Source organism: Manis javanica, chromosome X (genome assembly GCF_040802235.1).
Source record: "Manis javanica isolate MJ-LG chromosome X, MJ_LKY, whole genome shotgun sequence".
Taxonomy (NCBI): domain Eukaryota; kingdom Metazoa; phylum Chordata; class Mammalia; order Pholidota; family Manidae; genus Manis; species Manis javanica.
In genome coordinates, this window is record NC_133174.1 from 97,443,856 (window position 1) to 97,575,330 (window position 131,475).

General features: G+C 40.7%; 2 protein-coding genes and 1 pseudogene across 2 annotated transcripts; all 3 read right to left on the reverse strand.

The window, feature by feature from the left end:
- Window positions 1–12,977: 12,977 nt before the first annotated feature.
- LOC108408261 (RPA-related protein RADX-like) lies at window positions 12,978–35,668 on the reverse strand. Its single transcript, XM_073227524.1, is given in 10 exon segments — window positions 12,978–13,467; window positions 14,455–14,583; window positions 14,586–14,618; window positions 15,673–15,777; window positions 20,946–21,068; window positions 21,165–21,256; window positions 21,455–21,563; window positions 24,613–25,348; window positions 25,399–25,620; window positions 35,621–35,668. Coding segments are annotated over 10 exon segments (1,803 nt in total). The 3' UTR covers window positions 12,978–13,261.
- Window positions 35,669–58,582: 22,914 nt separating this feature from the next.
- Window positions 58,583–74,108, reverse strand: LOC108389428 (CTD small phosphatase-like protein 2 pseudogene; annotated as a pseudogene).
- A 47,658-nt stretch (window positions 74,109–121,766) lies between these two features.
- Window positions 121,767–124,127, reverse strand: LOC140847493 (uncharacterized). Its single transcript, XM_073227978.1, has 3 exons — window positions 123,096–124,127; window positions 122,320–122,373; window positions 121,767–121,904 (listed from the first exon to the last, which is right to left on the reverse strand). The coding sequence occupies exons 1-2, from the start codon at window positions 123,936–123,938 to the stop codon at window positions 122,365–122,367; spliced, it is 852 nt and encodes a 283-aa protein (XP_073084079.1). The 5' UTR covers window positions 123,939–124,127; the 3' UTR covers window positions 121,767–121,904; window positions 122,320–122,364.
- Between the last annotated feature and the right edge of the window lie 7,348 nt (window positions 124,128–131,475).

Consider the following 131,475-nt stretch of genomic DNA (forward strand, 5'->3'; position numbering starts at 1 on the left):
TTTAGAGGAGGAAGGGGATTAAGGGGCATTATAATTTGCAACCACAATATAGGCAGGTCACCGGGAAGGCAGTACAGCATGGAGAAGACAATTAATAACTATAATATCTTACTATGCTAATAGGCAGTGACCTCTATAGAGGGGGTGAAGACTTGATAATGTGGGTGAATGCTGAAACCACTGTGTTGTTTGTGTGAAACCATCATAAGATTGTATGTCAATGGTACTTTAATTTTAAAAAGAACATAGCAAAAAAAAATAGTACATACAAAGTACAATAAGCCTGCATGTACCCACCACCTAGCTTTAACTATTACTGACATACGGCCCATCTTGTTACATCTCACCCGCTTCCCCCTTCCTGCATTATTTTGAAAATTCCAAAAAGAATATAATTTCATGTGTAAATATTTCATAGTATAAACTTTTAAAATTAAATTTTACAACTGGGGGAAAAAAATTCTGAGGGTTTCACCGATTTCAGAGAAGATATTAGTATTAATTCCTTAGCCCAGTGCCTTCACCATTTCAGTCATCTGAAATGTATCTGAAACCATGACCGCACCTCCACGCTGCACATTCCTGGAATTCCAATTTTTCTCAAGGAATTTTTTCCCTATCCGCCACCCAAAGGATACAGAAAACTCCCTGATACTTCCCCATGGTGACGGGCATAATTTCCTTGGCCCTTCATAACCTTTCAACTTTTATATTAGTTCTTTTCACATGCAGGAGGCCTGTGGTCTAATCTTCCCTTTCCATGTGTTTGTTACATTTCACTCTATAATCATTTAGGTCTGTATCTAGTTCTGAAATGCTCATGAGGAGTTTTAGTAGTTCCTACTCACTAATAAATTTAAGTTCTTTTGTTTCTGGCAACAAGGGAGTTTTCATTCTTGTTTTGAGCTTGGTTCTATGTTTATAGATTTCCCCTTTATTTTCTATATATATATATATTTTTTGTGGGGTACAGTTTCCAGATTCTTTTGTGGGTTCTTAATCTGCCAAAATGAGTACACATCAACCCTAAAGAATAACTCAAAAAGCCAGAAGGACATACAGTGTAGGGAGAAATCCAGTCCATAGACACGACCCCATGTAAGATCTGATTTAAAATAAATTACTCTAAAGATACCCTGCCAGAACTAAATTGTGTTATGAAATTACTTCAGAAATGAAACCAGTAAATTAAAAACAGTAAACCCAACAGTAAACAAAGGAATTATAAGTAGCTTTTAAGTTTTACCTATGTTTATTGTCAAAAATTAAACTCCCTACTCAATTATTCACGATAATTAACAACATTACATTTGGAAGGATGTACTATCAAAGAAGCAAGTTGGTATGTGTTAGTTTACTTACATTTACTTTCACTTTTGTGATGATAACAAATGTTTCTAAACTTAGGACCAGTAATTTTGACAAGGACCTAAGATAATAAAAATGAAAATCAAAGGCAAAAGTAACTAACTATATATCTGTTTAAAGTATTTATATTATGCTAGCAGCAGGCATGACACAAAAATACACAATAAACTCAAATAGTAATCTGGATATAATAGTTTCCCATAAAGATCTCATAAATAATTATTAGTATCAAAACAACATACATTGGTAGGGCCCTGGCATGCTTGGTTTATTTCCTTTTGCTCCAGCACAAGTTTCTGGCTGAGGTACAGGAACTCTACAAAAGATGAAAAAAGGATAACCAATAGTTATAAAAAGAGACTTGAATGGAAAAATATTAATTAGTTCAATTGCAGTTTATTCTAATTCAATTAATTTAGGGAATATGAAGCTTTAGTTTCTTACAGTAATACACTAGAAGTTTAGGGAAATACATTCAAATTATGAACAATTATCTTATACGACATTAATTTAAATACTGCAATAGATTTAAATGTTCTTTGAAGGAGTATTCCACAAAAAGACATGTTCAACTTTATTAAATATCAACTAAATATGGATATATATACTCCATTCTCTCTTTTTATACTGACTATATTCCCTATACTCTACAGTCTCTATGGCAAGAATTTAAAAATTAGGTCAGTGGCTTATTTTCATGTTTGCCTTGTTCCAATATTCTGGAAAACTACCTGCCCTAACTCTCCAACCACATTTCAGAGTTTTCTATAAGGCTCATGCTGCTTCAAACCCTCACATTTTTCTTTCTGCCTGGAACAACAAAATGTTCCTTTAGCTTTGCCTGATTAAATCTTTTTCCTCATTCAAAATATAGCTGAGGTGTTATTTCCTAGAAGGTGCGATCACTGAACTCTAGTCAAGGCTCACTGTTCCATGTACATTCTGTCAAAGCACCACGAGTAAACCTTTACTGGAGCATTCATCACACACAGGTTTATCAGTTTGTCTCTCCTACCAGATTCTGTTATAAGCCCTGCTATCAGCTCTACAAAAGCATAGACTTTATTTTAATGTCTCCACATAGTATGTGCTCAATAACTGTTTACTGAACTGAAATGAATGCAGTAAAAGGGAAGCATCTTATTTTGAGGCTGAGGAGAAGCCTGCATTTTTAAGGAAAGGTATCTGTCCTATGGGTTCTTAGTATATTTCTGTGATGAGTTTTTTTCCATTGTATTTCCAAAACTAAAAGCATAGCATAAAGTAAAACAGAAATGTCATGTAGTAGAATGCCACATAATATCGTTCAACTTATTTTATCAATGGATTTGTCTCATAATATTATTCTTCATTTTACTATTGAGTTATTAATGAACTAGAAAGAAGTAGCTGCATGAACGAAGAATGCATCTATTTAATTATTCAACTCTAGCAAGTAAAATTTTATAGTTGTAAGTCTAACTTGTCTCAGTTATTGAAAACATGGGATTTCTAGAAATTAGTACACTGAAAACATCAATGGGGAGAAACCTAAATAGCTAAAAAATAAATTATATGTATTTAAAGATCCTTAAACAGCATGTATATACTTTTTAATACATGTGACTATAAAGTGATGCTTTTATCTGAAATAAAGATGACCAAATTTTATCAGCACCATGGTATTGTACAGAAGTTTTATGAAGTGGGGATTTTTATGGAAATAGGTAATCATGCATTTGTATGACTTAAATGTCTTACAGGCGAGAGGCTAAGTGACAAAAATGCAGGTATATGTTGTCTGTGGGTTTCAACTGAGGAAATTTAAAAAAGACGCAAAATGAAAAGAAATATATAAGGATAACTAAGGAAAGAAAGAGAAAAGAGGGCTAAAAGAAGAGAATATAAATAGGCATATGGTAGGTAGTGGAAAATAAGAAAATTATGTCAGAGGCTATATTTATATTCCACCCTTGTCCTGTTCACCATCCTAATAACCTTAGATAAAAGCCTACAGAATTCTATACTATGCCATTCCCTCATTTATAACAGGATTATAATTAATATTATTATAGTCTTATAAAGTATCTCTCATGCAGAGAAATTAAAAGAATTTAAATACACACATGCATGAATCCTATATTTTATTCTGTCTGAATCTCAGATTCTTCTTCTATAAAATTGAGATAATTATCCTGTGCCTCCTTCACAGGAATGTTGACAATCAAATGAGGTAATGTAAGTAATCTTGCACTGTGTATTGAAATACAGAATTAACTGAAGGAGTATTTTCAGTGCCTTCTGACTAAGAAAAGCAGAAGATGCTATACAAAAAGGACAAGATTATAAAGATTTTTAAATGAATTTCTAACGTAACCAAATTAGACATAATTCATAAACATGAAAAATGTTGAAGTCCTTTGTGATTATTAATTCTCATTAGCAAATGCTTTTCAGGCAACAACCATTATTTACAAACTTTTCCTATAGTGCCTTCTGTTTTTCTTAGGAGGAGATGCTGAAAATGATTTTTAAGGAGTCATTTGACTGTGCTGTAGTTCGCTTTCTCTCTTTATGGAGTAAATACTATCATAGAATGAAAGGAAGAGTTAATGTGCCATTTATGATATTTTATTTCTCAGTGATAAATTTTGAGTCAGTTGAAGGATTTCAAATACATTTTAATATCTAACAGAGTGCACCATGGTTCAGTATCTACCATTTGGATTAAAATGTTCATTGATACAAGTTCTGAAATGGTCATATTTATTACTATTTTATCAACAGAAGCAGACTACCAGGTGATCCTGACACTGGAGTTAGCAGGCCTGGATTTAAAATATGATGATTAATATGGTCAAGGAAAAGAGGCAAAGATGGACAAAACAAACAGAATCTCAGAAAAGAACATCTGAAAAAGAACCAAATGGGTTTTTTACAACTGAAAAGAACAGAATAGTTGAAATTAACAACTATCATACAATAAAGAATGTATCTGATCTTTGTTCCTGGCACAGAGCTTTAAAAACCCTTAGAGTTTCCAGTGACAGGAATCTTTGGTTGAAAGTGTTGGTGGCCTTGGGACCAGCTGATGTGTGGCTAACATCTGAAGTAAGGGCAGTCTTGTGGAAGGCTGGGCCCTTAAATCTGTACAGTCTGACACTAATGAGGTAGTTAGTGTCAGAACTGAATAGCAGTACAGCTAATTGGGTGGAAACAGAATAATTCAATGAATTCAACTGGTAAGTTTTGCAGAGATTGGACATAGTAAAAGATTAAATGGAGACTCAGGTCAATAGGAAATATTCAAACTGAAGCACAGAATTGAAAAAAGAGTGATATATATATATAAATAAATAACAATACAGCATAAGAAACTTGTAGATCCGTTATAAGTGCTAACATATATGAAACTGAAATCATAGAAATAGAAGAAATAATGGGGAAGAAATGGTATTTGAAGAGATAATGGCAGATACTTTTCCAAAACTGATGAAACACATCAATCCACAGATTCAAGAATCTCAGCAGACTCAAAGCAGCATTAAACAAAGAAAACCACTCCTTGGAATATCATATCTAAACTGCTGAAAACTGAAGACAAAGTCTTCAAAGCATTTAGAGAAAAAAGGATAAAATATCAGGTAAATATAAGATACTGTCCTGAATTCTTAACAGAAACAACAGACATAATGAAACAGTAGAATTGGACATTTTATAAAACCTGCAACTTAGTGAAAGTAACCATTAGAAATAAAAGTGAAATAAAAATGATTTTAGACAAACAAAAACTGGGAATATATCATCAGCAAGCTATACTGAAATAAATGCTGAGAGAAATTCTTCAGTAAGAAGGAAAAGAATCCCAAAAAGAAAAGAAGCATGGAAATACAGGTAGGAATGAAGAGAACCTAAAAAAATGTGGATAAATATAAATGAATGCTAACTATGTAAGAAAGACAATACTAATATTTCTCATGGAATTTAAAATATATGTACAATTAGGGATTAAAGATGGTGGCATGAGAGGAGAGACAGAGGTTTCCTCCTAAAACTGGATACAATTAGAAAATTTAATTGGCACAACTAATCCTGAGAGAGCAACAGGAAAAAGGACGGCATCAGACTGCACACACCTGGAGAAAAGAGCAGACCTCACCGAATGGGGTAACGTACCAGAGCTGTGACTCCGTGGTACCCAAGTCCTTCCCCGACCCCAGCTCCCCGGTGGGAGGAAGAGAAACAGAGCAGGGAGGGAGTGGAAAGCTTGGGACTGCTGAATACCTAGCTCTGGAGATCTGCGCTGGGAGGACAAACCTACATTTCATGGTGTTTTCATGAGACTCACATGGCTACCAGGTTGGAAAGTTAATACAGGCAGAGTTCCTGGGGAGACTGGGATTCCGGCTGCTTGTGGAAAGTAGGGAACCATATCTGGCTGCTCTGGGACAAAAACATACCTGTGTGACCGGCCCAAAGGCTCAGGCAGTGGAGACAGGCACAGCAGCCAGAAGGTGGAGAATAGCTCTTTCCTCCCCCCAGGCACAAGTACCACTCACCTGTGACCCCCGATAATGCTTCAGGGGCTGAGCAGCTCCAGGATACAGCTTATGGACACTAGAGGGCGCCATATACAAACATGAAACACCAAAGGAACCTTGTCCAGAGTAAAATTATTAATACAACTCCCAAGAAAGATTTAAATGATATGGACCTCTTGTCTCCTCCTGAAAGGGAGTTCAAAATAAAAATCATTAACATTCTAATGGAGGTACGGAAAGACATCCAAGAACTCAGGAATGAATTCAGGTCAGAGATCCAATCGTTGAAGAGCACGATGGAGGGTATTAAAAGCAGGTTGGATACGGTGGAGGAGACAATAAATGAAATAGAAATTAGAGAAGAGGAATACAAAGAAACTGAGGCACAAAGAGAAAAAAGGATCTCTAAAAATGAAAGAATATTGAGAGAACTGTGTGACCGATCCAAGTGGAACAATATTCACATTATAGGGATACCAGAAGAAGAAGAAGAGAGAAAGGGATAAGAAGTGTCTTTGAGGAGGTAGTTGCTGAAAACTTCTCCAATCTGGGGAAGGAGATAGTCTCTCAGGCCATGGAGATCCACAGATCTCCCAATACAAGGGACCCAAGGAAGACAACACCAAGACACATAGTAATTAAAATGGGAAAGATCAAGCGTAGGGACAGACTGGTAAAAGTAGCCAGAGGCAGAAATAAGATGACATACAAAGGAAAGCCCTTCAGGCTAACATCAGACTTCTCAGCAGAAACCTTACAGGCTAGAAAGGAGTAGAATGATGTATTTAATGCCATGAAGCAAAAGGGCCTGTGTCCATGATTAGTTTATTCAGCAAGATTATCATTTAAATTTGAAGGAGGGACTAAACAATTTCCAGATAAGCAAAATCTGAGAGAGTTTACCTCCCACAAACCATCTCTGCAGTCTATTTTGGAGGGACTGCTATAGATGGAAGTGTTCCTAGGGTTGGACAGCTGTCACCAGAGGTAGTAAAACCATGGTAGGGAGGATGGAGCAGCTGATTGTGAGGCAAATGCAAAATTAAATTGAGTATCCCCAAAGTCAATCAAGGGATAGACAAAAAGTACAAAATTTGATACCTAATATATAAAGAATGAAGGAGTAAGAAAAAGGAGGAGAAATAGAAAAGAACCTTTAGATTGTGTTTGTAACAGCATACTAAGTGACTTAAGTTAGACTCTTAGATAGTAAGGAAAGTAACCTGGAACCTTTGGTAACCACGAATCTAAAGCCTGAAATGGCAATAAGTACATACCTATCGATAATCACCCTAAATGTAAATACACTGAATGCACCAATCAAAAGACATAGAGTAACTGAATGGATAAAAAAACAAGACCCATCTATATGCTGCTTACAAGAGACTCAGCTCAAACACAAAGACATGAACAGACTAAAACTCAAGGGATGGAAAAAGATATTTCATGCAAATAATAGGGAGAAAAAAGCAGGTGTTGCAGTACCAGTACCAGAAAAAATAGACTTCAAAACAAAGAAAGTAACAAGAGATGAACAAGGACATTACATAATTATAAAGGGCTCAGTCCAACAAGAGGGTCTAACAATTATAAATAGATATGCACCCAACACAGGAGCACCAGCATATGTGAAACAAATACTAACAGAACTAAAGAGGGAAATAGACTGCTATGCATTCATTGTAGGAGACTTCAACACACCACTCACCCCAAAGGATAGATCCACCGGGCAGAAAATAAGTAAGGACACACAGGCACTGAACAACACACCAGAACAGATGGACCTAATAGACATCTATAGAACTCTACATCCAAAAGCAACAGGATATACATTCTTCTCAAGTGCACATGGAACATTCTCCAGAATAGACCACATACTAGCTCACAAAAAGAGCTTCAGTAAATTCCAAAATATTGAAATTCTACCAACCAATTTTTCAGACCACAAAGGTATAAAAGTAGAAATAAATTCTACAAAGAAAACAAAAAGGCTCACAAACACATGGAGGCTTAACAACATGCTACTAAATAATCAATGGATCAATGAACAAATCAAAATAGAGATCAAGGAATATGTAGAAACAAATGACAACAACAACACTAAGCCCCAACTTTGTGGGATGCAACGAAAGCAGTCTTAAGAGGAAAGTATATAGCAATCCAGGCACACTTGAAGAAGGAAGAACAATCCCAAATGAATAGTCTAACATCACAATTATTGAAACTGGAGAAAGAAGAACAAATGAGGCCTAAACTCAGCCGAAGGAGGGACATAATAAAGATCAGAGAAGAAATAAACAAAATTGAGAAGAATAAAACAATAGCAAAAATCAACGAAACCAAGAGCTGGTTCTTTGAGAGAATAAACAAAATAGATAAGCCTCTAGCCCAACTTATTAAAAGAAAAAAAAAATCAACACAAATCAACATAATCAGAAATGAGAATGGAAAAATCACAACAGACTCCACAGAAATACAAAGAATTATTTAAGACTACTATGAAAACCTATATGCCAACAAGCTGGAAAACCTAGAAGAAACGGACAACATCCTAGAAAAATACAACCTCCCAAGACTGACCAAGGAAGAAACACAAAAGTTAAACAAACCAATTACGAGCAAAGAAATTGAAACAGTAATCAACAAACTACCCAAGAACAAAACCCCGGGTCCGGACGGCTTTACCTCGGAATTTTATCAGACACACAGAGAAGACATAATACCCATTCTCCTTAAAGTGTTCCAAAAAATAGAAGAGGGAATACTCCCAAACTCATTCTATGAAGCCAACATCACCCTAATACCAAAACCAGGCAAAGACCCCACCAAAAAAGAAAAGTACAGACCAATATCCCTGATGAATGTAGATGCAAAAATACTCAATAAAATATTCGCAAACAGAATTCAACAGTACATCAAAAGGATCATACACCATGACCAAGTGGGGTTCATCCCAGGGATGCAAGGATGGTACAACATTCGAAAATCAATCAACATCATCCACCACATCAACAAAAAGAAAGACAAAAACCACATGATCATCTCCATAGATGCTGAAAAAGCATTTGACAAAATTCAACATCCATTCATGATAAAAACTCTCAGCAAAATGGGAATAGAGGGCAAGTACCTCAACATAATAAAGGCCATATATGATAAACCCACAGCCAGCATTATACTGAACAGCAAGAAGCTGAAAGCATTTCCTCTGAGATCGGGAACAAGACAGGGATGCCCACTCTGCCCACTGTTATTCAACATAGTACTGGAGGTCCTAGCCACAGCATTCAGACAAAACAAAGAAATACAAGGAATCCAGATTGGTAAAGAAGAAGTTAAACTGTCACTATTTGCAGATGATATAATACTGTACATAAAAAACCCTAAAAGACTCCACTCCAAAACTACTAGAACTGATATCGGAATACAGCAAAGTTGCAGGATACAAAATTAACACACAGAAATCTGTAGCTTTCCTATACACTAACAATGAATCAATAGAAAGAGAAATCAGGAAAACAATTCCATTCACCATTGCATCAAAAAGAATAAAATACCTAGGAATAAACCTAACCAAAGAAGTGAAAGACTTATACTCTGAAAACTATAAGTCACTCTTAAGAGAAATTAAAGGGGACACTAATAAATGGAAACTCATCCCATGCTCATGGCTAGGAAGAATTAATATCGTCAAAATGGCCATCCTGCCCAAAGCAATATACAGATTTGATGCAATCCCCCTCAAATTACCAGCAACATTCTTCAATGAATTGGAACAAATAATTCAAAAATTCATATGGAAACACCAAAGACCCCGAATAGCCAAAGCAATCCTGAAAAAGAAGAATAAAGTAGGGGGGATCTCACTCCCCAACTTCAAGCTCTACTACAAAGCCATAGTAATCAAGACAATTTGGTACTGGCACAAGAACAGAGCCACAGACCAGTGGCACAGATTAGAGACCCCAGAAATTAACCCAAACATATATGGTCAATTAATATTTGATAAAGGAGCCATGGACATACAATGGCAAAATGACAGTCTCTTCAACAGATGGTGCTGGCAAAACTGGACAGCTACATGTAGGAGAATGAAACTGGACCATTGTCTAACCCCATATACAAAGGTAAACTCAAAATGGATCAAAGACCTGAATGTAAGTCATGAAACCATTAAACTCTTGGAAAAAAACATAGGCAAAAACCTCTTAGACATAAACATGAGTGGCCTCTTCTTGAACATATCTCCCCGGGCAAGGAAAACAACAGCAAAAATGAGCAAGTGGGACTACATTAAGCTGAAAAGCTTCTGTACAGCGAAAGACACCACCAATAGAACAAAAAGGAACCCTACAGTATGGGAGAATATATTTGAAAATGACAGATCCGATAAAGGCTTGACGCCCAGAATATATAAAGAGCTCACACACCTCAACAAACAAAAAACAAATAACCCAATTAAAAAATGGGCAGAGGAACTGAACAGACAGTTCTCTAAAAAAGAAATACAGATGGCCAAGAGACACATGAAAAGATGCTCCACATCGCTAATTATCAGAGAAATGCAAATTAAAACTACAATGAGGTATCACCTCACACCAGTAAGGATAGCTGCCATCCAAAAGACAAACAACAAATGTTGGCGAGGCTGTGGAGAAAGGGGAACCCTCATACACTGCTGGTGGGAATGTAAATTAGTTCAACCATTGTGGAAAGCAGTTTGGACGTTCATCAAAATGCTCAAAACAGACCTACCATTTGACCCAGGAATTCCACTCCTAGGAATTTACCCTAAGAACGCAGCAATCAAGTTTGAGAAAGACAGATGCACCCCTATGTTTATCGCAGCACTATTTACAATAGCCAAGAATTGGAAGCAACCTAAATGTCCATCGGTAGATGAATGGATAAAGAAGATGTGGTACATATACACAATGGAATACTACTCAGCCATAAGAAGTGGAAAAATCCAACCATTTGCAGCAACATGGATGGAGCTGGAGAGTATTATGCTCAGTGAAATAAGCCAAGCGGAGAAAGAGAAATACCAAATTATTTCACTCATCTGAGGAGTATAAGAACAAAGGAAAAACTGAAGGAACAAAACAGCAGCGGAATTACAGAACCCAAAAATGGACTAACAGGTACCAAAGGGAAAGGAACTGGGGAGGATGGGTGGGTGGGGAGGGATAAGGGGGAGGAACAAGAAGGGGGTATTAAGATTAGCATGCATGGGGGGGAGGGAGAAAGGGGAGGGTGGGCTGCACAACACAGAGAGGACAAGTAGGGATTCTACAACATTTTGCTAAGCTGATGGACAGTAACCGTAATGTGGTTGTTAGGGGGGACCTGATATAGGGGAGAGCATAGTAAACATAGTACTCTTCATGTAAGTATAGATTAAAGATTAAAAAAAAAAAAAGAAAGAAAGAAAGAAAAGGGGGATTACTCCTTGATAGGATAAAACTATTGGTAAATCAAAGATCAACGCATGCTTTAAATATCCTTAATGTTGATCACTTAAAGGGTGTCAGATGATCAGCTATGGAGATACTCTTTTCTGATAATATTCCTTTCTCTTAATAAAAAGAAAAATAAAGGCAGTCCCTGTGTGCTGACCTCCAATGAGTTCTGCACAGTGGTATAGAGGGCATGTCAAAGTGTGGGCAAAGGGTCTGTTTGTTTCTATGCAGAAGATCAAGGCCTAGCTTGGATACCCAGAAAATGAACTAAGATACGATATGAGGAGGAGCTTCCGGCATCAGCACTCTCTGGAGGACTCGTGCCGGGGGATGATCATCAAAAAGCCTCCACAGGGATCCGGGCGATGCTGTGGTTGTGGCTGCGTCCACCCCACCATTTCCTGGACTTGCCATTGGAATGAGGAGGGAGATGTCTAGGCTGGCATGTGCATACAGTGAGACAACGAATTTGACCAGATCTGTACTGTTGGAACTCAACCAGGAGTTGGGAGGGGTGCAAGTTGTAGCACTCCAAAATCTTATGACTATAGACTATCTACGGTTAAAAGAACATATGGGATGTGAACAGATCCCAGAAATGGGCTGCTTTAATTTGTCTGATTTTTCTCAGACTGTTCAAGTACAGTAGGACAATATCCATCATATCATAGACAAATTTTCACAAATGCCTAGGGTGCCTAAATGGTTTTCTTGGCTTCACTGGAGATGGATGGTAATTATAGATTTGCTTTGTTTATGTCACTGTATTCCTATTATGTTAATATGTGTGTGCAAATTAGTTAGTAGTTTAAAACCTATACATACTTAAAGTACTCTACAAGAAGATATGTCAAAGAAATAATCAGTTCTCCCATGTTTTCTTCCATATGCTACCTCTATAACTTTTCTTATTCCTTCCTAATTACAACCCTTAAATAGAATTCGTGCCTCATATCGAATTTACCGAGTATCATAATTCCTCCAGGTGGTAAAGATACCTCGAGACAAGTGCTGGGCATAGAAGCCACAGGGCATAAATCTGCAAAGAAGTAAAAAGCTAACCTTTGCAAACAATATGGCTTCTCTCTCACTTACCAACTTTACATTTCCCTGTATGGCCCCGGAAGATGACTGGTTAGCCAGAGATGGGTAAGATTCCTCAAGGGAGGAACAACCTAAGACAGGCACAGTCGCAGGGGGGCCATCAGGTGAGAAATTGGGGATCAACAGAGGTGAAGCTCAGAACCTCATCCCCCCTGCTTTGAGAGAAATCTTCTGCATCTGTGGATGTTTTGCTGCCCTTGTCTAGCTTGGATTAATACTTAGTCCATAGGCACACACCTGATCATCTACATTTGCCCTCTTACAGCACTAAACTATGTTTTCTACCTTTATCTTGCATCTACCTACCACTTCAGCATTTTATTAAAAATAAAAATAATAATAACAATAAAGGGAGAAATGTGGGATCAACATATAAATCAAGTATAAAAATCAAACGAATATTCATATTTGACCTGATTGTTTATAGTTCATAATGCATGATCAAAACCGAATGTTTCTGTGATGAATGCCCTTGTACTGTTCACCATGTAAGAATTTATTCACTATGTAAGAATTTGTTCACCATGTAAGAACTTGTTCGTTATGCTTCAGAAGATTGGAGACTGACGAGAATTAGGCTTGAGATGGATTAATGATTGTACATTGAGCATTGACCCCCCTATACTGAATTTTATTGTTGTTAACAACCATTTGATCAATAAATATGAGAGATGCCCTCTCAAAAAAAAAAAAAACAGAAAAACAAACAAAAACAAAAACAGTGTTTTTGTTCTTACGTTTACATCATTAAGAGTCAATACAAGTGAGTTCTGAATAAAATGTACAAGGTACCAATTGTAATTATGATCACAGTGCTTTCAGAGATATACTATTAATTGTCTGGCACCCCAGTCGAAATGTTTCTGATGCTGAGGCACTTTCAGTAGCACAGTTAGTGGGAACATACTTTATAACAGTAATTATCCCCTGAATTGCAATGCGCTTTTGTTCCCTATACTGTAAATCTTCAATGTCACTCCTCAGTTCATTTAAAGCTGTGAAGAGTGACTCAACTGAAAAAGACTAATTCCAAGGAAACTGTAAGTTTTAAAGTAATGAAATGATAAAAATAAGAATTAGACTTACAATGTAATTTCACAACATGAAATTATAAACTTGCAACATAACTTAAATTTGAGAGACTTTGTGATTATATTTGATATCATCCCCTTACGTAATTTTTGTAAAATAGACAAAACATATTTATCAGTAAAACTGTGATAGTCTTCTAGAGTCTTGAGACAGAAATTTTGCAAATTGAATGTAATTTACACATTTCTAACTATAAAGTGTTGCCTAGCCACTGCATAGAAACACGCACTTTAATATTTTCAACCATATACTATATATTGCTGGCATTATGAAATACAAAAGGATGCCAATATTTAGATGTTATGTCAGTATTTCAAAGTTTCTCTTCTTTCCAAAATCATGCAATTTTCCCATAGCTTTCTAAAAAGAATATACTTACATTAAACTCTTCTACTGTTATATCTTAATTATATGAATATAATGTTAGGCCCCTCATCAGTGACTATTCTGCATCTCACTTATTTTGTTGCCATTTTTATACAAAGGAAGTGCTCAGTTATCTTATATCCAATATATATCATTCTATTAGAGTAACATAGCAGAGTTGTCGGTATTTTGATATCAAATTATCCAGTGTCTCCTTTCATACTCTTAGTCTTTCTATGTAGTATCATAGGAGTTGAGATCTTTCAAAGTTAGATTTGATCTCCATGACATTAAATCAAGATATTATCTCCAGTTAGTCATTATCAATGTTCTTTCCCTTCTTCCAGTCTAATAAAACCACAATATTAACCTTTAAGAGGTATGACATGTATTTTTAGGTCTACATAAAGACAAAATTATTATTAGTGAGTGTTGCTACACTTTGGCTCATTCCTAGTAAAATTATAAAGATTAACTGATACAGCATATACCATACACATAGCATATAAAAACACATAAAGGACTAGTAATTACAATAGTACCTTTAACAGAACTCTTATATTTCAAAAATATTTCCGGCACTGGTGGATAGACGTAATATACACCAATAATCGTATTCTTCATTTCTCCGGAATCAGTCTTTTCTTTACTCCACTGAAGGAAGTTTTTACCTTGGTATCGCTGGAATATGGACGGCTTTTATGACCTCTTGGCAGGAAGGATAAAGTGCAGAAAAATGAGAAAAAAATTAATAAACAGTGTGGGATTTTCTATATAAAAACAGTTTAAATTCAAACAATCTCATGCCACCAAGAAAATATGTTCACTTCTTCAGTGTAGCAGCTGTTTATACTCAATATGCATTAAAAATTATCAAAGAGAGTAACTAAATCTTAAGGAAATCAGACATATCAAAGTTTAAGTGGACTAAAGTGGAACTGTCTACAGGAAACTGAAAAGCCATGATAAAAAGAAAATTAATAATACAGATTTTTCTACCTACTCAAATGGTCGACATCTTAAAAAATTGGTTTTTAAATCATGTATTACACTGAAGGTATGGCATCACGTATGAACTAAACTGCCTATGAATATAGCTCAGCATTTAAACTCATGTTCTTAAAGCATATTTAAAAGGGTCATTTACATCTGATATTAGTATATATAAAATGAGATATTCATAAACATGTGGATACATACTTCCTAGGACTCTAACAAATTTCCTCATTACCAACATGGTAGTATTCTAGTACACACACTATTCCACATTATTCCCTCACTCTTCTGGAAACTTTTACCTTCATTGTTTTGAATAGAGAAACATAATGTACTTATAGACAAGTAGTGAGGCTTTTTGCTATGTAAGAAAAATGTGAGCTCCAAGGCCCAAAATTTCATGCACATTTTAATTTTATTTAGTGTTTTGAAAATATCCATTGAATCCATATTGGGATATAGGGCCTAACAGTCTTCCATCTGTAAACAATTTATGATTATCTGCCTTACATCAAGCAGGAATTAAAGCTCATCAAAGGACATAAGCACAATTTTCCAGTGAGTCAAAATCATTGCTTCAGTCATAAACAATCAAGAATCAATATATTTCATAGGCTAAATATTTTTTTTGAAAACATTCCTATAGTGATAAAAGATGTCAAAATAAAGCTATCTTGTGGTTGAATGTTGTAATGTAAAAGTTAATCTAATGAAGAAAAAATACATTACATTTCCAGTAAAGCACACACAAACCAACTGCTCACCAATAATAAATATCTGACGTTCATTTGTAGTGGTGAGGTAAAGCAGTTTAGGTACTTGAGTGTCATTTCTGACAACTTTCAACTGTGTACACATGAAATCTGTCACTGCAGAAAATGAAAACACAAAATTACTTCTGCATTTCAAAGAGGACAAACCGAGATAAGGATGTAACACAGTGCTTCTCGAACTTTAATGAACAGCGGAATCACCTGGTGCAACTGTTACAATACACATTCAGATTCAGTAGTTTTGGGGTGGGGCCCACGATTCTCCATTTCTAATAAGCTCTAGGTGATACCAGTGACTGCTCCCAGTCCTTTGATCACACTTAGAGGAACAAAGATCTAATACTTACCTTTTCCTTTAGATAAAGGATCTAACACTTATTTTTCCTTTATAAATTACAATGGTGGGGAGGCGGAGACAAGATGGCGGCGTGAGCAGGAGAGTGGGAATCTCCTCCCAAAAACATATATATTTTTGAAAATACAACAAATACAACTATCCCTAAAAGAGAGACCAGAAGACACAGGACAACAGCCAGACTACATCCACACCTGCGAGAACCCAGCGCCTGGTGAAAAGGTAAGATACAAGCCACAGCCCCACGGGACCCAAGGCCCCTCACCAGAGCTCCCGGTGGGAGGAGAGGAGTTGGAGCGGGGATGGAGAGGGAGCCCAGGACTGCTAAACACCCAGCCCTAGCCATCCGCACCAGAGCACAGACACACAGTGCATGCGTGGGGTGTTGGAAACTAGGGAAGCAGGACAGTAAGACCTGTGAGCGGTTCACGCAGCCAGTGCCCCTGGGACAAAGAAAAGCAAGTGCTTTTTGAAAGTCTTAAAGGGACAGGGACGCCACAGCTCGACAGAAGCATCCCAGGTCACAGTCTAGCAGCTGGAAATTCCAGGGAAATCCAGGCGCACTAATCCCCTGGGCAACAGCTCTGAGACCCCTCATGGAGGTAAACAGCCAAACAGCCCCCCATCCATTACCCCTCAGGGGCCCCACCAAGCAGAGCAGCAGCCTGAGGCTGGCCAGACCCACAGCAAGGGAGCATCCTCCATACCAGCCAGGCAAGATAAAGAGACCCAGTCTACACGCAATTGCCCAACACAAGCCACTAGGGGTCGCAGCTGTCCCAGTAAAGAAAGGCCAGGAGCAAGTGGAAAGAGTCTTGACTCTCCCAGCTGACAGACGAGTCAATAGCGTATCACTGCACCTATTAACATGAAAAGGCAAAAAAATTTGATCCAGACAAGACTAACCCAGACATCTTCAACATCTTCTACATCTTCCCCTGAGAAGGAACCTGGGGAGATAGATTTAACCAATCTTTCTGAAAAAGAATTCAAAATAAAAGTCATAACCATGCTGATGGACTTGCAGAGAAATATGCAAGAACTAAGGAGGGTGAATACAGAAAAAAAACAATCCCTGGAGGGAATTCAAAGCAGAATGGATGAGATGCAGAGACCATTAATGGACTAGAAAACAGAGAACAGGAAAGCAGAGAAGCTGATTCAGAGAGAGATAAAAGGCTCTCCAGGAATGAAAGAATATTAAGAGAACTGTGTGACCAATCGAAACAGAACAATATCCACATTATAGGGGTACCAGAAGAAGAAGAGAGAGAAAAAGGGATAGAAAGTGTCTTTGAAGAAATAATTGCTGAAAACTTCCCCAAACTAGGGGAGGAAATGGCCTCTCAGACCACAGAGGTACACAGAACTCCCATGACAAGGGATCCAAGGAGGGCAACACAAAGACACATAATAATTAAAATGGCAAAGATCAAAGACAAAGACAGAGTATTAAAGGCAGCCAGAGAGAAAAAAAAGGTCATCTACAAAGGGAAACCTATCAGGCTATCATCAGACTTCTCAACAGAAACCTTACAGGCCAGAAGAGAATGGCATGATAGACTTAATGCAATGCAACAGAAGGGCCTCAAACCAAGAATACTGTATCCAGCACGATTATCATTTAAATATGAAGGAGGGATTAAACAATTCCCAGACAAGCAAAAGTTGAGGGAATTTGCCTCCCACAAACCACCTCTACAGGGCATCCTACAGGGACTGGTCTAGATGGGAGCGCTCCTAAAAAGAGCACAGAACAAAACACCCAACATATGAAGAAGGGAGGAGGAGGAATAAGAAGGGAGAGAAATAAAGAATCAGCAGACCGTGTTTATAATAGCTCAACAAGCAAGTTAAGTTAGACAGTAAGATAGTAAAGAAAGACTGAAGGAACAAAACAGCAGCAGAATCACAGAACCCAAGAATGGACTAACAGTTACCAAAGGGAAAGGCACTGAGGAGGACAGGTGGGAAAGGAGGGATAAGGGCAGGAAAAAATTAAGGGGGCATTACAATTAACATGTATGGTGGGGGGGGGGGCACGGGGACAGCTGTGCAACACAGAGAAGACAAGTAGTGATTTTACAGTATCTTACTATGTTGATGGACAGTGACTGTGAATGGGTATGTGGGGGGGACTTGGTGAAGGGGGGAGCCTAGTAAACATAATGTCCTTCATGTAATTGTAGATTAATTATACCAAAATAAAATTTTTAAAAAAAGAAGACACATAAGAAACATCTAAAAAAAATAATAAAGTTCCCTTTAAAAATCTAAAAAAAAAAAAAAGTACAATGGTGGCGCCTAATAGTCACTGCTTGCTGTACAGTTAAAGAGCACAACAGTCTTTCTAATTGGGCATACAACTGAGTGTCAACAGTTATCTCCTACAGGAAAAAGAGTTTAGTTTCTCTATGATGCTTCTGCTGATTAACCCAATCTAATACTGATTCCTGAATTACTCTGACTCCTTCCACTATATAGGGCCACACAGTATTAATTTGTACTTGCTCATGCAAGTGCTTTATATGTGTTTAGCTTAATGTAATTAGACTTTAAGCCTAAATGACAAGGGCTCATACCACGTATTCTTTTCTGTTCACCTTGCTTACCAACCTGATAGACTAAAAAGAATATTTGAAAATGAGTTCATAATATCTTCCAGCTTCAACTGCTTTCTAAATGTATCAATAGTTATTAACTATCAGGTTATTTAGGTAAAGTTTCATTAATCTAAAAATATTTCTTTAATCTTAACTCATTACATGTGAGAACAGTTATGGTCTCACAAACCAGAAAATGAAGAAATAAATGTAAATACTTATAACCTCACAATAACAGTAAGTTCTCATTTGATAATAAGTATGAATTGATTTCCAGTATCTCATATTACTAATTCTTCATTTTGTAACAACAAAGATAAAGGACATCTGTTCAAATGACTAAGAATAATTATCTTAATTTGTATCACTTTTCCTCCATTTCAGACACTGTACAAATATGAGTATTCATGGTTAAAGATGTTGAGATAGGACTATTAAAGAAATTTCTTATGCTAATTTCATGGCTGTTAAAAATCAGACATTCAGATCTAACACTTTCTAGTTGTTTGACATCCGGGAAATTACTTAAACTCTCTGACCTTTGTTTTCTCACCTATACACTTGTAAAAACATCAACTGTCTAAAAGGTAATGGGGAGCACAATATGAGATCTAACATCTACAGGCATCCAGTATATAGTTAACACCCAACAGTAGATCCCCTTAGTTCTTCACTTTCCTTAAAAGGACAAAAGATGCCCTACTAACCGCAGGATTCTTGCATTATTCTAGAAGATCCTTGGTTGCATTCCCCTTCACTGGCCAGAAGCCCCTTTAATGCTCACCATTCATTTAATGATTTTTTTCCTTCACTCTTGGTCAAAAGATGTCCATAAATTGTGATTGTTGCCAACTACTTAACTGCAGTAAATCTCACCAATGGTCTGTACAAACTTTCTTTAGAAAAGTATATTTCATGTACTTCATATTATCAGAGAGAATAGAACATGCATATGCGGCAACATTGCTGTGAAAAATCATTATCCATAACTTGTGTCAGCTTCTTATTTAAAGTGGCTGTGAAGAAAGAGGGACCTGGCTATAAAACTCATATAAAATCAAGTAATGGAATTGTCATCAGAGGTTATCACTGATGCCCTTAGAGAAGTTATGTGAGAGGCTATAAGCTCTATTCACACTAGAAGCCCATGCTTCAGTTTTAGTCAAAACTCTTTCTGCCCTTTCCCTTAATAGCTGAGGTGAGGGTTAGTTCTATTTCATACATATTTTTTTATTTGTTTGTTCATTTGTTATATTTTTTTAGATTCTATGTATAAGTGAAATCCTATGGTAAAGAATTTAATCTCACAAGCAAAGGGTGGAATCTAATGAGAGGTGATACCTGAGTGGTCTGTAGTACCGTTTTGCAGTAGCAAATAAAGGGGTAGCAGAACAGCTCAGTAAACGGTCTCTAGGTCTCCTGATGTTCGACAAGTTTTACCTTGTTCTTGGTTTTTTTTAATTACGTGTAAAGATTGGGAGTTTCCCCAATGTTGGCAAACGTTTATTTTAACAATGAGTGTTTTATTCATATAATCATTTGGAAAATAGTTAAAATAGCATGCCTTATCTAAAATAGCTTTCGGCTACAAATTCAAATAAGCAAAAATTCGCCGAAGTTGTTAAAAAGTATTAAATACACTTTTTGTCTTATCATAATCAACTTGAGGGCTAATTTGTTATATAAAATATGTAACAGGGCATACCTAAAATGCTTTCAAATAAATAAAATTAGAGCAAAATATACCAATGTCTGAATAAATTCAAGTGGGAAAAGTCAACACCAAAGTAAGTAAAATATTGACCAGCTGGTGTAACACGACCAGCCTAATATAAATTTAATACTCGAATGGAATCATACTCACTACTGTCATTATTTAATTACACAGTCTGCCAATTCTCTACCAATTAATTTTACCTTAGTGAAGTCTTCATTGTCTTTAATGGGGACTGCTTAATCAATTTCCAAACGGATGCAAAAGATGACTGCCTATGTTTTAGTTTCACTGAATCTTAAGCTTTTATTCCTGAAATGCCAACAATGAGAATTAGTAAGAGCACCTGTTTTCTTAAAAACTGGTTTCAATCCCAAACTTGATTCTGAACAGAAAATCAGATACTAACCAGGAGGTTAATATCTGTAATACCAAATGTAATATTAATATAGAAAAAATTTAAACAAGTTATCAGACTGCTGGAATTTGCTAACAGAGTATCATGCCACTCTGTAAGTCAGTACAGTATGCCATTTTTTAAGTTAATGCCCCCAATTCAAAAATAAAAAGATACAAATATTGGACTGAGTACTTGGGTAAATATTTTCAGAGATTTCAGGCTGAGACATAGAAAACAATTCCACTATAAATGGTTGTTCTGAAGTCCCATCAGCAGTATGAATCCAACCATATGACCAAAAATCTTCACAGTTTTCTATATGGATAGAATATTAGAATAAATGAAGGTAACTGATTATGCACGTATAAACACAGAACTGTTCAATGAAATATTTCAATTTTAAAACCTTACCTTTCTGCTTTGACCTCTGAACCCTTCCTACAAAAACTAAAATGCCAATAACATCACAGATATGATTTTCTGGCATATCATCCAGTTCTGATCTAAAAAACAAAAAATTGTTGAACAGATAGTATATTTTTAATACTGAAAAGTATTCTACAACTGTAATTGTGAAAATGTGCATCTGTGTCATTGCTACAGCACAATTCTGGATACATTTTGAGTAAATTATAATACATTGTTTCAGTAACTAACCTTGACTGTCAGTATTTCAGATATTTTATAAGAGGCTATTTTACCTTGTGGTGAAGTGGTGATTTAATTTTGGCAATCTCCATTCTGGTTTCACCTACTTTTCTGGAATGATAATTATATTAGTTGGAGGATCTCGAGGGTTCAGGCAGATTTCTGAAAAAAACAAATACACTACTTTAATATAGTATTTAACATATATGAGAGAATATACATGTGCATGAACTATACAGCTAAATAATAGACTGAACACATTTGAGTCCACCACTAAATCTAAGAACTAGACCATAATCAATAGTTTTCTTCTTTTTCCCACATTATCACATCCATTTATCTCCCCACCAAAGGTTAATCAACAGAAATTAGGAAGGGCCCTTTCAAGATTGTAGCAATTGGCAACATTTGAATATTGACTATAGGTTAGAACTACAGTACTTTATCATTCTTAAATTTCCTGATTTTGATTATTGTAGTGGGGTAATAGAATGTTCTTGTTCATAGGAAATAAGGACTGAAATATTACTGAAGTGTTTAGAGATAAAGTGATATATAGGATGAGTACCTACTTTCAGGTGATTCTGAGGACAGTGTGTGGGGGGACGAGAGAGAATGAGAAAGAGAGAGAGAGAGGAAACGTTAGAGCAACAATAAATGTTAAAAATTGTTGAATCTGTGTATCTGTGTGAAGGGTATATAGGAGTTCTTTATACTACTCTTTTAAGTTTTATGTAAGCTTGAAACTATTCCAAAATAAAATGCTGACAGAAGCCTTTCTAACAGCACCTCATTGTAAGGGAAAACTATATCAAAGTCATTAACTTAACAGTGTAATAGAAGGTGTGCGTCACCTTCTAAGTGCAATGGAGAGTCACTGGAGAGATTGAGGCAGAAGAGTTTAAGGCATGATCTACTTCCATTTTAAAAAGCTGGCTTTGACATGACAATACTGGTTACTTTTGGAGTAGGCTATTGACCAGAGGAGGGCATGATGGAGCCTTTTGGCGTGCTTAAAATGTTCTGTATCTTAATCGGTGTGTGTGTGTATACATATATGTATGTATTTATATATATATATGTTTATGTGTGTGTGTATGTGTGTGTGTGTGTATATATATATATATATATATATATATATATATATATATATATATATACATATACTAACCTGTATTTGTAAGACTTTCCTACTTTACTGTGTACACAGTATACCTTAACAGGAAAGCTCTGAAAGCAAAAAAACACACCATAAACAAAAGAGAAAAGGGACAGTGTGAGAGAAGAACCTGCAATATTTAGACAAAAACTTAACACCCATTAGCAAACAAATCCTGGAAATGAATTTGAAAAAGTCAAAAACATAATTAAAAACAGTATGATATGGGAAAATGGGAATGTTATTTAGTACAACCTTTTCAGAAGGTGATTGGTCAACATCCATTAAAAATTCAATACTCTATAACGAGCAATTTCCCTTCCAGCAATCCATCCATTCAACAGAAATACATGAACATAATGAACAAATATGTATAAAACCTAATGATGTTCAGCACTGGATCTAAACCTGAAAAAACCAATAACTACTATAATGACAAATTATTCATTCACATGGGCGTGATTTTATATAATCACTGCCTCCACACTGCAGAAGAATATATGTATGGATGTACATTAAAGATGCCTGGGATATTGGGAATAGTAAATCATGCAATACCATACAATTATTTTTTTCAAAGTTATACACCAAACTGCTGACAATTTGGAGTTTTGAAAGGGGGGAGGTAAAAGGGGTCTTTCACTCCACCCCAACATTTTATTTAAAACTTTCAAACACACAGCAAACCTGAAAGAACACCAATACATCACTTCCAGATTTTGTCATTTTACTCTACTTGGGTCTTACATTTTTAATACAATATACTTCTAAATGTGTAGTTTGGATTTTTTAGCACATGGCTATCACTTTTTGTAGCAACAATATGGTTTCAATAATGAATAGATATTACTTTCATAATCAGAAAAATTAAATAGTTTTACAAATTACTTCCCCCTTAAATCTTCTTCTACACACTGATTTTTCATTTGTACAACCAATTCTAAAAAATAAAATGATCAACACTTAGAGTAGTATGGCCAGGCTGCCTTACTGCATGCTTGACACAAAAATCATTCCGTTATGTCATCCCTGAAATGATGAACCTGTTTTTAAAGCTTCAGTTATTTAAATTACCTTTGGCTACACATTTCTAAAACACCTTTTCCTCCTTATAACTGGATATTACTTTAACTGCACTTTTTGATACAGTCATCTTTTCACTTGCAAGTTCGTTGATGTTACACGTCATAGTAAGGTTATGATCTAGCATTATGACTATAATGCGGGAAAAACCACCTGAAAAGCAGTAAATGTAGAAAATTATCATCTTTCTCCCTTCAGTACTTTTGCTTTCTTTTTTTGCATTTTATTTCCTCCACATTCCATGCTCATACATGCCAGTTGTTAACTATCATTTCCCTTCATCTCTAAGACATGAAACACATTTTAGAGCAATTGCTGATGATGAGCTGGCATTTTCAGGTTAACTTCCTACTTCTGATACAGAAGAATTGAACTTCTCAGATCACTACTATCCGTGCTAAGAAATAAGAAACAAAAACATGAGAATTCTAAGCATTCCCGCAGAAATCACACATTCAAAAAGGCAGTATTTATATAAATGCTACACTCAAAGACACAATGGCATTTCATTAATGTAAACTATTAAAGAATAAATCAAGAAACATCCTTTTTGAATAAAAAAGGTTTAAAACATGCAAAACCCACAAATATTTAAAACTTTTATGCCTAATTCAAATCTACGCACTCTCCAACCAACACCAAAAGTACTATTTCCACAAATGGAATGGCAATGAAACTACGACTAATTCCACTGTAGTCAAAAACATAATGAACACAAGCGGAATACTAACTGCAAATCAGGATGTTTGCCAGATCAGATGTAAACTGTTTCAGGCATAAAAGCCAGCCTTGGGCTGTGCAAATTTCATTAAGTGAGCGCCACTCTGTTATTCAGGAAAACTTGTCTCCTACCGCTCGTGTGGCTTGTAATACTTCAACAATACCAAAGCACCTCCTTTTCCTTTCCCATTAACGCCAAGCTCCTAAAAACTATTTTTTAACCCTCCGTTGTTGCCTCTAATTCCTTACCATAACAACTGTGTTCCTCAGGTTGCTTGTTCCTTAGCCAGATATCTCCATACGGGTCTTCCTTATTCCACAGCGCCAGGTAATGACTCCTACCGCCCCTTCAAGGCCTCTTTTGCATCTCCTCGTGCGCACTATTTCTAAAGGGAGTTTCTAAAGAAAGAGTGTCCAAGGTCTTCCCACAGTGGACGCTATCTATGCACAGGATCCCCTGGCCTGTTCTTCTCTCGTTGTAAAGACACGAGACTCTGGAAATTCTCAGTTCTATGCCAACATTCAGAATATTTTTGTACACGAGATCGTTTAGGCTGGGGACCAGGTAGCACTGCTGGTACACCCTGTCGGAGATCGTCACATCAAAGCAGTAAAGAGGCGGTTTCGGTATCCGGTCGCGTGGCTCATCCCCTAACAGGTACCTTTGGACAGCCAGCACAGCGACAGGCACCACCTCCGAAGGGGTGATCCACTGGAGAGGTGAGTCCGTTCTTTGCTCAAGAACATTTCGGATCCAGGACTTGGGCCCTTGGGCCCCGGCCCTTCGGATCACCCCTCCCAGGACGCTAGCCCCACTTCTCTCACGGTTCGGCCGGTCTAGCCTAGCATGTGTGGGGCTGGCTTCAGGCTGGCCTAACTCACCAGACGTGATCGTCAGGCCACTGACTACCCTCTTCACTCCCCAAAGCGAATTTTCCCAGTTCAAAGCAAGACAGTAAGAAACCGCGCGCTTGGGCGACGATCGCTACCCAGCCGGGCCGACTGAAAAGGCTCCTCCCCCGAAGGGGGCTGCACGTCGTTTCGCGTGTGCGCGTGTCGGCTCTCTAGCCCCGCCCCTAGATCGGCGCACTTCCCTCGCTCAGGCGCTGTTACTAGGCAGCCACGAGCGCGGTTACGTAGCAGGTCCTCGGTTCTGGTGCCCGCGGGATTGCCACGGGAGGGGTAGCAGGAAAAGCATTGGTCGCCCTGGGTCCCGAAGCGTAGCAAGAGGGAGGGGAAGGAGCGCTCGTGGCCCCTCTAGTAGGGAGGACGCCGAAAGGCAATGGAAAAGAGAAGGTGGACGTACGCGGGGTGCAAGTAGTCATAGCTCAGGGGTTTGAGGGTTTGAGCCTTGGAACACCAACAGAAAGTAAATCAGAGTTGGTATAGTGAATATATATTGAATGTGTATATACATTAATTGCTGTGCTCTGATATATACTGCACGTATGTATCACTGAATGTGATAATATGGGTTTCCTTTACTACGAACAAACACAGATAATGTATACACAGCCTAGCCCAGAAAGTCCTCCCTAAAAGCACTTTGCTGAATGCACGGTTGGTGAATTATTGAGTACTGCAAACGAAAACAAAAAAAAATTGTAGAACTGGCTTGGTAAAGAGCTGCCTTTTGATTAGACTCCTTAAAATGTATTTATGTTTTAAACAATATCTGGCTTAAAATACAACTAGGGTGTGCAATTTTAGAAACCACTCCTAAACTACAAAGAAGGTATATGGAACGAATGTAAAGTGTTAAAGCTGTAAGAATACTCGGAATTAATAGTTAGATGTACCAATATACACAAAATGTGCTAAGTGTCTTATGAATACTTTTCAAAGCTGGTTATAGACTTTTTTTGATCAATCTCCCTTTGCTATTTCATGACTGTTGGTTTACTTTGAAGTACCTAGTATGAGGCAGCACTGTTTTAGCTCATTGGGGATAATAGTAGTCAGGCTCCTTTATCAAGCTTCTTCTCATAGCCTAGGATGAAGAACCTTGCCATTATTAATCTTTAACTAATTCACTCACTCTGCACATATTTCTTGAGTGCCTGCTCTGGGCAAGGCAAGGTCTTGCTATGGACACCAACAAACACAAGAAGGCAGCTGAGGGGGCAGAAGTTAATATTTTATATAGAGTATGATTAAAGAAGGGTTCATTAAGAGACTGAACAGAATGGAGACCTAAGGAGGTGAGGAAGTGTGTATGTGGGTATCTTGGGAAAGGGCAGTTGAGTCAGAGGGAACAGCAAGAGCAGGTACTATGAGAGCAGAATACTTGGTATTTCCAAGGAAATGCAAAAGTCAGTTGGCTGGAGTGGAGGGGTGAGGGGGACAGTGCCAGGAGATGAAGTCAGAAAGTAGCAGTGTTGTAGGCTTTTCTCTGTTTCAAGCAGGAGGGACATACTTCAGATTGAGCCATATTTCTACCGATAAGCAATTCATTCTGGAATGATGTTTCCCTTATCTCTGTCACCTTGTTACAGCACTCATTTACCATTTGTCACCTAATACTGTGATGAACAAAATTTAAATACTGTGAATAAAGCAAAACATCTAATGTATGTAGTTTGTCTCTCTAACTCTGGGTTTGCCAACCTGACATTCTTGACATTTTGGGCCAGAAAATTATTTCTTGTGGGGGTGTCTTGTTCACTGGGGGATGTTTAGCAGCATTCCTGGCCTCTACCCACTAGCTCCCTGTAGCACTACCCTCCCCCACAAGTTGTGACAACTAAAAATATCTTCAGACCTTGACAAATATTCCCCCAGGGGAAGACAGCATCACCCCTTGTTTCAAACCACTAATTTAACTAATTTAAGCCTTTTAAGAGCAGAAACTGATTCATTCTTTAGAATTTCCCATAGTTCTTTCACTACTGCTATGCATAAATAGCATCCAGTATTTTAAATAAATAAAACCTATAATTCCCACTGCCTCTCCACTTAAGGGAATATATGTATGTGTCCTCTCTATAAACAATACAATAACAAATATCCAAACTTAGAAAACAAAAAATAAGCTCCCTGAGTTTCGGTACTTTATGTTCACTGCTGAATCTCCAGTGCTAAAATAAGTATCTAGCAGATAGTAGGTGTTCAACAGTAATTGTTGAATGAAAAAAGGAAATGACAGATTTTTATTGGATTTACTGCAAGAGTCATTAAATATCAACTACCTAACTACCTCTATTGTTTAGCCACAAAGAACTGGTTTGAAATCTTCCATATCTGCTCCATTACCTCTCCCAAACTATATAGTCAGTGGAATTGATACCTAATAATACTGTATCATCATATTCTGGGGCCTTCCAGCTAATTCATAGAAGATGAATATTGGCAATGCTGCCCAGGAGTTGGGTAATTACTGGAATTGGGAGGAAATAGCACCCATTTTTTTTTGTTTTGGTTTTTACAATACTTCACACAATACAGATATACAGTGACTGAGGCACATATTTGGTGTCTTTTGTATTGCTCTACCAACAATCTACTGATAATGTATCTCCCCAAGATGTCTACTTGAGTACGTATCACACCTACGTGTGAATGTCCCCTGACGTAGTATTATATTATGATAACTTGCTTAAGATTAATTACACAATAGAGTAAGAGAAATAATTTTTTGACCCAATAATACGTTACTGATTTTTTTCTCCCCTCAGATCCCCACAATTTGTTATAGTGGCCCCTAGAGCTTAAAATAGTAAAAGCAGTCAATATAATCATTGCATAAAATGGCTATGTTCTAAGATATTCAAAACGCATAAATACATCATAAAATTTATTTTGTGGTCCACTAAATTTGGTGCAGATATCAGCCATGTGGATTTTCCTCAACATTAAAACTGGACTCATAAAAGTAATCACAGTTGTTGAAAAGTTAGTTATTATGAATAAAGTGCTTAAAACACCAGCACATACCAAGAGTTCAATAAGCGCTAGCTACTGTTACTATTATTTTAAAAGGAGGCATAACATAAAAATCACAGAGTGCTGGAACATTAGATACCCACTAGTTCAGAGTTCCTCTAATTGTGGCTTGTAAAGCTATAAATGAGGTCATGAAGTCAATTATTGGGTCACAGTCATCAATTAAAAATCTGAAAAAAAACAGAAAATGCAAGTACATCACGCATAGTGAGAGTAAGGATTGCTTCATAATACTTTTGTTTCAGATTTGTTGGCATGTATATGTGTATACTGGATTGTGATGTAAAATGTTTTTCTTACTATAGACTGTGACCAGAAATGTTCAAAAACAATTGCTATAGTTCAACCCCCCGCCCCTCTTATTAGAAGAAAGAAATTAGTCTTAGAAAAGGGGACTTACATGACCAAGATCACATAACAATAAGTGACAGAGAATCAGGACTACTAGCCAAGTCTTATTACAAAGCCAATATCCTTTCCATAACATAAAATTATTATGTTGGTCATCTCTCAATATATACAAAAAAAAATGCACACCCAAAATAAGCAGTCCCAAATACATGAAGCAAATGTTCGACACACAAGAAGGAGAAATAGTAACACAAAAATAAGAGGGGCTTCCATACCTAGCTCCCAGTTATGTATGAAACAACCAGACAGAAGATCGACATGGTAGCAGATGACTTCCACAACATGAAAGACCAATTGTACGTAACAGACATTACAGAGCACTCAGCTCAGTAACAGCAGAATCCACATGGAACGTTCCCCAAGGAAGCCCACGGAACAAGTCTTAACAAATTTAGGAAGATGAAGTCTCACAAAATACCTTCTTCACCCACAATGGAATGAAACTAAAAATCAATAGCAGAAGGAAAACACGAAAACCCACAAATATGTGGAAATCAAACTACTCACTCTTAAAAATCCAAAGGGTCAAAAAATGAATCACAAGGGATTTAGAAAATATCTGGAGAAAGATAATAAATAAACACAATACACATACAGATGCAGATGTTTAAATATAGAAACATTTATCAGTACTTGTGTACACAAGGGTTTGATGACACACATATATTGCATTACTTTTTCATCTGTGAGGTCCTAGAAGAAATGATACCACAGTAGCAATGAGAACCCCTAATGTCCAGATCTTGTTTGAACAATTATCTAATAAAAAGAATCAGAGCTCCTTGAAGAAATAGCTCATTCAGGAAATGGGAAAAGAGATACAAAACCTGAGTCTGGAACACCTTGCAGTTCTATAAAATAAGGAAGTGCTAAAAAAATATCCCCATATAGATGGGGATGTGTCAAGGTGGTACAGGAGCCAACCAAACGCGCCCCTATTGTCAAAGTTGGAGCAATTTAAATAACAGAATAAATTAATTAGTACTGAATTGTAACCGAAAGTACAAAATTCATACACATGTTCCATACTGATATAAATAAATAAATGAATGGGACAGAAGAGACCATGTTCTCTTGCATAAGAATTCTCAATAATTTATATAGATACTTTGCCCTAAAAGAAGGGGAACATAAATCCCTACACCTTAAAGTGTAGCTGAGTGTCATGACTTCTTTCCCCAAAGTACAGTATGCTAAGGGGGTTGGGGGAAAGAGCAACCTCCCAGTGAAGAAGCCTGACAAACTCTACTTCACCTAAGGGATCGGTGTCAGTATCAACAGTGACAAGTCATGATGGAAATATTTACTTTTCATATGAAGTGATGATAATGGTACTTATGTTGTATCCTGACAAAAGAAAACAAGCCATAACTTTAGTTTAATTATGATTTAAAAATCATAAAAATTACAGTAGACGGACATTCTAAATAATACTTGAACAATATGCCTTAAAATTGCCAAGGTCTTCATAAACAAGGAAAGCCTAAGGAGTTTTTACAGCCAATAGGAGCCCAAGGAGACATGACAAATAAATGTGATGTAGTATTCCAGATGGGGTCCTGGAACAGAAACAAATCAGGTAAAAAGCAAGGAAATTTGAATAAACTATGTACTTGATTCATAATAATATATTAAGATTGGTTCATTAACTATAACACATTTACCATAATAATGTAAGATGTTAATAACAGGAGAAATCATGTCAAGGGGTATATGAGAACTCTCTGCACTATATTATCCATTTTTCCACAAATGTATAACTGTTCTTAAATAAAGCCTATTTAGAAAGCCTCCCAAATGGGAAATCTTCAGGCCAAGATAATTTCACTGGAGAATTCTGTTAAATGTTTAAATAATTAACACCAGCTCTATACAGTGTCTTCGGAAAAACAGAAGCAGAGGAAACACTTCCCAATTCGTTTTATGAAGCTAATATTATGTTGATACAAAAGCCAAAAACACCAGAAAAAAAGGAAGAAAACTGTATACTAATATCCTTTATGAATACTGATGAAAATTCCTTTATAAAATGTTAGCAAATGTAATTCAGCAATGTAGACTGGTTCAATATCCAAAAATCTGACATTTTAATTAATCAGACCAATAAGTTACAAAAGAAAGTTATATGGTTTTATCAGTCTTTGCAGAAAAAAAAACACTTGAAAAAATTCGACACTCATTCATGATTAAAAAAAAACTCAGAAAACCTGAATAACTGAATAGAAGGGACGTCCTCCATCTGGTAAGGGCGTTGTATTAGTTTCCTAGGACTGATGTAACCACAAACTGAGTGGCTTCAAACCAGAGGTTTATTGCCTCCAAGTCCTGGAGGCCAGAAGTCTGAAATGAAGGTGTCAGCATGGACGTGCTCTTTCTGAAGCCTCCAGGGAAGGATCCTTCCTTGTCTTTTCCAGTTTCTGGTAGCCCCAGGCTCCTTGGCTTCTGGCAGCCTAACTCTAATTTCTGCCTTCACTGTCACTTGGCATTTTCCCTGAATGTGTCACTGTGTCTGTGTCCCTTAGTCTTATAAGGACACCAGTCATACTGGATTAGGCCTCATTCCAATGACCTTATCTTAACTCGATCACATCTGAAAAGACCCTATTTGTAAGTGAGGTTACACTTGCAGGTACTATGAGTCAGGACTTTAACATATCTTTTCAGAGACACAATTCAACCGATCATGTCCACTCTCCAGCCCTCTGAAACTATGTCCTTTTTATGTGCAAAATACACTGACCCCACCTCAGTATCCCCAGAAGTCTTAATCCATTTCATCTTCAACTCTGAGTTCTAAAATCTCACCTTAATATCAACTCGGAAAAGTCCCACTCTCATCACCTAAGTCACACACTGGTGAGACTCTAGGTTTGATCTATTCTGAGATAAGTTTCCTTTCCAGTGGGAAACAAGTTACCTGCTTCTAGAATACAATTGTGGGACAGGTATACAATAAACATTCCCATTCCAAATGGAGGAACTTGAAGGAAAAAAGAATTCATGTGACCCAAGCAAGTCCAAATCCCAGCAGGGCAAGTCTTTTCTGCTGCTTTTTTTAATGGGACTTTTTAGGTTTTATATATAAATTTTAAACAATTCAATTTTAAGAATAGTGTTTTAAAGTTTCTTATAAGCATTTATTTGTATTCTTTATTTTTGTGATTTTTTATTAAAATATAGTTGATACAGAATATTATACTGGTTTCAGTGATGACAATTATATATATTATGAAACGCTCACCACAGTAAGTGTGATTACCATCTGTGACCATACAACAATATTACAATATTATTAGCTATATTCCCTATGCAGTATTTCCATCCTGTGCGAAAATTGTTTTATAATTTGAAGTTTAAACCGGTTTATCCCTTTCATGTATTTCACCCGTCCCCTCACCCATGGTAACTCACAGTGTGTTCTCTGTGTTTGAGTGTCTAATTCTGGTTTGTTTCTTTGTTTTGTTTTTCGGATTCTACATATAAGTGAAACCATATGCTACTCATCTTTACCAGACTGACTAATGTGACTTACCATAATACCCTCTGGACCATTCATGTTATTGTAAATGGCAGGATTTCTTTTTACCGCTAATAATATTCCATTGCAGAAATGTACCACATCTTCTTTATCCGTTCATCTATTGATGGACACTTAGATTGTTTCCATAACTTGGCTACTGTAAATAAGCTGCAATAAACATAGGGGTTAATATATCTTTTTGAATTAGTGATTTTGTTTTCCTTTGGCATAGTTATTTAACTTACTGTAGGTCTAGCAGATTTCCTGTATAAATTTTAAACTTTGTTTTGGGGTACATAAGAGTTCATCATGAGTACTTCTTTTTATATTTTGAAATAGCTGTGGAAGTACAATGAAAGCTATTTTCCTTGAATTTTATTTTATCTAATGCTAAAATTGCTATACTTGATTGGTTCATTTTTTCACATAGGCCAGATTTATCTTTTCCTGTCTTTGCATAGTATTTTTCAAAGTAATATTTAGCACAATATGTAAAACATCTATTGCCTGTTCTTTGTAAAATATTTTAAAAATTAAAGGAATTCTAAAGTTTCATTTCTCCAAACCTGCCATTGCACTACTCCCCTGCCTTCACATTCAACTATTTCAATAGTTTGCTGTATATGCTTCAAGTTCTCTTATCTATGCTTTTACCAGAAATTATGTCTTAAGGAGAAACATACAGCACCTTTTTTAATATGTGTTTTATGATATATAATATAATTTTTAAATTTAATTCTATACTTTATTTTACTGTGTTTCTGTGTTAATACATTTAAACTCTCCTCATCTTTATAATGGATACATAAAATTTCATTTCCAAAAAGGCCAGTTTGCTTTTCTTCTTCTTGTGACAGCTTTCATTTTTTCTTTTTTTTATTGTCATAATGTATTTTACTATAATGGCAATTACTGTAAATATTTATTTTCCTTAAGAATATTGAGGAAATATTCTTTGAATGCCAGGGTTATGGTTTCAGGCTCTGGGGGTCTAAAGATAATTTTAGGGTGTCATAAGATGGAGAAGTTACTCGTATGACTTAAGTGACAATCTAATTTCTGTGATGAACAACATGTGCTGCACATTCCACAGAGGAAGAGATCTATAGCAAAGGCATGTGCTGACAGGAACAAGTGACCCTTGCTTGTGAGTGAGGGTGCTAGTTACTGGTACACAGAAGGGTTTTGTCCCCTTCTGCCATGTGATTCACACCTGAGGCACTTACTGCAGGGAAATGACAATGTCTCAGATATGCCTCCCTTCTCTTTCTCCTTGAGAACTGGCATCATTAGAGCCATGTGGAAATGAGAGTGAAATTAAGATTGAATGACTTCTGAGATGTCCTTGAGCCCCAGCATATACTATGGACATCTTGTAAGAGTATGCTGAGCTGGGACTGGAACACATGTGTGTGTCTGACAGTAAAGCCAAACTTGTGAACACTTCTGTTTAAACACTGATTCCCCAAACCTTTGTATAGAAATATTTTCACTGCAATACATATTCATTGATGAATTTCTGGTGTTTCTTCTAATATTTATCATCCATTTAGTGGATTGGGAGGCTTAAGTGTCTGAAGTAGAGATTACAATTTTGCCTCTGAGGATGAATTCACACTATCCAGTTGCCATAAAGAACTGACGTTAACCATAAAAACATGATGCATTTTTTGTTTCTATGACACCTGGACTATGCCATCTTACCATCTTACCCTGGGAGGAGAAACACTTAACTTGGATGTTTACAGACAGAGAGTATGTGATACCCACATCAAAAAAGATAATTTGGTTGTTTACCATCACTACGAGTGTTTGTGTATGTACGAGCACTGGGGTAGTCACTGAATATGTTGTTGCAAGTGTAGGGGCTGATTACTGCTGTTTTTGGTGGGGAGGTTAGCAGTCACTGCTGAATGCAGACTCAAGAGGCTGAGTCACTAGCTTTTCCATCTCCTCCCCTGTTTCTGTGTCCTTGGATGGCACCCATAGTGTGAGGGCTTGTGACTTTGGGTTCTGTAAAGCTAAAGTTAATAAATGTTTTGACTATGCACTCCTCTCCATGAAATATTTTTGAACTATCCATAAAAAATGTATATTCAGTTATACTATGCCTACATATATTAAGGAACCTTGGGGAGGGTAAATTATGAAGGCACAAATTTTGAAGGCAATGCATTGTGAGGTAGAATAAATATAATGTAAACACAATTTTTTTTCCTGGATGCCACTGGATTGTTTGCACACCTCCTAGGTATCTGAATACCACTTTGGAAACTACCACTCTAAAGGAAAATTTTCAATTTATAATATATCTAATTAAAAGCTGTGGACAGCTCCCTATTATTATATGCATAACATTCCCTAATAAAGCTTCTGGTTTTGTTCATATAACAGTTTTTTTCCTATTCATTGATTGTGTTACAAAAGAAAGGCGGAGTAGGTGTGGGGAACTGTGGAGGGCAAGCTCTCTGGTCTCTTCGTTAAGGGCACTCATCACACAGTGTGGACCCCCCTCATGACCTCATCAAAGCCTGATTCCCTACCAAGGACCCATGTCCAAATACCACTACATTGTGGGCAAGGATTACAGCACTTGTCTGTCGGGGCACACAATTCAGTCCCTCGTATGTGCACAGCCCAGTCCTGTAAAAGCTTCTCTTTCTTTATTCGTCCTTTATAGTCTTGGGTTGGGGAGTATGCATGAACCACTCTCCAGCTCCAACTTTCATACTTCTTCCACTCTCCATCTCACAGCATCCATTTCAACTTTGTATGTACTTTCCTAAGTAGCTTTAATAACGTTTAAACATCCAAATTCTCCTTCTCTCTTTTGAGTTTGTTTTTTTTTAACCATGCTGATATTTAGTCTATACGCTTTTGTTTCCTTCCTGAAATAACTGTGTCTCTGCTGGCAGGAATCCTCCCAAGGTGGAAATTGGGAGGGAAAAGCACACATGGCAGAACCTAGAGTGCTGCCACACAGGGACTATGAAGTTTTACTGACAATAGTAGAACTTAAAGGAGAAGACTTGCCCAGGCTTACAGGGTAACCCGATCAGGCCTCTAAGACTCTGAGTGAGGCCGAACATCTTGATCACTCACTGGACCGCAGGCAAGTCAATAATCGACTCTGAGCAAATGAGCTTAGAGCTCGTGATGACGGAATCGGCCCTTTGCTGACATTTCCAAGCTCCACCTCCCATCACAGGCCAGCCAGAACCTTTCCCAAGTCCTCCCACCCCTTCAGACGCAGGCTCCCTCCCACCTCCCCCATCCCTCCCCTCACCCCAGTCCCTCCAATTCCTGTCTCAGAGTCACTCTCACAGACTGCAGTCTGGATGGTGGCCATCTTTTCTGCCACGCCCCTCACCTCCCAGCAGGCACCGCTTCGAACAGCGCCCCCTTGGCGGCATTCACTTCCTCGGCCGCCATCTTGACTGAGATAGTCACCCCGGGCTGACAACTGCTCTGCTTGCGGCACTGACTGGCACGTGTCTCCTGCTATGTCTGCCCCAGGGAAGCGAGCCCCAGCCCCAGGTCGTAAAGGCAGAGAAGGCGGTGGGAAAGGCAGTGATCTCAAACCCCTCAGGGTTGGGGTGGCAGCTTCTAAAAGGGTAGAAGAATTTGAGGGGCCCATGGCCCGTCTGGATCTCCAGGGGCTCTCCCGAGCCCTTGGAAAGGCAGATGGGCAGAAAGCTGCCCAGGCCTCAGCAGTGAAGTGGCATGCAGAGCTAGTAGAACAGGAAGAGTGCTGGGAGGACAAGGATGATGATGATGACGATGATGACGAATTTCTGGACGAGTTTGGGGATGAGCTGGACGATGAGTCCGAGTCTGAAGAGGACGAATACAATGTGGAAGAAGAGACAGAAGAGTCGCAAGAGGAGCACAGAGCAGCCAAGAGGGTGCAGAAGTCCATGAAGGCATCCAAGTCCAAGAGACCTCCGAAGTCATCCCAGCCACCCGTGAGTGCCCCATGGTACAGTTTCGGACCCTGTTCCAGAATGTGGTCTGTGCCTTTCTACGCTATATCCATTATAATGGTCATGTCCAGGGCCAGCCCCACTCAAGCCCTGTGGTGGTCAGGCACGGCTCCCAGGAGCCCGAGGACCCTGGAGAGGGACCGGTGCCTTGGGAGAGGGAGGAGCCAGGAGAGGGACCAGCAGCGCCCCAGAAGCAGGAGGAGCCGGGAAAGGGAGCACGTGAATGTAAGTGTGGAAAGGAAGGTAAAGAGGTCCAAGAAGCCAGAGGCGAGGAGGAGCACCATGATGAAGGACCAGAGGAAGGACGCAAAAAGGGTTTGGACCCCAGCAGAGGGGCAGACCCAGAGAACCCAGTTATCTCTGTGTAGCTTTGGGTATCACCCAACCATTCCTGACATAACGCCTGTCATGGTTGTTATGTTTTTAAATATTTCTCCACAAAATAAATAACAATTTTTTGAAAACTGGTTAAAATCTATTTAGGGAACAGCTTAATGGTGTTAATTTCTGTATTCTAGGTGATATACAATGCACCATGCTCTGAATGTAACTTCATTCACAGCTACAGGTCCTGCGATCTCCAGCCATAAGACTTGTACAGGGGGGAAATTTATCAGGCCTGGTAGCCAGAACCACTCTTGCTCAGGGTCACAGTTACCACAACAGGCGGCTAATGCGACTGGAAGGTACACTAGCTGGGCCTTCATTATTTAGCTACAGAAATACGGTGGCTTGCACCAACTGGGAGAAAAGGCCTGTGAGAATGTGACCACTTTCAAAAGACCAAGTAAGTTAAAAGTTGTGAGTAGGCACACATTCAGTGATGGTAACTCTTTGTTCTATTGCAATTTTTTTTATTTCCCCAGTATTATCAGAAGAAAAGGAAATGAGTTATGTCAAGATCGTTAATCACGAAACTGGTAATTACGTCAACTTACATCCTGCCTATCCTTTACTTGCTTGCTTTTTTTGCTTTTTTTCTGTCTTTCTCCTAACTGTTTAACAGACATGGAAACTGAGGGGCTGGGAGGTTAGGAGTGTGATTGATGGGTAGAGCACGGGCTTTTCAGGTGGAAACACTCATTAGATAAGTCCCTCGAGAAAACAAGAATGGCAAAGCATGTGTTTTTGGTGTTTAGCAAGTGGGAGAGGAGTTGGGTATGGTGGGAGGATGGAAGACATATCCAAAGGTCTGTGTTGCAAGAGGAAAACGTGTTGAGACCTCCTGTTGGTAAAACAGGCATCCACAGGAGTGACTGTTTACTTAGATGTAGAAAGTCACTGTTGCACGGTATTCAGGTACAATTGTGAATTGTCTCTTCTTTCATACTACAGTTGTAAGGCGTAAAAAGAAAGGATGGAGGAAGAAGCAACGAATTTGTCCCTTGCGGATTTGAGATTGTTCTGCTTTCCAGCAGCCTGTGGTCCTGCTGCGGATTTTGTCACACAAACAGTGATAATCCACGGACACCAGGCTTTCTGTTGTTTGTTAGACATATTTGACAGCATTTGTCCAGTTTAAAAATAAAAGTTTGCTTTAAATGAACATGCTGAAGTCATTTTAGATATAACACTGACACACACCTGTCTTTGTATCTTTTCTTCTTGATTTGGCCCACCATGCTGCTGTCAAAAGGGATGGCTCCTAGCCGTGTTTATGTTCTTTACTGCAGCTACAAATTAATTAAAATGTCAAGTTATTAACAATTTCTATGAAGGGAGAGACGGAGGTCTAGCCTCTACTGCATTTTATGGAAAGCAAGCAGTAGATGACCTAGCTTATCTGAAGACCAGGTGGTGGTGCTGGGAACTTGTTAGACATGCCAATTCTCAGGCCCCACTCTGGACCTGCTGAATCAGAAATTCTGAAGGTGGGCCAGCCACCAGAGGGGCATGTCCTTCAGGTGATTCTAAAGCACACTGATGTTGGAGCGCTGCTGGTTGAGAGCAGCGATGGGGTGGGGGAGTTGTGAGGGACGGAGCTTCTCCCATGGCACGACCGACACTGATTCAGTGTTTTGAGACTGTTTCAGGTGAACTGAACAGGACAGTAAAAGTGGCGCTGGGGATGAGACTGGAATTCTCAGGGGCATGAGACACAGAGAGGCCCTCCTCAGGGGGCCAAACATTGGGTGGTGGCAGTGGAAACAAATGGCTGAGGGGACAAGCTAGTTTCAGAAAGTTAGAAACATTAAGATGCCACATGTGTGAAATTTAACAAGGTGCCAAACAGTCACGTATCAGTTAACGGGTATTTTAGGAGGAATGCATTTACGTGTAGCCTGTGTAAGTGATAAATGCCTTATTAAGGATAGCAGTCACATCTTGTGGAGAGGGAGAGAGAAGAATTCAATGGGGAAGGGTGACTCTTAGTGTCCCCGGGCTGCTGTAACAAATTACCACTGAGTAGGTGGCTTAGAAGTGGATAAAATATATTCTCTCGTAGCTGTGGAGGCCTGAGTTCTCCAAGGGCAAACATCACAGATTCTACCCACTCAATGCAGTGCTCTCTCTCAAAGTGTGAGGTCACTAGGGAATCCTGGAGCCAGGAGCACTGCTCCTCGAGGACACTGTCCCTCCAGCAGATTGCAGGGCGAAGGGGTATGATAGATTCTCTTAAGAGCTGCCTCCCCTCCGCTGGGGATGTCCGAGTGGTGCTGCTTGGGCTCTGCACCATTGATCACAAGCCTTGCCCTAGTCAAGTACTAGGGCTCCCTGACCTCACTCCCAGGCTGGGTCTAGATACATGGGAACTGACAGCAGTGAAATGGTTTCACTTGCCATCGTGACCACACTGGACCGAGACATCCAGTCCAGAGCACTGTTTGGTGCCAGACCACACTCTCGGCCAGTGGGTGTAATGACCCCAAGATGTCAGACTCTCTACTCACTAGTCCTTCCCATTCATTCTAGATGGGGAACCAACACCCAATTCCGTGCGATAGCCCCTCAGGTTGCATCCTCTGACATTGGGAACGCTTGAAGCCCCCAAACCCAAGCCTCCTATGGATGGTGTGGGTCTAAGCATGCTCTCCATGGAAGACAACACCCCCAAACTGAACCTTCTACAGAGGGTATGGGTCCAAACAGGTCAGTGCCCTCAGAGAAACCTCTACCCTATTCTACTTTGCCCCATACCTGGAGCCTTCTCCTCCAGACCACAATCCCCTGGGGTCTTCAGCCCTCAAACACCCTGCTACTCCCAAATCTGCCTGTATCCCAGGTCCTCCTGATGCCCCTGGATGTCCCCCTGATCCACAGGACCACACTTTCAAGGGAGAGCAAGGGTTACCTCCACAGAGGGTCTGTCCCCTTGTCGAGGCGGCCGGGGAGTTTGGCCCCACTTGTGCATAAACCCTGCTCTCTCACCGAACTTAAACAACTTCAAGTAGACCTGGGAAGGTACAGTGACAACCCTGATGATTATTATTGAACCAGAGGATCCTACTGAGGTCCCACCAACCAGACTGACTTTTGTCAAAGGCGGCCCACCGCCCACACATTTGCCAGCGCGCTCCCAAATCGGTCATGTACTAACTGTTCATCCTGTTCACGTGAGCCGATCACCAGCTACTCCAAAACCCAGCCTGAGACATTTCCAGACCCATGTACCGACCTAATCAAACCATAACCCACCACCCAATTGCTTCTCCCCTCACAACAGCCAATGTATTCACCCAGACTACTCAGCTTTGAGGGCAGAAATTTCCAAATGGTCGGACAGGGAAACACCAGCACTCCCCTGGTCATTACCTCTTTCACCTCCTACTTGTCCCCTTCTTTGGGACTATACTGGGTGTGTGGACATAGAGCCTACTTTTGAGGTCCCTCCTGGGTGGACTGGATGCTGCTCTTTGGGTTTTATAGTGACAGCCATGTGCTTGGCTATGGCCAATACATCCTTCCCTTATCCAGTGCATCACCAATCAACGGGGACCAAATGGGTGGGACCCCTTCTCCCACTAGCATAGAGGCTCGTTGCTCTCCTGGTAACTGTGGGAACTGCCACTGGAGGCTCCTGCCTCGGGATCCAATTCCAGTTATCCCAGGAAATAGCCGAGAATTTCCAGGAAATGGCTGCTGCCTTGACAGGGCTTCAGAGCCAATCAGACTCACTTGCTAGGGTGGCTCTTCAAAACTGCAGAGCATTAGACCTCCTCACTGAGAGTGAGGGAGGACCCCACCCATCCCTAAGGTAGGAGTGCTGTTTCTACCTCAGTCAGTCAGGCCAAGTACAAGAAGACATCCTAGACTCTGCAGATAAGATGCAAACGTTGGGCCCAGCAGCATCAAGCTAGAAATCATGGCTAATGTCCCTCCTTCTGCTACTGTCATTTTCCCTAGTTTTACTAGTCATAGCTCTTGCCACTGCACCCCCTTTACTTAACCTCTTTATTCAGTTTCTCTCTTTCCACCTTCAGGCTTTACATCTACAAATAATGATTCAAGATGGCTGTGAATAATGATTCAAGATGGCTAAAAGCCTGTTCAGACATCCTTACCCTCCATCTGTATGGAACGTCTGAATTGACCAGAACCTTCATCTGGGCATGGTGTCCCAGATCCAGGGCCTCACAGGACTTAACCAGCCAGTCACAAACCTGAAACCCTGACTGACAGAGCAGGCACTGAGACCCAGTCCACGTACACCATCCTTCCATGAGCAGGAAGGAGCCAGAACGGTCATCACCCCAATGCCCAAAGAATTGGGTCCCACCTGCTGCAGGGGGGAATGTTAGGTAGAAAGGTAGGCATGAGCAGCCAGGGAACTGGAAGAGAAGGTTCAAGGACAAAACACCCAGTTAGGGGGTCCCACCTGAAGACAACAGAGGCTTTGCAGCATAAGTTCCTTGCCTGTGGGGACTGTCAGGAAAGAGTTCAGTTCAGCGAAACAAGGCAATCAGATAGAGTGAGACGTGAAACCAAAGTCAAGAAGGCAAAGCAAGTTCTATTACATTCCGTAACAGTGTGGGAATAAGTGATCAGAGAAGAATGCCTAAACAACCAGGGAACTTTTAACAAAATGGCAATAAGCACATACAAATAAATAATTAATTTCAATGTAAATGGGTTAAATGTTCCAATCGAAAGACAATACCACCTATTCGCTGCCAACAATAGATCCCTTTAGACATAAAGTCACACAGAGACTGAAACTGAATGAATGGGAAAAGGTATTCCATGCAAACAGGAATGAAAAAAACAAAAAAGCTGGCATAGCAATACTTATAGCAGCCAAAATGGACTTCAAGGAAAAGACTACCAGGAGTTAAAGAAGGACATTGTATAATGACTAAGGGTACATTTCAGCAAAGAGCTGTAACAACCGTAAATATCTAGGCACCCAACAGTGGAGTACCTAAATATATAAGGCAAATATGAACAGACATAAAGGGAGAGATTGAGAGTAATACAATAATACTATACTTTTTGATGCAATTATGAATGGAATTGTTTTCCTGATTTCTCTTTCTATTGGTTCATTGTTAGTGTATAGGAAAGCTACAGATTTCTGTGTGTTAATTTTGTATCCTGCAACTTTGCTGTATTCCGATATCAGTTCTAGTAGTTTTGGAGTGGAGTCTTTAGGGTTTTTTATGTACAATATCATATCATCTGCACATAGTGACAGTTTAACTTCTTCTTTACCAATCTGGATTCCTTGTATTTCTTTGTTTTGTCTGATTGCCGTGGCTAGGACCTCCAGTACTGTGTTAAATAACAGTGGGGAGAGTGGGCATCCCTGTCTGGTTCCCGATCTCAGAGGAAATGCTTTCGCTGTTCAGTATAATGTTGGCTGTGGGTTTATCATATATGGCCTTTATTATGTTGAGGTACTTGCCCTCTATTCCCATTTTGCTGAGAGTTTTTATCATGAATGGATGTTGAATTTTGTCAAATGCTTTTTCAGCATCTATGGAGATGATCATGTGGTTTTTGTCTTTCTTTTTGTTGATGTGGTGGATGATGTTGATGGATTTTCGAATGTTGTACCATCCTTGCATCCCTGGGATGAACCCCACTTGGTCATGGTGTATGATCCTTTTGATGTACTGTTGAATTCTGTTTGCGAATATTTTATTGAGTATTTTTGCATCTACATTCATCAGGGATATTGGTCTGTACTTTTCTTTTTTGGTGGGGTCTTTGCCTGGTTTTGGTATTAGGGTGATGTTGGCTTCATAGAATGAGTTTGGGAGTATTCCCTCCTCTTCTATTTTTTGGAACACTTTAAGGAGAATGGGTATTATGTCTTCTCTGTGCGTCTGATAAAATTCCGAGGTAAATCCGTCCAGCCCCGGGGTTTTGTTCTTGGGTTGTTTTTTGATTACTGTTTCAATTTCTTTGCTCGTAATTGGTTTGTTTAACTTTTGTGTTTCTTCCTTGGTCAGTCTTGGGAGGTTGTATTTTTCTAGGAAGTTGTCCATTTCTTCTAGGTTTTCCAGCTTGTTGGCATATAGGTTTTCATAGTAGTCTTTAATAATTCTTTGTATTTCTGTGGAGTCTGTCGTGATTTTTCCATTCTCATTTCTGATTATGTTGATTTGTGTTGATTTTTTTTTTCTTTTAATAAGTTGGGCTAGAGGCTTATCTATTTTGTTTATTTTCTCAAAGAACCAGCTCTTGGTTTCGTTGATTTTTGCTATTGTTTTATTCTTCTCAATTTTGTTTATTTCTTCTCTGATCTTTATTATGTCCCTCCTTCGGCTGAGTTTAGGCCTCATTTGTTCTTCTTTTTCCAGTTTCAATAATTGTGATGTTAGACTATTCATTTGGGATTGTTCTTCCTTCTTCAAGTGTGCCTGGATCACTATATAGTTTCCTCTTAAGACTGCTTTTGCTGCGTGCCACAGAAGTTGGGGCTTTGTGTTGTTGTCATTTGTTTCTATATATTCCTTGATCTCTATTTTGATTTGTTCATTGATCCATTGATTATTTAGAAGCATGTTGTTAAGCCTCCATGTGTTTGGAGGCCTTTTTGTTTTCTTTGTAGAATTTATTTCTACTTTTATACCTTTGTGGTCTGAAAAATTGGTTGGTAGAATTTCAATATTTTGGAATTTACTGAGGCTTTTTTTGTGGCCTAGTATGTGGTCTATTCTGGAGAATGTTCCATGTGCACTTGAGAAGAATGTATATCCTGTTGCTTTTGAATGTAGAGTTCTATAGATGTCTATTAGGTCCATCTGTTCTAGTATGTTGTTCAGTGCCTGTGTGTCCTTACTTATTTTCTGCCCAGTGGATCTATCCTTTGGGGTGAGTGGTGTGTTGAAGTCTCCTAAAATGAATGCATTGCAGTCTATTTCCCTCTTTAGTTGTGTTAGTATTTGTTTCACATATGCTGGTGCTCCTGTGTTGGGTGCATATATATTTAGAATGGTTATATCCTCTTGTTGGACTGAGCCCTTTATCATTATGTAGTGTCCTTCTTTATCTCTTGTTACTTTCTTTGTTTTGAAGTCTATTTAGTCTGATATTAGTACTGTAACCCCTGCTTTCTTCTCACTGTTGTTTGCATGAAATATCTTTTTCCATCCCTTGACTTTTAGTCTGTGTATGTCTTTGGGTTTGAGGTGAATTTCTTGTAAGCAGTGTATAGATGGGTCTTGCTTTTTTATCCATTCTATTATTCTGTGTCTTTTGATTGGTGCATTAAGTCCATTTACATTTAGGGTGACTATTGAGAGATATGTACTTATTGCCATTGCAGGCTTTAGATTCTGGTTACCAAAGGTTCAAGGTTAGCCTCTTTAGTATCTTACTGCCTAACTTATCTCACTTATTGAGCTGTTATATACACTCTCTGGAGATTCTTTTCTTCTCTCCCTTCTTATTCCTCCTCCTCCATTCTTCATATATTGTGTGTTTTGTTCTGTGCTCTTTTTAGGGGTGCTCCCATCTAGAGCAGTCCCTGTAGGATGCCCTGTAGAGGTGGTTTGTGGGAAGCAAATTCCCTCAGCTTTTGCTTGTCTGGGAATTGTTTAATCCCGCCATCATATTTAAATGATAGTCGTGCTGGATACAGTATCCTTGGTTCAAGGCCCTTCTGTTTCATTGCATTAAATATATCATGCCATTCTCTTCTGGCCTGTAGGGTTTCTGTCGAGAAGTCTGATGTTAGCCTGATGGTTTTCCTTTATAGGTGACCTTTTTCTCTCTAGCTGCCTTTAAAACTCTTTCCTTGTCCTTGATCCTTGCCATTTTAATTATTATGTGTCTTGGTGTTGTCCTCCTTGGATCCTTTCTGTTGGGGGTTCTGTGTATTTCCGTGGTCTGTCCGATTATTTCCTCCCCCAGTTTGGGGAAGTTTTCAGCAATTATTTCTTCAAAGAGACTTTCTATCCCTTTTCCTCTCTCTTCTTCTTCTGGTACCCCTATAATACGGATATTATTCCTTTTGGGTTGGTCACATAGTTCTCTTAGTATTGTTTCATTCCTGGAGATCCTTTTATCTCTCTCTATGTCAGCTTCTATACATTCCTGTTCTCTGGTTTCTATTCCTTCAATGGCCTCTTGCATCTTATCCATTCTGCTTATAAATCCTTCCAGGGTTTGTTTCACTTCTGTGATCTCCCTCCGGACTTCATCCCATTGCTATTGCATTTTTCTCTGCATCTCATCCCATTGCTCTTGCATTTTTCTCTGCATCTCCATCAGCATGTTCATGATTTTTATTTTGAATTCTTTTTCAGGAAGACTGGTTAGGTCTGTCTCCTTCTCAGGTGTTGTCTCTGTGATCTTTGTCTGCCTGTAGTTTTGCCTTTTCATGGTGATAGAGATAGTTTGCAGAGCTGGTACGAGTGACAGCTGGAAGAGCTTTCCTTCTTGTTGGTTTGTGGCCTTCCTCTCCTGGGAGAAAAGTGACCTCTAGTGGCTTGTACTTGGCAGCTGTGCGCAGACAGGGCTTCTGCTTCCTGCCCGGTTGCTATGGATTTTATCCCCGCTGTTGCTGTGGGCGTGACCTGGCTCGGGCTGCCCCTCCAAAATGCTGGAGCCCCGTTGTAGGGGGAGCAGCCGGGAGGTTATTTATCTCCATGAGGGGCCTCTGTGCTCGCTGCTGCCCAGGGGGTTAGAGTGCCCAGAGATCCCCAGATTCCCTGCCTCTGGGCTAAGTGTCCTGTCCTGACCGTTTAAGACTTCCAAAAATCACTCTCCAAACCAAAACAACAGCAACAACAACAACAAAAAAAATCAAATAAATAATTTTTTTTAAAAAGAAGGAAAAACACGCGATTTTCTTTGTCCTCAGGTGCCGATCTCAGGCACTTGCTCACCGGTCTTGCTGCCCTGTTTCCCTAGCACCAGGGTCCCTGTCCCTTTAAGGTTTCCAAAAAGCACTCACAAAAAAAAAAAAAAAAAAAAAAAGGTGCTCCCATTTCTTTGTTCTCCGGTGTCAGCCTCAGGCACCCTCTCACCGGTCCTGCCGCCCTGTTTCCCTAGTATCCAGGACCTCACGCATGCACTGTGTCTGTGCTCTGGTCTGGATGGCTGGGGCTGGGTGTTAAGCAGTCCTGAGCTCCCTCTCCCTCCCTGCTGACTCCTCCCCTCCTGCCAGGGGGAGGTGCACTCGGGTCCCGCTGCGCCGGGCTTGTATCTTACCCCCTTCATGAGGCGCTGGGTTCTTGCAGGTGTGGATGTGGTCTGGATGTTGTCCTGTGTCCTCTGGTCTCTATTTTAGGAAGAGTTGCCTTTGTTATATTTTCATAGATAAATGTGGTTTTGGGAGGAGATTTCTGCTGCTCTACTCACACCGCCATCTTGACTCCACCCCCCAATACTATAGACTTTACCACCCCACTTGCAGATCAATGGACAGATCATCCAAACAGAATATTAATGAGGAAACCATGAATTTGAATGAACCATTACACCACATGGAACAAACAGATATACACAGAACACTACATCCAAACCCAATAGAGTACATATTCCTTTCAAGTGCACATGGAAACATTCTACAGAATAGATCACATATCAGGCCACAAAGGAAGTATCAGTACAATTTATGAAGAATGAATTTTTTCCAACTGCCACAGTATGAAAATGAAAGTCAGTTACAAGAAAAAATATAAAAGAAAAAAGCACAGACATGTGGAGGCTAAATAGCATACTACTAAATAACCAATGGGTCATCAAAGAAATCAAAGAAAAAATTAAAAAATACTTGGGGAAAAGTGAAAATAGAAATACAATGGAACAAAGACTAGGATGCAGGAAAACCAGGCCTAAGAGGGGGAGTTTTAGCAATACTGTTCTACCTCAAGAAACAAGAAACATCTCAAATAAACACTCTAACCCACCATCTAGAACAACTAGAAAAACAAGTATAGACAAAGCCCAAAGTTAGTAGAGGAAAGAAAATAACAAAGATTAGAATGGGAATAAATGAAATAGAGATGAAGAAGGAAAACAATGCAAAATATCAATGAAGTTAAGAGCTAGTACTTTGAAGAGATAAGCAAAGTTGATAAACCTTTAGCTAGACTCATTAACAAAAAAGAGAGAAGACTCAAACAAATAAAAAATGAAAGAGAAGTTACAACCAACACCACAGAAATGCAAATGATTGAAAGAAGGTATTATGAAAAATTATATGCCAACAAATTGGACAACTTAGAAGAAATGGATAAGTTCCTGGAAAAATCTTCCTAGACTGAACCAAGAAGAAACAGAAAACGAATAATGAAATTGAATCAACAATCAAAATACTCCCAACAAACAAAAACCCAGGATGAGATGGCTTTACAGGTGAATTCTATGAAACATTTAAAGAAGAGTTAATATCTCTCCTACTCAAATTATTCCAAAAAACTGAAGGGGAAGGCAGTAAAGCACAGAGAAGACAAGTAATTACTGTATAGCAACTTACTATGCTGCTGGACAGTGACTGCAATGGGGTAGGGGGGCACTTGGTAATACTGGTGAGTCTTGAAACCTCAGTGTTGTTTATCTGAAACCTTCATAAGGTTGTATAGTAATGATACCTTAATTAAAATATATATATATATATATATATAAAGAGGAAAAGGTGGAGGGCTGATGTTTTGGAAATGAAGAGTGGATGGCCTCCCTTGCCTGAGGCATGGTGTGGGATAGAGCAGAACAGCCTCTGAGAATTCCTTTCAGACCCAAGATCATGTGCTGTGCCATCAGGATGCACTTTCTCACTGTGGTTGTCTCTGTAGTGACTGCACCAATCGACATCTAGCTGATTCTAAATTGGGGTAAAATAAAGAAAATTCCAAATGAAAAAAAAATTCACTGACTGACCACTAAACTAATGAGGCAGAGATTTCATTGATCATTGTAGTGTAAGCTTTGACAGCTGTTTTTTTCCGTTTCTTGGTAGTGCCACTGTCTGACGTAAGCTTTGATTGCTGATGCACCCATTTCAAAGAGACAACCGCTTCAGAGAGAGGTACCCAGAATAAACACCTTGCCAGCCACATGACTAAAGAGCCATGCCATCTCCACCACTAAGGCTCTCTTGTTTTAGAGACTGTGGTTGATTTCAGTAACTATTTGGGCCACTTGTCTTTTCTCTTCTCCGTGTTTTCAATTGCCACTCTTACATATGTTTTCAATGGGTCGGTAAAAGGTGAGCCTGTGAAACCCCAGACCCCACCCTTGACTCCAATAAAAGCAGAACCCTCAGTGTGTGCACTCACTCTCTCACTGTCCTTCTCTGTCCCTCTCTCCCCCCAAAGACTTCACTGTGTGGCCCTGGGTGTGCTATGTAATTTCCAGGTCTTGTAAGTAATAAACCTTTATTTTTTCAAAGTTTCTTGATGGTTGTTGCTGAAGGGCATCTTGCCGTTCATAATAAGAACGACAAGGGTTGGTTCAGTTGTAACACTGGTTTGCAAAGGAGTGATGTCTGTGGGTATCTCACTAGGGCCCAGATGAGTGTCGCCAGGCAATTTATAGCCCATTGCGTTACAATCAATAGGATGAGATTAGCACAAGACAACCACACATAACAAAGAAAACAGCTTTTGCAGAAATAGTTTAGAAAAGTGACTAGAAAACAAGCAAAATCCCACAATGAGCATGAGAAACATGCTCTGAGAAGTTTTTCTTTCCAGACCTGCCACATTATAATACATAAAATGCCCATTTTTCAACAAAAATTTATGAAGCAAATTAAGGGCTCAGTCCTCCACAAGACTGCCCCACTTCAGATGCCGGCTATATTTCAGGGGTCCCCAGGTTATCCACACTTCTGACTGACTGGCTAAAAATTCAGAGGTTCCCATCACCACCTCAGGTTTGATAATTCACTAGAATGGCTCACAGAACTCAGGAAAGTGCCCTAATTATTATTGCAATTTTATTACAAAGAATGCAAACCGGGAGGGCCAGCATAAGAGGAGATGTGTAAGTCAAGGTCGTGGAGGGAATGCAGAGCTTCTCTACACTCTACTTATGGAATCAGTGTGTCACCATCCCAGCAAATCAATGTGCTCATAAATTGAGAAGCTCTTCTGAGCTTGTTTCCATAGGTTTTAATGGGGGTCTCATTGTGTAAGCATGGTTGATAATCATTGGCTACATGATTAAATTCAACTTCTAGGCTTCTCCCCTACCTAAAGGTTGCATTGATCAAAAGTCCTAAGCCTCTAATTACATAGGTGGTCCTTCTGGAGGCCAGCCACCATCCCAAGTCATCTCATTAGCATAACCTCAGGTGTGATATAAGGGAGCTCATGAACAACAAAGACACTTTCATCACTTGGAAAAATTCCAAGGGTTTTACAAGCTCTAGGCCAGGAACCTAGGACAAAAGCCAGGTAAATGCTTTCTTATACAATATCTGTGTAAAAACTTAAGAAAACATATACAAAAATCTGTATGCTGAAAATTACAAAATTCCTATGGAAGAAACCAAAGACCTAAATAAAGGTAGGGACAAAAACAAGGTTCATGAAATGGAAGACTTAATTAACATAGTAAAGATGTCAGTGCTCTCTGATGTGACCCATAGGGTGAAGCAATGCCTATACACATCTCAGGGATTTTACAATACAGTAGATATAAACAACCATACACTAAAATGCTTGGTGAGTTTATGAGCATGTTCATGTGTGTGAGCACGTATGTGTGTGTTAGTAAATAGTGAGCATGTTTATATATGCGAGCATGTTAATGTGCCAAGTGTGGCTGCATGTGAGAGTGTGTGTAAATAATATGCAGGGAAGTCTGGTGTATGAGTGAATTTACAAGTATGTTTGCACGTGAATGAATGTGAGTATGTGAGCAAATTAATGTTGAGTATGATCATGTGGGTGGGTGAATGTCTCAGTATATGGATGTGAGTGAATGTGTGAATAACTTGGTTTATGCAAGCAGATTTAGGCATATGAGTGGATATGTTTCATGTATACAATGTATGTAAGCAGGTTAATTTGAGTGTATTTGTGCGTCAGAGTGAACATGTGAGTATGTGTACATGCATGTTAATGTGTCTGAGTATGAGTAAATTTGTGAGCACATTCACAAATCAATAAGTCAGAGTACATGTATCTATATATGTGAGTGAATTTGTGAGCATTATCATTTGAGTATACATACAATCATGTTCACATGAATGAGTGAAGGGGTGGACATATGTGTGGTATGTGTGAGTGAATATGTGAGCATGTAATGTGAGTATGCCTAATTTACATAATTTGTCACTGCTAACTTGAATGAGCGAATTGAATGATAAGTGGGTTAAGGTGAGTCAGTGCATGTGTGAGCATGTTTATTTGTGAGAGTGAATATGTGAACTTGTCTTGGCGTATGTTTTTGTGACAATATTTGAGTGCTGAAGTAAATGATTCTATGTGTTCATGTATACATGTGAATTTACAAGCATGTGCATGCACGTTAGTGTGTTTCTGTGAGTGAATGTGTATTGGATTTATTTTTGTGGGCTTGTTAATGAGTGACTATTTGAGTATTATGTGAGCAAATGAGTGTCAGTATATGTGTATTCACTTGAGATTGAAAGTTTCAGCACTTCAGTTTCATGATGCCAGTGAGCATGTTTGTGCTTAAATATATGTTTGACCATGTTCCTGATTGTGCATACATAAATGTGCCCGTGGGAGTGAATGAGTGATGAGAACATCTGAGTATGTTTGTGTCACTGTGGGAGAGAATTTTTGAGTATGCTCATAGGATTGAATGAATGTTTGAGCGTATTTGTGAGAAGGAGAGAATGTGTCAGTGTGTGTGACTGTATTTGAGTAGTTCTATGTATGTGGGTGAATCCTTCTAAGCCAGGTTAGCAAGAATTCCCCATCCTTCATAAGTAATCAAGTTTTTCACCCCTCCCCTTAATATCTAATCAAGTTCTACCCCTATAGACACCTGTGTTAGGGTTCTCCAGAGAAACAAAACTAGTAAGATATAGATCTATAGATACCTTATATATCAGTAGCAATAGAATGATATCTATATATATATCTGTATCTATGTAGCTACATTATAGATATCTATATATCTGTATTAGTATATATAATACATAAAATGTGTTATATGTAAGATACCTAGATATCTAAATATTATATATATATATCTTACAGGTTGTATCTCTATATGGGGGTACAGATATAGTTATATAGATATGAGATTTATTATAGGAATTGGCTCAGGCAATTATGGAGGTGCAGAAGTCCCACCATCTGCTACCTGCAAGCTGGAGAACCAGGAAAGCCAGTGGAGTAATTCAGTCTTGGTCTGAAGGCCTAAGAATCAGGGGAGTAAATCCCAGTTTGAATCCAAAGGCTCCAGTACTGGGAGGCTGATGGTGAAAGTCCTGGTTCAAGTTCAGAAGTCCAAGAATTAGGAGTGCCAATGTCTGAGAGCAGGAGATGGGTGTCCCAGCTCAAGCAAAGAGCAAATTCATCCTTCTCCCATCTTTGTAATTATATTCATGCCCTCAGTGGATTGGAATGATGACCATTTGCATCAGTGAAGGCAATTTTCTTTAAACATTATGCCAATTCAAATGCTAGTCTCTTCTGGAATCACCCTCACAGACACACCAAGAAATGTTTTCTAGCTACCTGGGCATCCCTTAGCTCAATCAAATTGACATACAAAATTAAGCAACACAATACCTAACCAAGTTCCTCTTAGTATTATTTTATGTTCACTGACTCCGTCACCCTCTCTGTTGGCCATAAATCCTCATCTAGCTCTGTTGTATATGGAGTTGAGTTCAATTTATTTCCTTCATTGCAACAGTCTCTGTCCCCTATATAGTCTTGAATAAAGCCTTTCTTGGCTGTTAACCTCCATATGGTGCAGTTTTTTACTGACAATATGAGTGTTAGCATGTTCATGTGACTGTAATAATGTGTATTAGGTTCATTGCTGTGAGCTAGTTAATATGTGTGTATTTACGTGAGATAATGTGAGCATGCAAGTGTAAATGCATATGTGTATGTTTTCTACCATGAGCGAATGTTTGTGCTTTACAGTGGATGTGAGCATGTTTGTCTACAAGTGTCTATGTAAGCATGATTTTAAGGACGGGCATGTGCAAATGGAGGTGTGAGTGGAAGCATCTGAAAGCATCAGAGTGTATATATTTGAGTCTCTGTGCAAATGAACTTGTGGGTATGATCATGGGATTCAGTGAATATATTCAAGCATGCTTATGTGAAGCAGTGAATGTGTCAGTGTACATGTGTGAATGTACACAGGCATACCCCATTTTATTGTGCTTTGCTTTATTGAGCTTCACAGTGAACTTTTTTACAAATTGAAGGTTTGTGTCAACCCTGCATCAGGCAAGTTTATCAGCACCATTTTTCCAACACCATTTGCTCATTTCATGTCTCTGTGTCACATTTTGGTAATTCCCAATATTTCAAGCTTTTTCATTATTATTATATTTGTTAATATATGTGATTTATTGATCAGTATATGTGACCTGTAATATATGTGACCTGTGATTAGTGATTATGACTCGCTGAAATTTCACTAATGATGATAGTTAGAATATTTTAGCACTTATTTTCTGCACATTTAAAAGTCTACAGTATAATGTAAGCATAACTTTTCTACGCGTCAGGAAACCAAAAAGTTCATTTGAGTCACTCTATTACAGTATTTGTTTTATTGTGGTGATCTGGAACTGAATCTACAATATCACCAAGATACACCTGCATGTGTCTTTGAATGTGATTGAATTTGTGGGCAGATTTGAGAGTGTATAGGGGAGTGAGTTAATGTATGAGCATGTGTTAAGTATGTGAGTATGTCTCTGTGTGACACTGTATGTGTGAGCATGTTTATGGATGAGAGCGTTTTTTACATGTAAATTTCTGTGCTTAAAATGAATATTTCAGTGTGTTCATCTGTATGAATGAATTTGCAAGCCTGTGATTTCATTTAGCCTACTTGTGAGTACTGAGGGCGCAAATGTGTTTTTTTGTGTGATCTTGTTTATGTGTGAATGTATCTGAATAAGATGATTTTTGACCATATGTGTGGGAGTGAATGTAATGGTTTTTAAATAAATAAATGAAATTGTGAGCTTCTTGGTGAGTGTGAGCATATTCACATGCAATTCAATATGTAAGCATGCTACTGTCTGTGACAATGATATGCATGGGCAAGTGAATGTGTAAACGTGCCTGTCTAAATGAAATGAGTGTATCTGGAATGTAAGTGAATTTGTAACCATGTCTTATGTTTTTAAGTGAATGTGTGATGATTTGAGTGAGTGAGGTAGGAGCCAGTATTTCAATATTTGAGTACTGCCATAAATGTTTGTGTGTTCAAGTGCATCCTTGAAATTGTGGCCATCTGCATGGGTGTTACCATGTTTGTGTGAGTGATTGTGTGATCAGGCTCATTGCTGTGAGCTTGGTAACAAGTTATTGTATTTGTGTAAGTGAAATATGAATATGTGTGTGAGTGCATGTGAGTATATTTTCTATGAGTGAATATTTGAGCTTCATAGAGGATATGAACACGTTTGCATACAAATGTCTATGTAAACATGTTTCTGATTTATAGAGTGCTAATGTGAGTGTGTAAGTGAATGTGTGGGTGGGAGAGCATCTGAATGTATTTATCTGAGTTCCTGTGTGAGTGAATCTATGGGCATGGGCATGTCATTGAGTGCATGTTTGAGCTTGCTTGTGTTAAGGAGTGAATATGTCAGCATATATGTGTGAATGTATATGTGCCTGAATGAGAATGAGTTGGTAGGCAACTTTGAGAATGAGTGTTCTGTGAGTCAGTGAATGTATGAGTGTACGTATGTGAGCACACCTAACTGTGTCAATGCATGTATAACCTGTTCATGGGTGAGAGAGTACTCTTGGATATGAATCTGCATGCTTAAAGAGAATACTTTATGTATGCTCATCTGAATAAATGCACTTGTAAGCACATGATTCGTATTAGCGTATTTCTGTACAGTGGATGGGTAGGTGTGTTTTCTTGTGACCTTATTAATAAGTGACTATTAGAAAAAGGTAATTTTGCCCATGTGTGGGTAAATGTGATGTTTTTCATATAAATGAGTTAATTTGTGAGCTTCAAATTAAGTGTGAGCATGATTGTGTGCAGTTATATTTGTGAACATCTTATTGTTTATGGCAGTGCAAACTTTCATGAGTAAATGAATTTGTAGGTTTGTGCTTACAAACACAATAAGCATGTCTGGAATATGAGTGGATTTGTAATCACTCTCATGGGTGAGTGAATGTGTGAATTTGCTCCCATGAGTAAGTGAGGTGTGGGAAACTTTGTGTAAGTATATGAATGAGTGTCTGAGGATGAATGCATGTTAATATGTGTATAGGTATAGGTAAAATTGTCACTATGGGGTTTGTGGGGGGAACTTGGGGTAGGGGAGAGCCTAGTAAACATAATGTTCTTCAAAAAAATTAAAAGTTAATTAATTAATTATTTAAAAAATTGTCACTATGTGAGTTTGAATAATGAATTGTATGCATGCTAATGTTAGTAGATGAATGAACGTGTGGATATATGTGAGCTTATCCACTCATACAAATGCATATGTGAATATGTACATCTGAGAATGTGTTGCTATGTGTACTATGTGTTAGTATTTGAGGGTTGATGTTAAATGTTTGTTGTGTGTTCAAGTGCATCCTGGCATTTGTGACCATGTGCATAGATGTTAGCATGTTTTGTGAGTGGGTGAATACCATTTTGAGCTAGTTAAGATACTGTGAGCATATTTGCATGAGTAAAACATGAGCATGGACATGTGAGGACATGTGAGTAAATTTTCCTCTGTGAGTAAGTGAGGCCTGAGGTAGATGTGAGCATGTTTGTGTGCACACATCCATGTGAGCACATTCTGGATTTTGAGAATGTGAATGATGTGTAAGTGAAAGTATGAATGGGAACATCTGAGTATATATATTTGTATCCCACTGTGAGAAAATCTGTGGGCATGGTCACTTGAGCAAATATTTGAGCATGTCTGTGTGAAGCAGTGAATGTGTCAGTGTGTTCATGTGAATGCATATGTGATTTTGAATGTGAGTGAATTTTTTAGCTTGAGTGTATAAATATTTGAGCATGCTTTGTGAGTGAATGAATGTGTCTGTATTCATAAGTCGGTATGTCTGTATGATGCAACCATAAGCACGAGACTGTTCATGGACAGGAGTGTTTTTCTGGGTGTAAATCTGCATGTTTAAAGTGAACACTTATGCGTGCTCATCTGTATAAGGGAATTTATAAGCATGTACATGCAATTTCTGAGTACTGAGCCAGTAAGTTTGTTTTATAAGTGATCTTGTTAATATGTGAATGTATTTCAATAAAGTAACTTGTGAACATGTGTGTGAGTGAAGGTAACTGTAGTTATGTAATATAATTGAATTTCTGAGCTGTTTGATGAGTGTGATTATATTTGTGTGCAGGTGAATTTATGAGTAATTGTGACAATGATCATTTGGACGGGTAACTGAATGTGTGTATTATGCAGTGAGTATATCTGAAGGGTGAGTTAATTTGTAATCACTTTCATGAGTGTGAATGAACATGTAATTACTCATGAGTGAGTGAAGTGTGGAAATTTTTGTGAGTGTCTGAATATGTGACCATTTGGATATGAATGTATGCAAATGGCTAAATATATCAGTATACACATTTGCATAGTGAATTGCATTACTGTGAATAAGTGAATGTGTAAGCATGTGCATATATGTGAGCATTTATCTTCTTTAGGTGAATATGTGAATTTGTACATCTCTGAGTATGTTGACATAAATGTGCGTTCAAGTGTATGTTTAAATACGTGACCGTACATGGATGTTAGTGCACTCAGGTGAGTTAATGAATGTGCTTCAGTTTATTACTGTGAATCAGTCAATGGGTTGACTGTATTTCTGTGAATGAAATATGAGTTATAAGGGCATGTGTGTGTTTTCTTCTCTGAATGCATAGTTGAGTTTCATAGGTGATGTGAGCACATTTACGTGTGAGTGTCCACATGAGCATCTTTCTGATTATCACAAAGTTAGTGTGCGTGTGTGAATGGGAGCATCTGAGTATACATACTTGAGTCACCGTGTAAATGAACTTGTTGGTACGGTCACGTGATTGACGTGAATGTCACCACGTCTGTGTGAAGGAGGCAATGTGCCAGTGTATGTTTGAATGTATATGTCTCTGAATATGAATGATTTTGTGGACACATTTCAAAGCACAAATGCTTAAACTTGTTTTTGAGGGATGAATGTTGAGTATGTGTATGTATGTGAGTAAGTCTCTGTGTAACAATGCATGTGTGAACCTCTTCATGGTGTTTTGTTGTGAGTTGTGAGCAAAATTTTGCGTTTAAGTGAATATTTTGTTGTACTCATAGTACATATGGGTTGTGAGTGTGGACAGACAGGTTAGCGAGTTTGTGTGTAGTGAGTATACAATGGGTTTCTTTTGTTATCTTGCTTAAGTGTGAGTATATTTCAGTAAGATATTGTGTGTAAGGAAATTTAAGTGTTTAATGCCTTACGTGAATTTGAGATTCTTGGTGACTATGCATGTTTGTGTGCAAGTGAGTATGCCAGCATGTTTCCATTTGAGACAATGGCACTGCATGTGCAAGACAAGGTGTGACTGCGGATCTATAAACCTAATATGTAGGGTGTGTGAATGAATTTTTAATCATATTCACATGTGTGAATGTGGAATACTGCTGTGAGTCAGTGAGCTGTAGACATGTTTGTGTGAGTGAGTGAATGTATGTTTATGTGCAAATATGGGAGTATGTCTATGTGTGTTAGATATTTGTCAATATGTTCATTGGAGTGAGTAAATTATAATCATGTTAATGTCAGTCAGTGTATGATCCTGTGCATGTATGTGAGCATGTACATTTTTGGAAGTGAGTATGTGAACTTGTACATGTCTCAGAGTATGCCTGTGGAAGGATATTTGAGTGCTGAAGTAAACGTATATATTCATGTGTATGCATTAATTTGTGAGCATATGCATGGCTGATAGCATGTTCATGTGAATGTATGACTGTGTATTATGTCCATTCTGTGAGCATATCAATGTGTATGTATACTGTGTGTTGGCAAAATGTGAGCATGTAACAGAGTGCATGTGAGCTTGTGTATTAATGAATGTTTGAACTATGTGATGAGCATAAGCCTATTTGTGTGCAAGAGTATATGTAAGCATTTCCTGAATGTGAAAAGAGACTGTGAAAAGAGACTGGGTAAACTGGAGCATTGCAGTGTGTGTATATATATGTTTTTATGTTTGTGCCCCATGAGAGAGTTTGTAATCACGGTCATGTGATTGTTTCAACTTATTCTCGTGAAGGAGTGAATGTGTCAGTGTATAGGAGCATCTCTGCATACGTGTGTCAGTGAAATTGTCAGCATGTTCACATTAGTCAATGTGTGACCATGTTTATGGAAGTCAGCGAAGCATATTTGTGTGAAAGTGTGAGCATGTAGGTGTAAATGTGAATGTGTCTGTATTATTGAGTTTTTAGTCAGAATGTTCATTTGGCTGAGTGAATGCTATGGGTGTTCACATGAGTGAGTGAGCATGTGTGTATATATGAGCATGTACACTGTAAGTGTGACTATGTGAACATGTAAATGTCTTAGAGTGTATTTGTGTTTCAATTGTTCGTATGTGAGTATTGAATAAATATTGCACTCATGTATATTGTGATTTGTGAGCATATGCATGGATGATGGCATATTCATCTAAGTGTGAAGGTTTGTTGTGTTTCTTTATGTGAGCTTATTGAAGTCTGAGTATATTGTCTGAGTGAAATGTGAGCATGTGAGTGTAAGTGCTTATGAGTCTATGTGAGTGGATGTTTGAGCTTTGTGATGAGTGTGACATTCATGTGCAAGTATATATGTGAGTGTGTTCCTGATTGTGAGTATGTTAATGTACATGAACAGTGAGTGTTAGAGAATCTTAGTGTATGTGTGTATGTAATATATTTTTAAATTTATATGTATACATATAATTTACTGACATACACAGTCATATATGTATTATTTATACACATATGTAAACATTTATTCATTCATTCATTGATTCATTTATTTACGACTCCACATATGTGAATTTGTCAGCATGCTCATATGATGGACTCTAAGCAATGTTTGTATGAAGAAATGAAAGTGTCAGTGTATGTGAATGAGTGTATCTGTGTGTGTGAGAGTGAATTCACATGCATGCTCCTGTGAGTTAGTGTGTGAAAGTTTTCCCTAGTTAGTGAATGTGTGTGGGGGTGCATGTCTATCAGTTACTGAGTACATATGAGCCTTTCATGGATGAGTGTTTTATTGTGAGGAAATCTGTTTAAGTGTATATTTTGTGTGTGCTTATCTGTATAACTGAATTTGTGAACATTTAGTGCATGCTAGCATATTCGTGTGTGATCATTGCATACATGTGTTTTTATGTGATATTTGATATGAAAATATTTGTATAAGGGAATATGCAGAAGTACATGTAAGTGAATACACTACATTTTTTAGTTTCAATCATTTGTAAGCTTCTTCTTAAGTGTGAGAATGTTTGTTTTGATGTGCCTATGACATGCCACAAACTTGTGGCAGAAACAGAATTCTGTATAAACTACAGATGCCCTATACATAAAAAATTTTACTGGAGTTGCACTAGTTCTAAAGACTCTCCTCTTTTAGCCTACCTACTTTGTGTATTCATTCTGAGATGTATGAAGTCTTTCTGTGTAACCTTGATTACCACTGGGCATCAAAGATAAGGAAAGTAAGATGGGGTACAAATTGCAAAATTTCAAGTAATGACAGTGTTTTTGTCTAAGTCCAAAAGGACTCTGCACTCTCTCTCCCCTCAGTGATTTGACAAGTCTCCATATTTAATCTGGGGACAGCAAATCATGCAAGCAAAATCTTCCTCTAATGTGAGGTCAAACATCTTCATTTAGTTCTACAGTCTTCTCCAGAAATGGAATCAATTTAAGTTCATCGACATTTTTGTCTATAAACTGGCTTTTTATAGGGATTCCATTAAAAAGCTGTTATGGAAAGGCTCATGGTGAGTTGTCAATTGTTATAGTTTTTGAAAGATCTCTTTCAAGGATATTTAAGTCCTTTGTATGGTTTCCTTATACACAAACACAATATTCACAAAAAGGTGAGTGCCTGACAAGTTGTCCTTTATAGGATCTAATATGTTCAGTAACTTACCTGCATTTACATATTAGCAGCAGTGAAGAGAATGATCTTATACATCTGAGAAATTGTGTTTAAGAATTCCCTGAAGCAAAGTCTTAATCTCACATGTATCTGATAAATGTTATCTTTGAAAGGACTGGAAAAGTAAGTGTTGCATCTTCTAGCTCATTTAGACTACAGTGTACTGGGGTTTTACACAGGTTTAAAAGTGGGCAGAATTATGGTTTGCTCCTTATTTCCAACAGAAAAGCAGATTTCCTATTTAGTTGTTCTGTTAATAATGGAACATGCTTTATGAAATATAGGAGTCAAATACTTTCCCATCATATTCATAGGTGGCCTCTGCAGGAGCTGATGAATAACCACTACCTAGAGTTGCTGGTGCTTAAAGGATGGGATATCCTAATGAACTGTTTCTTCTGCTTCTTCTAAACTATTATTTATAAATACCTCACTTAAACTATTTGACTTGAATAAACCATGCCATTAGTTGGTTCAGTAGTGTTGGTAGTAGTCTCATCCACTTGTTCTGTATCAAGTGGTTTTACTATCTCTTCAGTTTCCACAACCTGTCCTGGAGAGTCTGATTCTGATGTGTCATTTTTATTCACTGGTAAAAAAAAGGTTGACAGGAAAAAATATGGTCCTTCACCATGTAGTCCTCAGCGGACTGCCAGAGGAAGGATTATATTCTAATTTTCCACTTTGTTTTATGTGTTGATTTGCCATTTCATAGCCAACAACTTTCAACATATTTGTTTTTTAGTTTTTTGTCTTGTTCCTGGTGTTGATGTGATCAAATTATCCATACCATCTCTAATTCTACTGTTTTGACACATTTTCTCTCTCTTGAATGTGCTTCCTTTAATGATTTTATAAACTGAAGCCAGCAAGCTGGTTTCATTCTTCGATGGATTTGCTCCTGAAGGCAGGCCATCACCAAACTGAATATTTCCTCTTTACTATGGCAGTACATTGTGTTTTGATTTGACCTGATTGCTAAGAAGTTTTCCTTGTTCTTTTATGGGTGTTTTATGTACAACTGAAATGACAGAAAAGTATCATCAGGCTCAGGATGGTCCTGACCATTAAATATGGGTTGTCTTTCCTGCTTAGCCTGCAGCAGCAATAGAACCAGCTTCTTTGGCCAGTTGCAATTTTTTATCTACTGACCTGCTATGCTGCACAAACAGGTGCCCACATGGAAAACCAGGCAGTTTCTTTTGACCAGTTTTTTTCCCCACTGAATGGGCTTGTATCGCAATGCTTAAGATGTCATGTGCTGCCTTGACGTCTTTGAGCCTCATATGGCCTCAAAAGCCTACGTATGACTTCCTTTGCTCTTGCCCAGTAAGGTCCCCTAGCCAGTGAGAAAGCCTTTCCACCTAGCTAGTTCTCTTATGGGCCTCTCTCTGGGAGCTACTCCATCTAGTCCACAGCCTGATGGGTTTCACTCCCTTGACAGACTGTAAAATTATTCAAACCAATCACATCCTCCTGAAGGAACTAAGGGTCATCTCACCCTCTTGCTACTACTACCAAGCCTGCCACTCAGAGTCCATGCTTGTTCACTCTGTTCCCAAGTGCAACCCTCATGTGGCCCTGTGTGGACTGCTATGCCCTCCTTTGGGGCTGTATATTTGATTAATAAACTTGTTAACTTTCTGGTGTCAGGTATTGTGGGTTTGGCCATCACATACTATTTAGGGTGGCATCCCTTTCTCACCAATGCAGTAAATAGGAGCAAATCAAAACCATGGTCAGACTTTCCTGTTTTTTTTGCATGTCTCATTTTTGGGGGGAAACTGCACCTTTTAGACACTATATTGTAGCAACTCTGGGTACTGGCCATTCCTCTGGTGCTTGTTATTGTTATTTATTCTTTTGTTTGTTTAGTGACTGGTTGGATTCTTTTACTGAAGTCTATCCTCCTTCAAAGCATGGAACATCTGATGTTGCTGTGCAGGGAACAAAGTACAGGCTTGGATACATCTACAGGTGCCCTGGGATGGCTGCTTTTTGTGGGGCTCTCTTTGATTGTTTCTTTCCCTGACCACACTCAGCTGTTAATCACTAACTGCTGGCCATGGCATAAATTGCTCAACATACTGAACCAATTAAATTTGGGCTCCTTTGATGGGTAGTTTTGAGGTCAGTGTTTGAGATTTGTTTGGATCCCAAGAGGGGTCTTCTTAGTTGTCCCTTTTCCTGATTGTCTCTGGTAAACTAGCTTTCCTACAGTTTCTTTTATTTCTAATGATTCTACCAATTTCCTCTTAATTGCTTTTAACCACAAACTCCATTATTTTTGAGAGAGCCTATATAGGTTTCAACTTCAGACTTTGTTGGAAGTTGATTCACTTCCTTTGGAAATTAACACTGAGCCCTGTTTTGAAAGGCAAAAAACCTCTCAGCTATGGATCGCAAGCTGTGAATGGTGAGCTTTTCAATGAGTGACACTCCTGATAGGAGCTGGGCACTCAGTTGAAAAGGGGCAGTAGTTTCAGGTCTCTTGTTCTGCATCTTCCACTGTGGAACCTCTTACCAAGTTGGGGCTCCATATTCTCAGCAGTGCTGTATCCAAGGTAATCCTGAGTGGAGACTGCAGGGAAGATGGGAACCTTTGGACAGTACTCACCTGGAACTTAGTGTCAGCAAAAGATAGCTGGGGACAATATGAGAAATACTGATGCTTTGCTGTTTCTGGAAAAATCCCTCAGGGAGCTGGGGGAAGAAGGAGCCCTGTTTCTTTAATTGCACCAGTCTGGAGTGGAGTTTCTCTCTGCTTACGTAAGAATGGTGAGGGAGGGTATAGGTCATGGTTCAAATGCCACAGATTTTCACTGTCTCTATCAAATTTTAGTAGATTTTCTTGAGTAAATATTTCTTCACTTGATGTATGCACTTAGGACCATTTCTAGACAATTTAAATGGTTAGGTGTTTTTTAAAAATAATTCTCACCATTTTTTCCATTTTTTACTGGGCAGCAGATCAAAAGAGTTCTTCCTGCTACCATGCCAGAAGTGGAACTTCTAACAATCTATATTAGTCAGTTCCTTAAATACCTCTGTAGGGAAGTTGGGGTTCCTGTGGCCAGGATCCTCACTGAACTTAAACCACCTGATGATGTAACTGGCCTGTTGCTGGGCTGCCACTTCCACACCTGTAGGCAATAAGCTATTATTGCGCTAATAGAGAGCTCGGCCCAGTGCTCTGGGCGGAGGTAGAGACACTAGTGCTCAATCTACTGCCAGGAGAACAAGCCGGGAAATAAATGCTTTCACCTCAAAGAACGTTCTACTGTCATTTCTTTGGTCACACTGAAGCCATAGCAAACTTGCTGGGGGATGGAACCCATGGGCAAGGTAATTGGCGAAGTTGGCAGGGTTCATTGTTGACCAAGGAGAAGACAGGCTGCCCTTATGGGAGGGGTGCTTCAGTGGGCTGTCCCTATGAATGGGGATATAGTGGATTGTCACCCAATGCATATGTGGTCTGAGCGGGCTTGCTTTCTAGAGGGCTGGGCCCCACCCCAGGACTGGAGGCAAGTGGAAGTGATAGCTGAGGCAGTAAGGATAGCCCTTGGTATAGTAGGTAGGTGTTTTGAGAGACAGAGTGTCTGTGAGGCAGTGGGGACTGTGGGTTGGCTGCTTCTCACAGTATTAAAAAAGTCTACAGAAGAGAAGGACACATTCCTGAAAAAGGCCCAAGAAATGGTGGCATGAGAATGTGAGCTGCAAACTGATGCGAATTCACTGAAGAAGGAAATAGCATTGATGGGAGAGGAGGCAGCACGAGAACACCAGCAGTGAGGCGCCATTGAAGAGGTAAAAGATTCCTTGCAGAATGAGATGGCAGCACTGCCAGGTGCCCTGAAGGAGGAAAAGGCCATCAAGGAAAAAGACGAACTCCTGAGGGAAGCACAGGTGGAGGTGGCGCGAGAACGCCAGCTGTGAAGCATTGAGGCGAAAGTAAGAGAGCTGCTGAAGACTGAGCTAGCACTGCTGCGAGGCACAGTAGAAAAGATAAAGGATGTAGCAGAGGAGGCACTCAGGGGAAGGGAGAGAAATGTGCTATCAGCCCCGGAAATGGAGGCATTGGGGAAGGATGAAGGGATGGTGCCAGGGGCACTGACCCTTCCTCTATTGAAAGCACACACAGTGGTTGTAAATAAAATAAAAACCCAGCAGCTGAGAGTTCCCTAAGGAGAGGCACAGACCCTCCCCAGGTCGTAGAGAACTCTATGCTCTCCCCCTATACTCAGGCTGAGCTGGTGGATTTGGGCTCCCGGTTTACGCAGAAGCCTTGAAGTCAATATCAGCTTGGCTCCTGTGTCTGTGGGACTTAGGGGTGGATGGAATTGTTCTGTCGGGATCAGAGATGGGAAAGCTGGCTTCCCTGACAGTGCAGCCTGCCTTGAGGCAGCGATTATAAAATGAACATTAGACCCCAGGGAGTCACTCCCTCCTCGATTGCCTTATGGCTGCACTTCATGCTGTGTGGCCCAATCTGGGTGATCTACCATCCTCTCCTGTTAGATGGCAGACATATGCTGAGCTCCAACAGGTATTACAAGAGTTAGGCATAAGAAATGCCATCTGTAGGCCAGAAAATCATGACTCAAATGAGGAGCCTTTTACTATAGGTATAAGAAATCTTGTGCTTCAAATGGCTTCCACATCCCTCTTTGAACATTCTTGCCCCTCACTGAGAGCAGCTCATTAGTGAGGTTACATGTACAATAGCAGACTTAGGAGAGGCTGTAGCAATGAAGACACAGAGAGAAGTAAGGTCTGCTACTCATAAGAAGAATTTAAAGGGCTCCATGAAGGGTGTGAGGACCGAGATGTGGGTTTTAATATGGGCAGGAGCAGATAGAAGGAAATTAGATGGGAAGTCAAATAGGATCTTACTGGAGCTATGGCAACAACTGAAACCAGGGCAGCAGTTCCAGCCATTAAGACCAAAGAGTCAGAGGTCAGAGACAGAGCCACAAGTCTGACCTGTGTATTTGCAAGACTTCCTGCTGGAGCCAACCTCACTTGAGCCCACACAGGAAGTGATTGGGGAACATGGTTTGACTGAGGGGAAGGTCAAGGTATCTTCCCTGAGGGACCAGGGTGCACTGGAGGCCACCTATTGAAATAGCTATCCATTGGACCTTAGTGAACATACATTGTTTCCTGGCTCTGGTGGACACATGGGGCTGAATGTTCACTGATTTATGGTAACCCTGAGCAGTTCTGCAGGACCCCCACTACCATAGATGGATATGGGGGTAAGGCTATCAGAGTGAAACAAGCCCAAATCCTTTTGGGAATAGGGCATCTTCCCCCAAAAGAGTATAATGTGCATATATCTCCTATCCCTGAGTATATTTGGGGGATTGATATTCTGCAGGGCCTATGGTTGCAGACCACTGTGGTGAGCTCAGACTGAGAGTATGTGTGGTGAAGGCAGTTCTGATGGGACATGCTAGGCACCCACCCATAGCTTTGTTGTTCCTCAGAGGGTGACTAACACCAAATAATACAAACTTCCTGGAGGGCATAAATAGATTGGAGAAACTCTCCAGGAGCTGGAAAAGGTGGGTATTATAAAGCCCACCCATAGTCCTTTCAATTACCCAGTGTAGCCAGTAAAAAAGTCAGATGGCTCCTGGAGTATGCCTGGATTACAGAGAACTGAATAAAGTCATACCCCCTATGCATACTGCTGTCCCCTCTATTGCAGGCTTGATGGATACCCTCAGCCATGAACTAGGAACATACCATTATGTGATAGATCTTGCTAATGCCTTCTTTTCCATTGACATTGAGCAGGAAAGTCAGGAACAGTTTGCCTTCATGTGAGAATGCTGGCAATGGACTTTCACCATCCTTCCACAGGGATACCGTCCCTCCACATCCCCAGCATGAACTTGTAGCCTATGACTTGGCTACATGGGAGAAACTGCCAATGGTGCAACTGTACCATTATATTGATGATGTCATGCTCATGTCTGATTCTCTTTCAGATCTAGAAGGTACAGCACCTAGACTGCTGCAACATTTACAGGAGAAAGGATGGGCTATGAACAGCACCAAGGTTCAGGGACCTGGTTTGTCTGTCAAATTCTTGGGGGTTGTCTGGTCGGGTAAGACCAAAGTTATACCAGAAACAATTACAGATAAATTCCAGGCCCTTCCTACCCCTACAACTGGAGCATTGCTACAGGAGTTTTGGGGTCTTCTAGGCTACTGGAGAGTATTTATCCCCACTTGTCAGGTTACATGTTCTGAAGCCCTTATACCAGTTGATATGAAAGGGTATCAGGTAGGACTGGAGTGAGACATGTGCATCTGCATTTACTACAGCAAAATGGGCTGTCTAGGCCACGCAGACCTTGAGTATGATAACCCTTTGAGTCCCTGTGAGCTGTATGTTCATGTGACTGAAGACGGTTATGGCTGGGGAGTCTGGCAGTGGTTTGAACAAACTCACCAACCTATTGGATTTTAGGCACGAGTCTGGAAAGGGGCAGAAGTATGAAACACTTTGGTAGAAAAACAACTGTCTGGAGGATTAAAGATGGTGGCGTGAGAGGTGAGACAGAGGTTTCCTCCTAAAACTGCATATAATATGAAAGCATAATTAATACAACTAATCCTGAAAGAGCAACAGGAAAGAGGACTGTGCCAGACTACATACAAATGAAGAAAAGAGGAGACCTCACAGAACAGGGTAACTTTCCAAAGCTGTGGCCCAGCAGGACCCAAGCCCTTCCAGCACCCCAGCTCACCAGCAGGAGGAAGAGAAACATAGTGGGGAAGGAGTGGAGGCCTGGGACTGCTGAATACCTAATGCAGGAGATCTGCTCTGGGACCAAAACCTGCATTTCATGGTGCTTGCATGGTACTCTTGTGATTAGGGGGTTGGAAAGCTAAGACAGGCAGAATTCCTAGAAAGACTGGAAAGCAGGGATCCATATCTGGCTGTTCTGGGACAAAAGAAAGGTGGACAGTCTGAGAGACTTCCTAACAAGGAAGACCTTAGCAAGAGGGCTGCTAAAGGGGCAATGATTGGACAGAGTTTACTGCTCAGGAGAAAGGACAGGTAGACAAAATTGTCCAGGTGCACTCTGACCAGCAGGTTGATTAGCTTTCACGATCTTCAGGTGCTCCAGCTCCCTGGCTGGCTACACAGCTCCTAGGACCCCCTCTGTGATATGCAGCCTACGTTGCCTTTCTCCTGGCCAGCCCCACCTGGCTCACAAACCGGCAAACCTTACCCTGGCATTAGGCCATCCAGAGGGAAGATGTGTCTACAGCAATGACAAATGCAAAGCATAGAGGCTTATACCTGTGTGCTCAGCCCACTGGTTCAGGCAGTGGAGGCAGGCAAAGCAGCCTGGAAGCAGGAAACAGTTCTTTCCTCCCCCCAGACACCAACACCACTCCCTGTGACCCCTGACATTGCTTCAGGGGCTGAACAGCTCCAGAGAGTAGAGCTTCTGAACACTAGAGGGCGCCATATACAAATATGAAATGCCAGAGAAACCTGGTTCAAAGTAAAATTATTAATACAACTCCTGAGAAAAATTTAAATGACATCAACCTCATGAATCTTCCTGAAAGGGAGTTCAAAATAAAAATCATTAACATGCTCATGGAGGTATGGAAAAATGTTCAAGAATTCAGGAATGAATTCCAGTCGGAGATCCAATCATTTAACAGCACAACAGAGGGTATTAAAAGCAGATTAGATACACTGGAGGAGATGATAAATGAAATAGGAACTAGAGAAGTGGAATACAAAGAAGCTGAGGCACACAGAGAAAAAAGGATCTATAAGAATGAAAGAATATTGAGAGAACTGTGTGACCAATCCAAATGGAACGATACTTGCATTATAGGGGTACCAGAAGAAGAAGAGAGAAAAAAAGGGATAGAAAGTGTCTTTGAGGAGGTAATTTCTGAAAATTTCCCCAGTCTGGGTAAGGAGATAGTCTCCCAGGCCATGAAGATGCACAGATCTCCCAACACAAGGGACCCAAGGAAGACAATACCAAACTATATAGTAATTAAAATGGCAAAGATCAAGGATAAGGACAGACTATAAAAAGCAGCCAGAGAGAGAAATAAGATCACAATCAAAGGAAAGCCCATCAGGCTATCATCAGACTTCTCAGCAGAAAGCTTACAGGCCATAAGAGAGTGGTATTTAATGATGTATTTAATGCAATGAAGCAGAAGGGCCTTGAACCAAGATTAGTTTATCTGGCAAGATTATCATTTAAATTTGAAGGAGGGATTAGACAATTTCCAGATAAGCAAAAGCTAAGAGAATTTACCTGACACAAACCATCTCTACAGTGTACTTTGGAGGGAACTGCTTTAGATTGAAGTGTTCCTAAGGTTTAATGGCTGTCACCAGAGGTAATAAAACCATGGTAAAGAAAGTAGAACAGCTAATTACTAAATGAAAAATTAAATTAACTATACCCAAAGTCAATCAAGGGATAGACAAAGAGTACAGAATATGATACCTAATATATAAAGAATGGAGGAGGAAGAAAAAGGAAGAGAAAAAAATAAACTTTAGATTGTGTTTGTAAGAGCATATTAAGTGAGTTAAGTTAGACTCTTAGATAGTAAGGAAGTTAACCTTGAACCTTTGGTACCACGAATCTAAAGCCTGCAGTGGCAATAAGTACATACCTATTGATAATCACCCTAAATGTAAATTGACTTAATGCAACAATCAAAAGACATAGTGTCACCGAATGGATAAAGAAACAAGACCCATCTATATGCTGCCTACAAGTGACTCACTTTATACCCAAAGACATACACAGACTAAAAGTGAAGGGATGGAAAGAAATATTTCATGCAACTAATAGGGAGAAAAAAGCAGGAGCTGCAGGACTTGTATCAGACAAAATAGACTTCAAAACAAAGAAAGTCATAGGAGACAAAGAGGGACATTACATAATAATAAAAGTGTCAATCCAACAAGAACATATAACCATTATAAATATCTATGTGCCCAACACAGGAGCACCTACATATGAGAAACAAATACTAACACAATTAAAGGGGAAATAGAATGCAATGCATTGATTCTAGGAGACTACAACACTCCACTCACTGTGAAGGACTGATCGAACAGACAGAAAATAAGTAAGGAGACAGAGGAATTGAACAACACATTAGAAGAGATGGACCTAGAAGACATCTACAGAACTCTACACCCAAAAGCAGCAGAATACACATTCTTCTCAAGTGCACATGGGATATTTTCAAGACTAGATCATATACTATGCCACAAAAAGAGCCTTGGTAAATCCAAAAAGATTGAAATTGTACCAACCAGTTAATCAGACAGCAAAGGTATGAAACTAGAAATAAATTTTCAAAGAAAATGAAAAACCTCACATCCATATATAGGCTTCACAACATGCTCCTAAATAACCAATGGATCAATGACCAAATAAAAACAGAGATCAAGTAATATATGGAGACAAATCACAACAATAATTCAACACTGCAAAATCATTGCGATGCAGTGAAGTCTGTGCTAAGAGGAAAGTATATTGCAATATAGGCCTACCTCAGGAAAGAACAACAATCCCACATGAGCAGTCTAAACTCACAATGAACAAAACTAGAAAAAGAGAACAAATGAGGCTCAAAGTCAGTAGAAGGAGGGACATAATAAAGATTAGAACAGAAATAAATAAATTCAAGAAGAATAAAACAAAAGAAAGAACCAATGAAAGCAAGAGCTGGTTCTTTGACAAAATAAACAAAATAGATAAACTCATAGCCAGACTTATCAAGAAAAAAAGAGTCAACTCACATAAACAGAATCAAAAATGTGAAAGGAAAAATCACTAAGGACACTACAGAAATACAAAGAATTATTGGAGAATACTATGAAAAATTATATGCCAATAACTGGATAACCTAGAAGAAATTGACAACTTTCTAGAAAAAATACAACATTCCAAGGATGACCCAGAAAAACACAAAAAATCTGAACAAACTAATTACCAACAATGAAATTGAACTGGTAGTCAAAAGCCTACCTAAGAACAAAAACCAGGACTAGATGGCCTCACTGCTGAATTTTATCAAACATTTAGTGAAGACCTAGTACCCATCCTCCTTAAAGTTTTCTAAAGAGTAGACGAAGAGGGAATACTTACAAACTCATTCTATGAGGCCAGCATCACTCTAATACCAAAACCAGGCAAAGATACCACAAAAAAAGAGAATTACAGACCAATATCACTGATGAATGTAGATGCAAAAATACTTAACAAAATATTAGCAAACCGAATTCAAAAATACATAAAAAATATCATCTATCATGATCAAGTAGGATTTATTCCAGGTATGCAAGGATGGTACAACATTCAAAAATCCATCAATATCATCAACCACATCAACAAAAAGGACAAAAAAACACATGGTCACCTCCAAAGATGCTGAAAAATATTTGACAAAATTCAACATCCATTCATGATAAAAACTCTCAACAAAATGGGTACAGAGGGCAAGTACTTCAACATAATAAAGGCCATATTTGAAAATCCCACAGTCAACATTACACTTAACAGCGAGAAGCTGAAAGCTTTTCCGTTAAGATCAGGAACAAGACAAGGATGCCCACTCTCCCCACTATTATTCCACATTGTTCTAGAGGTCCCTGCCACAGCAATCAGACAACACAAAGAAATAAAAGGCATCCAGATTGGTGAGGAAGAAGTCAAACTATCCCTGTTTACAGATGACATGATATTGTACATAAAAAACCCTAAAGAATCCACTCCAAAATTACTAGATCTAATATTTTAATTCAGCAAATTTGCAGGATACAAAATTAATACACAGAAATCTGTGACATTACTATACACTAACAACGAACTAGCAGAGAGAGAAATCAGGAGAACAATTCCATTCACAATTGCATCAAGAATAATAAAATACCTAGGAATAAGCCTAACCAAGGAAGTGAAAGACCTATACTCTGAAAACTATAAGACAATCATGAGAGAAATTGAAGAATATATCAATAAATGGAAACACACCCTGTGCTCATGGATAGGAAGTATTAATATTGTCAAAATGGCCATCCTGCCTAAAGCAATCTATAGATTCAATGCAATTCCTATCAAAGCACCAACAGCATTCTTCAACGAACTAGAGAAAATCATTCTAAAATTCATGTGGAACCACAAAAGACCCCGAATAGACAAAGCAATCCTGAGAAGGAAGAATAAAGCTGGGAGGATTATGCTCCCCAACTTCAAGCTCTACTGCAAAGCCACAGTAATCCAGACAATTTGGTAGTGACACAAGAAGAGACCCATAGACCAATGGAAATGACTAGAGAGCCCTGATATAAACCCAAACATATATGGTCAATTAATATATGATAAAGGAGGCATGGCCATACATTGGGGAAATGACTGCCTCTTCAACAGCTGGTTTTGGCAAAACTGGACAGCTACATGCAAGAGAATGAAACTGGATTATTGTTTAACCCCATACACAAAAGTAAACTCAAAATGAATCGGAGACCTGAATGTAAGTCATGAAACCATAAAACTCTTAGAAGACAACATAGGCAAAATCTCCTGAATATAAGCATGAGCAACTTCTTCCTGAACACATCTCCTCAAGCAAGGGAAACAAAAGCAAAAATGAACTCATGGGACTACATCAAACTAAAAAGTTTCTGTACAGCAAAGGACACCATCAACAGAGTAAAAAGGCATGCTACAGTATGAGAGAATATATTTGTAAATGACAAATCTGACAAAGCATTAACATCCAAAATATATAAAGAATTATAACTATATAAATATATAAATATACACACCTCAACACCCAAAAAGGAAATAACCCAATTAACAAATGAGCAGAGGATATGTAGAGACAGTTCTCCAAAGAAGAAATTCAGATGGCCAACAGACACATGAAAAGATGCTCCACATCACTTATCATCGGGGAGATACAAATTTAAACTACAATGAGATATCACCTCACACCAGTAAGGATGGCCAGCATCGAAAAGACAAAGAACAATAAATGCTGGCGAGGATGCGGAGAAAGGGGAACCCTCCTACACTGCTGGTGGGAATGTAAGTTAGTTCAACCATTATGGAAAGCAATATGGAGGTTGCTCAAAGAACTAAAAATAAAAATACCATTTGACCTGGGAATCCCACTGCTTGGAATTTACTCAAAGAATACAAGTTCTCAGATTCAGAAAGACATGTGCACCCCTATGTTTATTGCAGCACTTTTTACAATAGCCAAGATATGGAAGCAACCTAAGTGTTCATCAGTCGATGAATAGATAAAGAATAGGTGGTACATATACACAATGGAATACTATTCAGCCATAAGAAAGAAACAAATCCTACCATTTGCAACAACATGGATGGAGCTGGAGGATATTATGCTCAGTGAAATAAGCCAGGCAGAGAAAGACAAGTGCCCAAGGATTTCCCTCATTTGTGGACTATAACAATGAAGCAAAACTGAAGGAACAAAATAGCAACAGACTCAGGGATTCCAAGAAGGGACTAATGGTTACCAAAGGGGGTGTGTGTGGGAGGGCAGGTGGGGAGAGACAGAGAAAGGGATTGAGCTGTATTATGTTTAGTATAGATACTGTGGGGGATCTCAGGGAAAACAGTGTAGCACAGAGAAGGCAAATAGTGAATCTGTGGCATCTTACTACACTAATGGACAGTGACTGCACTGGGATATGGGTGGGGACTTAATAATATGGGTAAATGTAGTAAACACATTGTTTTTTCATGTGAAACCTTCATAAGAGTGTATATCAATCATACCTTAATAAAAAAATTTTTAAAAACTGAGCCAGGGGTCTGAGACCCTCCTTGGGACAAACCAACGTTCCTTGAGTCCAGTGGCCATAGCAGACTATTGCCAGTGAGCAGCAGGCTTCCTGAGGCAGGAGTGCAAGGCAGAGGCAAGGGGGTTGAGGAGACAGAAGGGCAGGGCTGTCACGGGCATGGTCCCTCCCTCCACAGGTCGCATCATCCCGCCTGGTCCCCCAGAGGGGCTCCTGGTAGCCCAACACAGATATGTTTCTTCCGTCAAGAAACTAAGACAGGCTCAGGTTCACAGGGACCATTGGGAGAGAAGGTGGTGATCCTGAAAGGGGGCCACAGACCCTGCACCCCATGCAGAGCTGGAGCCTGACCCTCTACTCCTCTTGGGCAAGATCTCCGGCCCCCGTGGATGCCTGCAGGACCAATCCTGTGGGTGCCCTGGTCCTGGCACAATGCGGGCCCCCAGTGAGGTGGCCGAGTCCCGGGTTCCCACCTCATTCTCTCTCCTCTCTGGGGCCTTCAGAGGCCACCTGGAGGAAAGAAGGGAGGCAGGGATGGTGAAGCAGCCTGGAGCCTCAGCTCCAGATGTGGCTCCTTGTGGCCCTGAAGGAGGGACCCAGGGCTGTCTAGGTGGGAGCTGCCCAGGAGGAAAAAGAGGTAGGAGGGCAAGAAGGAGACACAAATGGAAAGACGCTTGGCAACCTGGAACTGTCAATCCCTTCTTCCTATTTTTGGCTTTGCACAGTGCCACCAGGAAGTGCTTCCCCCAGTTCTTGCGCCTGGTAAGGTCCTACGTTCTCCATCATCTCCTCCTGACATTGACGACCACCGCCCCTGTCCTCAAGCCATTTGGGCCTTACCTGGATTATATGTTTGTGTCACACCCTTATCCACCTTAGGGTACATGAGCTCTTGAAAGAGACATGAAAATGTCCATACAACACACACATAGGCAAAAGTTGCATATGATAGAGACTTTCCAGGGCTCTGTGATGAAGATGCCTACTGTAATACTGCCTATGGAATTCACAGGGCCCTTTCACACCTGACCTCTGACCCTCACCCTCTCCTAGGTCCATCCTTTTCCCTGATCATCCCGGGCCATCTCCCTGGTCTCCACTGCTGACTACCTCTTCCCTCTCCAGGATGGCAAGGAGTTACCCCCAACACTTATCACTGGCATTGACAGATGCTACTTGAAAAAGCCCCGCAAGGTGAGGAACAGTGTCGAACAACATTTAGGGTATGCAAGGGAGGCTTACATCAGCCCCATAGTCTCATCTCAAATGGAAGCTTCTTTAGTTCCAGGGAAGCTATAAAGGATTTGATGCACTGGGGAGTCTGGTCCTGCCATTCCTGCAGCTGTAAGTACCCCTGGGACCAGGAGTATGGGTGGGCAGGGACAGGAGGGGCCTCCCAAGCTCAGGACTGCTCACTGCATCCTTGAAATACCATGTGGGGTCCAGACCACAGAGAGACAGACTGTCCTTCTCACTCCCCCACAGTTATTATGTGATCTATGACTGTGGAGACTGACAAGGTCTCCTGGGCTCTTACCACATCAAGGCCTGCTTCTCCCTGACCGTTCCCTTCAGCTCCGAGACCCCAGCCCTGTGAGTACCGCAGCTCAGACTCTGCTCTGAGGCCAGCTCCTGGGAACACCCACCTGGCCAGAGCCCCGTTCCTCTTTATTCTCCCAGAAGCGGCTTGTGCGAGTATGCCAAGAACAGCAGGAATATAAAGGAGCTCAAGGATCCCTGTGCATGTGTGGTGGGCAAGACTGGAGGGGCCAGGGGATGGGACAGGCAGGTCATGGGCTTAGGGTGTGGCTGCCCCAACCTTGGCTAGCTTCTCCTCCCCCACAGTTCTGAGGGTTCAGCTGCTGAAGCAGACACAGCCTGAGGTCCTTTGCTCCCTGTGCATGTTGTCTGGAACTCAGCATAACTTCAGCTCCTTAGTGATGGACATGTGTCTCCATTCAGTGAGCACCTGCCCCCTCCCTGGGGCTGGCCCAGAGAGCCTCAGGTGGGTGGGAGGTTTGGGTGGTGCTGAGCACGCAGGCACTTCCCTTTCAGGAGACCATGCTCTGATTCTCTGTCAACGGGGTCTTCAAGGTAGGTGAGCCTGTGCAGGAGGCTCTCTGCAGATGCCCCCATGCTTCCTCCTGTTTGGCAGGCTCTCTCTCAGAGCTCTCCCAGCTTCCATGTCCCCTTTCCTGCCCATCCTATTCCCGCTGTTGTTCTCTGCCTCCACTCTGCCCCCAACCATCCAGGTCTGATCTGCATCCATGGCTGTCGGGCACCCACAGCTTGGGCACCAGCGACACAGGCCGTGCGAGTTTGCTGGCTCTCATCCTAGGTCTTCACCCTGTGACTTCGGGCCCAGCACCTAACCTCCCAGTTTCCTTATTTGCACACTGGGGCTAAATGAACCCACCTCTTGGGAAGCTGTGTAAAATGAATTAAATGGGCTTGTGAAATGGTTGTCACAGGGCCTGGCACACTGTAGGGGTCCTAGTTGCCCTCCCCTTTCATTATGCCCTGACTCTCAGACAACGTTTATCCTCTTCGGCGGGAATACCAAGTCCGACCCTGACTGGGAACTGGCATACTCGCACAAGCCGCTTCTGGGAGAATAAAGAGGAACGGGGCTCTGGCCAGGTGGGTGTTCCCAGGAGCTGGCCTCAGAGCAGAGTCTGAATTGGTGATCCCGTCAATCAGTGTCCTTGCCTCTAATTAGTTACCACATAGTTATGTCAGTATCCTCTCCTCACTCTTTACAGATGTTTCCTCACCATTTGGTATTACTGGGGAGAACAAAATATTCAGTGAGAGCATGGGAAGCATGTGGGCCTCTATGGGATTTTGTTGTTTATTGCCTTTGAAGTGGATGGAATGTCTCAGGATTCAAATCCAGGTAGTCTGAGTTGAAAGCCCAGGGACTGCCTTTGCCATCTTCTCTCTCAGACTTGGGTGATGGCATGGACCTCTGAAACATGGATAACCACGCAGTCTGATGCAAGCCTCCCTTTTTAGTAAGCCCTTCAATAGCTTGATCTTTCTTGAAAGGCTTTATGATCAGCTCACAGGGTAACAGAAAAAGCCTCAAGTGGGCCTTCCTGCAAAGTATACAATGAACCTGATTTTCTGGGGCAACTACCGGAGAAGTGCTCTCAAGCAGCACTTAGCAAGTTCACCACTTCCCGTGCTCAATTCTACACTGCAATAATTGTCTCAAGCATGCACAAAACTGTTCCATGTTTCGTAATTGTGTCCAGTTTGCCATGCTGCAAATTGGTGGGGGATAGGGTAAGAAGCAGAGAGGGGGAGAAGACTTCATGCTGGGATAAAACAGCCATTACTTGGTGACCTGCATTCAGCTCTCTACACCATAAACATTGCCGTGTAAACTCAAATGCTGTCCTCACACGTAGAATATCCAGCTATGGATCCGAGGAATTGGTGATCCCGTCAATCAGTGTCCTTGCCTCTAATTAGTTACCACATACTTATGTCAGTATCCTTTCCTCACTCTTTACAGATGTTTCCTCACCATTTGGTATTACTGGGGAGAACAAAATATTCACTGCCACGGCAAAGCTGGGGGCTTTGTTATGGGTATTATTCCTGAAAATAACAGTTTCTCGAACATTGGCAGTCTATGGGGCATCTATAACCAGAAGATCGAATGACCCAGAACTGACTCTACCTCTAACCTTGCCAGCTGATTGCACATCCTTTCCTCACCACCCTTATAACAGACACCGCTTTGTCAGTCAGTGTTGCTTAAACCAGGCATCGCTCAAGTACTAAGAGTCCCCACTGACTGAATAGCAACTGTGCCAGGCACTGTGCCAAGCACTTCATGGGAGGAACTCAGTTACTCTTCATACCATGCCTGGGAAGTAAACGTGTCATTTCACTTTTTATGGATGAAGAAACTAAACCACAAAAGAGCGTCATGTGCCCAAGGTCGTACAGATAGGAAGCTCGGGAGCCAACAATCAAGTATGTCTTGACTAAATTACCAGACTAGGGGCGAGGTTCTCCTACCTCTTGCCACTCAGTTTCCAGGCGCTCATCAAAAAGCAGCGCAGGCAGGGACTTTCAACCGCTTTCACTCACTACTTTGAATGAGGACATTCAATACAAGGTATCAGGAAGCCAACCCATATCCTCCAGAACAGGACAAAGGTCCCTGGCATTTCCTCTTCAGGAAAACCATGTCTTTGTCAACATCCCATCTTTGTCATCCAAACTCTCAAGAACCATGGAAGGTGTGTTATTTTCCTCTCCTTGTGAGTTAAGTTAGGCTGCCAGTTTCATAGATTCTGGAGAACACAAGAGACTTCTGGGTCAGAGGGGAAGGACTGTGCTACCCACAGAGCAGCTTGATGCTGGTGCTGTTGCCCTTGCTTTCTTCTCCCCCAGTTCCCACACAGGTGCAATGCTGTCCAAAAGAAATGCAGTATAAGCCTCACCAAAATAAAAGTGAAAACCTCTTAAAGTTAAAAGAAACAGGTGAGTTTAATTTTAGTGACTTTTATTTAACACAAAAGTGAACAAAAATGACAATTTCAACATGGAAACCAAGACATTGTTAGGTTTTACATTTCTTAGTAAGCCTTTGAAGTGCAGTGTGCACTTTCAACACGTAAGCAATATGGACAAACTACTGATCGTGCATTCTTTTTCTTACAAAGTCTTTGAAATGCCATCTGTTAACATTTCAACAAAGAAACAGTACACGCAATTCACTTACTAGCTCTTTTAACAGGTTCGTCTTAGTCCAATGCTGTGTATTGTTGCCAAATATAGATAAAAATATGAACTATTTTTGTTCATTATTAATTTGTACATTCTTTTCTCTGTCTTTCAAATACGATTTGTTACATCAGGTGGAAGCAAGAAGAAAGAATAACTCTAAATTACTTTTTACTGAGTATGCATTTACCTTTGAAATGCATGTGTTGTCATTTCAACATGGAAACAATATAAGTATTCCATCAATTACCTTTCCATTCTTCTGTGTTACCAAGTGTGTTCTCATTTCAACAAGAGAACAGTATGCACAAACTACTAAGTATTTTTCATTGTTTTTGTTATGAAGTCATTAAAGTTCAGTGTGTTATTTCAACATGTAAGCAAGAGGAACAAGCAATTTTACATTCTTTTTTCTCAATATCTTTGAAATACAGCATTTTGTCATTCTGATATGTAAGCATAAACAGATCATTCATTAATCATTTTCACTCTTTTCATACTGAATCTTTTAAATACAGTGCTACCATTTCAATAGGTAAATATAAATAACTTATATTCTTTTTTCCCTGTCTCTGACATGAGGTGTTATCCTTTCAACATGTAAGCAATATAAATAAATGAGCAAATAGTTATTCTACATCCTGTTTCTATCAACTGTTGGATATGTGGTGTGCATTTAACACCTGGAATACATCACATTTCAGAGTAGCCAGATTTTTAGTGCTCAGTGGCCACGTGTGGTTAGTGTGTACCATCGAGAGCAGTGCAAACCTAGTGGAAGATCACAGTAAGCAAACACATATGAAATAGCATATACCATGAAGGAATATTCATGCACATGGCACACTGAGACCAACAGCAAGTAAAAACCTACTTAAATGGGGAAGTAAGAGAAAACCTAGCTGAGGAGGTAACATAGTAGCCATGACCAGAGGGTTGAGCAGCTATATGTAAGGGAAAAAGTGAACAAAAATCTGGGCCATGGAGGCATAATTTTCCCAAATGCCCTAAGAAAGAGTGGAGAAACGGACAAAACATAGGAGCAGCTGTTACTCTGAGTGGTTTGATATCAGGGACTTGATGTTTCTTAGCACCTGGAACAGTACCTAAAGCACAATAGACACGAGGTGAGTGCATGTGACGTAAAAGTAACTGAGCCAAGGGTCTAAGACCTGCAGAGGAAGCTAGCAGCATGATGAAGACACCAGTAGGCAGTGAGAGTAGTTTGTTTGGTTCCTTTGCGTTGCATAGGGTTTCTCATAAGCAACCTAAGGCAATCATACATACAAGAAGTATTCAGGGCCCTCGAGGGTGAACTTGTTGGCTTCAACTACTACCACAGCCAGGGAGAGTTTCAGTTCATGGGACTCGTGCTAAGGGCATATAAGACGATAAATGGACCCACCCGTGTGCACAGGGAAGTGATGGAACATGACTGGGAGAGCTTCCATCACATAACCAACACTGTAATTAGCAAGCAGAAGAGGATGTAGAGGGCAATGGGCAACAGATCCACAGGAGCTTCCAAATTCCTTTCTTTCCTTCTTAGAGTTCCCCTTTCACAGAGGTCAAGGACACAGCCAATCTCGCTGAGACCCGCTTCCCCGAAAGGTACAATTTTACATGTGTCTCTACAAATTAGGCCTTCAAGCAAAACACTGAGCACTTTTGTGGACAGACATCAGTGCTGACACGACTCCTTGTACTATGGTAATAATGCAGTATGAGAAGTCCAGTGCATGTCATGCCGCTGTACCACCTGCAGCATTGTCTTCAATTGGGCCTGAACTTCAGCCAACTGCTGTGGGTCAAAAAAGCCACAAACACCCCATCGTCTGTAGCAATGGAGAGGGACGGGATAAATCACATGCTTCAGCTCCATCAAGGATGTTAGGTGCTGCAGAACGCTCGTGAGCATAGGCATTGTAATGGGGTTGAAGGCAAAGCTAAGCACACGGAGGCACGAACAGTGGCTCAGAGCTGGCAGGAGAGCAGAGAGAGTAGAATCAGTTAACAGGCAATTATTTATTTGCAGATGCTGCAGGGTACCTGAGGCCCTCTCCAGCAGAGTCTGGAAGGGCTCATGAGCCTTTGAGAATATCTGGTTGTGACTGAGATTCAACTGCCTTAGGTGGGTGGCCTGAGAGCTCTGAGACAGGATGGTGACATCTATGCTAGACAGACCACAGTAAGACAGATTCAGTGTCTTCAGCTGAGGTGGCAACACTCTGCAGAGAGAAAAAAGAAAGGTTATTTCAGAAGAATGAGTGTTGGACCAGGGCAGTGAGCCCTGAATAACAGGCACCTAAGATCTAGAAAAAAATAATCTGTACATATCTTATTGCTTGGTTAGGTTTAGTCCCATCCCAGCCCCTTCCCGTGGGTCACTACAGTACTTATTTCGCAACAGTCCTTAGCCATGTGGGCTTTGGAATCAAACTAAATATATTTGTGACCATGAGAAAGTTACTTTCCCACTTGAAGACACATGTTCTTTATCTTTAAAATGTGCACACCAGTAATTATTGTTACACAGTTCTGCAGCAGATTAAGTGAAAAAGAAAACTGTATGCACTTAGTATATACAACATCATCAATGGCCACTCCTGGTCACTTATATGGTGAGGACAGGTCTGGGAAGGCAGCCAACTGAAGGCTCCCTTTGACTGGTTCCCAGATGACTGCCCCGCCATTCAGTGTCTAAGCCTTGGGGAAAACATAGGAGCAAGAGGATCTGGCAGTGTTAACTACTGTGGCCAGTCCAGAGGGATGTGCATCAGTGTTACAGCATAAGACTTTTTCCATCTGAACGCCTCCTCTTGCTCACTAGAGAGCTGTAGACACCACTAGGACTGAGACTATTACCTGTATACTTAGAGACTCATCATAGAGTCTACACATGGCTGGCTGAATGAATGAATGCATGACTGAGAACAGCTTCCTTTTCTAATCCAGTCTTTCTCCTCACCATGAATTACCTCTCTCTAGCCTGGCCAAATGCTAGTTCACAGCACTTCCCATACTGAGTCGGAAGGAAAAATACTTTACAAGGAGCTTAGGAATATCTAAGCATGCTCTCTTCTCTTCTCTTACTCATGGGGTAAGCAGGGAACCCAGGTTCCTCCCGCTGGCCCACCTGAGAAGACTGTGCAATCGATCTCTGAGGAACAAGGCATACAAGTCAAGCTCTTGGAGGTTGTCCAGCTTCCCAAGATAGTTGAGAAAAGTTTGGAAGTGTGTCTCCGTAAAACAAGAAAAGCGGATCTTAAACAGATGAAGGCTGTACAGGTGGAGCGTGTGTGCCACACAAGCCTTTACTTCACTCAAATGAGCCTCATCTACCTGCAAGTGAGCAATGCATTGTGGATCCAGAAACTGCAGCATACTTCTGTGGGCAGACATGTCAAAAATTTTCAAATATCTGCAGCAGAGGTGCAAAATCCCAAAGCTCTGCCTGAGTGTGCTCTGAAGAAAGGAAACAAATTTCTGTGTTCTCAAGGTTCCATCAAGGGAGAGGTCTACCAGTAATTCCACAGATTCTGAGGCTGAGTGAGGCTCTGATTTTGAATTATCAAATCCATGGCACCTGACATTATGCTGGGCTTCTTCTGTTTTAAGAGTAGAGTTCTGAGAGTAAGCACAAGACCAAAAGCAGGGGTGGAATGTGGTTCTGATCTCAGGGCATATTATCCTACAGTCCAGGCCCTGCCTTAAATCTAAGAGCCTCAGTTTTGAGGTCCTGTAAGGAGAGGAGACAAAACACATGAGAGGTAGCCGATTGTAATGTAATCTCCCAAGATCAGTGTTGAGAAGGAACAATACCCTTTATCCCCGGTTTCTCACAGCATATGTCATTCACCAAGAATTCCTTTCCTAGAAATTCAGTACCTTTCGTTCTTTTCCCCCTACTTTTTTTTACCTCTGGTCTCCTCCCATATCAATGCCCATGTGCTTCTTCTATGTAATTGCACTCAGGAGATAAATCCACCCATGGTATCCTCAGTCACCTCTATTCTGTAATCAAGTCTGTGAGACATTAGAGTCATTAAGGTGACCCCAAGTGTTGGACCAGAAGCCCCACAGAGATCTTCAGCATTCACTACTGGCTACTTCGGGAAGACTGTTAGGTATTCCCCTGCCCCAGGCTCCAGCACACTCTCCTGCTGACTCACTCTATCGCTACTGGATATAGTCTTACCAGGAAGAAGAGTTCTGGGCAAAGAGGAGCTGCAGACCATCAATCATGGCTTCCAAGATGTCATAGTCTGACCCTTGTGCACTCAGTGTCCCGATATGGAGACAGCGAAAGGGCCAAACCCTCACCATTGCCTTTAGTATCTCCTTATGCCTGCCCAAGAAGGCAGGAATGAACAGTGGAACAAAGAGGTCTCTTGGGAGCTCATCCAGGGCATGGATAGCAGCCTGCTCATTACTCAGCAGACTCTTTGCAGCAAGCTCTAGCAGAGTGCCTGTGGGCTTCTTGTCCATCTTGAACCTGCTTCAGGGTAAAGAATATTTAGAAATCCTAAGAGGACATCCACAGCCTCCAATGTCAGTTACAGAAAAAATATTTATTGAATAAAGGTATGGTGACCTCTTGTGACCCCTACTACAGAGACAGAATACAAATAGGCTTGTGTGTTTAAGTATGTGTGTGTGTGCATACACACACACACACACACACACGATAAAATGCCCCTGGAAATCACAGGTAAGTTAGCAGAATATGATGTTGACCACGAAGCTGTCTTCCTCCCATTATATTTCCTCCCAAAAGGATACCGACCAATCAGAAGGAAAATGTAAATCTACACAAAAGCCACAAACTGATCATTACTTTCACATAGAAAATGTGCATAGTTCAACGTAACTGGGAGTAACAAAAATCGTGAAATTCCAGCACACAGACTGTCACACTCCCATCACTAGGCTTTCTGGTGTGCAAACACAGACCTAGAAAAGCTGTAAGACATACAGATGGAGGAAAATGGTGAGGGGCTTAAACTTCATCTAAAACTGCAGCAGAATAAGTCTGAAAATACTAAAACGGTGTCCTGGAAGGTGAGATTTGGAGCTACAGGGAAAGGAATCTGAAATATGAGCATTTAAAGGGGTAAGGAGGGTATAAAGGTGAAGTCGTTGAAAGACATAACTTCTAGGGAATAATAAAGTCAAGGAGCAAAGGAGAAGCATCCCAGACACTTGGGTAATGGGGAAAATGAAGGATCTTCCAAGACATAAGAGAACCACAAATCAGAGCAATCACAGCTTCTCCCTCCCTTATCAAAACAAAATAAATAAAGGATCTGGACTTTGCTATACTGACACAAGAATAACATCACTACAGTAGAAATCTTGGCAAAAAACACAATATCATACACATGAGCAAAAGGAAAGGGAATCCTACATGCAACCATTGTAAAAAAAAAATGAGAAAAAAAATTTCACACATACGAAACAACCATAAAGCAGGAGACTGTAAGCCAAAACTCCAAACAGAATTGCACTCAAACAAGCATTTGAGGATATGACACCTGCTTGAATCAGAATCCTTTTAAAACTATAAAAACAGAGGTGAACCAAAAGTAAGTCTGAAGTTGAGATTTTCCATCCCAGCTAGAGTGTGCTTCAAATATCACAGCCGATAGAGAAAGTTTTTTAACACATAGGAACTTGGGAATTCGGCACCCCTCAGCGCTTTCTGAGGTATCTGCTAGAGCAGGGCTTTGCAAACTGCACCCCATTGTGCCAAATCTAGCCCATCGCTTGATTTTGTAAATAAAGTTTTATTGGAACAAAGACATAATCAATCGTTTATGTATTGTCTATAAACGCTTTTGCACTGCAATGGCAAGGCTGAGTAGCTGTGACAGAGACACTGTGGCCCACACACTTAAAAACATTTACTATATGCCTCTTCACAGGCTGATTGCCAAGAATCTTCTAAAAGATGAATTGGGATTGTGATCCCCTATGTGATGATGGAAAACGTCACCAAAATATCTGATGGTGAGCATGTTACAGCTAATACTAAAATCCACGTGGTGGAAAAGGGGGGAAGACTAATGCAGAAATGCTTCAATATTGTGAAAACACAGAAGTTGTGCAATTAAACATGAGAGAAAGCAGAAGAATAGAACAAAAGACAGGTAAACATTTTGTCATAATGCAGTAGGTGAGTTTTAAATAATACTGGGTGGTGCAGAAGAATGGACCAGATAGGAAAGAGTTCAGAAAACAGAGTAGTTCAGGATGAGGTTTTTAAAAGCATTTAACATGACAAAGGACACATGTTGATGATAAAAGCCAAGATTCACAATGAAGATGTAACACTTAGGAATATTTATACACTAAATAACAGAGCAAACACTTTTATGAAGCAAAAAGGCAAGGAGACATAGATAAAAATATGGTTAAAATGGGTGATTTAATAAATTAATTAGTATAAGACAGATCAAGTAGTATAAAAAATTGGGACGGGATGTAGAAAATCTAAACAACATAATAAGCTATATGTGTACACATATATGCTCTGACAATAGAGAGTATATTTTCTTGTCAAAATTGATACAAATTAAACAGGGATGGCATCATTTACTTCCATAAATTAGAAATAGACCGAATAGTCCTCCTTACCACAAAGCACAAAAAGTTAAAATTAGAAATACCCCAAATAGTCCTTTCTAATCACGAAGCAACAAAAGTTAAAATTACTAACACAAACTGAAAACACAAAGGCTTTTCTACCAGGAAAGGGTTTCTGGTTTAAAAATTTTTTGCGTTAAAGAGGAGAATCAAATTAAAGTTACACAAACTATGTATCAGGATCTATGGGATACACGTAAAGTAGTGATCAGAGGCAAACTCGGAGTGCTAAAGACTTTTACAAGAAAAAGTAGAAGAATGAAAATAAATACTGAACAGAAAAAAGAAATTCCTGTGCAACCTCTTTGCAAATAACTTTGAAAATCTACACGAAGCAGATATTGTCCTAGAGAAATTCAGACTAACAAAATGCTAACTCTAGTGTTTAAAAGGTGAAATATGCCAATTTTCATAGAAGAAATAAAGTTACTATGCAATTACCCCCAAGTAGCATTTAGCTCAGGTGGTCTTACAGGTGAACTCTGGTAAAGTATCAAGGATGCCACAGGACCAATGGCCTCTCTATAAATTATTCAGTAACGTTAGAAAGGAAGGAAAAGCCCCTAACTCCTCCTATGAAGCAAGTATGAAACTGATAGGTAAAATGTAGATATGAAATCCTAAATGAAACATTAGCAAACATCCAACAATAATACATTAAGAAACTAATACACTGCGACCAACTGCGATTGACTCCATTAATACAAAGTTGGCTCTATATTAGGAATTCCGATTATATCACTCATGGTAGTAACATAGTTAAGGACAACCATAGATGCTGAACAAGCCTTTGGGAAAGTTCAACACCGGTACATGTTGAGAAAAGAAAAACGTCTAGAAAATAGGCCGCAGGGGATGTTTTCTAAACACGAAAGAAGATACATAATTAATTCCTAATGCCAGTATTTTATTAAATGGGGGACCACTAGAGGCAAGGAACGGATGCCCACTCCTTTAGTCCTACTCAGTCTTGTACTATAAGTATTCGTCAGTTGACAAGAGAAAGCTATCAGATTTATAAGAATGGAGAGTAAGAGGTAAAGCCATCTCTGTGTGCCAATGATATTACAGTATAGCTGCACATCCAACAGAACAATGACACATTAACTGAAACAATAATCAAAATCAGTACGGGAGCAGCATATAAAGCTAACATAAAAGAATCAATAGTCTTTGTATATAACCACACAAAAACCCAGTGGGGAGAACATATTGGGAGAGAAGATCCCATATATGACAGCAACACATAAGATTAAATGTACAGGTATAAACTTAGCAAGAACATCAATACAAGGAAAGGTTTGTCCAAATGACAAGGAATTGTCATTGCATCTATACAAGGAAAACGTTTTCCTTTGTGACAGTGAGTAAATGAAAAGACAGTCACTGTCCATGGGCAGAATAGTTCAACATTAAAAATATGTCAATTCTCCCTTAGTTAATTTATAGATTGAATAAAATCTCAAAAATAGCAGCAAACATTGTTATGGAGTAAGACAAGTTGATAATAAAGTTCATAGTTTGAAAAATGCAAGAATACCTAGAATATAAATGAAAAGGAAAACCTACGAGAGGGGAGGAATGATACCAGACATTCAAGCATGGTGTAAAGCCTCTGCAATTACAACATCATAGCACTGGTACATGGACAGATACATAGCCCAATGGAATAGAAGAGAAAACAGAGAGATGTACCCAAGTACATACAGAAATTCTAGTATTAAAAAAGGGGGGGGTGCATGTAACATCACTGGGGAAAAGTAAAGATGGACATTTAATAAATGGTGCTGGATCAACTGAGACATTTAGAGAAAAATAACAGTAGATTCATATCACACACCTTCCAGAAAACAAACTGCAATGATGTTAGGGATTTAAACATAAAAAAATGAAATCACAAGTTCTTGAAGAAAATATGGCAGAACTTTTCTTTAACCTCAGTGTAGGGAAAGGCTTTCTAACTGTGACTCAAATTAGGAGGCCGTGAAAGACAAGAACAATTAATTTGACTGTACAAAATCTTTTTAAATATTTGACAAACACATCCTAAATAAATCAAAAGGAAACTGAGAAACTGGGACAGAGGACTTGCAGCATACACCATGGACAAATGGGTAACGTCCCAAATATATAGAGAACTTTTAAATATTAAAGGACAAAGGGCTAAAAGTTCTGTCAAAAATGAGAAAATGGTATGAACAGATGATTCACAAAATATATATCACGGTCCTCAAAGACATGATGATTCAAACTCGCAATCACGCAAATGAATATTAAAACACAAAAGTGACCCTTTGGGTAGAAGACATTTTTGACTCTGCATTGTGGTAATGATTCCCATACCCAACAATTAAATGAACAATTTGAATCAATCAGGGTGGGGGCAGGTCCCAAACTCAAGTACAAAGAGCAACAAATGAATCCAACCATATTGTAAATGACTATCTTTACCACACTGAGAGGTGAGAAAGAAAACAGCTAAGCTAAGAAACCGAAAGGGGCTCTCAATGACCAGAGCTGGAACAATTCAAGGAACAAAATTAACCATGATCTAATTTGACTATAACTGATAATGTATCATGGTTGTCTGTGAGTCCAGAATGATAAAAATAATTTGAATAAGTTATCTGAATCAGTAATTTGAGATAAATTTTGAAAAAAAAACTCGAAAAGTATAAATAAATGGGGGAGAAAGGATGGTTCTTCAGAATTCCAATAAGTAAATGTGAAAAGAATGAGGACAATAGGAAGTCAGCATTAGGTCATAACTGTTGTAGGCTAGATTCCCCAGATGGATTCTAAAAGCAGTGAGTAAACGTCTGAGAAGAAACAGGTGTTTACATAGCCTCAAAGTGTTTCCTACACAAATTGATAAAGTATTTGTCATTAACAATGGGAAAACAGCAGCATTACCTGGAGCAAAATAATTACCACCACCTCAATCAAGTGATCAAGATGAACACCAGCAGTACCAAGTACAACATACAGACACCGTGTACCCTGACATGATGCGCGTATAAAGGGAGCAAAACCACTTTTGCAGTTTCATGGTATAAGCCCTGAAATTATTAAGGCCCAATGATATACACGCCTTGACATCTGGGGAAAACCCAGAGGACCTCGAATGGCCTAACCACAAGTTCCCCTGCGTGTTGTTTTCCCACAAAGAAGGTTCCCTGGCCAAAGAACCTTCTTATCATGGGACCTAGGCACAGTGCCTGCTTACCCCTGAGTAGTCAGTTTCCATTCCCAACCAGCCCACACAATCATTCAAACAAGCCGATTGCATCCTCCCACGGGAACCAAGGATCACTTCATCCTCTCATTACTATGAACACTGCCCCCAACAGCCCTTGGTTTTCACTCTCTTCCAGAGCATGACACCTGCGAGGCACTACCTGGTGTGTAGCGTCCTCCTCGCCCAGGGGCTGAGTAAATGTTATTAATAAACTGCTATGGATGTCACCTGCTCAGTGTTGGGTGTCATGTGTTCGGCCACCCTGATAACACTAGGATGGAAAGTCCCCCATCACCTATGGACGTAAACAGTAATTCCTGCCCAAATGAGTAACTTAAATCTAATCTTAAGAAAATATCAGGCAAACCCAAATTGGCAGACATTCTATAAAATACCTGACTAGGATAGGATCTTCAAAAGCATCAGGGATGTGAAAGACCCAGAAAGATTGAGGAATCGTCAGCCCGCAGGACACTAAGGGGAAATGATGGCCAAATGCCCTGGCGGTATCCTGAATGGGATCCTGGAATAGGAAAAGGACATTAGTCGTACAACTGGTCAAATTAAAATAAAGTATGTCATTTGTTAATAGTATTACATCAATGTTAATTTCCTGGTTTTGATCATCCTTCCTTGGTGTTGTAAACTGTGAACATTAGGGAAATCCGGGTAAAGACACTCTGTGCCATTTTCTGCGACCTAAACATGCATTTAAAATTATTCAAAATAAGAAATTTAAAAATACAATGTCAGTGGTTAAAGACATGGTTAGTCTATAAATCACATGGTTTAATATAATAGGCCAGCTGAAACACAGCAAGGAAGACAGTAGGATAAATGCTCACAGCACCTCACCCATTAAAAAATGAATTCAAACTGCTTTGTGAGCCCATTTTAAGGAATGAAGCTGCATTCATGCCCAGGATGTACCTGAATACTTACTTATTTGATCTCCACAGGAGAAAAGCATTTTAATTTAAGGTCTGGGACAGCAACAGTAATCTAAACAAAACTAAGGTGCAAAGGAGAAAAATACTTTAAGAAGATAAAGGCTGTTAGATTCTGAGGAGAGAGTGTGAATTTATTAGCGATACAATAGAAGTGAACCACATGTAAGAATAGGGGGATATGGAGAGAGCAGAGAGGAAAGTGGTTCCAATCTGACTGGATTTCCTTTCTTATTAATCTCCAAACCTCGACCGTGGGTAATTTAGGCTGATAGAGGTGTGATTTATCAAGAGAAGAATGGTGTAACATACCTACTTGCTAGGAGAGTTGCAGAAAACCTGGGAACCATCCAACACCTCAGCAGCGGGAGCCACCTGCTCCCTCTCAGGAGGCTGCCGCAAAAGAACACCGGTCTTGGCGGTGCGCGGAGTCTCAACGGTTTCTTCTCGAAGTTAAACAGGTCGGAAGAGAACTTCTATTGGCGGATCTTAGGTCAGGTGACCCCCTCCTAGTCAAACAACTCTGCGCTGGGAGGCGGGGCCAGACTCGTTACCTGCCTCCAGGGACTCCGTTAAACCGAGAGCGCAGGGGTGAAAGGTCGCGTGTCCGCGCGCCCCACCATCTTGGATCCCCATGGGTAGAAAGTGAAGAGCGGAGCATCCACATCAGGACAAGTTCCTTGAAGATCAGAGGCAATTAAAAAAAAAAAGAAAGGAAGTGAAGCACGCTGTCGCTGCATGTGGCCTGGGCACCGCCTGGCCATGGTTTCTACCAGGCCAGGTCTCAAACACAGAGATTCAATGTCCAAATGTATTGGCTATGCAACAAGGGGCGTTAGTTTGAAAATGGGCGACCAGTTGATGGCAAAATCCGTCAGATTAGCTCCCTGGTGATAGGGTTTTATTTACCACGTGGAAGATAGGTGATCTCGGCCAGGTACACTGACCCTTCATAGACTCCATTATCCATCTTCAAAATGCCACTGGCAGTTGAGGTGACCTCATCAGGCTGTTGGGGTTTCAAGCCCCGTCAATACTACCTACCGTATGTGGTGTAAGGACAGTATAAGTCTTTGACTTCACAATCGGTGATGGACAGCTAAAGTGCTTAAGGGGTCCAGAAAAGGTACTAAACAACCCGAGGCAGGGATCATTCGAAACTCTGTACCTCTCCCCTCCCTCCAAGGACAGGACATGAGCCCAGCCTAACGTCTAGTACTGCCCCAGAGACTCCTCAACAGGAAACAGCCAAGGGGCCAGATTAGAGTCCCACTTGTCCTGAGGGGAAACGGGCAGGCTGGGATGATATAGCACTTAACAGCTTTCTTTAGGCAGAGTATTGCTTGGTGCAGATCACAACAGCAGAGAGTTTTCCAAAGCAGAATCTTAAGGCAAGGTTTTCTTCCCCCACCCCCTTATATATCCTAACAGAATTTTGGAAACAGCCCTCTCACATGTTTCATTGGCAAAGGATTCAGTCCCTGGTATATTGTACATTTTGTATGTGCTTTGAGTATCCTTTTTCTAAATCTTGGCGCCACAGTCTTACTTCACTCAGTTCATGGGAAACGTCAGCATGTTACTTAACTGGAAAGCTAGTACTTGCTGAAAAACAAATTCAAATGTGATCAGAAGTACCTTTCATTATTGAAAGTCTGATTTCATTTCTCAATTTCAGTAATTGCACAAATGACTCTCTGTTCTATCTTCCTTCTGAATCCTAACATTCGTAGGTGAATGGTAAGAAAGTTAGATAGAATCAACCCCTTTTGCTGCCTCAAGACTATGCCTCAGGATCTGTGCCATGTCAATAAAAGATGCACTAGGTGTTTCTTCCCCTGGAGGAATGCAGCATAGATTCAGGATGGGGATGAACATTTTTCTTTTGTAAAAAACATTAAGGATATTTTAACTTTGTGTTTTGAGGTAATTCTACATTCACATGCAGTTGTAAGAAATAACACATAGAGGCCCTATGGACGCTTTGTCCACTTTCCCCAATGATGACATATTACAAAATGGTATTAGAGCCAGGATATTGACCCTGATAGTACCCACTGATCTTACTTAGATTTTGCTTTATTCCAGTGCATGTGTCTATGTGTGTGTGTGTACTTAGTTTTGTGTAGTTTTATCACATGTGGGTCCATGTATCCATCACGATAGACAAGATGCCGAAGAAATCCATCAGCACATTGATCTCTCTAGTTTTACCATTTTGTTTTTCTATTTCTTCATTTATAGTGCTCTATTCCATAACCACACCTACCTCCCTTCTAAAATTCTTCCCCATACCTAACCTATGGAAACTCCTAAACCATCTCCATTTATAAAATTTTGCCATTTCAAAACTAGGTAAAAGGAATCCTATATTAGTAAGTTTGGGGTTTGGCTCTTTCTCACACAACACAAATCCCTGACTATCCACAAAAGTTTTTGGATTTGTCAAGAATGTGTAACTTTTTATTGTTGAGTAGAATTCCATGATGTGGATATACCACCCTTTCTTTAACCATTCACCCATTCAGGGACACTTGGGGTTTTCCGTTTGGTGAGTATTACAAATAAAGGTGCTGTGAAAAACTGTACAAGTTTCTGTGTGAAATTAAGCCTTTAATTTAAATCCCACAGTGAGAGTTCTGGCATACATGTTAAGTTCATGTTTAACTTTCAGAGAAATTGCCGAACCATTTTAGCAAGTGCCTGAACCATTTGACATTCCAGCCATAAATGCAGGAGTTATCCAGTTTCCCCACACATTCTTGCCAGTATTTGATGTTATCCACTTTTAAAATTTTTCTTAGGTATTCTAATAGGTGTATAGTGATATCTCCCTTTCTGATGCCTAATGATGTGGATAATATTTTGATATTCTTATTTGCCATCTGTCTGTCCTCTTTGCCAAACTTGCTCATGTCTTTCACCCATTTTCTACCTGCTTTCTTTCACTGTTGATAGTTGATGTGAGAGTTAATTTTATTTTCTAGATCCTAGTCTTTTGAAGGATATGTGGTTTCCGAATTTTTCTGCATTCTGTAGCTAACATTTTCATCAATTCCACAGCTTTTCAAAGAGAAAAGTTTTTAATTTAGATGAGGTCCCCTTTATTAATTTTTTAATGGATTGTGCTTTTGAAGCCATGTCAAAGAACTCTGCTTAGCTCTGGATCCAAATGATTTCTACTGTGGTATTTTCTTAAAGTATTACAGTTTTGCATTTAAATCTGTGACTCATGTTGAGTTAGTTGTTCATGTAAGGTGCAGTTTAGGTCAAAGATCGTTTTAATTTTTTTCTTTTTTGCTTGTGGGTGTCCCATTACGACACCAGCATGCTTGTAGAAAAGTCGACCCTTTCTTCATTAAATTACCTCAGCACCTTTCTCAAAAATCACTTGAACATAGTGTGGTTCTATTTCTGGGGTCTATATTCTGTTCCATTCACACATCTGTCCATACTTCTGCTGATGTCACATTATTTTGATTGCCATAGCTGTATAGTAAAAATAACATTACAAGAAGTGATTCCTTCTACTTTATTATTCTTTATCGAGCGTGTTTTAGCTATTCTGAGGTTTGTGTCATCCCATGTACATTTTAGAATAAGCTTCTCTACATGTCCAAAAAGCCTGGTTAGGTTTTGGTAGGAAGAGAGAGGGCGATTTGACACAGAGGAAGGGGACAATGTGACGACTGAAGCAAGATTCTATGCTACCAGTTTGGATGATGGGGGAATGGGTCACAAAGCAGGGAAGATGAGAATGCAGCTCTACGAGTAGAAAAGGCAAGTCCACAAATTCTCCCCTAGAGCTACCAGGGAGAGGGTGGCCCTGCTGATACCTTGGTTTTGACACAGTGAAGCTGGTTTTAGACTTGAGCTCTGGGACTATGAGAGAGTGATGCATGTCTTAAGCCACCAAGTTCATGGGAATTTGTCACAGCAGCCAGAAGAAAATAATACAGGAACCATTAGACATCATCTAGGCCAGTGGTTTTCAAACCATCCTCAAAACTACTTCTTCCAGCTGCTCTTCAACTCAAGCTGCCTACTTTTTATATCTTTCATGGCCTCCAGGGAATATTTGGCTGTTTTGTAGAACGGCTGTATGTGATTAAACAATAAGACCACCAATTCAATCCAATGCACAATTTTATAGATGAATAAAAAGCCCAGAAAAACCGAAAGATTTTACCTTACTCACTCAGCCAGAGAAGACAGCCAGTTATGACTCCCAATTGCAGCTTCTTGAGACACACTGTGCTAGAAATGGAAGGACAGACTGGAGATAAACTGTGGAGGAATAAATGAAATCATTTTTGTAGAGAGCTTAAAACAGTGCTGGGCACATATGTGCTCATAAACATCATCTATTATCATAATATGCACTTGCACTTGTGTAGACCATCTCTGGAAGGATACACGAAAATATGGAGTGGTTTCCTGTGGATAGGGAAAATGAGAAACGGGGTGGGAGAGCAATTGACTTTTCTCCACACGTCTTTTTTAACCATGTACACGTACTACATACATATGATTCTCCCTCCATGATGAGCAGGATCCAGTGGACTGTGTTTGTTTTCGATTAGGATTCCTACCTCCTCCATGTGAGGATACAGAACCAACTCAGAATCCCTAAGAAATCAGTCATGCCAAATTTTAATTATAAAATAACAAGTAAAGTTGCATTCCAGTCCAATGTCTGCAGCCGCCAACTACTCAGTCACCTCCACAGGGATCCCTTAAGAGCATATCTTTCTATTAAGAAATCCGGCTTCCAAAGCTAAGGTTTCTGCTTTAAACTTTTCTCATGGCAAATCAGATTCAGAAAATCCAACTAGAAACAGTTCACTGCTTGTTTATTAAATACACCATAGTAACCAGCCTTGTTTTCATTCCTGAGACTTAAGTCACAAAATTAGAACCCCCAAATGGTCTCTTTCCCAGCTTCTCTACATCCAGCCAAAGTAAAAGGTTCACTCTGTTCACCCGGCTGTATCACCCATCTGGGATCCACCCTCCAGAGAAATCACCCTGGGATTCACAGAACTAAAATCCCACCTGTTACTGCCTTGGGGGTGGGGGTGGGGGTGGGGCTAGTAGGATACACAGCTCTTTCCATTCTGAAATGGTAAGGACATTTTCTTACCCAGTTACAATATACCATAAGTGAGTTTCTATTTTCTCTTGTCCAGTCCAACCAAGTCCAAATCTAAACTGACTTTTCCCCATAACTTCATAGATTGCTGTTGGTCTGCTTCAACTGGCCTGAGAATGAGAGGATGAATCTCTACATCCTAAGAAAAGAAGCCCAGGTACCTGCAAAGCTAGACCGCCGGTCATCTGTGATGCCAACCGAGCTGACGATCGTAACCCAACAGTTAACACTGTTCCCAGACTGCGAGTGTGAAGAGGCGTGGTGGCTGCTCCCAGCCCTGAATACCCACATCACTTCTGTCAAAGAGAATGGTGTGTTCTGAGCCTGGAGGTGTGGAAACAGGAGATTCCTTCAGCTACAGAATGGGACCAGGGATGGACGTGAACACAGATAAGTCACTGACCTAACTGCTTGGCTCCACTGTCACTATCAGACACTCCAACTCTGATCCTGAGGATCCCTTGGGAGATACAGGCTGGGACCTGTCCCCAACTGAGTGCTTGCTAGCAGACAGTGTCAGCTTTAGTCCAGACCCCAGTTTTCATACTGCTTCATGTTACACAGCGAGGTGGGGGCTCTTACTCTTGCTGCATCCTTGAAAACTGTAGGGAAATCTGGTACTAAAATGGGGTTTTATGTCCTCTGTTGATCTGTAGTACAGTGAATTTCTGACTTCCAGAAGCCCTTATACTCACACTCTGAACAATTTCATAGAATTCTCATGGTGCTCAAGACAACGATTTCTCACTAGAGGAAATAATGCTAGCAGCTGATGATACCCTGGTGCCTGCTCAAGCGAGCATACTGAAGAAAGATTAGACACTGAAAGGCAAACTGAGGGCCCACTGGCTTCCTCTCAGCTAGTTAGGGGATAGGGGATAAGGGCACATGACCTGGGTCCAGTTGCAACACAAAAGGATCAAAGGTTTTCCTGCAGCCCAGAAGTTTACTGATGAAGGGGTTTGGGCCACTCAGTGTTTACATGCCTGTACACTGCAGTCCTGCATCCTGGATGTAGTAAGGAAGACTGCTCTGCTGTCCACTGGTGATGGCATCCCAGCAACATGCTGAGCCCTCTCTTCTGGATCCCTGTTGCCACGGCCAGGGGCCAGCACTATCAGATAGACTCCACTTGTGTTCCCTGTGCCTGAGCTGACGGGATGATATTTTTTTAGGCTTTCAACATAGCAGGGGCTAAACACCTACTGGTTGGGATGCATCAGGTTGGGAAACTTACAGCCCAGTTTTGCCAGCTCCCCCTCAGTGACAGTAAGGCCTCCAGGGCAGTCTACCCGAGATTTCTGCGTGTCGCAAACCAAATGGCATTGGAAAAGCACACGGGTCCGCTGACTTGTGAACTAGTGAAAACTATGGAAAGGAGAAGATCAAAGAGGTTTGAGAAGAAATGCACAATGCCTTTGTGCTCTCTGCTCTCCAAAGTTTAAGTTAGCTGAGGAATTTCACTGACCTATGCACCCATTTGGGTAAATCAATTAAATGAAATCTGTTTGGTTTATTCTGGGGGAGGGAACGCGACGAAACTCCCCAACGGAGTGCATGATCAAAATATGTTAAGCTCGTAAATTTCTGTCCATTAATGAGGCTACGTGGCTTGTAAGTGAGCTCCTGGTGTGCATCTGACCTACTAGGAGGCTCCCAGATGTTGCATATGAGGTTCTAAGGACCACACGTTCAGGTCAATGCACCAAATTCAGTTCCACACACCCAAAGCAGACTATGTACAGATATGAAAGTTAGAAGCTAGCTGGTCAAGTTCAGTGCTTCCATTCCAGCATGGAATATGTCCTGCAGCCTAAGTCAGCATCAGTTCCTAGGAGGAAAGTAGAAGCCAGCTTGGTAGCTAAAAGCATGAGATACAAAAAGGGTTTCCTACCATAGGCCTTGGGCTACAATCAGACAACGACCAGGGATGAATTTAGTAGGGTTGGTTGGACAGTATCTCACACACCTCAAAGTCATATATCCTAGCTGCAGATACACCTCAGACTTATGCATTCACTTTAAACTGCAAGAGGTCAACTGCAACCCTGCATATTATAGATGAGGAAACTAAGGCCAAAAGAATTTCACAGTGATCATGCTTTTCCATTTCTATGTGGTTTGGGAGCTGACTTTCAGGGCTGTGTCCACCAGCTCATCCTCCCCATTCTTGCCAACCCTTGCCACCACAACCTGGGGGGGACTCTTACTGATGATGCTATGAACACAGTTATCCTTCTTAGCGATGTTCTGGAGTTGACCTGTAAGAGATGCTGCATTTTCACTGCTCAGGGCAGTGAAGCCCCTGTCTCTGAGGCCTGGATGGATTTCCTGAGACACTTGTTCACTCACACTCAGCATCACCTCTTCAGACCTAGTGATGAAGGACAAACAACAGAGTGGCCCTGGCATCGCAGCAAAGCACAGAGAGCGCCATTCCTGAAGCCAGGCCCACTCAAAGGAGAATTCCAGCCCCCCACCACTAGTAGACCGCAGGACACCATGTGCAGGTGAAATCCCTTCACCGTTACCCTCAAGGTGCCAACCAAATCAGACACATCGCGTTACATTCCACTTCAAAGGAAAGATGAATTGGACAAGGTCTATCCTTGCACCCACTCACTATTCTTTAGTTCCATACACTTTATTTAAATACTGTTTTAAGACTTTCTTGGGTATTTTCCATGGTTGCTTTTCCTGTTTCACCAATTAAATGGTAACTGTTTTAAGAGACCTGCACTGTGATTCTTCTTTCCACTTTGGTTTTTAGTTCTCTGTAGGCCATGAATAACCAATGAATATTATTGACCAACTGATCAGCTTCTGGACATACAAAAATCAAGTGTCACCTTTTCAAGTACAGAGTGACTCATTTTTAGCAAACTGGCTCCCATACTCTCTTCTTCAGAAAGAAATTCTGTCCCCCGACCCCCTATCCCAAGCCTCAATATGAGTTATCGAAGGACACCAACAATCTTTGCAGGTGGTTCCCAAGGTCCCCTATGTGGCTTGTCATGAAGAATGAGCAACACCACAGTTACCTGAACCTTCCTCTTGTGTCCCTAACAGCACATAGTGTTTTCAAGGCTAAGCTTAATCTATGAAGTTTACCTGCAGTTAAATTCTTCTGTCAGGGCTTCCGTTATGCCTTTGAGTTTATCCACAAATACAGATGAGCTAAATAAGACATTACCACTGATACTTCTGGCCACTCACAGGACTAAGGCCAGGACAGTTCACTTGTGCAACTGGGACTCCATCTCCTGCAGCCAGTTCTGCCCATCAGCAGAGTCTGCTGAGGAAGGGAAGAGGGGTTTGTGGGAGAGGAGAGTTCGGGTGGGGGTGTAGAATACCAAACAAGAAGGCGCAGCTCTCACACACATTCCCAACCTCAGGGACATCTTCGTTGTCAGGATCCCAGGGAAGAAGGTTCAGGTAACCCTGAGATAGCACCTTTGTAGAGCTGCCAGCTCTCGGTTGTCATCCACCCAATTTGGAGATGAACAGGCTGTGCTGGAGGAGGGGGGAGGATTGGGAGAACTCGGGAAATGGTGGAGTGAGTCTGCTGCTGCTTTGATCGGCCATTTTCTGGTACAGTCAAGGAACCTATGATACAGAGGAGAAATATGCGATTATCTTCAAGCTCCCAGGCTTGAAGACTAAGGCTTTTAGACACACACTTCGTCAATAAAGAAGTGACTTTGGAGGTCTTTCTGTCTCAGGGAAATGCTCCTACTTCCTACAGCCTCTCGTCCCCTCCCCCCAATCTTTTTATTTTTAATTCAAGACCTAGAAGATACACTTATCACAGTAAGAAGGCAGACCCAAGGTCAACTCTCTCTCTCCCTCTCCCTCTCCCTCTCCCTCTCCCTCCCTTAAATGTTAAACATACTGGGCTGCTAGTTGAGGTGTCTCTGGAATTTATTTCTTTCATCCTAGACAGAATGTTCCTGCAGATAAGGTCGAAGGCTCCGGAGGGTACAGCTCACCATGTCCATTTCCATCAGATCATGGAAGACACCACTGTCATACAAAGCAACCAAATATTTACATTATGAGAGGAAATCTAACATGCATGGGTGGAACCCAAGCAAGGAGTCCTAAAATCACAGTATTTTAGACTTAAAGGGGGCCTTCAGAGCAGCAGTCCTCCTCCAATTTACAAATAAAGTCACTGGCCAGGAACCCAAGGCTACCGAGAAAGTTTCTGGCAGAACTAGGGACAGATACATCTCCTGACCTTTTCGTCACCAGTCTAGAGTTCTTCCCACTGTAGCCACTCTCTCACCTCCCAGAAACAGCAGTCAGTCGAAAGAAAATGACCAAAGTCTTAACCACTATCTGGAAGTAGTTATAATGATGGTGATGGAGTTTCTAGCTCATTGGGCATATCACTTTACCTTTCGGGGTCTTGGTTCTTCTAGCTGCAAAACAAGGATAATCTTCACTCCCGTCCCTTCAGAGGGTTTGAGTTAGGACACATAGGGGACCATCTGGGAAATCTCTAGAGGAAAGAATTACTGCACTCCAAAGTTTAATGGCATCACTTCTTAAAGGACATCCAAGTGATCTGAAAGTCATCCAAAGGGCCGTGAGAGACTGTCCTTGAAACAAAAGCCAACAGTCCAGGGAGGAAAATAAGAGGTACTGGTCAGTTCTTTAGTATAGGAAAGCTAGGCGGGGCAGCTGCTACAGCATGCCATCTGGCCCAGAGTTTTCTGGCACAATGCTCCTTATGTGCAAGGGCTCTCATTCATCTAAGCACTTCCAAAACACATAAAGCATAGTGGGGATTCACTCAAAACGTTTAATTGAATGATTGTGGGCTCAAAATATCATGACTCAACTGTTCTTCTCTATTAATGAGTGATGAGGAATGTGGTGTGTGCCTTAATAGAATGCTGTATCTTAACCAAGGCCAGTTCCCACAACATAGTTATGTCCCCTATTGGTTGTGCTGGGGAACGTTGCGGAGGGAGTTGTGCACTGAGATCACAACGAGCCAATGGTTGTATGCATGAGATCACCAACTGTCCTTGGATGTATTTGTGTGACTAATAAATATGAGAGGTGCTTTCTCAGCACCACTCTTGAGCTGGTATGCCTTGAGTCCCCTGGCTGGCCTACCCAGGTCTTCGGTATCTCATCACGTCGCCTCCTTTATCTGCGGGTCGGAGACAGGGAGGAGGCCGACAAATGACATGCAGATATTTTGTGTTGTCATAGCCAGATCTCAACTTTCAAGCTTCATCTCATACAAATAAAATGAAAGCTTCTCCATATTATCTATTTAAGTAGTGGACCATGCTCAGAAAGGAAGTATGCTACTTGGGATGTCACTATCTCCCCACAACCCAAAGTTCTGGGATGTGCAGGAACTTAACATCCACAAATGGAAGGTTGGTTACTCACCTCCTGAATTTCTTTTAGAAGTTCAAGAGCACAGGTGAAGTCAGGGAAAGTACACGATAGCTGTTCTATCAGGTGGTCCCAAAAAGCACTGTACGTTTTCTCCACAAAACAGCCTTATGGACTGCAGGAAGGATGAATGAGAAAATTGCTCTTTACCCAGAGAATTGCTATAGGATCGTAATCTCCTAAATCCCGAGCAGCATTTAACTTCATGAAATACCATTCAACTGACAGGCCAGGCATTGCGTTTAGTCTTGAGCAGAGTTGGATGAACTAAGCTCAGTCTCAGATCCAAAGGCCCTAGCCACACCCTCTCAGAAGCGTACCTCAGGCTTCCTAAGAAGTTCCCCTCCTGCAGTGGGAAGAACCGTGAACTAGGGGTTGAGCTCTTGAGCTCTAGCCCTGGTTCTGCATCTAACATAAATGTGTGCCTTAGCTTCCATTTCCAAAGACACATACTTTGAAGTGGGTAGTCAATTATTTATAAAGAATAGATCCTTTGAACTGAATGATCTTTTTACTTCAGTCTCGAAATCTGGGAAAGGATTTATTTTCCTTCTTGATAACACCTGAAAAAGTCTTACATATAGCTCAAACTCAGCAAGCAGAAAATTGAACTCACCTTCCCCTTTCACACCTGCTCCTCGTTCACACAAACTAGAAAGCAAGTTTCACCTCAAAAAATACAATAATAATGCATGCTTTTGCTAATTTGTTTACAATCAATAAAAAGACAAATGAACAAAAGTCAACTTTCCTCCCCCAGCACACCAATCCCATCTGTGAGATGTCACCAACTAGTGTTTATCTGGTGTGTGCCAGATTCCATCTTAATTACTTTCTCCTCAATCCTTTTGTCCACTTGACCACAAAATTCCAAAGACTTTGCTTCCGAATATCTCTGGACTCCATCCACATCTACCATCATCTCCAACCTCAACTACTGCAACAGTCGATCCATTGGCCTATCCTGCCCTGACGGCCTACCTCCCACAATGCCACATACTCTTGCTAAAATAAGCAATTTTTCTAAGATACAAATCTGAGCACAGTTGCACGCTCATTTAAAGTCCTTCAGGGGCTCCCCATCACCAGCAGGATACATGACCTGCAGGACCCTTCACGATCCTATTCTTCTCCTCCTTTATCTCCTGCCATTTCTCCTACTTTATCCTCTTCCTCCTTCCAACACTCTGTGCTCCAACAATAACAATCTACTACTAATGAATATGTAATCATCTTCTACCACTGTACGCTTCTGGCATGTCATGTCTGCTTCAGGGAGAATCTTTTTCTCCCAGACCACCTGAAAAGCACCTATTCATACTCCAAGACCCAACTCAAGTGTTGCCTTATCAGGAAAGTCTTCCCTGACCCTCTTCAGGCAGCTGAACACAAACATAGAACTCCACATCCCAGATGTGAGAGGACTTATCACTGCACAGTAACTCTCTGTCTGACTATCTCCCCTGCAGAAGCTTCCTGATGGCAAAGGCAGCATCTTGCTCGACTATAGGTCCCCACACTCAACATTCTGCTTTCCACCCCGTGGGTCCTCAAATGTTTGTTGAAGAAATATCCGATGATGAGATTGCCCTTAAGGATCTGTAACTGTGATGAGTAGCATTGTAAGCCAAAAAGTCAAACCAATCGCCAATTATTTATAAAGAACACATAACCCCAAATGCTGTTTCAACCTCTTTTCCGTCTACTTTCTACATGACTGCACTACAATAAGGCTGTAAAAAGCAAAACGATGGAAATCAAGCTCTAAACAGTGTCACTTTCTCTGCTTCACTGACCACTGTCCCCACCACGACCCCTAGCCACTTAAACAGAACCTCCCTCTCCTAGTTTCACTTTCTCTGCACCCCTGCAACAAGAAAATGAACCTATCCTGGGTTCCAGGGACCATGAAGGTGGTAAGGAAAATGCTAGGAGACCTGTGTTTTGGTGAAAACCTCCCTCTGGGAAGCTGTGCCTGCCATGGGTACGTGTTGGCAACAGACAAGGGCAAACTAAGCAGCGGGAAGATCAAGAGAAACACTGACAGAGCTAAGCGCTTTAGTCGTAAGATTCCCATAGTGGCAAAAGAGAAGCGCTTAAGGCGGGAAATTAGGAAGGGTATGTTTCATCTGTTGGAACCAAGTAAGACTACTCAAACTTGAATTATAATTGATAAAAATGTTTCAAATCTGGTCAAAAGTCAACGAACCTGTGCTGGGAGTAGGAAAAGGGAAAAAATAGAAGCGTCTGTACCTCTTGAGAGGTAAAACACTCTCTTCCATGTAGAAATCTTGGTTTACCACGATTTCATGAGCAATGCTAAGATCAGAAACTTCGCTGACTATCTCTGTCAGATCAGTCACAGAAAGTGCTTGCAGCCGGCTCTCTGGAAAAAGGCATAGCAGTTCTTAGCAGGAAACCCACCTGAGCAGAATTTCTGTTTTACTCAGAGGTTCACTTGGTCAAGTAAGGCCCCCAGATTTAGATTCATCAAGCAAATTTACACACTCACTCAGTCACTCTGGTATATATATTTGAGCTTCTCTGAACTCTTTGCCCTTCAACAGCATTGGAAACTCTGAGAGAAGTCAGGCATGCAGAGAAGAGAGGTTAGCTTACGAAAAGGAAAAATTGAAACTGATTTCGAAGCCTTTGCTTGAAACGTCAAAACAAGAAATAAAACACAGCAAAGACACAACGAGCAAGTTGTGGCCTATAAAATAAACATTTATCTAAAGGTTCCTCTTTCCACTACCCTCTAGGAAGATGGACAAGGTGAGAGTCTCCTTACAGACAGCACTGCAAATCTTACTAGATGGCTCTAAAGCTGAGTCATGCTTAAAGCAGGGTTCCCAAACCTGGGGATTCCACAGGCCAACATATTTTCAAAAATGCACAAATAAAAATGAGTGCCTGACAACCATACACCAAGTTTTGTTTTTCCACGTAATGACATTAAGGTAAACAAACAAAAATCTAGCTTATCATCATCCAAACAGTCATTTCATTAAAAAGTACATTTTCACATCTCCAAAGGCAGAGAGGAAACAGAGTCAGAATAGAGCAATCCTTTAAGTTGGATCAATTTAACTATACTTTACAAATACACTATCTTTGCTTCATTTCACTCAAGGTTAGTGAAAACTTTGTCACACACTAGCACTGGAATTTGGGAGCCACAATTGTGAGTTCATTATATGGACTACTTACACCCGTGATACAGAGTAAGTACATACCGTAATTAAAACTATTACTTGGTGTACTTGGCATATACAATAAACTATGCGATAAAATCATTTTCTCACTCACTTTCAATATAGTTCCATAATTTGTTCAGAGAGAACTGTTTGTCCCCAAGATACAGTAAATCACCTGTGAGAATCCTAAAATTCTCACCAAAGACATGGTCTACTTATGCATATTTACGTCTCATTAAAAAAGCCTGTCAACAAAAGTTAGTCCCATCAATTCACATCTCCTTTCTACCCTAATTACAAAGCTACATATGGTAAAACATACCACTGAATCAATTCATTAAGCCATTTATTTGAGAGCCACTATGAACTAGGAATTGTGGCATTCGGTTTACTAGCAGTGACCCTAAGGGGCTGCCTAAGAGAGTCATATACGATTCAGCTTAATGGATCGTCATCCCAACTATTTTTCCCATTTCTACCTTCAATAATTTAGATCAAGTCACTACATTTGCACAAATCAGACTGATGTTTAGTTAAGTTCACTGGAGATTATTGTAAGACATTGCAGTTTTGAGATCCTGTGAGGTAGACTAGTTAATGCCTATCATAAGGTATGGAAGAGACCTCAGGCCCCTATACAGAAAAATACTATTATTACAGATCTGAAGAACTTTACCCGAGAGCAGTGATTATTCTTATGTCAGCAAAGCACCCCTGGAAAAGGACAGAACACAGTTCCAGCACTAAATAATTTGTGTTCTTTCAGATCTACCGTGAATCTACCATTTGCAATCTACAAAATCAGAATACAAGAATGCAATCTATTTCCCATGCTTTCGACTAACTCCAACACTCTCAAGTCTTGTCCAACATAAGTCATTATGCTTTGTTGTTCTCTCTCTCAGGAGCCAGAAAGCCTTTTAATGTTAGTTGCCAGTCGTGGGCATAGGTCCTATATGTAAGGATTAGAATGATGAAAAAGACAAGGAAAAGAACAATCCGAAAGAGGAGCCGCAGGAGAATGAGGAAGGAGAAGTGCAAGGTTGCAAGACCCTTGCGTGTTCCTTAAAGGCACTTAAGGCCCAGGCTGCCCAGTTCTTTAACCCAACTGCTATCAAACCCTGCCCTAGGAAGTGGTAGTAGAGTTCTAGACCTGCCAGGAGAGTGGTCGTCTAAGCAGAAGCTCGTTTTCCCAGTTCTGCACTGGTGTTTTAGGCTTACCGGCCCCACTCTCTGCTTCACTGGGATCATTCTGGAGCACCGTTTCTTCAATCCTGGGCCTCTTGATGTTATCTGGAATTGGGAGGAAAAGAAGAGATGAGCTGGTGGTGTAAGATCTGACTCTGCCCCAGGGATGGGGGAGGAAGACTCTTAAACTACCACTATGTGCCTGCATGACTGTACCGACTGCTCCCAGATGAGGAGGTGGCGGACAGGGGCTTCAAGGGCCTCTCCTTGGAACAGCTGGGGTCCTCAGGCAGCCCTGGCGGGGAGGGGAACTTGGGACTAGCAGGGCTTCCTTTCCTGAAGTCAAAGAAGTTTGGCATTGGGCAAGCAGAAGAGGATATCAAGGCCCGGAGATGTACAATGACTTGCCAGAGGGCACAGTGCTCATGACTGGCCACGCTGGGAGAGGGAACTTCCTCCAGTCTGGTTGCCTTTACTCAGTCTGGAAATGACCCCCTTCCTCCTCCACTTCTGCCTCAGACCCTCCTTTGGCTATGACGAGGGCAGGCATGTGGGCTCAGGCGGCAAGAGAACCACCCCTGACAGCACACACATACACACACACACCCCTGGGGACCCTGGTGCCTCACCTCCGGCCAATCCTTAACTGCTTTTCCTTCAGCTGTGCCTGCCGGTGGAGCCTCTCTTCCTCTCCAGTCCGGTCCTGGGACATACCATAGCAGCAGGGGCAGGAGGGGAGATCGGCAGGAACGGGTAGGACGGAACCATGGGCGTGATGAAACCCACCGGGCGCACACCCCTGCCTGCAAACGATGCTAGGTGGAAGAGTCCAAAACCTGAAGACAAAGGGTGATCAGTCTCCCAGGTCGTAGGATGGGGCATGAGCCCAGGGCGCCGCGGGGACCAAGGGAGCAGGAAAGGCAAGCAGGACGCACCGTTGGGCGACAGAGGTGGGAGATGGGGCTTCCCCCTGAAGAGGCCTCAGGCTCATATCTTTTTCATAGGCTCGAAGCCCGTCAGAACTTGGAATTAACCTCAAATCCTGTTCCTCCCCCACAGGCGAGGACCTGTCCAATGTTACTATCCTCTCTCCACAGAGCAGGGCAGAATTAAATAACCGTTTAGAAAGGAAAAGGAGCATTAGTGGTGTGCGTGTGTGTGTGTGCGTGTGTGTGTGCGTGTGACCTCATGTTGCTCATGTAGTCCTTAGAAATGAACCACCACCAAGATTACAGAATTGTGTTTTGAGGTTTTTCCTTCTAAGGGAATCCTCCACACAATGTGAAGGATACAGGCTGTTAAACTCACTTTACGAGTATGGAAGCCAAGAACCATTTTAAAGGGCTGGTCATAGAAGCTGTGTGGTGAAGGGGAAAGACCATAATTCTGTGAGGGGGCCTGGAGTTTGGTTGGAGTCTCCCAACTGAAGAACTGGCATATTTTCCATTACAATCCACCTGTGAGCCTTGGAGATCATCTAGAACCTGAGAGTGCTGGAATACACGACTTTAAGGGCCCCTAGGCTGCTCATTCTTTAATCCTAGGTTACTTTTTCACTCCATTTGCCATTTACCACAGTGATAAGAGGACACCTGGATTGTCCCATTTTGAAATTATGGACAAGTATGTACATACTTTTTAAAAGATGCTTCTACACTACACTATTCCATCCTGCTTTTTTATCCTGAATTTCCAAATCCCCTAGCTGTTTTTTCCTTTTTTTCATAAAACAAGACATAATTTGACCACATCCTCATCCCAAACCTTGCCTTGCTAGTGTCAGAAGTGTGGATGTCTTGCACAACATATCGGTTTTGAGAAAACAAGTTATGCAGGAGAGGTCCGAGAACTTTCCAGCCTAAGGAAGCTCTACCCGACCCTCCATGTCTAAGAGTGTCATAGGAGGGGTCTTGGCCAGTAAACTTACTGCTTCGCTGGACAGCATGTAATGGTAATAAATACTAAATCTGAGTACCTTCCTCATCCTCTCCTCATACTTGGCTCAGCAAAGTCTACTGTGACACAAAGCTCAGGAGAAACAGTTAAATACAGTTTTCTTAGTTTGAACATCACATTTTACATTCATAAAGCAGATGTGTCATTACACCAGAAGTTGATTTCTCTTTATAAAAAAATCACATTTCTACTTGTTTTCTTTTTCATAAGAAAAGGTACCTAGAATAATACCAATCTGTTTCCTCACAAAAAGTTGCACTCTTTAAAAAAAAAATCGACGCAGTGGTACCTAATATCCCATTAGTACAAAACTCATATAAGTTAAACTGTCTTTAAAAAAAAAAGTCTGTATTTTATAGAGCAGTTATAGGTTTGCAGCAAAATTGGGCAGAAGGTACAGAAATCTCCCACTGCCCTCAGCCCCCATACATGCATAGCCTTCCCCATTATCAACATCCCCGCTATCCACAGAGTGCTGCATTTCTTACAATTGATGATACTACATGGATACATTATTGTCACCCAGAGTTCATAGTTTACATTAGAGTTCACTCTTGGTTGTTGTGCCTTCTGTGGCATTGGACAAACGTGTATAGACATGTATCCACCATTATAGTATCACACAGAGGAGTTCCACTGCCCTAAAAGTCATCTGTGCTCTGCCTACTGATCCCTTGCTTCCACCTAATCTCTCGCAGCCATTGATCTCTTTTCTAGAATGTCATATGATTGGAATTATCCAGTAAGTAGTCTTTTCAGATTGGCTTCTTTTAGTTAAGATTCCTTCATTTCTTATCATGGCTTGATCACTCATTAATTTTTAGCTCTGAGTAATATTCCATTGTCAAAATATACTACAGTGTATGGATCTAGTCTCATCTACTGAAGGACATCATGGTTGATCCCAGGGTTTGGCAATTCTGAATAAAACTGCTATAAACATCTGTATGCAGGTTTTCACGTGGACAGTAGTTCTCAGTTCCCTTGGGTCAACACCAAGGCATGTGAGTGCTGGATCATATGGTACGAGTATGTTGAACTTTGAGAGAAACTGCCAAACTGTCCTCCAAAGTGTCTCAGCTATTTTGCATTCCCACCAGCAATGAATGAGAGTTCCTGTTGCTCCACATCCTCATCAGCGTTTGGTGGAGTTACTCTTCTGGATTTTGGCCATTCTCGTAGTTGTGTGGTGGTCCCTCCTTATTAGTTTGCTATTCCCTCATTACACATGAAGGGGAACATCTTCTCATATGCTAATTTGCCGGCAGTATATTTTCTTCGGCAAGGTGTCTGTTAAGGTCTCTGGCCCAATTTTTAATCAGGTTGTTTGGGTTCTGTTTGTCGAGTTTTAAGAGTTGTTTGTATATTTTAGACAATACTCCTTTATCTGATACCTCTTGCAAATATTTCCTCCCAGTCTGTGACTTGTCTTCTCATCCTCTTGATGTTGTCCTTGACATGGCAAAAATTTCTAGTTTTAATGAGGTACAGCTTGTCAATGATTTCTCTCATGGATTGTGCCTTTGGTGTTACATCTAAAATTACATCACCGCAACCAAGGCTGTCTAGGTTTTCTCCTATGTAATGTCATTGGATATTTACAGTTCCACATTTTACATTTACGTCTGTGATCCATTTTGACTTACTTGTATGTTCTGTGTAAGTTCTGTGTCTATATTCATTTTTTTGTTGCATGTGGATGTCCAGTTATTCCAGTACCATTTATTGTCAAAACTATCTTTTCTCCATTGTATTTATTGCTTTTGTTCCTTCATCAAAGATCAATTGACTGTATTTACATAGGTCTATTTCTGGGCTCCCATTCTATTTCAATTTGCCAGTTCTTCTGTCAGTACCACACTGCGTGGATTAGTGTAACTTTATAGTACGTCTTGACATTGGGTAGTGTACGTCCTCCAACTTTGTTCTTCTCCTTCAATACTGTCTTGGCTGTTCTGGTCCTTTTGCCTCTCCATAGAAACTTTAGCATCATTTTATCAATATCCACGAAACAACTTCTGGGGTTTTTACTTAGATTGCATTGAATCAGTACATCAATTTGGGAAGAACTGGCATCCTCATAATACTGAGTCTTCCTATCCAAGAATATAGACCATTTCCCCATTAATTTAGTTATTCTTTGATTTCATTCCTCAGAGCTTATAAATTTTACTCATATAGATGTTGCACATAATTTGCCAGATTTATAAATACTTTTTTCCTATCCAGGGTACTAATATAGATGGTATTGTTGTTCTGCTTTCAAATTTCACTTGTTTATTGCTGGTATATAAGAAAGCAATTGACTTGTGTATATTAAGTTGGTATCCTGCAGCCTTGCTATAATCACTTATTAATTCCAGGAGTTTGTTGATGCTTTCAGATTTTCTTCATAGATTATTGTGTCATCTGTGAAAAAAAAAGAGAGATAGTTTATGCCTTCTTCCCAATCTGTGTAGCTTCTATTTTCTTTTCTTGTCTTATGCATTGACTAGAGTATCCAGTAAGAAGACTTATCTCGTTTGTTATCCTAGGGGAAAAAATTTGATTTTTTCAGTGTTGAGCGTGATGTTAGCTGTCAAATATTGCCTTTATTATGTTGAGGTGCATTCCTTCGAAGCATAATTTGTTTAGACTTTTCATTGTGAAGGTATTTTAATTCTGTCAAATGCTTTCCTGCATTTATTTAGATGATTGCGTGATTTTTGTCCTTCATTTTGTTAACGTGATGTATCACATATTGCCTTTTGTGTGTTGACCAGTACTTACATACCAGGGACAAATCCTGTATTAAATGTATCGGTATAAACTTAGCAAGAACATCGATACAAGGAAAGTTTTTTTCAAATGACAAGGAATTGTCATTCCATCTATACAAGGAATACGTTTTCCTTTATGACAGTGAGCAAATGAAAGGACAGTCACTGTCCATGGACAGAATAGCTCAACATTAAAAAGATATCAGTTCTCCCTAAGTTAATTTATAGATTGAATAAAATCTCAAAAATAGCAGCAAACATTGTTATGGAGTTAGACAAGTTGATAATAAAGTTCGTATTTTAAAAAATCCAAGAACACCTAGGATATAAATGAAAAAGAAAACCTACGAGAGAGGAGGAATGATACCAGACATTCAAGCACGGTGTAAAGCCTCTGCAATTACAACATCATAGCACTGGTACCTGGACAGATACATAGCCCAATGGAACAGAAGAGAAAACACAGAGATGCACCTAAGTACATATGAAAATTCTAGTATTAAAAAAAAGGGGGGGGCGGAGCCAGGATGGCGGCGTGAGTAGAGCAGTGGAAATCTCCTCCCAAAAACACACAGAGCTATGAAAATATACCAAAGAAAAATCTTCCTAAAATAGAGACCACAGGACACAGGACAACATCCAGACCACAACCACACCTGCAAGAACCCAGCGCCTTGCGAAGGCGGTAAGATACAAGCCCCGGCCCGGCAGGACCCGAGCGCCCCTCCCCCCGGCTCCCGGCGGGTGGAAAGAAACCAGAGCAGTTTTTTTTTGGCAAGTGCTTTTTGGAAGCCTTAAAGGGACGGGCCCCTGTTGCTAGGGAGGCAGGGTGGCGGGACCGGTGAGCAGGTGCCTGGGACCGGCGCCTGAGGACAAAGAATATCCCACGTTTCTCCCTGCGGGACCGGAGGGCGGGTGCCTGAGACCGGCGCTTGAGGACGGAGGAAATCGCGCGTTTTTCCCCCTTTTTTTTTTCTCTTTTTGGCGAGCACTTTTTGGAAGCCTTAAAGGGACAGGGACCCCGGTGCTAGGGAGGCAGGGTGGCGGGACTGGTGAGTGGGTGCCTGGGACCGGCACATGAGGACAAAGAATATCCCACGTTTTTCCCTGCGGGACCGGGGGGCGGGTGCCTGAGACCGGCACTTGAGGACAGAGGAAAAAGCGTGTTTTTCCCCTTTTTTTTTTTTCTCTTTTTTGCAAGTGCTTTTTGGAAGCCTAAAAGGGACAGGGACCCCGGTGCTAGGGAGGCAGGGCGGCGGGACTGGTGAGCGGGTGCCTGGGACCAGCGCCTGAGGACAAAGAATATCAAGCGTTCCTTCCCTGCGGGACCGGTGGCTGGGTGCTTTTTGGAAGCCTTGAAAGGACAGGGACCCTGGTGCTAGGGAGACAAGGCAGCAGGACCAGTGAGCGGGAGCCTGGGACCGGCACCTGAGGACAAAAAAAAAAAAAAAAATCGTGTGTTTTTTCCTTTTTTTTTTCCTTTCTGTTCCCTTTCTCATTGCTGCTGTTGTTGTTTTGGTTTGGAGAGTGCTTTTTTGAAGTCTTAAAGGGGCAGGACTGGTCACTTAGACCAGAGGCAGAGAATCTGGGGATCTCTGGCCACTCTAACCCCCTGGGCAGCAGGGAGCACAGAGGCCCCTTACGGAGATAAATAGCCTCCCGGACGCTCCCCCTCCAACGGGGCTCCACCATTTTGGAGGAACAGCCCCAGCCAGGCCAGGCCCATAGCAACAGCGGAGATAAACCCCAAAGCAACTGGGCAGGAAGCAGAAGCCCTGTCTGCGCACAGCTGCCCAGCACAAGCCACTAGAGGTCGCTATTCTCCCAGGAGAAGGCCACAAACCAACAAGAAGGGAAGGTCTTCCAGCGGTCACTTGTACCAGATCTGCAAACTATCTCTATCACCATGAAAAGGCAAAACTACAGGCAGACAAAGATCACAGAGACAACACCTGAGAGGGAGACAGACCTAACCAGTCCTCCTGAAAAAATATTCAAAATAAAAGTCATGAACATGCTGACGGAGATGCAGAGAAAAATGCAAGAGCAATGGGATGAGATGCAGAGAAAAATGCAAGAGCAGTGGGATGAGATGCAGAGAAAAATGCAAGAGCAGTGGGATGAAGTCCGGAAGGAGATCACAGATGTCAGGAAGGAGATCACAGAAGTGAAACAATCCCTGGAAGGATTTATAAGCAGAATGGATAAGATGCAAGAGGCCATTGAAGGAATAGAAGCCAGAGAACAGGAACGTATAGAAGCTGATATAGACAGAGATAAAAGGATCTCCAGGAATGAAACAACACTAAGAGAAATATGTGACCAATACAAAAGGAATAATATTCGTATTATAGGGATACCAGAAGAGGAAGAAAGAGGAAAAGGGATAGAAAGTCTCTTTGAAGAAATAATTGCTGAAAACTTCCCCAAACTGGGGGAGGAAATAATCGAACAGACCATGGAATTACACAGAACTCCCAACAGAAAGGATCCAAGGAGGACAACACCAAGACACATAGTAATTAAAATGGCAAGGATCAAGGACAAGGAAAGAGTTTCAAAGGCAGCTAGAGAGAAGAAGGTCACCTATAAAGGAAAACCCATCAGGCTAAGATCAGACTTCTCGACAGAAACCCTACAGGCCAGAAGAGAAAGGCATGATATACTTAATGCAATGAAACAGAAGGGCCTTGAACCAAGGATAATGTATCCAGCACGACTATCATTTAAATATGATGGTGGGATTAAACAATTCCCAGACAAGAAAAAGCTGAGGGAATTTGCTTCCCACAAACCACCTCTACAGGGACTGCTCTAGATGGGAGCACACCTAAAAAGAGCACAGAACAAAACACACAACATATGAAGAATGGAGGAGGAGGAATAAGAAGGGAGAGAAGAAAAGAATCTCCAGACAGTGTATATAACAGCTCAATAAGCGAGCTAAGTTAGGCAGTAAGATACTAAAGAGGCTAACCTTGAACCTTTCGTAACCACGAATCTAAAGCCTGCAATGGCAATAAGTACATATCTCTCAATAGTCACCCTAAATGTAAATGGACTTAATGCACCAATCAAAAGACATAGAGTAATAGAATGGATAAAAAAGCAAGACCCATCTATATGCTGCTTACAAGAAATTCACCTTAAACCGAAAGATAAGCATAGACTAAAAGTCAAGGGATGGAAAAACATATTTCAGGCAAACAACAGTGAGAAGAAAGCAGGGGTTGCAGTACTAATATCAGACAAAATAGACTTGAAAACAAGGAAAGTAATAAGAGATAAAGAAGGATACTACATAATGATAAAGGGCACAGTCCACCAAGAGGATATAACCATTCTAAATATATATGCACGCAATACAGGAGAACCAGCATATGTGAAGCAAACACTAACACAACTAAAGACGGAAATAGACTGCAATGCATTCATTTTAGGAGACTTCAACACACCACTCACCCCAAAGGATAGATCCACCGGGCAGAAAATAAGTAAAGACACACAGGCACTGAACAACACACTAGAACACATGGACCTAATAGACATGTATAGAACTCTACATCCAAAAGCAACAGGATATACATTCTTCTCAAGTGCACATGGAACATTCTCCAGAATAGACCACATACTAGGCCACAAAAAGAGCCTCAGTAAATTCCAAAATATTGAAATTCTACCAACCAATTTTTCAGACCACAAAGGTATGAAAGTAGAAATAAATTCTACAAAGAAAACAAAAAGGCTCACAAACACATGGAGGCTTAACAACATGCTACTAAATAATCAATGGATCAATGAACAAATCAAAATAGAGATCAAGGAATATATAGAAACAAATGACAACAACAACACTAAGTCCCAACTTCTGTGGGATGCAGCGAAAGCAGTCTTAAGAGGAAAGTATATAGCAATCCAGGCACACTTGAAGAAGGAAGAACAATCCCAAATGAATAGTCTAACATCACAATTACTAAAACTGGAAAAAGAAGAACAAATGAGGCCTAAAGTCAGCAGAAGGAGGGACATAATAAAGATCAAAGAAGAAATAAACAAAATTGAGAAGAATAAAACAATAGCAAAAATCAACGAAACCAAGAGCTGGTTCTTTGAGAAAATAAACAAAATAGATAAGCCTCTAGCCCAACTTATTAAGAGAAAAAGAGAGTCAACACAAATCAACATAATCAGAAATGAGAATGGAAAAATCACGACAGACTCCACAGAAATACAAAGAATTATTAAAGACTACTATGAAAACCTATATGCCAACAAGCTGGAAAACCTAGAAGAAATGGACAACTTCCTAGAAAAATACAACCTTCCAAGACTGACCAAGGAAGAAACACAAAAGTTAAACAAACCAATTACAAGCAAAGAAATTGAAACAGTAATCAAAAACTACCCAAGAACAAAACCCCGGGGCCGGACGGATTTACCTCAGAATTTTATCAGACACACAGAGAAGACATAATACCGATTCTCCTTAAAGTGTTCCACAAAATAGAAGAAGAGGGAATACTCCCAAACTCATTCTATGAGGCCAACATCACCCTAATACCAAAACCAGGCAAAGACCCCACCAAAAAAGAAAATAACAGACCAATATCCCTGATGAATGTAGATGCAAAAATACTCAATAAAATATTAGCAAACAGAATTCAACAGTATATCAAAAGGATCATACACCATGACCAAGTGGGGTCCATCCCACGGATGCAAGGATGGTACAACATTCGAAAATCCATCAACATCATCCACCACATCAACAAAAAGAAAGACAAAAACCACATGATCATCTCCATAGATGCTGAAAAAGCATTTGACAAAATTCAACATCCATTCATGATAAAAACTCTCAGCAAAATGGGAATAGAGGGCAAGTACCTCAACATAATAAAGGCCATATATGATAAACCCACAGCCAGCATTATACTGAACAGCTAGAAGCTGAAAGCATTTCCTCTGAGATCGGGAACCAGACAGGGATGCCCACTCTCCCCACTGTTATTTAACATAGTACTGGAGGTCCTAGCCACGGCAATCAGACAAAACAAAGAAATACAAGGAATCCAGATTGGTAAAGAAGAAGTTAAACTGTCACTATTTGCAGATGATATGATACTGTACATAAAAAACCCTAAAGACTCCACTCCAAAACTACTAGAACTGATATCAGAATACAGCAAAGTTGCAGGATACAAAATTAACACACAGAAATCTGTAGCTTTCCTATACACTAAAAACGAATCAATAGAAAGAGAAATCAGGAAAACAATTCCATTCACCATTGCATCAAAAAGAATAAAATACCTAGGAATAAACCTAACCAAGGAAGTGAAAGACTTATACTCTGAAAACTACAAGTCACTCTTAAGAGAAATTAAAGGGGACACTAATAAATGGAAACTCATCCCATGCTCATGGCTAGGAAGAATTAATATCATCAAAATGGCCACCCTGCCCAAAGCAATATACAGATTTGTTGCAATCCCCCTCAAATTACCAGCAACATTCTTCAAGGAATTGGAACAAATAATTCAAAAATTCATATGGAAACACCAAAGACCCCGAATAGCCAAAGCAATCCTGAAAAAGAAGATTAAAGTAGGGGGGATCTCACTCCCCAACTTCAAGCTCTACTACAAAGCCATAGTAATCAAGACAATTTGGTACTGGCACAAGAACAGAGCCACAGACCAGTGGAACAGATTAGAGACCCCAGAAATTAACCCAAACATATATGGTCAATTAATATTTGATAAAGGAGCCATGGACATACAATGGCAAAATGACAGTCTCTTCAACAGATGGTGCTGGCAAAACTGGACAGCTACATGTAGGAGAATGAAACTGGACCATTGTCTAACCCCATATACAAAGGTAAACTCAAAATGGATCAAAGACCTGAATGTAAGTCATGAAACCATTAAACTCTTGGAAAAAAACAAAGGGCAAAAACCTCTTAGACATAAACATGAGTGATCTCTTCTTGAACATATCTCCCCGGGCAAGGAAAACAACAGCAAAAATTGCAAGTGGGACTACATTAAGCTGAAAAGCTTCTGTACAGCAAAAGACACCATCAATAGAACAAAAAGGAACCCTACAGTATGGGAGAATATATTTGAAAATGACAGATCCGATAAAGGCTTGACGCCCAGAATATATAAACAGCTCACACACCTCAACAAACAAAATACAAATAACCCAATTAAAAAATGGGCAGAGGAACTGAACAGACAGTTCTCTAAAAAAGAAATACAGATGGCCAACAGACACATGAAAAGATGCTCCACATCACTAATTATCAGAGAAATGCAAATTAAAACTACAATGAGGTATCACCTCACACCAGTAAGGATAGCTGCCATCCAAAAGACAAACAACAACAAATGTTGCCGAGGCTGTGGAGAAAGGGAAACCCTCCTACACTGCTGGTGGGAATGTAAATTAGTTCACCCATTGTGGAAAGCAGTATGGAGGTGCGTCAAAATGCTCAAAACAGACCTACCATTTGACCCAGGAATTCCACTCCTAGGAATTTACCCTAAGAACGCAGCAATCAAGTTTGAGAAAGACAGATGCACTCCTATGTTTATTGCAGCACTATTTACAATAGCCAAGAATTGGAAGCAACCTAAATGTCCATCGGTAGATGAATGGATAAAGAAAATGTGGTACATATACACAATGGAATACTACTCAGCCATAAGAAGTGGAAAAATCCAACCATTTGCAGCAACATGGATGGAGCTGGAGAGTATTATGCTCAGTGAAATAAGCCAAGCGGAGAAAGAGAAATACCAAATTATTTCACTCATCTGAGGAGTATAAGAACAAAGGAAAAACTGAAGGAACAAAACAGCAGCGGAATTACAGAACCCAAAAATGGACTAACAGGTACCAAAGGGAAAGGAACTGGGGAGGATGGATGGGCAGGGAGGGATAAGGGGGGGAGAAGAAGAAGGGGGTATTAAGATTAGCATGCATGGGGGGAGGGAGAAAGGGGAGGGTGGGCTGCACAACACAGAGAGGACAAGTAGGGATTCTACAACATTTTGCTAAGCTGATGGACAGTAACCGTAATGTGGTTGTTAGGGGGGACCTGATATAGGGGAGTGCATAGTAAACATAATACTCTTCATTTAAGTGTAGATTAAAGATTAAAAAAAAAAGAAAGAAAAGGGGGATTACTCCTTGATAGGATAAAACTATTGGTAAATCAAAGATCAATGCATGCTTTAAATATCCTTAATGTTGATCACTTAAAGGGTGTCAGATGATCAGCTATGGAGGTACTCTTTTCTGATAATATTCCTTTCTCTTAAAACAAAAAAAAAAAGCAGTCCCTATGTGCTGACTTCCAATGAGTTCTGCACAGTGGTATAGAGGGCATGTCAAAGTGTGGGCAAAGGGTCTGTTTGTTTCTATGCAGATCAAGGCCTAGCTTGGATACCCAGAAAATGAACTAAGATACGATATGAGGAGGAGCTTCCGGCATCAGCACTCTCTGGGGGACTTGTGCCGGGGGATGATCATCAAAAAGCCTCCACAGGGATCTGGACGATGCTGCGGTTGTGGCTGCATCCAGCCCACCGTCTCCTGGACTTGCCATAGGAATGAGGAGGGAGATGTCTAGGCTGGCATGTGCATACAGTGAGACAACGAATTTGACCGGATCTGTACTGTTGGAACTCAACCAGGAGTTGGGAGGGGTGCAAGTTGTAGCACTCCAAAATCTCATGACTATAGACTATCTATGGTTAAAAGAACATATGGGATGTGAACAGATCCCAGAAATGGGCTGCTTTAATTTGTCTGATGGTTCAAGTACAGTTGGACAATATCCATCATATCATAGATAAATTTTCACAAATGCCTAGGGTGCCTAAATGGTTTTCTTGGCTTCACTGGAGATGGATGGTAATTATAGATTTGCTTTGTTTATGTCACCGTATTCCTATTATGTTAATATGTGTGTGCAAATTAGTTAGTAGTTTAAAACCTATACATACTTAAGGTACTATACAAGAAGATATGTCAAAGAAATAATCAATCCTCTCATGTTTCCTTCATATGCTACATCTATAGCTTTTCTTCTTCCTTCCTAATTACAACCCTTAAATAGAATTCGTGCCTCATATCGAATTTACCAAGTATCATAATTCCTCCAGGTGGTAAAGATACCTCGAGACAAGTGCTGGGCATAGAAGCCACAGGGCACAAATCTGCAAAGAAGTAAAAAGCTAACCTTTGCAAACAATATGGCTTCTCTCTCACTTACCAACTATACATTTCCCTGTATGGCCCCGGAAGATGACTGGTTAGCCAGAGACGGGTAAGATTCCTCAAGGGAGGAACAACCTAAGACAGGCACAGTCGCAGGGGGCCCATCAGGTGAGAATTTGGGGATCAACAGAGGTGAGGCTCAGAACCTCACCACCCCCTGCTTTGAGAGAAATCTTCTGCATCCGTGGATGTCTTGCTGCCCTTGTCTAGCCTGGATTAATACTTGGTCCATAGGCACACACCTGATCATCTGATCATCTACATTTGCCCTCTTACAGCACTAAACTATGTTTTCTACCTTTATCTTGCATCTACCTACCACTTCAGCATTTTATTAAAAATAAAAATAATAGTAATAATAGGAGAAATGTGGGATCAACATATAAATCAAGTACAAAAATCAAACGAATATTCATATTTGACCTGATTGTTTATAGGTCATAATGCATGAGCAAAACCGAAAGTTTCTGTGATGAATGCCCTTGTACTGTTCACCATGTAAGAATTTATTCACTGTGCAAGAATTCGTTCACCATGTAAGAACTTGTTTGTTATGCTTCAGAAGATTGGAGACTGACGAGAATTAGGCTTGAGATGGATTAATGATTGTACATTGAGCATTGACCCCCCTATACTGAATTTTATTGTTGTTAACAACCATTTGATCAATAAATATGAGAGATGCCCTCTCAAAAAAAAACAAAAGGGGGGAGCATGTAACATCACTGGGGCAAAGATGGACATTTCATAAATGGTGCTGGATCAACTGAGACATTTGGAGATTCATATCACACACCTTCCAGAAAACAAACTGCAATGGTGTTAGGGATTTAAACATAAAAAATGAAAAGACAACAAGTTCTTGAAGAAAATATGGCAGAACTTTTCTTTAACCTCAGTGTAGGGAAAGGATTTCTAAATGTGACTCAAATTAGGAAGCCTTGAAAGACCAGAACAATCAATTTGACTACACAAAAACTTTTTAAATGTTTGACAAACACATCCTAAATAAATCAAAAGGAACCTGAGAAACAGGAATAGAGGACTTGCAGCATACACCACAGACAAATGGGTAATGCCCCAAATATATAGAGAACTTTTAAATATTGAAGGACAAAGGGCTAAAAGTTCTGTCAAAAAATGGGAAAATGATATGAATAGACGATTCACAAAAATATATATCCTGGTCCTCAAACACATGATGATTCAAACTTGCAATCAGACAAATGAATACTAAAACAAAAAAGTGACCCTTCACTGGGAAGACATTCTTGACTCTGAATCGTGGTAATGATTTGCATACCCAACAATTTAATGAGCACTTAAAATCAATGAGGGTGGGGGCAGGTCCCAAACTCAAATACAAAGAGCAACAAATGAATCTAACCATATTGTAAATGACTATCTTTACCACACTGAGAGGTGAGGAAGAAAACAGCTAAGCTAAGAAACTTGGGAAAACAGTATTTTGACTGCGTCCTCTGAGGCTAAAGACAAAAAGAACTCTACAAAAATACAACTTAGTAGACAGGTCTGTTTCTAACAGGGATATAGGTTAGCATTTCTGCAACTACTTTATGTGTATACGTCGTGAGTGAACAAACCGGTAAGCAGTGTAGATAAAGTGAGCCAGATCACAGAAGTTACAGATAAGGCTAGAATGGATTGAAATTAGATATGTCAGTACAAGATCCTGGCTTTTGATATCTACACATATAGGTAGGTATAGAAATAAATATAGATGTGTCTGGAAGCATGGGTACATACATACAATGTATTTCCTTCTTTGTTTTGATGGACAGGGCCTAGCAGCAACAAAATCCCACTAACAATGGATGCACACAGATACTGGATTCTAAATGTCACTCTCCAAGAAAAGGACCCAAGGATCCTTCCAGACGTGGTTCGATGCCAGGGCTGCAGTGGGAAAAAAATCACAAAATGAACATGAACATCTTATGGTGCTGGTGTGATAAAAGATAGAGTCTGTCAGAAGAACACAGAAACAACCGAAAGGGGCTCCAGATGACCAGAGCTGGAACAATTCAAGGAACAAAATAACTCGTGATCTAATTTGACTATAACTGATAATGTATCATGATTGTCTGGGAGTCCAGAATGATAAAAATAATTTGAATAAGTTATCTGAATCAGTAATTTGAGATAAATTTTGTAAAAAAATTCAAAATGTATAAATAAATGGGGGAGAAAGGATGGCTCTTCAGAATTCCAATAAGTAAATGTGAAAGGAATGAGGACAATAGGAAGTCAGCATTAGGTCATAACTGTTGTAGGCGAGATCCCCAGATGGATTCTAAAAGCAGAGAGTAAAAGTCTGAGAAGAAACAGGTATTTTCATAGCCTCAAAGTGTTTCCTACACAAGTTGATAAAGTATTTGTCATTAACAATGGGAAAACAGCAGCATTACCTGGAGCAACATAAATGCCACCACCTCAATCAAGTGATCAAGATGAACACCAGCAGTACCAAGTACAACATACAGACCCATGTGCCCTGACATGATGCACATAGAAAGGGAGCAAAATCACTTTTGCAGTATCATGGTATGAGCCCTAAAATTAAGGCCCAATGATATACACGCCTTGACATCTGGGGAAAACCCAGAGGACCTCGAATGGCCTAACCACAAGTTCCCCTGCATGTTGTTTTCCCACAAAGAAGGTTCCCTGGCCAAAGAACCCTTATTATCATGGGAACTAGGCACAGTGCCTGTTTACCCCTGAGTAGTCAGTTTCCATTCACAACCAGCCCACAGAATCATTCAAACAAGCCAATCACATCCTCCCATGGGAACCAAGGATCACTTCAGCCTCTCGTTACTATGAAGACTGCACCCCACAGCTCCTGGTTTTCACTCTCTTCCAGAGCATGACACCTGCGAAGCACTACCTGTCGTGTAGTGTCCTCCTCGCCCAGGGGCTGAGTAAATGTTATTAATAAACTTCTATGGATGTCACCTGCTCAGTGTCGGGTGTCATGTGTCTGGAAACCCTCACTCATAACACTAGGGTGGAAAGTCCTCCATCACCAGTGGAGGTAAACATTAATTCTTCCCCAAAATGAGTAACTTAAATCTAATGCTAAGAAAATATTGGGCAAACCCAAATTGGCAGACATTCTATAAAATACCTGACCAGTATAGGATCTTCAAAAGTGTCAGGGTCAAGAAATGGAAGCAACCTAAGTGTCCATCTATAGATGAATGGATAAAGAAGATGTGGTACATTTACACAATGGAATATTATTCAGCCATAAGAAGAAAACAAATCCTACCATTTGCAACAACATGGATAAGGCTAGAGGGTATTATGCTCAGTGAAATAAGCCAAGCAGAGAAAGACAAGTACCAAATGATTTCACTCATATGTGGAGTATAAGAACGAAGAACATCTGAAAGAACAAAACAGCAGCAGAATCACAGAACCCAGGAATGGACTAATGGTTACCAAAGGGAAAGGGACTGGGGAGGAGGGGAGGGAAGGGAGGGATAAGGGCAGGGAAAAAGAAAGGGGGCCTTACGATTAGCATGTATAATGTGGGGGGGGCATAGGGAGGGCTCTGCATCACAGAGAAGACAAGTAGTGATTCTACAACATCTTACTACACTGATGGACGTGACTGTAATGGGGTTTGTGGGGAGGACTTGGTGAAGGGGAGAGTCTAGTAACCATAATGTTCTTCATGTAATTTTAGATTAATGATAATAAAATGAATTTTTTTAAAAAGCATCAGGGCTATGAAAGACCCAGAAAGATTGAGGAACTGTCAGCCTGGAGGAGACAAAGGAGAAACGATGGCCAGATGCCCTGGCGGTATCCTGAATGGGATCCTGGAATAGGAAAAGGACATTAGTGGAACAACTGGTGAAATTAAAATAAAGTATCTCATTTGTTAATAGTATTACATCAATGTTAATTTCCTGGTTTTGCTCATCCTTCCTTGGTATTGTAAACTGTTAACATTAGGGAAATCTGAGTAAAGACACTCTGTGCCATTTTCTGCAACCTTAACATGCATCTAAAATTACTCATAATAAGGAATTAAAATATACAAGGTCAATGGTTAAAGACATGGTTAGTCTATAAATCACATGGTTTAATAATACTTGGACAGCTGAAACACAGCAAGGAAGACAGTAGGATAAATGTTCACAGCATGTCACCCATTAAAAAATGAATTCAAACTGCTTTCTGAGCCCATTTTGTGCTCCACATGAGAAAAGCATTTTAAGTATAAAAGAAATGAAACACAATAGAAAGAGAAGTATATATACATATATACAATTCAATATTTACAATTTAAGGTTTTAAGGTCTGGGGCCCTGCCCATTTCGTCAACATTTATTGGTGATGTACTGGATAAGGGAAGGATGCATTGGCCATAGCCAAGGACATGAGGACATGTCTGTCACTATAAAACACAAAGACTAGCATCCAGTCCACCCTGGAGGGACCTCAAAATAGGCTCTATGTGTACACACCCAGTATAGTCCCAAAGAAGGGGACAAGTAGGAGGTGAAAGAGGTAATGACCAGGGGAGTGCTGGTGTTTCCCTGTCCGACCATTTGGAAATTTCTGCCCTCAAAGCTGAGTAGTCTGGGTGAATACATTGGCTGTTGTGAGGGGAGAAGCAATTGGGTGGTGGGTTATGGTTTGATTAGGTCGGTACATGGGTCTGGAAATGTCTCAGGCTGGGTTTTGGAGTAGTTGGTGATCAGCTCACGTGAACAGGATGAACAGTTAGTACATGACCGATTTGGGAGCGCACTGGCAAATGTGTGGGTGGTGGGCCACCTTTGACAAAAGTCAGTCTGGTTGGTGGGAACTCAGTAGGATCCTTTGGTTCAATAATAATCATCAGGGTTGTCACTGTACCTTCCCAGGTCTACTTGAAATTGTTTAAGTTCGGTGAGAGAGCAGGGTTTATGCACAGGTGGGGCCAAACTCCCCGGCCGCCTCAACAAGGGGGCAGACCCTCTGTGGAGGTAACGCTTACTCTCCCTAGAAAGTGTGGCCCTGTGGATCAGGGGGACATCCAGGGGCATCAGGAGGACCTGGGATACAGGCAGATGTGGGAGTATCAGGGTGTTTGAGGGCTGAAGACCCCAGGGGGTTGTGGTCTAGAGGAGAAGGCTCCAGGTATGGGGCAAAGTAGGATAGGGTAGAGGTTTCTCTGAGGGCACAGACCTGTTTGGACCCATACGCTCTGTAGAAGGCTCAGTTCGGGGGTGTTGTCTCCCATGGAGAGCATGCTTAGACCCACAACATCCATAGGAGGCTTGGGTTCGGGGGCTTCAAGCGTTCCCAATGTCAGAGGATGCAACCTGAGGGGCTATCGCACGGAACTGGGTGTTGGTTCCCCATCTAGAATGAATGGGAAGAAGGACTAGTGAGTAGACAGTCTGACATCTCGGGGTCATTACACCCACTGGCCGAGAGTGTGGTCTAGCACCAAACAGTGCTCTGGACTGGATGTCTCGGTCCAGTGCAGTCACGATGGCAAGTGAAACCATTTCACTGCTGTCAGTTCCCATGTATCTAGACCCAGCCTGGGAGTGAGGTCAGGGAGCCCTAGTACTTGACTAGGGCAAGGCTTGTGATCAATGGTGCAGAGCCCAAGCAGCACCACTCGGACATCCCCAGCGGAGGGGAGGCAGCTCTTAAGAGAATCTAGCATACCCCTTCGCCCTGCAATCTGCTGGAGGGACAGTGTCCTCAAGGAGCAGTGCTCCTGGCTCCAGGATTCCCTAGTGACCTCACACTTTGAGAGAGAGCACTGCATTGAGTGGGTAGAATCTGTGATGTTTGCCCTTGGAGAACTCAGGCTTCCACAGCTACGAGAGAATATATTTTATCCACTTCTAAGCCACCTACTCAGTGGTAATTTGTTACAGCAGCCCGGGGACACTAAGAGTCACCCTTCCCCATTGAATTCTTCTCTCTCCCTCTCCACAAGATGCGACTGCTATCCTTAATAAGGTATTTATCCCTTACGCAGGCTACACAAGCATGCATTCCTCCCAAAATACCCGTTAACTGGTATGTGACTGTTCGGCACCTTCTTAATTTTCACATACATGGCGTCTTAATGTTTCTAACCTTCTGGAACTAGCTTCTCCCCTCACCCATTCATTTCCACTGCCACCATGCAATGGTTGGCCCCCCAAGGAGGGCTTCTCTGTGTCTCCGGCCTCTGAGAATTCCAGTCTCATCCCCAGTGCCGCTTTTACTGTCCTGTTCAGTTCACCTGAAACAGTCTCAAGAACCATCCTTTTCAAAGGCAGCAAGGTGAGCCAAATTGAGAAGAAAAGATATAGAGACAGGTTTGCATCAGTGTTATATCTAAAATGACTGCAGCAGCATATTCACTTCAAGCAAACTTTATTTTTAACTTGGACAAATGTTGTCAAATATATCTAACAAACATAACAGAAAGTCAGGTTTCAGTGGATTATCACTGTTTGTGTGATGAAATCTGCAGCAGGGCCATGGCTGCCAAAAAGCAGAACAATCTCAAATACACAAGGGACAAATTCGTTGCTTCTTCCTCGATCCTTTTTTTTTTTTTAACAACTGTAGGATGAAAGAAGAGACAATTAACAATTGTACACGAATACTGTGCAACAGTGACTTTCTACATCTAAGTAAACAGTCACTCCTGTGGATGCCTGTTTTACCAACACGAGGTCTCAACACATTTTCCTCCTGCAACACAGACCTTTAGATATGGCTTCCATCATCTCACCAGAACCAACTCCTCTCCCACTTGCCAAACACCAAAAACGCATCCTTTGCCATCCTAGTTTTCTCGAGGGACTTATCTAATGAGTGCTTCCACCTCAAAAGCCCGTGCTCTACCCATCAATCACACTCCTAACCTCCCAGCCCCTCAGTTTCCATGTCTGTTAAATGGTTAGGAGAAAGACAGAAAAAAAGCAAAGAAAGCAAGCAAGGAAAGGATAGGGAGGATGTAAGTTGACCCAATTACCAGTTTTGTGATTAACGATCCTGCCATAACTCATTTCCTTTTCTTCTAACTGTCCTGGGGAAATACAAGAAAGTTGCAATTGAACAAAGAGTTACCATCACTGAATGAGTGCCCACTCCCAATTTTAAACTGACTACGTCTTTGTAAGGGGTCACATTCTCCCAGGCCTTTTCTCCCAATTGGTGCAAGAGACCATATTTCTGTAGCTAAATAATGAAGGCCCAGCTAGTGTACCTTCCAGTCACTTTAGCCGCCTGTTGTGGTAACTGTGACCCTGACCAAGAGTGGTCCTGGCTACCAGGCCTGATAAATTTCCCCCCTGTACGGTGCAACACAGAGAAGACAAGCAGTGATTTTACAGCATCTTACTACACAGATGGACAGTGACTGTGAAGGGGTATGTGGGGGGGACTTGGTGAAGGGGGGAGCCTAGTAAACATAATGTTCTTCATGTAATTGTAGATTAATGATACCAAAATAAAATAAAAATAAAAAATAAAAAATAAAAATAAAATAAAAATTTCCCCCCTGTACAAGTCTTATGGCTGGAGATCACAGGACCTGTAGCTGTGAATGAAGTACATTCAGAACATGGTGCATTGTGTAGATCACCTAGAATACAGGAATTAGCAACATTAAGCTATTTCCTAACTAGATTTTAACCAGTTTGCAAAAAGTTGTTATTTATTTTGTGTAGAAATATTTAAATATGTAACAACCATGACAGGCGTTATGTCAGGAATGGTTGGGTGATACCCAAAGCTACACAGAGATACCTGGGTTCCCCGGGTCTGCCCCTCTGCTGGGTCCAAATCCTTTTTGCGTCCTTCCTCTGGTCCTTCATCATGGTGCTCCTCCTCACCTCTGGCTTCTTGGATCTCTTCACCCTCCTTTCCACACTTACATTCACGTGCTCCCTTTCCGGGCTCCTCCTGCTTCTGGGGCGCTGCTGGTCCCTCTCCTGGCTCCTCCCTCTCCCAAGGCACCGGTCCCTCTCCAGGGTCCTCGGGCTCCTGGGAGCCGTGCCTGACCACCACAGGGCTTGAGTGGGGCTGGCCCTGGACATGACCGTTATAATGGATATAGCGTAGAAAGGCACAGACCACATTCTGGAACAGGGTCCGAAACTGTACCATGGGGCACTCACGGGTGTCTGGGATGACTTCGGGGGTCTCTTGGACTTGGATGCCTTCGTGGACTTCTGCACCCTCTCGGCTGTTCTCTTGCGACTCTTCTCTCTCTTCATCCTCATTATAGTCGTCCTCTTCAGACTCGGACTCATCCTCTGTCTCGTCCCCAGACTCATCCAGGAATTCGTCATCATCTTCGTCATCGTCACCTTCATCGTGGTCGACCTCAACCTCCCACCACTCTTCCTGTTCTACCAGCTCTGCAGGCCGGTTCTCTGCTGGGTTCTGCTCATCTTCTGCCTTTGCAAGGGCTCGGGAGAGCTCCTGGGGAGCCACGAGGGCCGTGGGCCCCTCAAATTCTTCCATCCCTTTGGAAGGTGACAGCCGGACCCCGAGGGGTGTGGGGTCGCTGCCTTTCCCACCGCCTTCTCTGCCTTTCCCACCTGGGGCCGGGGCTCGCTTCTCTGGGGCAGACATGGAAGGAGGCATGTACCAGTCAGTGCCTCAAGCAGAGCACTTGTCAGGCTGATGTGACAATCTTGTTCAAGATGGCGGCTGAGGAGGTGACTTCCGCTGAGGGGGCGTTGTTGGGAGCGGGGCCTGCTGGGAGGTGCAGGGCGTGGCAGAGAGGATGGCCGCAGACGGGACCACAGTCTGTGAACTAGAGTCTGAGACAGGAAGTGGAGGGACGGGTGATGGGGGAGGGTCAGGGGAGACGGGAGGGAGCCTGCGTCTGAGGGGGTGGAACGAGGTGGGAAAGGTTAAGGCAGGCCTGCGACAGGAGGTGGAGCTTGGAAATGTCAACAAAGGGCCGCTGCCGTCATCACGAGCTCTAAGCTCATTTGCTGAGAGGCGATGATTGACTTGCCCATGGTCCATGAGTGATCAAGATGTCCAGCTTCCCTCAGAGCTTTGCAGTTCTGAGTCCTGTCTTAACTTACCATTGTCAGCGAAGCTACCTGTGTGGCGAAGTCTTGGATTGTGCAAACTATGATTTGCTCTGCAATTTTCACCTGGGGACAGCTTATGCCAGTAGAGACCAGTTTTGTTTTTAACTTGTATTGATCAAATATCAGCAATGGTAAAAACCTCCCATAAGAGGGAGATACAGAATTTGGAGTTTTTGCCATTATTAAAACTTTGAAATGAAGCATACAAAGTTGGAATTGATCCAATAAGAATAGAGGTTTGAAGCAGTGCTAAAACCAGGAGTTAGATGAACATTGCCAAATTGATGTTGAGCCTCCAAAGAATGAATAAAGGAAGACGGTATTTCTTTAAAGGTAACCATGACAGACATTGAAAAGAGCAGGCTTCCTGGTATTGTTTGTCAGTAACTAGTCTAAGACTTCCTGTGAATTCAGCCCTCCTAAGACAAGACCTCAAGCATAAATAATTCTTAAAATTATAGAGAAATAAAACAATTTCATTCTTCTGAAAAGGATACTTTTTAACTCTGAAAATGCTTTTTGTAAAAAACAAAGCATAACAAATGATTTAATAAATATCACATTTCAGAAAACAATTACTGATACATCCCTTTCATCACTCCAACCAAATTTCAATGTTTTTAATTTTGCTCTGGTCCCACAAAAGAACAGAACATGATGTCTTAAATCATTGGCTTCAATCTAGAATGAAATGTAGAAAAGTTCTAAACCAATTCCCTCATATCTAGAACAAAAATGAGTCATACTCCCAATCTGGGGTCTACATTTGGTTTCATCAGTTGCTCCCTGATGTGACACTGGTGTATTCCATATCATTTTTAGTTTTCTGTTTTATCACCTGTCAAGTTAGGGAAATGGTACCCAAGCTACCTCATAAGGTTGTTCTGAGAATCAAATAAGGCAATAGGGATGAAAGAATTTTTCAGTTTCATATGTTATACATGTATAAATTATATCAATAATATCTTTGTCCCATTCTTGAATTGTATGAGAAAAGCTTTTGATTAGTCTCTTGGGCCTTCAGAATAGAATTAACGCTTTAATTTGATTTTGGAGGAATCCCTTTTTTCCCAGATACATGAGGTTTAATCACAAATTCTCTGGCTGATACTGTTAAAAATGATGAGTTGGCTTTAATTTTAAGTAGCTTGGGGAAATCAGTATCTCAAAGAGATATTTAGACTTCCATGTTCATTGCAGTATTATTGACAATAGTAAGGATATGAAAACAACCTAGGTGTTTGTTGACAGGAGAATGGATAAAGAAAATGTGGTATGTACATATATATATATATATATATATATATATATAAAATGAAATACTATTCAGCTATAAAAAAGAAGAAAATCCTGCCATTGTGATAACATGGACAAACCCAGAGGGCATTATTACACTAAATGAAATAAGCCAGGAAGGGAAAAAAAATGCTGTATGTTTTCACTAACATGTGAAATATAAAGAAGTCTAACTCTTATAAACAGTAAAATGGTGGTTTTTCCAGGGGCTGAGGGGTGGTAGAATGGGGAAATGTTGCTCGAAGGATATAAATGTTCAGTTTTAGGATGAGTAACTTCTGGGAATTTACTGTACAGAATGGTAATGGTTATTAATACTGACTTGTATACTTGAAATTTGTTAAAAGAGCAAATCTTAAGTGTTCTTACCACAAAACAAAGATAGCATAAGATAGCATCTATGTGAAGTGATGGATATGTTAATTAACTTGATTATGGTGATCATTTCACAATGTACAATGTACACCTTATATACATACAATTTTGTTTATCAGTTATACCTCAACAAACATGGAAACATGAACAAAAGAACATTGCTGGGTCTGAGGAAAAGATGCCACATTCCCAGGAAAACAGAGTCTTAAAATATAGCTGGGAGAAAAGGCTGAATGTGAGGTGGATATACAACTAAAGTATTTTTCCATGCAATAATTGATTACCAACTATAGCTGAAAGAATCAGGAGAAGTCAGAGAGGGTGGGCTTTTCTCTGGAAAGGTGGAGGAGGGTATATAAGGCAGATTTCAAAAGACAGGCAGCAGACCTCCCCGGTGGCTGGGATAGTTTTCATTTTGCCCCTTCAAATGGCCTTGTCCTCTCAGAGCATCTGTGACTCTCTCTCTGCAAGAAGGGAATTTTAGTACAGATTTCACCTTGTACTTCTGTGGTAACAACTGGTGAAACAAGCTTGGTTCAGCTGTTTTTTGGGAATCTGGTGCTGATCTCAACTCACAGGACATGTGGTCAGGAAGGAGGAAAGAATATGAATTAGGGAAATGCAGGGGGAACTGAAACATGCAAACAAGATGAAACATGTATCTTTCCTTTCTCTCATTGGAACCCATGTAAGACTTTGTCTAGTTTCAAACCATGAATGACCTGCAGGAGAAGTGGAACCCTTGTCACAAAGTCCCTCTTAAACCTGGCCCAGAAATAGAGAAGCTGGAGGACTATGACCCCAGCAATTGGTGCTGTGAGCCTGGCTACAGCTATTGCCAAGGAGAGGAAGTACCACATGCACAAAAAAAGTGAGTGATCCACAGCAGGGCTCTGGACCTTCTTCATCATCCTTCCAAGAGTCAATCATGGTCACTGTTTCATTTCTGCTTTCCAAATCTTAGGTAACATTTTATGGTGGCCAACCCTAACTGGAAAAATGCAAAGGAAAGAATTCTGGGAAACATGATTTGCCTTGGCTAGACTTGACACATTACAGAGCTTTCAGAGTCTAGCCCTTGTCAACTTGGCACCCATACACACTTCTACCTGAAGAAAAAGAGCAAAGTCATGCTTCCATCTATCATGATGCAACTATCTCATGTAAAACTGAAAAAATGCTAGCCCTCTTCATGAAAGAAGATACAAAGTCCATTTATCTGTCTTGAGTGATGTTCATTCTTCCTCTCAGTCCCCTTTGGTATCTTGTAACTTGTACGTGGAAATCAAAATTAACCACAATTAGCACATCTGATGTAAATAGGAAAGAAGAGAGGAAAAGGAAGGTACAAGAAAAACGGTAAATACAAACACAGACATATTTTTCTACCAAAATAGGGAAGAAAGTCTCATGATTATTACAGTCCTAGCTTTTACAATTGGTCTGGTGGTATAACTGGTGTCTTCAACTGTCTTCTTCCACTACCCATTCCATATTCCCATTGCCCTCAGCAAGCCCCTTAGCTGGTCAAGATTCCTTGCCTGGTGGAATGAGCCAGTTCTTCATTCCTGGAGCCATTAGCCATAATGGGCCATTAGCGGTCCTGTTTGTGTGGATTGCTGAAATTTCCATCGACTTTAGGCACAGGACATGGGAGTACTAAGAGACATCCCTGGAAAACTCTCACACTACAAACCCTCATTTTGTGTAATAGTGAAATTCCCTCTTAGTCAGTATCTTTCATCCCAACCATGACTGTAACCCCCTTCTTTCCCTGTTGCTTCAGTATCACAAGTAACTGATGGTGGCAATCTCAACTACAAGTTCAGTGGAATCATTGTTGCATCCCATGATGGGAGCGTCCATCCATTTTGAAGTAAGATATTTGGACAAGGAGAGCCTAGTTCATAGGGACGGGAAGCAAGAATTGTACTAGTGGATTAGTAGGGGACTAATGAGAGGGTCCATACACTTTTTCACTCCTTGATTTCCCAACCTGTGAATCCAGGCTATGGGAGAAGCAGCACCATATTTTGGATGCTGATTTAGACCATATACCACATCATGGAGGACATTGTCTGCCCTTTCAGAAGTTGTCATCTAGCTGGCTCTGGAACTGAGTCATCACAAGGCCATTCCACTCTCTGTTAGGCCAGCTGCTTCAGGGTGGTGGGAAACATGGTCAGTCCAGTGAATTTCATGAGTATTAGCCCATTGCCATATTTTTTTTGGTGTGAAATTAGTTTTTTGGTCAGAAGGGATGCTATGTAGAATACTATGGTGATGAATATGGTGGTTCATAATTCTTTAGATAGTAGTTTTAGCAGAAGCATTTCAGGCAAGGAATACAAAGCTGAACCTATATTCAAAATCAGTGTCTATTCCTGTCAGAACACAACAATGCCCATTCTATGACAGAAGTGACCCAACACAATCAAGTGAAATCCAGGTAGTTTGCTAGTCCCCCTGAGAATTGGGGCCATATTGTGTTGATATCTGATGTAGCCGTATCCACATTAGCCATGTTAAGTGGTTGGTGGTCTGTATTTCTGAGCCGATGGATGACCTCCATCCCAGCTGGCATGGCCACTTTCTTCAAGAACCCATTCAGCTAAAATAGGGGTGTTTGGGGAAAAATGCAAACTGGCATCCACAGAATTAATAATCTTATTCGCCTGATTGTTAAACTTTTTCTCTGCTAATGTTGCTCTTTGGTGAGCATTCAAATAGGACACAAATACCTTTGCATCGTGTTCCCATTTGCAGAGGTCTACACACGTGCTTCTTTCCCATTTATCACCTGTTTTATGATCATGTCACTTCAATGGACATCCAGATAAGCCATTAACCATGGTAGATTCATTAAGTGTGCCACCACATCTCCTTCAATGCAAAATGAGCAAGATTCTTTGGCATTTTATGCAGTCATATCCTCCAGTAAATGCCTTTTCGCTTATGGTTATCCAATTGCAGTTACTGTAGTTTAGATCCATGAACTCTGACTAATATAGACATTGCTATGAGGAATTAGGTTTCATGCAATAAAATTTAAGGAAATTATGGAGCTTTGAACTTTATTATCTGGTTTGGTAAGGGTAAAGGCGGTTGTGACCCCAATTTATACCATAGAAGGGGAATATGAAATGAAATAAAATACAAAGCAGCTAATTAAGTGGCCCTCTGAAATACTGAGCCTTTTGAAGGCCTGGCTTTTGAGGATGTCACTGCTGCCTTAGAAATATCTGAAGGTTGTAAGAAATTCAAATATAGTGGAGTGAGGTGAAAGCTTTTGATGGCGCTGGAAAGCTTAAGAAAAAAAACCATATGCTCAAATCCCTAACTTCCTGGCTGAAGTGCTCCAATAAAATACGGAAGCCAGTCTATATGCAGATAGAATTTCCTATCTAATGCAGCCAGAGGGCTAGTTAGCCAAATCCTGTAGTCAGCACCTGAGCCTGTGAATTACCAAATTACAGAATCAATTGATTTCCTAGCATGGACAGGTCACTTCTGTCCAATTTGGTCACTGAAATAAAAAACATGTGAACTCCAGAATAAGAAAATTGAGAGAATTAAAAGAACTTCAAGCCCAAAATGTCTGCTGAGCCTCCCCTTGCTGACAGAAAGTTCTTTGTCCAGTAAGATTGTTTCTCTTTTGCTCAAATACTCAATAATTCCCTTGCTTGGGAAACTTAAATTACAAGAAGAAGCTAATTTTCCTAATGCTACCACCTCACACCCATAATGTTTCCAGACCTGTAACTAGAGTAAGATACCATCAATTACTCCAAACTGGGGTGAAGGATCAAATATCAATTCAAAAGTAGCAGGAAAATGTTTATAGCTTAAAAGAACTTGCAACTGTGGAACTTTGAACTGTAGAATTTCTAAAGCAAAATTCTAAAGAATTTGCGTGGGAATGGATTATGATGATGTTCATCCAAAGAGGAGATACTTAATTTTAGATCTGATTAAATTAATTAATATGGGTACATTTCTTAGGGATTCTGTATTCAATGTAATGGCCCCAGCACCTTCACACAAGACTGAATTTATTGTTTTAAAGGAGATTTTATACATTAGCAGCCAATCAATTTCACCGTAGGAAGAATGCATTTCTAGAAAAGCAGAACTAAATAGTAGTTGGGAATGTGGGGGAGGCAGAGTGCAGAGACTGTGGAGACTAGGGGTGGGTAAGAGAATCAAGGTATTGGATGAAAGGAAGAGAATTAACAATTGCTGGATCCTGGCTTCATGCCTTATGTAGGAGCTTCAGACACCACCTCTAAATTTCACTTGGCACTCCCAATAACCATACGATGTGGGCCCTACAGAAATGAGGAAACTGAGGTTCAGGGATATTAAGTAACTTGCTCCAATTATACAGTTACCACATAGCAAAGACCTGACAGGAGCACAGGACTCCAGCGCACAGAACAGGGGAGTCTACGGGGGGGAGGCCACTTCTCTCACAAGTCAGTGCCAGACCCTGCAGTTTGGACATACAGGCAAAGCTCAGCTGAATTAGATGCAGCAGAAAAAAAGCTGTGCCATTGTCTGACTATGCCACCAGAGGGCACAGGTTCGGAAGGTCTCTTTACAGAGTCTGCCTGTTTCTTCAACAGCAACTATCTATAGCCAAGAGAGCAGACTGTGTGTTGGAACCTGCAGTGAGCCCGGACTGGCCTCAGCGTCAGTAGACCTGAGTTTTCTGCTGCCTTACGGTGAGACACACGCACCAGTGACTGTCTCATGTGTGAGATGTGTCCTTTCCTGTTCAGTTTGGGCAGTGGGTACCAGGTAGTTAGAAAGATCCTGTGGATCCAGGACTGATATTGAGCACTCACGTCTGAAACCCCAGTGTTGAGTGTGGTACTTTTCACATAATAGAAGCTTTGTCTATGTTTGGTTGAGAAGAAACAATGTCACAGCAAAATCACCCTCTGTCTAGTCACTGCGTTGCCAAAATCCCCCAGTGGGATTCTAATGCTGTACGAAGTCTGCATTGTTTAACCTGGCTGTAGTCTAGGTTTATCTGAACCTTGCCTCTGTTTCCCCAGCCCCCAACCCTTACTCAGCATATACACATCCTTAATGTAGTCCTGAAGCAGTCAGTATCTGAAATTACATGTTTCATATCAGTCCTTGCACATGGTAAATGCCCAATAACCAGGAGTTGCTGCTTACTACTACTACTAGAGCTAGAAACTGGCAGGGGCAAGGTTGAATGCGCGTCTCGTTAAGTCCGGTGCTCTTTGCTCCCACTGCTTCTTGGCAGCACACAGTTCGGTACACAGTGAATACTGGATAGTGAAATCTTCGATTCCAATGTCTGTGGTTACTTCCTGAATCCTGCTTGGGAGTCCTGAGGCCTCGGAAATGACACAGGGGATTTAAGTGACCCG

What these genes read in the sequence shown, in the direction of transcription:
- LOC140847493 (XM_073227978.1), bottom strand. Translation starts at nt 123,938, where the DNA reads ATGCCTCCTTCCATGTCTGCCCCAGAGAAGCGAGCCCCGGCCCCAGGT.